Below are 144,179 nucleotides of genomic sequence, written 5' to 3' on the forward strand. Positions count from 1 at the left end.
CTCTGGTACATGCCTGTATGCATATACCACAAAGAAAAGAAAAGAGAAAAGCAATGGGCATGCCAGGAAAACCAAACAGAGCAAAGCAGATGAGCCCTGGGATAGGAAAACCACAGAGTGCAAGGGAGCCCCCACCTGGCCTGCGGAGGTCAGTGGGAGATCAGAGACAAGGTAAGAGTCATCAATAAGAGCAAGTAGCAGGAAGAAAGGAAAGTGTAAAAATACATAAATCTTAAAAATTAAATGAATAGGATTCTAAAATGCACATGGAGCACATACATACACTGAGGCAAATTACTCATGTACGTAAATAAATGAATCATCTTTTAAAGGAAAAGAAAAAGCACTAGACAAAAGAGCATGGGTTTCTGAGTTCTCAGATTGGCTGGAGTACAGGGTACAGTCACCTGTCACCTGTCACCTTTCTGTTCTTAGTACGAGTCTCTATCACTACACCAATGGGAGAAGCGGCCCCTGGAGTAGAAGCAGAGCTCACGTTCTCCAACCTGCGCGTTGTTAGCAGTTTGCACTCCCCTCTGTTGGCTCCAAAGTGTATTGTTTCTAATTTTGGATAGGGCTTGGTAATGTTTTATTCCTGGGCTACTTAAGATTTCGGGGAAGAGAGGGGTGTCTAACAGCAAATTCCTTTTATTTACACTGAATTTAATCTCACCTGTGGTAGTCTAGCAGCACAAGATGGATATGCCCAATGACCAACAGCAGGCCCGACTCTTCTGAAATTCTACTTATCTACTTCACTTCCACTCGGGCCTAAATCATGGATCCAAAGCAGACATAACATCCCAGAGAAAAGGACCCTGAACTCCTCTTCAAGAGGAGGATACCTCGTACTCCTCTTAATAAGAGTGAGCGAAAGCACAGTGTGTATGAGACCGTTACCATCCATTGCTCTGTCAGAAGAGTTAAACTATCAAAGCTCAAACCTTCAGAGCTTGATATGTGAGAGTATTATAGAACTTCACAGATCTCTACCTGTCCCTGCATCATTCTCTGTGTTACTTGTAACCAGGATATTTTACCTTCTGTAGAAAACATAAGAGATGTAAGTAGTTTGGCATTGCTCTTGAACACACAAAATGCTATTGGGTTAGATATGCCTATAGACTAGTTTGGCTGTTCAAATGTTTTTTATACCACAGATGGGCTTTTTTTTAATGTTGAAGGTCAATGTGTACATACAAATGTTGTCATAGAAAGATGGCAGGTTGAAGTATGCAAAGGGAGACACTAAAGTGTTTTGAGACTTTCTCCCCAGCTTGGTTGTATAATACCAGTAAGAAAGCATGCCCACCCCTCAAGCCTTTCCAGCATGGAACATTCTCTTCACATTAGTTATGGGGAAATATTGAACAAGGGCACACCAGTCATACTATCAAGTATCTTAGTAGAAAACTTTGGCTCATGGGTCTTCCCATGGTCCAAAATAAGGTATCGAAGACTGGGAAGACAGAAAGGACTTACACGGTTTTACACATGGGGTAGAAAGACACTTAGAATTCTGTACAGATGCCATTACTGAATTCTTAGAGAGCTAAATTACTACATTTTTGTTAGAAAGATTGGGCCAGTAATATGAGGTAATAAGAACCTCCTAAAATATTTATACAGTTTCTAGTACATTCTTAGCATACTACTTTATATTGACAGTAAAATCAACAGAATTTCTATATTTTCTTGTAGTCCATAAAGGTATTGTTTATGAAAGATGACTGTTCATCTTTCTAATGATATGATTGTTAAGTAGCTAATATACTTTAAACAAATATGATTATTCATTTTAAGACATGCTGTTTATATTTAGCTGTATTATATGCCATACCACGAAGATTTTAAGGTAGTGATTCTCAACTTTTCAAAGGCTGTGACCCTTTAACACAGCATGTTGTGGTGATCCCCTAACCATAAAATAATTTTTGTTGATACTTCATAACTGTAATTTTGCTATTGTTATGAATCATAATGTAAATATCTGTGTTCTCTGATGGTCTTTGTGTTGGTTAAATTTTTTTGTCAGTTTAACACAAGCTAGAGTTATCTAGGAAAAAGTACCTTGATTGAGAAAAATGCCTCCATCAGGTTGCCTGTGGGCAAGTCTGTATGGTATTGATTGATGACTAAAGTGGGAAGGTCCAGCCCACTGGAGACAGTGCCACCTGTGAGCAGGTGGTCCTGAGTTTTATAAGAAAGCAGGCTGAGCAGGTCATGTGGAACAAGACAGTAAGCAGCAGCCCTCCATGGCCTCTGCTTCATTTCCTGCCTCCCAGTTCCTGCTCTGAGTTCCTGCCTTGGTTTCCCTCAGTTGACTGAAACTAGGGATACAGAAGCCAAATAAACCCTTTCCTTCCCAAGGTGATTTGGTCGTAGTTTTTATCACAGCAATAGGAATGTAAACCAGGACAAGCTAGAATATAGTTTCTTCCTATTTTTCTCTTTTTAGCTCATGAAATCCTTGGCAATAGACTGTTGCTCACTTAGTAAAGAAGGGAGTATATAAATTTAATAACTTTTCCTCCCCCCCCCCCCCCCGTATAGATGTTAAACTAATAGAAATGACTTCAGGAGAATTACCTTCAACTTTTTGTAGGAATTCGTTTGTTGTTATTGGTGATACTGCAAAATTTTATAGTTTTAGATTAGGAACAATGTCCAATAATCATATAGGCTGACTTTATGTAAAGAAAATTGGAGTGACTGAGTAATATTCCAATCTATATTCAAAAATCCTTGTGAACTTGCATGTATGGTCTTGAAATCAGCCTTTGCTACCAAAGATCTTAAAAGACCCACCATTCTAGTAAGCAGAGAACTCCAGAGAGTTCATCTTGACAATATCATATAAAAGCTGAATATGCACAAATAGTGAATGCATCCCTTCAAACAAGTATTTAAAGTCTGGAAATGTTTATGTTATATGAAATGAGGAATGCTTGGAGTCTTTTGACCATACAACTTTGCAAGATTAAACAGACACGTAAATTGTCTGATCTTTGATTGCCAGATTTCATGTCTAAAAACCAACCAGACATACATTTTCTCTATTGTTTGTGCACATAACTATCTCTGTAGTGCGCTGAGTTAAGCACAATACAATTGGGTGATGGAGAGGAGTCCCACAAGGACTCCGTTTGTCTCACTGACAACCAGAAAGACCACAGAAGGATCATTTCATCACTAGCACTTGCTGTGCTGGTAGAATGTGAAGGGGTGGGTTCCGTTCCATTGCTGTTATTTGTTTTATTTCAGGTCTAGGTAAATCTAAAACAGTATGGGATTAAGCAAAACATGATCACAATAACCTGGAAAATTTCTAAGTCTCCATTGCACTGTGATTAGTGGTGCATAGATGTGCAGATACCAGAGTATGATGGATGCTGACCTGCTAAAGGAGAAAGCAGATGGACAGTTGGACTCCCTATTGCCAGAAGAACTTCACGTCCCTTCTTACAGGGATAGAGAAAAGGAGGGAAGGAGAAGTACCCCATCTTATCTGCTTGAGATCTGTTTCTCAGGAAATCTTCCTTCGTCTTGCAGTGCATGTCATCAGGATCCTATGTCTTTCAACTATATTGCATGCAACAAAACTAAATAAACGGGGGGGGGGGAGGGGGAGCCCTAAACTAAAACTAAAACTTTAAAAAAAAACCCAAATTTGAAAATCAAATTGTTAGGGTCTCCCATAGCTCCTGGTCCCACTCTACCAGGCACTTGATCTGCTAGGGAAAGAAAACCAGTGGAAGGAGGGAGAAGGTGGTGGAGAGAGGAAATGGAGTTAGAAGTCAAGAACTGTGCAGAGCAGGGGCTGGCACACAGTGATCCCTTGCTCACCCTTGGCCAGTGCAGGTGCGCACCTGTAAGGCACTGCATTTTCGCAGCAACCTGAGCAACTGCAACTGCGGGTTAAAGATCAAGGCTTTTAATGCTTGCCTTCTCCCTTTCCGATGCTGTACTAAGAACACCTTTCCCCGATGTGATCGCCGACTTGGAGGACTTCCAGCTCCTGCCCAGAAAGCACCAATGAAATGGGAAACTGTGCAGTTGGTAATACTTATCACAAGAGGAAAAAAAAAATCAAGCAAGTAAATTGCTGAGCCCTTGTAAATGTGCCTGGCTATTTCCAAAAGATCAAACTTTCTTAAAGATGCAGCTTTGAGTGGCAAGAGCTCTGGAGCCAACCAGGCCCAGGGTCCAGCGTGGTACAGCAGTGTCGCTGCTCTAAGAACCTTCATAGGCTGCTTGGGTTCCTCCAAGTGCTTTCTGCAGGGCGCTCCTGCTCCCATCGTCTTCTTCAGAACCAGAAGCCTGCCTGTGTTCAGTAGATCCCTTCTTCAGAAAGTCCAGACTCTAGATGACACTCAATGTTGAGGCAATCAAGCAGCTCCTTTTAAATAGCCCAAGATCTACATTTAGACAAAAACAGATCCCAGTTCCCGGTAAAGGCGTTTCTGCTCATCCTGTCACTTGTGACAGGAACGGAGGGAAACAGACTGCGGGAGAGGGAGACAGGAGAGGCAGAGGAAGGACAAGAGAGGGGGAGACCAGACGCGGGTGGAGACGTGAGGGAGGGGCGGAGACTGAAGACTGGGCCAGGAGGGGACAGGGGAGGGGATGAGAGAGCGAGAGGCGGAGGGGGCCTGACGAATATCCGCGCCCCAGAGCGGCGCTCCGTGGTTCTAATTAAAGCGGCGCTCGGAACCCGGGGGACCCGCCTGACGTCGGCGGCCGCGGGGATAAGAAGCGCCCGAGGACAGCGGGACTCGGAGCAGCAGGGTGAGCGCTGTCCCCTTAGGAGCTGCGCGTCCTGTGTCCCTGCGCTGGACAAGTGGGGCTGGAGCTCATCAAGTAGTGTCGGGACTGGGGGACCGAGGAGCGCGGCAGACGCGGGACCTCTGGTGATCAGGTGCCCGAGGGCGACGCGGGATCCACGGCGTGGGCGCAGGTGCCCGAGAGCAGTGCGGGGCCCACCGCTGGCAGGTGCCCCGACCTCTCAAGTCCAGGGCTGCCCATTTGCTCCGCAGCTCCGGACCTCGGCAGCCCCCAGGGCGTCACCTGTGGCCTCGCATCTCAAAGAGGTGTCTAAAGACCCCGCGCGCCGTCCCCGCGGTGAAAGAAAGTTGTGCGGCGGGCTCAGGCTGCGCCTGGACTCTGCGTGCGGGAAACTTGGGCGCCGGCTACTGGGGCGGCGGGTCCCAAGACCCGCGACACAGGCCACCAGGGCCATGCGCGTGTCCGGGCGCCCGATGCTCCTTGCGCTGCTGCTACTGCTGAGCACGGTGGGGGACCGGGGACGAGCACAGTCCAGGGGGCCTGCAGACCCGCAAACGCTGCTGAGGTTGCTAGTTGAGCTGGTCCAGGAGCTGAAGAAATTCCACATAGGAGACTCCAAGAGGTTGCAGCTCCTTGGCGAGTCCGACTTTGCCCTGGGCCGCAGAGAGGCCACGGATTATGGGGCAGACCAAGAGGAGCAGAGAGTGGGTGAGTGTTCCTCGGTGTAGACCTGGTGGAGGGCTTAGAGTGGGTGAGAATCCAGCAGTGTAGACCATAAAATGAAAGAAAGTAAGGGGCGAGGGGTTCTGGCGGCATAGATTTTGAAAGGCAGAAAGTAAGAGGTGAGTATCTGGTAGCGTAGACTGTGGGGTCAGAGTGTAGAAGAGGGAGCCTTAGCAGTGTGCAAACGAGAAACAGAGTGGAGTAGTGTCCCGCAGCAGTGTAGACCACAAGGTACAGAAAGTTAATAAAATTGAGCTGTGGCAAGAATGGACCAGTGGAAAGTGGATGAGGATCCGGGCAGTGTAGACTATGAGGAACAGAAAGTGAGTATCCCAACAGTGTAGATCTGAGGGGGAGAGAGTTGGTAATTGGTGGGTGTCCGACAGTGCCAACCTACAAGGTAGAGAGTGAATGAGGGCCAAGGCTTTGGACCACGAGGACTGGAAGGGGTGGGGTCCTGGACACGTAAACCTAATAGACAAAATTGATGAGAATGAGTCTTGGCATATGGACCTGAGAAACCAAGTATGTGTGATTGCCCAGCAATATGACCTGAAGAGTGAGTGGGGTCCTGTCACTGTGGGCCCCAAAAGAGTTCTAGCCACACTGTATACTGAGGAGCAAAAGTGGGTCTTGACAGTATGGATGGAAGGGCTAACTTCCGTGTCTGAAAGACATATTAATATTTTTTAAGACCTGCTTCTCAGAAACACAGGTTTAAAGATAAATCAACTTTAAATTTTAACAGGGTTTGTGTGTGTGTGTGTGTGAGTTCATTTTGTTTTGTTTTTTGCTTGTTTCTCAAGAAAAAAAAACTGGCAGGAACAAGAAACTGTGTGAGCCTCTCAGATAGCAATCCTAATCCACTTCCAAGATGTGCTGGTGCACAGTTCAGGACACTCTGCTCTTTGCAGGGGAGGCTTCCCAGTCCACCATTTCCAGCAGAGGCAGAAATGGCCAGAGCTTCCCTGATGGAGCCCTTCCCGGAGTGGCCCGTGGGAATTTCTCAGGGAAGCATACAAGCTTTTAATGCTTTCATGACACAATTAGGTCAAATATGATAGGGTCACGTTTGTGTAAACTGACTCAAATAAGGAGTGCACGAAGAAAGGCCTTGGGGAGTAGTCTCCATGTCCCTCGTGGAAGACTCGATGCCAGTGTCTCTCTTCAGCTATTGGGAAAGCAGAGAACAATATTTCTGGTAAAATGAAATGTGACATTACACAATCACAGAGAAACTACTTGCCTCATGTGGGCCAGAGACATAGAAATGATTGAAGAGGCTGAGAAATGAAGCAAAAACAATACCTAAACTCAGAAAAAAAATATCAGGGAACCAATGCTGGAGACCAGGTGCCCACTAAAAGCATGACTATGAAATGATGTGTGAAAACCTTTCTTTAGGTCCCCTCCTTTGCCTTATAAACCAAGGCGATGTATATTCCCATCTGTTCCCACCAGCCTATCAGAAAACCCTAAAGAAATTTGATCCTTAAAACATTACCTACAATGTATATTGTCCAGTGACACATTTGGGGAGTTGAAGGTTCAGTTTTATTTCTTGAACTTTTAAATGCTGTTGAATTTGATTCCAAAGTTCTTCCGATTAAAGCGTTTACAAGTGATTGATTCACTGGAACATAACCAAAAAGAAAAAAAAAATGTTTTTGTCATCCTGTAACTTTATGGCCTCCGAGAGAGAATAGACTGGTAATATTTAGAGCTTTAAAAGTAGTTAACGCTGCTTGAGAAGAAAAATCATGTCCCGACCTAAGTGTCCACATTGTATTTTGTGCAACTACCAAGTGTTCTCCTGTTTTATCCAATGCATTGTAGTATGGATAATGCAATTCTCAGAATTTCCTCCACACTCACTTTATGACCACACTTCATAGGTTCTCTGTTCAAGTAATACGATTTCTCACCCCTCGTAGAGATTGTTCCTCGAGATCTAAGGATGAAGGACAAGTTTCTGAAACATCTCACAGGTGTGTGTCCCCTTCAGTCCTCTGCCCTCCCTGCTCCTTTGTGCCCTGAGTCTTTGTGACTTTCTTCCTCTGTGTTCCAGGTCCTCTTTATTTCAGTCCGAAGTGCAGCAAGCACTTTCACAGACTTTACCACAACACGAGAGACTGCACCATCCCCGCATGTAAGTGAGCACCCAGTAGACAAAACTCCACTCTTTCCTCAATGCAGTGGGTCTGCTCTGTGTCAGGCGTGGGGGCCTGAGTGTCTCCACCTGACTGGATTGAGACAGGATGCCCAGACATTGGAGTAGATGGCTTAAACTGTCCAGCAACCAGTGCCACTCACTATATTGGACGTAATCAGCTCTTGCAATGGGTTGACCCCTTCCATTCACATCCTCATTTGTTTATGAACTCTGCACAAAATCCACATTCTATTCAGCTGAACATCACACAGGTCAGGTGTGAGTTGCTTGGGTGTCTGCTGGTGGTCAGAGTGTTGAAGTAACCAGGCTGGTTGGCCTGAGGTTCTTTGATCAAACTATTCTGACCATCTCCATGGCTCTGACTAGTGTGGTTTTCATCCCATCAATAATAAAACCCTCAGCACCCAAGAACTTTATTTGCTATTCCAAATGCTTTTCTTTTGGCTGTACTTCTTCAGCTCAGTGACATGAGGCCCATACATTGGCCCCATTCCTCATATGTCTTTCTTTCCTTTAAAATTTCTTTTCTTTTTCAACAAGCTTCACCTATTTATGTACTGTAATATAGTTCACTTCCCCGAAATGGCTCCTTGCACTCTTCATACAGCCATTCTTTAAAATGGGATGATGATCTTTGCTTGATTTAAAACTGAAAGAAGAAAAGCCATGCAGACACACCAGGATCTCGCTGGCAGAGGTGGCAGAGGACCGAGCCCAGTCAGCAGACTGAAGTGGCCTTTTCGCTTGCCACAAAATATACCGGTTACATGAAGTAGTAATTTTCTTTTTTCTGTTTAGGCAACAGAGCTTTTCTGAATAATGATGTCTGTCGTTTACAGACTGCTTCAGTGTGACAGACACTGCTAGGTAGGCTCATGCCCTCACATCTGTGGGTCTTGGACCAGCAGGGCTGCTTCAGTTGCCCTTATCAGACAGAGTCAGGCCTGAACCCCAAGGTGAGCAGACACGCTCCCTGCAGAATTCGATTTTCCACTTGAACTTGCCATAAGTTCCCCTTCTCTCATTACCTTCCCTGCTCTCTTGTGCACTGAAACCATCTTCTGTTTGAGAATTAACTTCTTTCTTGAGGCCATAGAACCTTTTTTATTGTTTAAGTGTGTATCTATCTATTTTACAATAAATATTCTCATACAATGTGATTCTAGATTCTAAATTTTAACATGACCTTCTAGCATTAAAACCTATCCAATTGGAGATTAGGAGGCAGGATTTAAATGGCTTGTCACAGAGGCATCAACAAGCCCAGGCTCAAGGCTCAAGGCACAAGCTCCACCCTACAGACTCTTCAAGCTTCTCCCAGAGAGTTGTACTATGCTCCACACTGCCATATCCTTTTGTAATAATATACAGAGACTTCTGGTCACATCTCAAGCTGAGTCCCCAGAGGTGGAAGCTTGACACCTTTGTGCATTGAGATTAACCCCTTCCAACTTCTTCTTCCATAAAGAACAGAGCAGTAGGTAGCTCTTCCAGGGTGCTTTAAGATGTTCAGAAATTTGCTGAAATCCTGGGGCGCTAGAATCAATACGGACCAGAGAGCCCAATCTTCTTAGATAGCCATAGTAGCTTGGCGGAATGAAAACCAAGTCTTTCTTCTTACCGATAAACAGAATATGTTCTACCTACATGGATATTAGTGGTTGTGGGACATTGTTTGAGACTTGGACTGAGATAGGAACAGCTAGGATCTCCACAGGATACAAATGCAAGTATTTACAGTTTGTTAATTAAGTCACTCCTGGACTCACAATCTACTCCATCCTATTTAGGAAAACTGATTCCAAACAGTGAGCAAGAAAAGCAATAAAGTCAAAATCTAGGAGATTAAGTCCAAACAAGTTAAGCTCTCTTTCCTCTTTGAACCAAAAGTATATATGCCATGAATGTTTCGAAGGTAACTTGCTGGGCGTGTGTAGCCATTGTCATTGTCACTCATTCAGATTCTCCTTTGAGGGTGAATACTTCCTGAGAAGTAAACTGTAGTAAATCATAAATCACAAAAGCTTTTCACATAAGTGTGTCTTGGGGAAATTCTTCTATAGCTGTGGTAACTGAGCTTTCCTACGTATTTTTTGATGGAGTAGAAGAATGAAGTGTGGAATCATAGGAAGCCACACAGTTACACTTCTTATTATACTTGAAATTTTGCTTTTTAATCCCCGCTTTACTGTTGATGATTGATTTAGCCTCCCCCCCCCCCCCCCCCAGCACTTTCTCACTGCTACACCTATTCCCATTTCTTTTTTTACTTTTTGGAACATACTCTTGTTAAGCTGCTCAGGGTGGCCTCAAATTCATTCAGTAGCCCAGGCTAGCACTGAACTTATCCTCCTGCCCTGCTTCTTGCATAGCCTCCCACACAGATCCCTTTGACCCACTTTCTTTAAAACATCACTGTAAAAGTCTGTATAAGGCTCATCTCAGGTGGGGACTTGGTCTGCATAGAATCTGCATTCAGGAGGAATGTAAAAAGCCTATCTCACTTGAAGCAACGCTCGTGTCATTTCTGTGAAGCTGGCAGCCATAGTTCAGAGGACACTGTGTCTGTCCCCTCCGTAACCTTCATCTTATTTCTGCTTGTAATGCCAAGAAAGTAAGCAACTTAGAACTCATGATTCCAGTTAAGGCTCTATTGCTTCAGAATATTAAAAAAAAAGTGTTGTATATACTTGCAAAACAAACAAATGAACAACAACAAAAAACAGCCTATGTTTCATTTTAGTGTTGTGCAGACAACTGACAAGGGTCCATGGTTTGTTTTCACTGCAGACTATAAAAGATGTGCCAGGTTACTTACTCGGCTGGCGGTCAGTCCCATGTGCATGGAGAGATAAGGTAAGCTCTCAAACACTCGTGGTGGCCACACAGCAGGTGTCAGGATCCCATTTAGGTCATAAAACACACATGGAATTCAGTCATGCATTTTCTACAGTAGCCTCACTCTGAGCAAAAGACAGTCAACTCACCTCAAAACATTGGCCATGAGTAGAAGGCTCCCCCTGCTGGCTATCTGTAGTGGACATTGTTATTGGAAGTTGATATTAGCACTTCGCTGATTTCAGCACAGGCAGTTTACATGAGGACACAGGTTTCAACCTATTGCTGTCTACTTCCAGGTTCAACACTTACGGATAGACACAAATGTATTTCGAATTTTATTTAATAAACAACATAAAGAATGTGGTAGGCTAGGAACTGTGGCTCCTTGCTAGCTGACAATGCACTGTGTATCAGCCCATAAAAAACAAATTCAAAAACTGAGGTACAGGGGGCGGGGGATATAGCTCAAAGGGTAAGGGCACTTGACATGTAAGCACGAGGCTCAGAGTTTAAATCCCTCTTAGTCATGTAAAATGCCAGACATGGCTACAGACACATGTAACCCCAGAGTTGCAGTGGCTACACAGGAGAAGCACCTTAATACCAGTTTTGGTGAGAGACCTCGTCTTGAAGGACTTAGGTGGAGTTGTATACTAAAACACTCAACACCCTCCTCTACCTTCTTTATGCATACACGGGCATGCACATCTACATATACGTGTACGGACCACACGCACACACAACCCCCTGAAACATACCTGTCAAATGCACATTCCCTCTGCACCTTAGTAAACAAAACATCTTTCATGCTTATACATGCTCCACTGAACCAAGCATATGTTATGCTTGATTTTTGTTTTAAGTTAGAGTATACTATTTGTTACTAACCACAGCTACACAAATTTAACATATCCTGTAAAGGTTTAGAGTCGTATCATTATAACAAAATTTAACACAGATAACATGTTTCTGTTAATGCTAATATTTAGTGACAGAAATGTCTATCAGGTTGTAACTATATACTGGAGTCCTGAAGTTCTCAGCTCAATGGATTGGGAGAAGACAGCATTACTTCCCAACACACACTCCACAGTACTCAATCATTTCAGACAAACTGACAGAACTTTAATTTAATCAGTTTTGTATTTTTAACCTCATAAGTATGCCCGGCATTATTAGGTGGTAATTCATACCACAAATAAGATCTACTTACTGAATGCAAATGGCTGTTCCCAGAAAACATGCCTGCTGTCCAGAAAAAAAAAAAAAAAAAAAAAGGTAAATGTTTCATTTTTTAAGTAGTTGCTTGTCTCATAAAAAATGGATGAGAACAGCACTCCTTCATATACAGGCATGCTCAGTACAAGGGCAGCATTGTGCAGAGGCAAACCTTGGACCTGGCTGGGTCAGCAGGGCCGGCACACAGCAGCCTCCCAGTGTTGGCCACTGTATCCTCACAATTTGGATTGACTGACTGATCATGAACAAGAAACACTAAGAGTAAGAGGCTCTCTACTAGGGATGAGAGAACAGCAAGGGCTTCGCACGCACGCACCCGGCACTCTCTGGAGGGAGCGTGTGCTCTTAGGCCAAAGCTGAGAAGTGCATGTCCTCATTTCCCTTTGCAGCATTTTCCATTTTCTCACTGCATTTATAGCTAGCACACACACACACACACACACACACACACACACTTATACTGGAGGATAAAAACCTCACTTCCATTATGTGTCTTTGTAGAGATGTCGCCACCTTACTAGGAAGGCACTTGGGAACTATTTCTATTTACTTGTAAATCAGGAAAGACTGTCCATCTTATCCCCTGAGAACATTCATGCCTTTGGTACCAGCCTCCTGAGGGCTGGCTGCTCCTGCACAGGATTCAGTTTCCCAGAGACAAACCACCACCAGGACTCATGTGCCTGCTGTAAACGGTCTCTGTCTGCCAGGCCTCAGCAGCACATCCGTACTTGCCCAGTACAGTAGCTTACAGAAAAACATGAAGGAAAAGGCAAAGTATGTTGAATAGATGTGGCATAGGACAGCCACAGTAAGTCTCACACCGGCCTCTGTTGTACCCCTGCATTATCCAGGATGGATTAGACAGGATAGTGCAACATGGTTACAAGGGAAGGAAAATCTCCTTCACAAACTTCTGCACCAAGGGCCACCTGCTTCAACAGTCAAAATGAAATAGGTTCAGTTTGGCCAAAATATGGGCGTGCATGTCAGTTCAAAACACTAGCATCTCTGTCAAGAATTAGTTTAAAACTTTTATTATTCTTATTTTTTAAGACTTAGGTAGGTGTCTCTGTACTTTGCAGATTGGTTCAAGGACACTAGTTAGACCCTCAGGGCCAGAGTAAGCATGTCTCACTACCATGGAGAAAACCCAGAGCACATGTTCTGCTGGTTCACAGTGGCCATACCAGTTTTCTGCTATAGCCAGTCTTCATTTTCTAGCTTCAAGACCACTGGACTAGATTCCTGTCCCAGCTCTAGACCAGAGCCTACAGGGCAGGTTTTATAAGTCCTATAGGAAAAGTAATGAGCAAACTCATGAGGGTTTCTTGGAGAAACTCAGTAGCCTTCCTCTCCCCAGAGAAAGCATATCCAGTCACACATATACCACATTACTGAACCTACAGATCAGCTAAATGCAAAGTCTGAGCTCTGGGCTATTTTTTAAAGCATAGGCATAGGTAGTAAATAGTACACATGGTTTAACCTGAATATGGCCTTGTAACCTTGATGCTACCTTCGTGACTAAAAGGTAAACAGGTATTCTAACAAGGAGCACTAAGGGTCTTTGAGTAAATAGTGGCTTTGTGAACATAGTGTGAAGCAAGCAAACTCTTCCCCAGAGGTGACACAAACTACATCTCTTGACAGGATACCCAAAGTGCCCCATCACACCTAAGACCAAGCACCAAACGTGACTTGAGCAAGTATTTATTCACAGGTGTGCATGGTGGCTGTCACCCTTAGGCATCGTGAGCACATGGTAACTATAGAACTGGGTTGTTTTCCAGGTGGGAGTCGGGGAAGGACCTAGACTTTGAACGTTAAGAGAAATACGGGTTCCTTCTTTATAAACTTGTACCATATCATCTAGAATTGGTAATAAGAAGTAAGTAGCTATCTGACACCAAATGTCATTGTTTTCAGCTGCAAAGGAGCAACACACCAGGAACCTTGAAAAGTGCCTTGGAAACCAACAGAACAGAACCATCTTCATGCCCACTTCCTGTGGACAGAGATTTATTTTTGCACTCTTCCATAATTCCTTTGCATTTTCTATGTTGCTGACAGTTTACAAATATGCATTCAGTGACTCAGTGTATCTGTCAGTGAGATTGGCCACTCTTAAGATTGTAAGAACAGACAACATTCCACATTTGATGTATTGTTCTGTAAAATGAGGTCTTTTCTTTTTAAGATTAGGTGGAACCACAAGGACTATTTCTTTAGAAACATAGGCAGAACATTAAACTGTATTTTCATAGAGCATATAGTATGATTTGACATTTTGTATTCTACAATTAAAATCCCAAAGTATAGTTTGGAACTGCATGAAAAATTTTAATGAAAACCAAAAAAACCTCAGTTGTGTTGAAAACAGTGGCATATGTATCTGTGGCTATGCCAAGGCCAGTCCCACTTGTCCTCTGTAAATGTAAAAGTACATTCCAGGTATTGTACAATATGTAAATACTGTGAATAAATACAAGGAAATAAATGAAGTGTTTGGAATAATGAACAGTCTTCAGAATGACTCTTAAATAACAATGTCATGGCTCAGAATATATGTATATATAAACATACATACACATTGTTCACTATATATATATAGTAGATGTGACTAAGTTCTGAATGACATAAACTCCTGATCGCTTGGTCTCATTTAGCCATCAATACTCCACATCTACCATTTCGACCTGACTGTAAGAGAATGTCACACCAAGAAGCACCCTGAGAACAGTTTTTAAATTTAATGGCTATATTTTAAACAAATGTAATTTGATTGAATGTAAAAAGTTAATTTCTCTGTTCGTGAGCCCTTATAAACACACTGTGCTGTTTGGGACAGCCATAGAACAAAGCAGAACCTGACATTCCAAGGATCTGTGTGTAAGGTATACAGGTAAAATTTCAAGAAAACAATAGGATCTTATGACCTGAAAGAGAAATCTGAGATTCTGAAGCAAGCACTGAAGTAGGGTGGAGAGCTTTAACTTAATCCAGTTCCTCCTTGTGGCTGACTACCTGTCCTTTCCCTTCCTAGTTTTTAATTTAGTGAAGACTCTGATCAAAACCCCACAGGAGCCCGAAAAAGGCAGCTGAAGTGTCTGCCTCTGCTGGGACATCATGGCCTTTCTGTGAAAGGGTGCTGGGATAGCTGCTTTCTTCTGGAAGAGTCAGGTGTAAGCTTTCCTCCTTTGAGAGAGGGGGCCCTGGCCAAGAAGAGACCTGCATATTCCCAGGTCTCTGTGCTTCCTTTCAGACGTCAGGATGGGTCTTCTAACTACACGTTCTGCATGACTGGAGCTCACCAGTAGTGACCAGAGAGCTAAGACAGGCTAAAACAGACAGTTACCACCTTTTCAGCTGGGAAGCGGGTAGGGAGCACTAGCTACATGAAGAAGGCCCAAGGATAAGGATAGTGCCTGGAGTCTCTCAATTAGACTCCCCTCACCATCCAACACAGCATTGTGTGTATCCATCTCATCACTTTACTTTCTAATACAGAGGCTGAGAGCCCAAGCCTCACACTCAAGCAAAGAAAAAGGCACATGGAGGCAACATTTAGGTATCTTGTTCACTTGTCAGTAAGAAGCAGGCAGACACTGGATTTGTATCTCAGTTGTATTTGATAACTTCCCAGTTGAATTCAGGTTCCTTTCTGACATACATTCATATAAATTTGAGGTGAAAATACACCAAAATTACTCATGCTTGCCTAAAACTTTGTAAATTGCTGATGAGAGAACACTTACAAACACATACCAGTATTTAAGCACACTTACTTTGGCTCAAACAAGAACAAAGCTCAGGAAAGCAGACAAAAACCAAGTAAGACTGAAGATGGTAACTTTATCCGTCTGCTGCTCCCATCCGTTGTTATTTTTGTTCCCCTTTTAGACAGGGTGTCACTGTCCAGCCCAGGACGGCCTGCTGGAGTCCCAGGCCCATCAGCACATCCAGCGTCTCCTTTCTCAAATCCCTCAACACCCTCAGTGTGTCTGAGCTTAAACTCTGCCAGTGCTAACTGGAAGGCTGCCGTGAATGGAGATATTGTCACAATGAGAGTCTAGAGTAGAGAGGTACACGGCAAGCAAATGGCACACTGGGTGCTGGTCATGCACACGCTCTACTTAGACCCGGCTACCCAAGCTTGCCGAGCTCAGAGGCTGACCTGGACCTTCTGGGTCACTCTTACTTTACTGGGTTTTTTGTTGTTGTTGTTGTTCCCTATTTGCTTGTTCCACTGTTTTGTAATTGCGGCAAGGTCAAAGGTTTAGTTAGTCTAAGAATGCTTAGCCACATCTCGAACTGTCTGACTCAAATGCTTTTATCCTTTTGAACATATGCCTAATTTCCACCTACAATTATTTTAAAGATATACAATAAGTCAGCTGAAAAGAGAGGTGGGGTATGGGGCTAAGAACTGCCACCACCCTTGGGCACAGTACTGATGAATGAGCTGCTCAATGGTGGTGGTTAGGACCAGCTAGTAAGTCTTCTCCAGGAAGGCCTTGCAGCACCTAAGGCATTGCTGGTACACCACCTCGAAGTCAGAGTCATTGCCCTGCAAGGACAGAAAAAGAAAAACCAGCAATGGTTTATGATGACAGTGTCCTCCGAAGACCCAAACACAGATTTAATACAACAGAATCCATCCTGCTCATTTAATACCACTGAATACATCCTGCCCATCTTAACAGAGGCTCCAAACCTGACAGGGACTTACATAATAGGGATCTTCAATGATGAGCTGTTTCTGTGGATCATAGCTCCCAAGTAGCTCAATTTTAGCTTTGCAGTTTTTAACTTGATTACTTTTTCTATTGAGATCTCTGTAAAATCGAAACATGAACTTAGATTTCTGATCTATGGTTTTAAGTTAAACAGGGACATCTGCTCAGGGTTTATGAAATATCCTATCAAAATACAACAGTGCAACCTGATTTGAAATGAAACAGAACACTCTGCAGACCTATGGGAGTCCTGCAGCTGTATGCCACAGTGTACTGATTCTGATACTCAAAATGTGTATCTTTAACTCAAATAATAAAGTTTTCTTCTGTAAAATGTATTTTGATATCCCAAAAATGATAACACTTCAGATCCATAAAAATGCCAGAAAAGGACTCAAAAGACCATGTGTACCACATCCCAAGGCAGGCTGGACAATGTTCAGGGCAAGTGAAGACAGGAGGAAGATGGACTCAGTACAGGACAGCTGAGCGAGGCCAGGACCGAGTGTGGTTGGGCAAGTAAGTTTAGTGGAGAGCATGCAGGCCACGGTGGCAGCCGCTCTTCTATACCCCAACCCATTCGTCCCAGGAGCCTAGGGAAGTGATTTTAGTCCATAGTTCCTCAATTTCTTCCTTGGTAATAAAGTAGATTTACTGATGAGGGGTTTGGACCTGCAGACCACCTCAGTTTTACAGACTCAATCATTGCTACTTAACCCCTAGCCCATCAGTGTTGCTTAGCCCAAAAACCATAAACTCAGTGAGGTCTGTCTTATCAGACTTATTGCCATGGAGCGCAGCAACTATACAGCAATAGGATACAAGAGACTCCTCATCTGTTACAGCAGTAAAGGAATCAGTGACCAACGAACGCATCACCTCCACACCTAGAGCCCCAAACCCACTGGTCTCCATGGCCATTCATCTACTGGCTGCACTGTCTCTTTTAGAAGACACACCTTTGTAAACAGAGCTCTAAGATAACCACACTTGGTCTCCCTGCCCTCCTGAATAGCTCTGTAGGTTGTTATCAACCTTGTACATAAAAACTGTAAAGACACTAGAAAGTTATTCTGGGCACTTGCTGGGCCTAGAACACAACTGAGAGGACAGAGCTACTGTGTAAAGTATGAGTACTGCATACACTGGACATGATAGTGTCATCTTTAATCCTAGCACTCAGGAGGCAGCAATAGGTATACCCGAGTTCAAGGCCAGGGCTACAGAGTGAGTTATAGGGCAGACAGAGAAACCCTTTATCAAAAAAACAAACAAACAAACAAATATATATGATTACCTCAGATTGCTTTCATCCATACATAGTATATAATCGAATGTGGCAAAGTCTTCTTTTGTAATCTACAATTAAAAAGTCAAAAAGCAGTGATTATATCCATACAAAACTGTAGTTGAAAAAAAAACATGTAATTACATGTTAACTCATTAACCTAATTCTATGTTCACTTATCAACTGAAATTTTAATAAAATACACAATTTAGGGCACATTTCAAGTTAAAATACAATCAATGTTATTTCTAAAACTTTATTGCAAAATAATTTTGTAAAAGGTTCTTTGAACTAATCAGAAATATAAAACATGGACATAAAAAAGTTTGTTGTTAGTTTGGTCCCTCAGTAAGATGTAATCTCAACTGGCGTCATAAGTCACCTCCACTATATTCAACATTCCATGACTGCCTTAGGCCTTGGGGATACAGATTAACTAAGGGACAGATCTTTGTTCTCGTGAGGCCACCCTATGAAGAAGAATAAATACTCTCCAGGAAAGTGAGGCAGAGAAGAGACACAGGGCCTCAGAAGAGGGAGATTAACTGATTCTCAGAGGGTAAAGACTCCCTGAGTGCAAGTCCCTCTAAAGCTCATAGGAAGATCCTGGGGGTCTTCATCATGTACTTGTTTCTGGCACCACATAGTTTAAGACATAAGCTCCCTTAAATGTAGTTGAAGAAATTTACTTTCTAGATTTTGACTACCCAGGAAACACCTGGGTTAAAAGAACAATGACTATAACCAAACAGTAATAAAAATGGTCACCTGCTTGTTATTCTATTAAAAATGAGACATTTTAGCTTTTAGTACGCATGGCCATATACTATTAGCACAGCATTTAAATAATCACAAAGGACTGTATTGTTTTAATATCCCAAGACTCATAATTTATTTCAAAGACATTAAACCAATACTATCATATAAAATGTTATTTTTTCAAGTTACGAGGAATATCTTAGCATTAAGTTTGGCTTATTATAATTAATTTGTCCTAAAAAAATGTACTGCTTAATGACTTACAGAGTCAAACCACACAGGATTTTTGGATTTTAAAATAACTGAGAAAGTTCTTGCTATCTTGCTTTCTCTAGCTCTTGCTTTTCCCTTCCTCCCGCTGTCCCCATCCCCTTCTCCCCTCTCTCCCCGTGCTCATGGCTGGCCTCTCCTCCTCTACTTCTCTTCTTTCTTCTCTCCCCCTCCCCCTTTCTCTGCCTCTACTACCCTCTTAACTCCTCTTCCCATACCCCTAATAAACTCTATTCTATACTTTAAATAGATAAATAACTGAGAAAGAAGAGCAGCTAGAACTTTATGTCATGGAAAATGTACAGTGAAACTCAGGACAAACTAATCCTATTATTAGAAAAGCAACACAGAAACCAAGATTCTTCTCCAAGATTCTGAGAACCCTGGCTCACTAGAGCAGCCTGACAGGAATACAGCCACAGATAACAGGTCACCTCCCACTGAGTATAGGAACTCAATGGGTATAGGTGGACCTTACCTGCTGATCTGAGTGAGCCCTGCCTGGACCCTCCCAGAGTTCTCTCTCAAGTCATTATAGGCAAGAGATCTTTAACCCCTGAGGCATTCAAGTCCATTTCCAAACAGCCCATTTAGGAGGTTTTATCACTGCTAAAACTATAACAAAATCAAATTTTTCTTAATTTAAAAAGATGAAAACCCAGGACTAGAGAAATGGCTCAGTGGTTAAAGGTATGTGTTGCTGTTGCAAAGGACCCAGGTTCAGTTCCCAGCACCCACATGTGTGTGTGTGTGTGTGTGTGTGTGTGTGAACTCTTGTCCTATGGAAGAGAGAGTACTCTTAGCCACTGTGACATCACTCTAGCCCACAGATATTTTTAATTTTCACTTCAGGAAATGGCATTGTCAGACAGATTTTCTTACTTGCCTCTGTACTGGGTTATATTAGGATACACCATGTAAGGTGAAGCTATGTGCAATTTAGGAATGCTTCCAAAGGACCTGTGGATCACTCTTGAGTACTAGTGCTTGATACTAGACCACATCTGAGTAGGCAAGGGCTAGAGACTAGCAGTCACACACACCGAGTCCTAGACAATGGCTAGAGGCTAGCAGTCACACACACTGAGTCCTACACAAGGGCTAGAGACTAGCAGTCACACACACCGAGTCCTAGACAATGGCTAGAGGCTAGCAGTCACACACACCGAGTCCTAGACAATGGCTAGAGGCTAGCAGTCACACACACCGAGTCCTAGACAATGGCTAGAGGCTAGCAGTCACACACACCGAGTCCTAGACAATGGCTAGAGGCTAGCAGTCACACACACCGAGTCCTAGACAATGGCTAGAGGCTAGCAGTCACACACACTGAGTCCTAGGCAATGGCTAGAGACTAGCAGTCACACACACTGAGTCCTGCACAAAGGACCACCAGGACACCAATGATCTGAAGAGCCTAGAAGCTTCCTCAAGAGCAAAGAAAGCCAGGCAAAGGCCATGGTGGAAAAGCAGGGCCCTACCTGCCTGGATGCCTGGGACAATGGAGAAGAAACTGGGGTTAGGCCTGGCAGGACAGTGAAGCTTGGAGGAGCACAGGCCCAGAAAATAAGAGTTATATATGTAGGTTGTTCCACCTGACCTGACCAAGCCCTCTCCTGCCAGAGCAAAAAGCTCAAGAGACCAATGAGAAGTTATGTGCGCTCAGTAAAGAAAAGCCCACATTCTATGCTGTGAGCTGCTCCGGCCCTGCAGGTGAGCAGTCCATGCCATCCTGAGGCCCAGCAGCAGAACGGTACTCAGAGGTACTACCAGTCTGCAATCCTACTGAGACCCTGCATCTGAAAACATCTACCAGCATCCTCACAGCAACAGTGGTAAAAATGTGATCTTTCAAAGGAACTATGATTATTTACACAGCACCAAAAGGGTACCACACAGAAAAATCAAGAAGAAAGCCAACTTGCCAGGCCTAGTGATACAGGCCTGTAATTTCAGCTCCTTATGAAAGAGAAGCAGGAAAATCACATTCAAGGCTAGCTCAGGCTAAAGTGAAACTGTCAAAATAAAAACTAAATACTGCTGAGGAAACAGCTCAGTAGCACATCACATGCAATATAAGCTCGTACCAAGCTCTACCTAGGGTGTAATTCCCAGTTCTCCAAAAAAGAGGAAAGAGAAGGCTCAGAAATGACCCAGAAAGGCATTAGCAGACATTACTTAAAATACTAAGAATATGTTCACTTGTAAATTCACAACAACTTTTGTTCCCTACAAAACATGGAGCCCATCAATATTCTGGCAAGAATGAGGGAGGGGTTCATGAGGTCTTACCCTTAGTTGGGATAATTTTTCTTCCCTGGTGTAGCCAATGGTAAGTTACCTACTGTCCAGTAAACAGCCTCACATCATAGGCATGCAGATAATGCTAATTATCTGCATATTGTGGGATGAAAGGACACACACACAAAAGGAGGAGAAAGGTCTGTCAGGAAGAAGGAACCTGGGGGAGGGGGAAGGAGATAAAAGAAAGCAGAAGTGAATAGGAGCAAATATACTATGCACAAGTATGAAACTGTCAAAGGAATAATTATAAAATAACAGTTAACAGTGTGATGGCCAGAAAACTGTAAGAGGCTAAGTTTCACCAGAAATCTACAACTACAAGAAGATCAAATAAAACTTAAGATAGTCTGTCAGTAAGAACCTTAGCAGAACAGAGATCTGGTCAGCAGGAAACCTCGCAATAAGAACAGAGTAATAAGATGCAAACAGGAGAGAAGAACAGAAAGATTTTTATGTCCAATATATATAAAAGCTGCCTCTCCAAAAAAAAAAAAAAAAAAAAAAAAAAAAGCCTAGTTTCCAAAAAACTGGTTAAAAAGCATCAAGTCCCAGTTCAAAAAGCATGCATTGGTCTCCCACAACAAAGCTGCTGAACTGGAGAGCAGAGGAAAAACCAACAGCCAGAAAAAAAGAGACATATCACACTCCTCCATTGCTGGTGGGACTGCAAACTAGTATAGCCACTCAATCACTCTGGAAGTCAAAAATTCTGGAAACTTTTGGAGTCTCCTCAGGAAACTGTAATAGATCTACCTTAACGCCCAGCAATACCAATCTTGGGAATATACCCAAAAGATGCCCCACCAGGCCACAGGGGCATGTGTTCCACTATGTTCATAGCAGCCTTATTTGTGATATCCAGAAGCTGGAAATGATCCAGATATCCCACAACATAAGAATGGATACAGAAAATGTATTTACACATTTACCCAGTGGAATACTACTCAGCTATTAAGAACGAGGACATCGTGAGTTTTGCAAGCACATGGATGGAACTAGAAAATATTATCCTGAGTGATGTAACTCAGTCCCAAAAGGACATGCATGGTACATACTCACTAATAAGTGGATATTAGCCAAAAGGAAAACGAAGAGAAAAAAAAGTACAGAATAACCAAGATACAGTCCTCAGAACTCAAAGAGGTCAACAAGCTGAAGGGCCCCAGTGAGGACACCTCAGTCCTACTTGGGAGAGTGAAGAAAGCAATCACAAGGGCGGAGGGAGGGGCTGAGAGGGAAAGTGGACATGGGGGGAATCATGATGTGGTGTTGGATGAGGGGAAAAGGACTGAAGCCCTGAGGATCAGCAGAAAGAATAGAAACAGGCAACCTTGAACCTCAGGAGACAAGAGGTTGCGGGATCCTCCAGAATGTACCAGAGACCTGGGAGGTGAGAGACTAAGGACTCAAAGGGAGGGACCTTAGATGAAATGCCCTACAGAGGGGAGAGGGAACTTGTAGAGCCCACCTCCAGCAAAAAGACAGGGCATCAAGTGAGGGGGTTGCCATCCCACAGTCACATCTCTGACCCATAATTGATCCTGTCTGAAAGAACTACAGGTATGGAAATGGAGAGGAGCCTGAGGAAAAGAAGGTCCAGTGACAGGCCCAAAGTGGGATCCAGATCAAGAGGAGACCCCAAGGCCTGACACTACTACTGAGGCTATGGAGCACTCACTAAAAGGGACCTAGCATGATTGCCCTCCAAAAGACCCAACAAGCAGCTGAAAGAGTCAGATGCAGATATTTGCACCCAACCAATGGACAGAAGCTGCTGACCCCTGTAGTTGAATTAGGGAAAAGCTGAAAGAAGCTGAGGAGAAGGGCAACCCTGTAGGAGGACCAGCAGTCTCAATTAACCTGGACCCTGGAGAGCTCTCACACACTAGACCACCAACCAGGCAGCATACATCAGCTGGTATGAGGCCCCCAACACACATACAGCAGAGGACTGTCGGGTCTGGGTTCAATCAGGGATGATATAAGTAACCCCCAAGAGACTGGAGGCCCCAGGGAGTTGAGTGGTCAGGTGGGGTGAGGGGGTGGGAATGGGGACATCCTCATGGAGACAGAAGGGCGGGGAGGAGGTATGAGATGTAGAACAGTTGAAGGGTGGACTAGGAGGGGAATAAAATGTGGAGTGTAAATAAATAAATAAATTTAAAAATTTTTTTAAAGTATGGAAACATAAATGTCAATAAATTGGTAAAAAAATTTAAAAAACAAAAATATCAGCAAAAGCAATCAATCAGATAAATTTTCCAAACAAAGTAGAGATACCATCAATTTTTTACACACACTTCTTTTTTTTATTAGATATTTTCTTCATTTACATTTCAAATGCTATCCTGAAAGTTCCCTATACCCACCCACCCCTTCTTCCCTGCTCCCCAACCCACCCACTTCCTGGCCCTGGCATTCCCCTGTATTTGGGGCATATAATCTTCGCAGGAACAAGTTCCTCTCCTCCCATTGATGGCCGACTAGGCCATCCTCTGCTATATATGCAGCTAGAGACACGAGCTCTGGGGGTACTGGTTAGTTCATATTGTTGTTCTTCCTATAGGGTTGCAGACCCCTTTAGCTCCTTGGGTACTTTCTCTAGCTCCTTCATTGGGGAGCCCTGTGTTCCATCCTATAGATGACTGTGAGCATCCACTTCTGTGTTTGCCAGGCACTGGCAAAGCTTCACAAGAGAGAGCTATATCAGGGTCCTTTCAGCAAAATCTTGCTGGCATATGCAATAGACACATACACTTCTTAAAGACAAGAAGACATGCTCTGTGCATTTGGTGAGGTATAGGTACAGACGCTGGCTATGAACCCATCAGATGGCTCCATCTGCGATGCCACTGCCCACAGACTCTCACAACAGAAGCCGCCCGCGCGTCCAGCAGAGGTACAAAAGGAAGAACAATTCAGCACTTAACCCTGCCCAGGGCAAACTACTGTAACACTCAGCAGCGACATGGAAAAGATGCCACATGTGCATGCCCTCCACTGCTGTGCCAGGGACATGGGGCAGACCTGCAATTCCAGCCTGAGGAGGCTGAACCACGAGGACTGCCTCAAGTGCCAGTGTGACCCTGACTCAACAAAACAAAGCGCAAATGATCCTACTCCTATAATGTTAAAACGCACAGTGAAACTTGGGAGGGACCGCTGCACAAGAGGGGAGAAGCAGCCACGCAACCTTGATGATGGACTCAGGCCATGGGGAAGCTGATGACACTGCAAACGGGGACACGTGAGCACACAGGACCAGCAGGGGCGGTTCTCCAGTCGGCCATGCTAAAAGTTCCTATCCCAAGACACTACTCTGAGTTCAAGAGCTAGCACCCTAACCATATGCCATTTACAAACCTAAGTTGAAAGATTAGAAAAATAACATGTTAAGAACTGTACTAAAATAGTTATTTGCATAAAGTGTGGCAATTGGTAAAGAGAAAGAACATAAGGAAAACGTGACACTGACGTACGAAGTATTCTTCACTAGTGCTTTGGAACTAAAAACCAAAGGTAATAAAAAACAACAGTTGAGAACGTTTTTGTTAAAAACAACATAAAAGAACAACTTAATTTCAATAAGGAACTCAAAGAAATACATCAGGCTGCCATCTTCTGGTAATATGGATACAAAACTATCTTCGCCTGTAACTAAAGAGTTTGTTTTTAATTCCAGTCTTCCAGACAGACAAGTGTTAACAACAGCACTACAGCTGTATGTTTAAGGTACTTTAAAGCAAAAAAAGACATGTGTACTAAAAAACTAGTACCATAAGCAGAAATGTCTAGCCAAAGAGTCTGTACATGGTAACAAAATGAAGAGCACAGCCAAGTCTGGCTCACAGCATTGTCTCACTATGGTTTATGACTTTTATCTGCACTTTAACACGTTACCCAAGGTCATCCAAATCTTCCACAACTACACAGGCCGCAAGTTAGTCGCCCCCAACCAAATACATGCTGCAACACACAGGGTGGTCAGACTCTCAAGCTATGGGATTCTATGTAGTAGAAATTAAACGAGATCTTTTCTACCTGTCTTGCCTTATGGGCTGTGCTAATGCCATGATTTCTTAGGCAGCTGACAGCTCTTGGGTCTGGGGGCCGGCCCACGTTCCAGTCGGAAACGGCGCTGCTGTCAATGGCCCACTGTAACACAAAACATATGTCAAGCTGCAGTACGGTACCTGCCGTGCAATGTGCTGCATGTGGACGCCATGTTTTCTCATGCAGTTCTGCCCTCGATAGTCAGGAGGGTTCCCCACTTCATAGGTGGATGTAGCCGCACTGTCTATCCTCCACTGCAGGAGAGAAAAGAAGTGTTCTGGCACCTGGCTGTCCAAAGGGATTCAGTCTGGACTCAGCACACTACTGAATGGTACTCACATTATCGGAAACCTTTTCATCAGTTACCAGTTTTCTGAATACTGCTTCTGCAATGGGTGACCGGCAAATGTTACCTTAAAAAGAGAGGGAGAAGACAGATAGAGGTTATTAGCTGTGGCAGAAAGGTAGATACAAATTCCTGGCCCAAAGATTGAGTGGATTACTCCCAAAGTGGATGCCCAATGCCTGCATCTAAGGTTGGCAAGACAGTACAGAATTCCCTGACAGAACCAGATTCATGGTCCTGACAGAATGGCTGAGGTAACTAAACAGCAAGAAAGCAAGTAAAACCCAAATCAATTTTCACTAGCAATGAACCAAGACCAAATCCTGAAATCAATGAAGTAAGTTGTCATCAGCTACATTTAAAATAAAGTATAATAGAAAGGAAATAGGTATTTTTAAGTATACCATATATAATAAAGACTAGTAATACTTCAAAACAAAACACAAGGCAATTCAATACAAGCTTTATTAAGTAATCATATGTAAAGCCTTGTCCCAAGAAGCCTATGGTCCCCACGAGTTAGCCAGCTGGAGGAACAGGGAGGTTCCTCTTGCCGGCCCCACCTGCCCCAACTTCTGACATCAACAGATAGGTCAGCCATACTAGTTGGCTACAAATCTGCCTTCCCTTCCCACAACTGCTGGGTTTGGTGATTCCTTAGAATGACCATAGAATTCAGATAAGCAGTATAGTCAAAACTCATAAAAAGATACAGATTGGAGAGAGATGGAAGAAGGGAAAATGTATTCTGGGGGAACCAAATATGAAGTCTTCTTGTCCCTGGGGACACCTAACCCTCCTGTCATTGACAATATGCTGAGAGTATTACTGCCAAGCTAGGAAGCTCAGCATATTACTGATATTCAGAGCTCCTAGTTAAATGCGAGAGGGTAATGACTCAGGACCCAAATGAGTCCCCCCAAAAACACAAACTATGGGGCCTCCATTGTTCACAGATACTCCATCACTCCAAGAAAATACCAGGGAAATCAAGGATGGCTTTCTAAGAGCCCATCTGGTCAAGAACCAAATTCCTTGCTACACCAAGAAAGACAAATGACACCTTAGCTCTGCAAGCAGATAAAGAAAGAGACAGGCTCGTACACTGAAAAGACACAAGGCACAAGATAACAACAACAACAACAATGAATGCGGATAAACTAGTGCTGTAATGGTATGAGACCAGAGAAACGAAAAGATTCCACAAAGCTAAGTGAGATGCCAGGGAATCTAAGCTTGAGCTGATGTCCATAGGATAAGAAGTTTAAATAGCACCGTGGGAGGACCTGAAGGCTGTACTCGTCTAGACACAGAAGGCAGGGCCTGGGACATGGAGCCCTAATCCCACGCCAAGTCTGTACTTGGTGCATCCAGGGAGAACCTGAAGGTTCCAACAATGTGGCTTACCAAACACATTTATCTTGTATGCCTACTACTTTTGAGCCAAATACTATGGTAGGCCTGCAGATAGAAAGTTGTTTAAGATAAAACCTCCTCTTACAAGGTGGGACGTTCAGAAAAGCTCAGGGTGGAAGACAGTGACACTCTGGGAGGTTACATGAAAAAGCCAATGGGAAATGGTCTAAGGTGTGAGTCCTATGCTCACCCACCCACGCTTAAATCACCCCCAGACAGCTCTGATAAGCAGGTTTATATGAGAAAAACACAGAAGATTTCATCAGTTTATCTGACAGGAAAGCTTTCAGATTGAAGAGGCAAAGAGTTGGAAAAAACTATCCCACTCCCATTTGTCAAGTTTTATGACTAAGTCTGATAAGAACTGAGACTGAACGAAGCAGTTTGGCCTAATGAAACAAATGCAGGGAGACCTGTAGGAGGCTCGTGAGGTCTGTGTCTCACGCTTTCCTCTTTGTGTGGGATCAACTCTGACACACAGACTTTTAAGAAGAGGGATAATATTTTTAGGTTTCAGATTTCTAACAAGAAACTAGAGGAGTTATAGGTTCTATGTCCTATCAGAGGAGCTGTGCTTGGCTTAAGGAACAAGAGGTGGGAAGGCATGGGCTAAGAGAGACTTTGTTTAAGGTACACAGCAAGACAAAACACTGTATTTGGGTGTATCACCTAAGCCTTAACATTAAGGAAAAAAAAAAAGCAAGAAAGAAACTGTATGTGAGAGGTCAAAATTTCCTGGCTTCTGATGCACAACCAGACATTCTAAGATGTGATGAAACATGGATGCTCTGGTCCCTGGACCAGTTCCTGCCATGACTGCACATCCTTCCATATCTACAAAACTATGTACTTGGCTTCTTTGTGTGTGTGTGTGTGTGTGTGTGTGTGTGTGTGTGTGTGTGTGTGAGAGAGAGAGAGAGAGAGAGAGAGAGAGACTCTGTGTGTGTTTGTGTGTGTGTGTGTGTGTTTAATAGTAATAACAGTTTCATCAATTAACCATTAAAGCTAAGACAGGAACTCATTTTAAATGTCCTCCATATGCTAGTCCCGGTTGTGAAGGTTTCCTTTCCACATTCTAATTTCTGTCTGGTTTTTCTGTCTTTGTGTGGGTGCAAGTGTGCAGATGTATACAGAGAAGAGGGGTGGTACTTCTCAGAAGTTGTCCACTTTGTTTTTTGAGAGAGGGTTTCTTACTAGTTTAAGAGTAACCTTAGTAGGCAGGATAGGCTGGCTGGCCAGGAGGCTCAGGAAACCAACAACTTCTATCTACCTAGTGTGGGGATGATAAAAGTATGTTACCATGTACAATTTTTGTTTGTTGTTGTTATTGTTTTGTTTTTCTTTTATTTAAGCATAGGTTCTTGGAATAAAACCCAGGTCCCTCATGTTTACAAGGTAAGAACTTTACTGATTAAGCTCTTCCTAGCCCTGTTTTGTTTTGTTTTTGTAAAGACCACCATCAGCACTGTTTCACTAACCAAAAGGCTTCTGGCACATCACCACATATCCAGGCAAAACAGCCAATAGTGGTAAGCAGGTTAGGATAAACATTATTATTCTGGAAGTTTAGAAGTTACCAAAGTGTAATATTTTAGCATGTAAAAATAAAAGGCAAGACATCTATATAAGAAAAATTATCATTAAATACGAAGTAATAGTCTTGTTTCTTTGTAAAACTGTGGGCCATTTCATCATTTGAGCATATTCACTCCTACCCTGCCCCCAGATAGCTGTATTTAAAGGTATGTAGGTATAGATTAAAAGTACCCTATCTCTACAGAGACTACAAATCATACACCTACAACATTAATAGAAGGGAACTCTCAATACTAATAACTTGCCTCTAGCTTACCAATTTATGTTATTAAAATTAATGTTATTAAAAAAACACAGGGCTAGGTTAGACCCCTGACCCCATCAAAAATGAATAAATAAAAGCATACATATATACATTAAGAGTGAGTACACTGGCCATAAGAAGAACACTTTATGGTTTGACTTCCACAATTCCACAAGTCCTGGAAACTTAAACATGGCCTTATTTCTCTTACGACCACTGTGACTAGGGCTGAGATAATACCTGCCTTTGTTGGGTCCCATCCAGCTTCAGAGCTTTCACTGTGCTCCAAAGGGGCTCTTGGGAGAATGCATCTGTGCCATCCTCAAATGTTCCTAGGCTAGCAACTGACTACAACACATCTAACTTCGGAGGCTGTCCCTGCTTCTCCCAGGGTCTCCTGCAGCCTAATCTCCACAATGCAGGTGGAACAAATTATATCCCTCCCCATTTCTGCTCCAGACCTCTCATGGCTTATCTCACTCAGAGCAAACCCAAGTCTTCATACAGCTTCCTATGGTATTTGGACTCCAAACAGGGGCCCAGAAATAACCATTCTTGGCCTACCATATTTCCATACAGCCCAAAGGGTTAACCAAATTTTTAGTTTTAGGTCATTAAAAAATAATGCAAATGCAGAAAATCTTGTAATACGTGAAAACTCTATCAAGTCCCAATGCTGGTATCCAGGAACGAGCTCTACTGAACAGAACCAAGCTATGGCTACACTAAGTTTGCAGCACATGAAGTTTAAGGATTCACTCCAGCTCTTTACAGCGGATGTAGATCCCTGCCCTAAAGTATCTGCTGTACATACGGATCTCATTTCTCGTATTTAGAACGATCCAAGTTTGGTACCCACAGGAAAAGAAATCGGGGCTGAGAAAGGCTGCCTGGTCTCCAAAACCATGACTTCTCTGGTTACAACTTTTACCTGAAGACCTCATGCTCTGTCTTCTGAGTAGAGACAGGCCCCTCGCCACCTTCATGTCTCTGCTCACCTTCAGATGAGTCCTGACTACAGACTACACCCTGCTCCCACTCTGCTTTGGCTCATAGTGAACACCTCACCAACTGTATGAAGCCACTGGCATTCCTTGACTGATGGTGACTAGAAAGTACTGGCTTCAGAACAGCTGGACTTCATCTGTGGTGTTCACCACTACATGCACCTCCAGTGGCAAAAACAAAATACTGAATTATATTGACGTCAAACATATGCAAGCATGAACTTCCTTTAAAAGTCATATTGGTACAATATGCCAGCACAGATAACTATAAGCAGCAACGGGGAAATAAGGCCAAAGTTTTACTTTGTTCCTCATAGAAATTACCTAGTACAGATATCTTGCAACTATCACACACATTACCTTGTACTGAAAAGTGGAAAAATAAAGGAAAAAAGCTATTGCCCACAAGACAGATAACTCTTCCGAAGAGCTCAACAGGCTGTCAAATAAAAATGCAATTTATGGAATAAAATATCTCTCTGGGGGTGGGGGGTAAAAAGAAGTGACCAATGGTCTGGTCTTACTAGTTTAAGAGTAACCTTAGTAGGCAGGATAGGCTGGCTGGCCAGGAGGCTCAGGAAACCAACAACTTCTATCTACCTAGTGTGGGGATGATAAAAGTATGTTACCATGTACAATTTTAAGATTGGGGATAAAAATTGGGGATAAAAAATCCTTGACTTTTTTTCCTTCATTTTGACTTTATAAAACATATAGCTTTTCAAGCAAAACCCAACATTAAGGTACCCAGTAAAGTTAACCATACCATCAAGGCATAGGACAGCAACAGTTTCTTATGGGCAGTCCCCACAGGTGGGTGGGAAAGATAAAGCGAGGTGGACAGAAAGTCTTGGCAGACTTCTAGCCTAAAGAGGAGTGTCACTCTGTAGGAAAAGCAGAGGACAAAAGACAAATAGCTGGACTGTTGACAATTTAACCCTTGCCCCTCAGGGCGGAGGCAAGAACTCTGAAAAAAGAAAGAATTGCATATTATGTAAAGGAGAATCAAGGTTGAAATTCTGTGTTAGAAGGTACTTGAAAGATTATTCATTTAAAAACAAAACTGTTTTTCATGTGGCATGAGTAATTGTCCTAGAGACTGAAAACCAAGGTTTCAGAGAGACCTAAAGAAGAGAGACTGGCTGAGAACCACAGCAACTGTGACTCAAGGATGACATCAACAAACCTGTCACAGAATGGTCTTCCTGTAACCTAGGCTCACCTTGGCACAATGGGGAACGGGGGGGGGGGGGTGTTTCCGGCAAGAACTCCAGCTGTTCTAATAGAAGGGGCCAGCTTAGAGTGTCTACAGATATGGCCACCTGGGCCAGTTAGCAGGTGAGAGGGTTCAAAGGAAGAAAAGCAAGTTAGGTGACGGACAAGAGCATGAGGGAATGACAGGGATGATGATTAACCGTCATCGAGTCCTTGACTGATTAATAAAAGAAGACAACTCTCAGAACGTCGGTGATGGCGTATCCCCAGAGGATGTGATCATAAGGGCACTGACCTAGTCAATGGTTTAACCCAGTAGATTCACAATATGAGGAAATTACTGTAAGGTAATGAAAGATACAAGTGTGGCTGAGCAGAAGAAAATACATCCCGATGCGTGCTCTTGGGGCTAACCTCTCTACCTCCATGTCTCCCCTTCTGTGATTCCCGTCCACAGGATTCATGCTCTGGCCACCCTGAAGGACCATGATGCCTTGCCTCACCACAAGCCTAGAATCAACAACCATTCAAAAGGGGCCTGAACCTCTAAAACTGAGTCAAAACAAATCTATTTTCCCTAAAGTTGTTTTGGTTGGATATTTTTCAGCACAGAGATTTGGAAGTAACTGCCAAAGCAGATGATGGGCGACTCTCAGACTTAAAAGAGGAGGAGCAAGTGAGGGGGTCTACGGGCTTGGGAGAGAGAAGTCACACAAAGACTTGTGGTTGAAGGGCACTCGGGAGGGTGACATGGGCTTGGGAAGGGCATAATCTGGGACAAAAATTACACAGATCTCGGGTTCAGAGGAGTACCAGAAGATGGGGGATGCATATGAAAAAGGCAGACAAACACGGGCCCAACCAAGGCCTTCTGATCTGCTTCCCTCCGCCCAGCGCTCTTGTTCGGAAGCTTAACAGGGAGAGCACTTCAGGGTCCCAAAGAAAAAGACCCTTAAGTCGGCGAGTCCTTACCGAGACACACGAACAGCACTGACTTGGACCCAACCTCTGCCATGTTTCGGTGCAGACCCTGGCGCCCAGAAACCGCGTAGGGACGAGGCGCATGCGCACTGCCAGGGTTCTGACCGTGGACATGCGCAGTCCGCCGCCCCACGTTCGTACGCCGCCAGAGGCGGGGCCAAAAGTCGCCTAGAGGGCGGGGCTGAGGCGTTGGGGTTGGCAGCCCGGGCTAGCGTTCCCTCCGAGCTCTGCCCTGGTCGCACGTCTAAGGAGTGAGGGCGGGGTGAACGCGGGGCGACCCCCAGAGCAGCTTGGGTGGCACGGTGTTGAGCAGGGAGGATTAGGATGTGCCAGGGCAGCCAATGAACTCAAGGATAGCGGCTTGTAGAGCCTCCTAGGGTGGCTCCTCCGATCGGAGCTACCCGCCCTTCCAAGCTAAGTGTTACCCCTTTGGACCACCGACCCCAGGCCGCGCCACGGTACTTAGCAGTGGGTTTCCCCGATTAAGAAGAGGGGGTGATTTACAAGGCTTCAAAGGAATGAGGCGGGTGGACGCAGATGAGCTACGTTCTGAGCAAGGGTATAGGACCAGTGATCGCTTTGGCAAAAACAGGGCATACACCTATTCCCTTACCTGGGTCAGGTGTGTGCCCGCTGGGCGGGTCCTGTCGGGGAGGCGGACCAAGGAGAACGCTTCCCTCTTCCTGGACTGGAGTGAGGAGCTCGGGCACGGAGAGGAGCGGCGGGCACCAGTGAGTAAGGGTCTGAGCGGCTGGGGCGTGTCGGCACCGCAGCAACTCTTCCTCTTGCGATGGGCGTTGTGAATGAGGAGAGAAAACAGTCAAGTCTCTGGGTTTGTCTGGGCACATCCACCAAGATCATACTGCACGGATCCTTTTGTAAATCCTCAGAACTCAAGATTAGTTTCTACACTCCTGGCTAAAGGTTTTGGTTGATTGTTAACCATAGTCGTTCCGGTTCAGTGCAGAAAAAAAAAAAAAAAAATTCCTCCTGCATTTCCAGTTTTGAAGACAGACTTTCATTTTGTTATTTTTTTCCCTAATATCTGATGTTTTATCATCTTCTGGTTTCAAATTGTTTTGAGAATGGGCATCCTGTGTACTTGACACAGATGAAGGAGGTGCAGATTTGGGGTTTGTGTAGGGCCTTTGTGGGAATGTGATCTCTGGGAAGGGATCGTCCCTAGGGGAGGGGCTCAAATGCGTTTGGGGCTTCCAGAGGTAGAGATGTCAGGACTTTGACAAAGTGTCTTTGGTTCTGCAGTACTTTACAAAGAGGGGTGGTGTGGAGGGTAATTTGATTGCTGCATCTCTAGTACATAGTGCCTGTATGGTTTTTTTGTTTTGGTTTGGTTATTGTTTTTTTGGGTTTTTTCTTTTAGTGCTCTGAACAATAGGAGTAGGTAACAATAGGGAGCAGGTTTCGCCCCTGGCAAAATGTGCCGGCTTCTTTTCAACAGATGTTACTACTGCCCTGCCAAGGCAGACCAGGGAAGAAAGACTTGAAGGAACCACCTCCATCTGGAGGAATGCCCTGCCCTGGGGCAGAAGCCTTGCCCTGTTCTGTGTTTACCAAGGGAACAGGTTCTGTATTCCTGCTGGCCCAGGTATTTTCCTTGAGATATGAGGAAATGTTTCGATTACTAATGAGTTAGTTCACTTGTACACAAAGTTTAGAGAATAACACGGCTGGGTTAAAGGTGCTGTTTTATTCTGCTCTGTGGCCTGTTATTGAAATACCATAGTAGCATCTGGTTGTTTGCAAATTGCTATGTTGGAGGTTAAAATAGACTAAGTGATAACATTCATCCTGTTTTTTGCATCTTAACTAAGGAGAATTGGTTATTGGCTCATTGTGTTCAATGTCTGTGAAATAAGTCAACATTACCTTGGTTTTTGTTTTTTCTCTTTTTTACCTTTCAAAGAAAAATAGCTTTAAAACTCTGGTTACATTTACTCTGTTTTTTTTTAATTGATACATTGTGACTAAGAGTCCTTGTCCATTCACACATTTGCAGGTAGTATTGTGAAGTCGCAGGACTCTACCATTACATTCACTTATTCCCCCCCCCCTTTTTTTTTACTGACATGCACAAAGCATGCATCTGTGATCTTTTCCTATCCCAACATTTCCCTCAATTTCTCTGGGAAGCAGGTACAAAGCAAAGATTTTTCTGCCCTTTGCTTCCAGTTCTTTGTCCCCATTCAAAGCCTTGGGGAGATGGGGGGAACAGTGGGGTTCACATGGATAATTTGGTTGTAATTTTTGCTTAAGGAGATTAATGGTCTAGCTAGGAACATGGACTGCGACTTATGATATGACAAACTTGGTCTCCCTACGACAAAGTAAGTAGTCAAAGCTCAAGCCCCAGAAAGACTACAGTGATCTAGAAACAAAGGCAGGCGGTGTCAACAGCGTGTTTAACTGTGCATCTCAAGAAAGGCAGCATCTCAGAGCCTCCTGAGAGACTTAACCTTTGGGCAGAGGCAGGGCGGGCAGGGGTGGTAAGGTTTTATCAACTATTCTAAAAACAGTATTAACTTAGTTGTGTTCTTATTTCTTTGATTTATAATGGAATTTTTATCAAATTAGCAAATTAACCCATGTAAATTAAAATTTGAGGACATGGTTTAACACAGAATGAAAATTTAGAAAGCCATTTCTAGATGCCCTTTTCCCAAATGTGCCCTTTTTATATTTCTGTTGATGTTTGGTTTTGTTTGTTTAAAACGTTTAATGGTTTTGAGAGTTGATTGTTGGTGACATTAATTTATGATCTATAAATTATCTATAGCAAGAGCATACAAAGCAAGTCTCAATGGATACAAGAAAATTTAAATAACACCCTGTATCCTATCAGACCACCACAGAAATGAAAGAAAGAAAGTTTACCAACTCATGGAAACTTGACTGAAAAGTGGGTCAAGACAGAAATCACTTTCTAGAATTGAGTGAAAACGAATATACAACATACCTAAATTCATAGAACACAAGGCTGTTTTAAGAGGAAAGTTCATAGCACTAAGTGCCTACATGAAATAATTGGAGCAATCTCATACTAGCAGCTTAAAAGAACACTTGAAAGCTCTAGAACAAAAGGAAGAAATCACACCCAAAGGGAATGAACAGAAAAATAATCAAATTCAGGGTGAAATTTAAAAAAAAAAAAATAGAAACAAAGAGGACAATACAAAGAACCAATGAAGTGAAGAGTTTGTTCTTTGAGAAAATCAATAAGATTGCAAAGCCTTAAATTAACTAAAGAGTGGAGAATGAATACCCATATTAACAAAATTAGAAGTGGGAAGTGGGACATAAAAGGCACCAAGGAAATCCAGAATATCATAAGGACACACTGTAAAACAAAGACAAACAAACAAACAAAACCTGTACTTCACTGAGTTGGAAAAGCTAAAAATGAAAAACAAAAAATATGATAGAATTTTTGATACATACCACTTACCAAAGTTAAATCATGATCACATAAGCAATTTAAACAAACCTATAGCCCACAGTGATATTAATAGAAGTAGTCATTATAAGTCTCCCAAACAAACCAAAGCAACAACAAAAAATACTTAAACAAACAAACAAAGCCTTGTTTTAGTACAGATTTCTACCAGACATTCAAAGAAGCATTAATCCCAATACTCCTCAAATTATTCTACAAAATAGAAATAGAAGGAACATTGGCCAGTTCATCTTAAAAGTTCACAGTTACCCAAACCATCTAAAGACCCAACAAAAAGAATTACATACCAATTTTTCATATAAAATACATGTAAAAATTCTCAGTAAAATATTTGCAAAACAAATCCAAAAAACACTTCAAAGCAGTCATCAACCATGATCAAGTAGGCTTCATCCTAGAGATTCAGGGATGGTTCAACATGCATAAACTGATAAATTAATTGACCATTTCAAATGTAATTTCACAAACTGAAAGAAAAAAAAAACCACATAATCTTCTTGTTAGGTGCAGAAAAGAGCTCTGGTAAATTCAGCATCCTTCATGATAAAAGTCCTGAAGAGATTTAGGGATATAATGAATGTATGTCAATGTAATAAAGGGAATTTACAGTAAGCCCATAGCCAACATCAATTTAAATGGAGAGAAATTCAGGTACAACACAAGATTTCCCACTCTACATACCTATTCAGTGCAGTATTTGAGGTCTTAGCTAGAACTATAAGAGAACCAACTGATGGAGATCAAGGGGATACAGATTAGAAAGGAAGAAGTCAAAGTATCTTTATTTACTAGGACATTCCTACAGTTGATAAACACTTTCATCAAAGTCGCTGAATAGCAAATTAACTCACAAAAATCAGCAACCCATCCATGTACAACTGACAATCAGACTGAGAAAGAACTCAGGAAAGCAACACCTTTCACAATAGCCTTCATCTCATTGGCACAGGAAGTGACTTTCTGAACAGAATACCCTTCCTACAGGCCCTAATATTAATAATTAGTAAATGGGACCTCATGAAACTGAGACACTTTCATACAGCAAAGAACACTGTAATTTACATAAAGTGATAGCCTATGGATTGGGGATTTTTTTTTCACCAACTCTACATCCTAAAGAGGACTAATATCCAAAATGTATAAAGAACTCAAAAACTAAATATCAAGAAAACAAATAATCCAATGTAAAAAATGGAGTACAGATCTAAAACAGAATTCTCTATAGAGAAAACTCAAATGGATGAAAAACACTTAAAGAAATGTTCAGTATTTTTAGCCATCAGGGAAATGCAAATCAAGACTTACCTTGAGATTTCATCTTTAACCCACCTGAATGGCTAAGATCAATGAAAGCACATGACCGTTGATGCTGGTGACTGTGCAGAGTATCAGGAGCACCCATTCACGGCTGGTGGCAGTACAAACTTGTATAACCACTATGACATGAAATTGATGGAACTAGAAAAAGATCATCTGAGCTATCCCGGACCCAGAAAGACAAATAGTCTCTCATCTGTAGATGTTAGTTATTATATCATTGATAAGCAAGCTAACATCTGTAGACACACGAAGGGTAGGTATAAAGTAAGGGTCTTGAGGGTGCAGATAGATATCATTCGAAATGGAGTAAAATACATAGTTATGGATGGAGACTGGGCTAACAGGATCAGGTGGGGATGGAGAGGGAGTATGGGGAAATACAGTTAAAGTTAGGAGCCACTTGAGGGGCAGTGTGGAAACCTAATACAGTAGAAGCTTCCTAAAATATATACCTATATGAAGGTAATCTAAGTGCAGTCTACTAAGAATGGGGGAAACAGAATCACATCAGGCCATCTCTTGTCACCAAGTGAAGTTTCCAATACTAAGATTCAGCTACCATCTAATTGGGTTGTTGGCCAACAAGAAGTCCATGGGAATCCCAAGCTGATGCCAAGATAATAGTTTGCTCTCCACAAACTGACAGCAAGGTCCCATTGTTGAAGACAATACTTATGCAATTCACTGAACGTGGAATAGTTGAGCTTGTACCTACATAGAGCTTGTGCTTCTAGGTTCTAGTATCTTTGGTACAGGAAGGCATTCTGTACTTCCCAAATGAAGCAAGCACAAAGCCAGCCACAAACTCTTGCCTACAGTGGTGTTCTACCTTCAAAGTATGCTAGGATATTGGTGGCATAAAGCTTGTGGGACTGACCAAACAATATCTGATTTGACTTAAGGCCCACTCCACAAGACAGTACTCATACCTGGCACTGCCTTTGTGACCAAGAACCAGAAACTAGAAAGTAGACCTGACATTCTGCTATACTCAAGGATCAGTGCCTTGCTCAACCATCATCAGAGAAAATTCCTCCTGTAGCATGTGGGAACAAATACAGAGTCCTACAGACAGACATTGTGCAGACATTGGGAGTCCTTGGAACACTCAGTCCCAAATGGGATGTCAACATCAAACCACTGTCCTCATGGATTAGGGAAACCCAAGGAAGAGGAAGTAGAAAGACTTTTAGAGCTGGACAGGATGGTGGACACCAGGAAAATGAGGCCTTTTAAATCAACATGCTCAAAGCACATAGAAACTCACAGACTGGGGCAGCATGCGTAGGACCTGCCTGGATCTGCACTGGGCCCTCTGTGGATCTATAATAGCTTCCAGTTTAGTGGTGTTATGGGATCCCTGAGTATATGGTTGAGTGGATCTCTGATTTTTATGTCTTCTCTTGGGTTCCTTCCCTTCTGTTTGTTTGTCTTCTCCCAGGTCTTTTATCTTTTATTTTGTTATACTTTATTATTATTGACTAGAAACCTGTTTTGTTTTGTTTTGTTTTTTCTAAGAGACAGAAAGGGGTGGATCTGGATGAGAGAGGAGTGAGGAGGAACTGGAAAGAGAAGAGTAAAGGGAAACTATAATCAGGATATATTATGTGGGTAAAGACTCTATTTTCAATATGGGGCGGGGGGAGAGGAGGCGGTGAGGAAGAAATAGAAATAAGTAAAGCCAAGTTTGTAACTTTGCCAGGAATGTGAGAAATCTACACTGAAGTGCTGCTCACGTAACATTTAATAGTCTGTACCATGCAGGTGTTGCCGATGTGAAGTCGCTAACTCTGTCAGGAATTTCGTTTTTTTTTTTTTAAGATTTATTTATTTTTATTTATATGAGTACATTATAGCTGTCTTCAGACACACACCAGAAGAGTGCATTGGACCCCATTACAGATGTTTGTGAGCTACCATGTGGTTGCTGGGAATTGAACTCAGGATCTCTGGAAGAGCAGTCAGTGCTCTTAGCCACTGAATCATCTCTCCAGCCCCCAAGGAATTGCTGGTAAAAGAATAAAATACCACTTTAGATGACTCTTTGGAAACATAATTAGCCATGCACTTATTATTATGAACTACTATGAACTAGCAATTTCTATTATTGATGTTTATCAAAAAGAAATAAAACATTTATGCATATGTGACCATGATGGGAATATTTATAGAAGTTTAGTTTGGGATAGCTCCAAACTGGAAACAACCTGTTTATTAAAAAAAAAAACTAGTTAGAAGACTATATTGTGGTGTTCACATATATAAGGAGAAAAAATAAATGGGCTTCTGATCTCTGCCCAACATATATGACTCCCACTTGTTTTATTATGTATTAAGGTAGTTGGGAAAGGTAAAACCCTTTTTCTCACACATGAAATTCAAACAGATAAAACTGATAGAGAATAACAAATCTTATTGACGCTGCAGATGGGCAAGGCAAACCAGAATTGTTTAAAGGAGATGGGACTCTTGTACAAATGGCATCAGCTACACAGGTAAATTTGAGAACCAGTATTTAAATATTCTGTAGTAAAATTGAGTTAAAAATGCACATTACCATACATACTGTGAGGATACTGGTTTAAAAAGAATACCATACACAACATATACACTTAATTTTGCTTTTGCAAACTGGAAATGCACCCTCTCCCCCAAAATGCCATTGATAGACTTTCCCATAACTTTATTCTTACTAATGACCTTGTGTTGGGCTACAAAGAACCAAACAGTTATCTTCTAAGGAAGACAAACAAGACTCTGCCATGACTCTGGTTCCCTTTCTGCTTCTAAAACAAATTACATAGTCCAAGCTTACCAGCTGCCAATATGCATCTGTACTGTGCTCTTAGATAGCTCTAGACTTTGATAAATAAAAGGTTTCCCCCATACTACTTGGTCATTCCCAATGTCAGGTTACCAGGCGAAGTGGTGGCATGGATGTCATCGGCAGTTTCCATCTAAAACACTTGACCATAGACAATCAGATGAGGACCCCAGCTGCTGAACTCACCTGGCCTTATGTTTGCCCATCCCAAGACAAGAGAGTGGTGCCCCTTCTCCAGCCTGCTTCGGAGTTCAAGAGTTGCATGTATTCTGTTATAACAATGAAACATGTTTATGCTGGGAATGTAAAATGTTATGTTAAGAGCTAGCATATATTACTGGGCCTATTAACTTAGTTTCTGAGCATCCCAGAGTTTTACTTGTGACAGCCAGACATTTCCAAAATTTCTAATGAGAAAGGCCAACTGTATCAAATATTATGTCTACTAAAAGCAATTATAAAGTATATCTTTTGTTAATTCTCAAAATCAATATTTTTTATTGACACTGAAATAATTATGGGGAGAAGATACTTAACGAGGAGAGAAGGCCAGCCAGCTTTTGCCTAGGATTCCATGATCCCATGTTTTCATAAATCGTGAGAGTTTGAGTGTTTAGTGTTAGCTATCTGCAAGATTTCACAGCTTGAGGACACAGACCTGAGTAATCAGTGAGAACCAGAAGCCATTCCCTTTGGTGGAGTTTGACTTTAAATGCGTAATTGTGTGAGAGAAAAGTGAAGCTGAAATATATTCTGAAACTAGATTCTTTTTCCCCACTACAGTATGTTTTTTTACTCTTTCAGTGAATAATCCAATACCTTCTAATCTGAAATCAGAAGCAAAGAAGGCTGCCAAAATATTAAGAGAATTTACAGAAATAACTTCTAGAAATGGACCTGATAAGATCATTCCTGGTAGGTATATTTCTACATGTTTCTTTTCTGTGCTGCTTTCTGTATGGCTTAGTGTTTCTTAATGGGTGCCCTATGGAGACGTGTAAGCACTTAGACTACCCTAGTCTCACACCTTGGAGGGGGAGCACTTGGCGGGCAGCCCTCCAGCCAATCAGAAGAGGACCTCAGAGGGGCAGGCAGTCCTCCAGCCAATCAGCAGGGGACCTTAGAGGGGCAGCACTTGGCAGACAGTCCTCCAGCCAATCAGCAGAGTACACACTGTATACACTTTCACTTTGCTTTTCTCCACATAGAAGTACCAGCCTAACACCTTGAGTCCCTGCTCCATTTAGCTTTTAAAACTCTTTTCTTTTTAAATCAATTTTCAGGGAATTTGCAAACACATTTTTTCAAAACTTTTAGCTAATCTCTTAGATAAATTTTTATGATGTAAGCTTTCTCAAGCACTTAATGGTGTTTCTAAAAAAAAAAAAAAAGGAAATTGTATTTACAAGTAACATATTTCATGTAAGCAAAAGGCACCAAAGAGAATTTGGTACCATAATTCTGATGAACACCATACTTGGCTTTCTGTTCTTTTAAATGACACAGTTCTTTTACAGCGAAAGCTTTCGTCAACAATACAAATCTGTAGCTCCTGAAATGATACATAACAAGTGTGGCTTTAATCCTGTGTTCACACACAGGCTGATGTAGCTCATCAAACCCAAATCTTCCCTTGCAATGAAACAGAGTGAATATATAATATTATCTTTAAAAAGCAAGAAATTTTTAATACCAGAATCAAACATGAGTGTTGACAGATACATTTTAATTTGTGATTTTTTTCTTTCTATAGAAAATATTCGATTTCTATGATTTTTTTTTTAAAGAAGCCACTGGTCAGTAATTGCCAATACAGTTTTGTATTAGTATCTCCTTGCTTATCAGAATTCCAGTCCTGTAATGCCATTCCACTGGACTGAATTACACTCAGAACAGTAGAGAAGTGCTTGCTCTAATATGTTTCTCATGTGACTTTCGAGTCGTCAGACTGACCACTTGCAAACTGACCCAGAGGTAAATCCTGGGAATCATTGCCAGTTGGTTAGTATAACCAGCATCCAGTTGTTTCTGACAATGTTTCAGGGAATGCTCTTTTTATGTCTAAAAATAATTGTATTGAACAGTGCTGAAAAATTCTCCTAATTAAAGTGTGTGACTGTCCTTCAGTCAAGAAACACTCAATTTTTTTTTCTAAGCGGATGTCTTGAAATTATACAATAGAAATAGAAAGGATTGATAGAACATTGTTAGAGTAACTGTTAGCAGAAGTTATAGTTAGGTCACCTCAGCAGTACCCTCCATCTAGAGAGAACTTTGCTGTTTAGGGTAGGCTCTGACCTCGCTGCTGAGCAACCCTGGAAGCTTTGATCTGCTCAGGAACATGCATTTGCATTTCCCACAAGGTCTCCAGTGAACTGCATACATGCACTCATTTCAAAAGTAGAGCTTTTAAGCTTAAGGATGAATGCAGAGGAGAATCTAAGCTTTCAGTAGGAGCATGCTGCAGCGAAGGTGGGAAGCAGCTCTGTTGCTACCAACTGGTGCTAAAGGCTGAGGTAGAGACTTAATTTAGAAAGTAAACCTTCACAGCCGGGCGTGGTGGCGCACGCCTTTAATGCCAGCTCTCAGGAGGCAGAGGCAGGCAAATTTCTGAGTTCAAGGCCAGCCTGGTCTACAAAGTGAGTTCCAGGACAACTAGGACTACAGAGAGAAACCCTGTCTCATAAAACCAAAATGAAAGAAAGAAAAGAAAAGAAAGAAAAGAAAAGAAAGAAAAGAAAAGAAAAAAAAAGAAAAGAAAGAAAGAAAGCCTTTCCAAGCATGGTCTGTTGTTACAAATGAGGAGACGGTTGCAGATTATTTAGGAATCACTAGTGTTTTATTGTCTCTGAATCTGGGTGGATAATGTATAAAAAAAAATGGTAGTTGGCATGTGAAGAATGCTCACTTTCAAAACCATGCTGTTATGGGTAATGTCTTCAAATTGAGGCATTAGTAACATTAGAAGCATCGATACCAGAATGACATGTATAGGACATGGTACCAACATGTGGCACTAAAATAAATAAATAATAATAAGTAGTAAATATGCTTGATTGTATATATGTTATAATTTTCAATCTATTACAACATATGTGCAGCATCTTAAAACACAAAAGTAAGGTGTTTGGCTAGAGAGCTGACTCAGCAGCTAAGAACACTGGCTGCTTTTACAGAGGACCTAGGTTGGTGCTCAGGAGCCACGTGGCCGCTTACCCCTATCTAACTCCAGTGTTAGGGACGCCGCACTCTTCTGACCTCTTCAGACATGTGATCCACATGCATAACATGCATGCACTCACACGTACACATAGAATAAAAATAAAAGCAAACCTTCAAAGGACAGGTGTCCTCAGTTTCTGGTGCACAGGAAGGTACCCTTGTCCTCTACCTCCCACAGAGGAAGGTTATAAACCTTTTGTGTATGTGTGGGCTTTTTTGGTTGGTTGGTTTGTTTTGGTTTGGTTTGGTTTGGAGACAGGGCTTCACTAGCCCAGGTTAGCTTGGAATTCACTGTGTAGATCAGGCTAGCCTGGAATTCTCAAATATCCTCTTGCTTCTACCTTCCAAGTACTAGAATTAAAGGTGTGTACTACCACACCTGGGCTTAAACTGCCTTCCAGTGATGTCTTTGAAAGGCTGAAACATAAGTGTGAAAAATTATCTATTATGTAAGCAAATTCACATTGTGGTGAGGTTGTTCCTTTAGTGGGCACATTCACGTAAAATCTCATTTTATGTCATGAACTCTGAAATATGAATACATTAGTTTTATACATAAAATTAGAATTTCAGTATAAAATGGTAGTTCAAACGGATTATGAGTTTAAAAAAAAACTTTGAAATAGCAAATCACTTAATTTTCATAGTAATAAGTAAAGAATTCAGCTATGCATCTTTGAAATCAAAGCTCTGTCACAAGCTGTCTTTTAGTCATTGCTATTGTGTTTGTTTGCAGCCCACGTGATTGCAAAAGCAAAAGGTCTTGCAGTTTTGTCTGTGATTAAAGCCGGGTTTCTGGTCACAGCCAGGGGAGGCAGTGGGATTGTCCTGGCTCGTCTTCCGGATGGAAGTAAGTTGATACCTGAAGAGACCTAACATCTTCTATGTTCTGCATCTGTCTGGGTCTCATAGGGAGTATGACCAGTGTGAATGCCACGTGTGCTTCTTCTAAAACATGCAGTATGTGTCAGGAAAAGCAGGGAAGCTGGCCTTAGATTATTCCTAGGCCATTACTCCAGGTGTATCTGACTGTTCCATTACATTTTGTAGGCCTTCCATTAGGACGCTTTCTTGAATACTACACACATTTATCAAATAGGGGTTCTTACTTCTCAGTTCCGTAGAAAAGCACGTCTCCTCTGTGCACGAATGCCAGCTTGGGTTCTCTGTAAGACATGTGAAGGCCTTCTGCCTCCTGCCAGCAGAGTCATGTTGAAAGCATTGCTACATTTTTTTTTTTGGACTAAAAACTGTAATTTGATCTTTATGAGACAAATTCAAAATGCATTTGCTATCTTTACTATGAACCTTAAGAGCCTTATACTAGTATTTAAAACATAGTCACATGTCAGAACCAACTAAAGTGCCTTTTCAGTTTGGCCTGTGTTGTTGTTCATGTGAGGAGACACCTTGCACTGTGAATAACTAATTTATCATTTATACCTTCAGGTCATAAGCACGGAGGTTGATAAACACGTCCTTTATCCCTTTATTTGGGTTCGTCGTTTCCTGCAGGTGTCCCCAGAGCCAGCAGGGTTATCTTCCCACAGTTGGGGTCTGCTTTTCATAGTTCAGGGTTGCCTTTGGTACTGGAGTACAGCATAACTCCAGTGCTGTACCCAGTCACTTCCCTTCTATAGGCCCTTTAATAAAAACTCTCACCATGTAATCCTTTCAGTTCAGCTCAATCAATTCAGTTAAAACCCTAAATCTTTACAGTTAGAAAATACGAAGCTCTTTCTATGAACTGTTACCCAGATGCTCAAGGGCAGAGGTCTCAGCAGTGACAGCAAACGCAGTGGCGGGCTGGGCCCTGCCGGAGGCTCTCCAGATCCATGCTATCCACAACAGACACTTGCTGCTTAAACCTAAGGGGCTGTCTCTACCAACCTCTCTATCCCTGCTCTCCACCGCACTGCATCTTCCTATTGTTTTCAAAGGCTGAGTTTCCTTCCCCCATCTTCCAGAAAAAACAGCTATCCACCTGCTGAAACTAACAGAAAGGCTGCCCAAAAAAGGGCAAGGCGAGTTTCTGATCCCAGAGAACAGGCCAGTAAGGTAGGCATTGTCAGGCACAGGACTGAAAAGCAGCTTCAGGATTACTAGGCACTAATTCTGTAATCCAACCTCTTCCAAGACCAGCAGATTAGTTCCAGAAGTATCCATCAGTAATACTTCTCTAGGGTGAGTCCCCAGCAAAGGGAGGTCAGCATAGAAGCATCGTTTAGAGATAAACACTCTCACCACCAAACTAAAAGGAGTTTTTCTTCATTTGTTTCTATCCAGAAAAAAATAAGTGCATATCAGATTTTAAACTCCAAATAAAAATATTGTGCTTAGATTACAAATATAAAGGAAACTTCTTTTGCACAAGAGGTGCCAAAACAATATATAACAGCAACAATTTAGAGTTATATTACCAGTCCCTGCCCCCAGGAGTCATTGAAACACTCTTGAATCTTGATCTCTTATGTCTGACACCATTGTGACCTTACATGGGCAGTTAAGCTTTAAAAAATATTGATCGTTAAAATTCTTACTGTTGTATTATGTTAAGTGGATAGTGCGATCATAGTTTAGGCATATGCGAGCCATTAGGGAAAGCGTGAGTTTCATGAGTTTGTGGGTGTGACATTCTTGGTGGATACTTAGTATCTTTTTTAAAACATTTAACTTTGAAATGATTTTAAAGTATAAGATTCAAAGTCTCTTAAAAAATAAGTATTCCTTTACTTAATATTCATATGACACATTTTATATATTCGAATGTTCTTGTTTTTTGTCAGAATGGTCTGCACCTTCAGCCATTGGGATAGCTGGGCTTGGTGGAGGATTTGAAATAGGAATAGAGGTAAGTGGGCTGACTACACCGTTGTCACAATCCCTAAAGGTAGCCAGGCTCAGCATGGTGGGCGGGGGCTCCAGAGTGACCTTATTTTGCTTCTTACAGAAGAAATCAGATCGTTCCCCTCCAGCTTCCTCTCCTCTCCTCTCCTCTCCTCTCCTCTCCTCTCCTCTCCTCTCCTCTCCTCTCCTCTCCTCTCCTTTCCTCTCCTCTCCTATTACCTCCTTCCTTCCCTTAATGTATATTTATCTGTCTTTTACCTTCTGTATTAACTGTTGTATACATCCAAGACAACATAAACACAGAATGTTTGAGTTCTGCTCCTCGGGGTCTCACCAGCAGTGTAGACAGTAGAATCCACTGTGGAACCTTGGAAGTGCTGCTCCCAGCAGCTGTGGCCTCTGGTGCCTTCTCCTGGTCGTTCCTTTCCTCAGATCAGCTCCCCGGACTTCCAGTTCTGATGTCCCCAGCACTCTTCATTTGATCCCACTCCTTATTTCCATCTCTTCTTCCACAATTCCCAATCGTCTTTTTACACCCTGCCATTTCTATAGTCCCTATGCCCTCTGCTTGCCCCAACTCCAGGTGAGCCTGCTTTGAGCATCAGATAAAATGTCATTTGATTTGAACGTGTTGAGAGACCAAGTAGTAATAGGTAACTTAAATTTCAAAAAAACTAAAGACCAAAAAGGAGACCTTCAAGATCACTCTTTAGAAACTGAGAATTTTTTCCAGTTTAATTGCCTTAAAAAAGAAATGTAATGAAACGTGAGGACATTAAACAAACATCTTATTAAATATATACTTTATTGTTTTCAAAACAACATGGATTACTGGGTGAACTACTCTATGGGGGAGGGTGGCACTGGCTCAAATTCTAACCAGAGCACCCACCTGCTGTGTGATGTTGAAAGGAACTCTCTTCATCTACAACATAGAGATGGAAATGGCCTTCCCTTAGCTTATACTAATAATCAAATAGACTGACATGCATAAAAACCTCTTGGAATAATATGTTATAATTTTTTTAATTTTATCATTTACAAAGTTTGGATCACGAAGCTTATATTGATGGTAGTATAAAATTAGTTCTGGAATTTATTTCATTAACATCCAAAAAAGATAATTATTAGTTTTTTAAATGTAGTTTTGAATTATTACCTAGAGTTACTTATTGCATCTTAAATACTGTCTTTAGTATTTTTATTGCTTCTTTTAAAGTGTTTTGAAACAAATGCCCTAAAATATAGGTCCTAAATAATTGACAGTTCCCCAGGAATTCCATGCAGAGTAAGGGAAAGCCTGTTCCTATTACTGTCAGTGGGAAATCCCTGGGATTAGCTTTCTCAGGAGAAGGAGAATTGCAGTCCAGCATCAAGGTCATGCATGGCCAGGTGAACTGGGATGCAGATACCATACCGTTCACTGCAGATACCATACTGTTCACTGCAGATACCATACTGTTCACTGCAGATACCGTACTGTTCACTGCAGATACCGTACTGTTCACTGCAGATACCGTACTGTTCACTGCAGATACCATACTGTTCACTGCAGATACCGTACTGTTCAGCTGTCAGGCTTAAGGACAGCGTTTACAGAGTCCTCATATGTGAGTTTGGGAGATGCTGAGTGTACAGTAATTGTTATTTTCTTCTCCATTGCTTCTCCAGAATCCCTATAGAGTATATTCAGATCTGCTATATGGGGCTTTGGACTTTTATGGATCTGTCCCCATCTTTATTAATGTCATTTATTCTATTTTCAGAGAGAGAACCTCAAATTTGTATCTTCCGTAGCTTTTTTGGTTGTCTCCCTGACCCTGAGAAAGTGCGCTTACTCCTCAGTAAGAGCTCTAGAGAAACCAATGACCTTGAACGGGGGAACATCATTTGTAAAAAGACCCAATAAGAAATAAGTTAAACTACTCAGCAAGCTAAGCATCTGCCGTTGGAGATTTAGATGACAAGTCATATTTTTCTTCTGAGTCATAAAAACATCCAGCCATCTTAACCTTTACATATAAATACCCTTGATCAGACAATTAAAAATTAAATACTAGGAGCCATAACAATAACACACACATTTACCATCTGCTGTAAGAAATTTTTTTCCTAGAGAGAAGGGGAGTTAAGTGGTAGATTCCCGCTGTGGTCTTCACCTACTGCACAGAACAGCTTCCCTGTAGCTGCACAGGTGGACACTGCCCCCAGTGTTCCCCTTTAGTCTTAGTTTTCCTAACCTGTACTTCCTAGTTCCCTGGAAAACCCTGAGGCCTTATGGAATTAGGGCCTGAGAGGAGGGACTGGATACCGATGTGCAGGTCCAAGGACCTTGCCTATCTTCTCCTTTCCAGGAGGAAAATGAATTTTGTAAGCCTAGCTGTGATTATTTCAAGCAGGTGGCTATTCAGTTCAAAATACATTGCACAATATCATATTAGTAAAAAAAAAAGTTTAATCTAAATTATACACATGAAGTAATGTAATAAATTGATACTACCTGTGTACATACTTATAAACCATTAGACCTTATAAGTTTCCAAATAAATCTTGGAGAAAATACAAGATAGTTTTTTTGATTTTTATAGCATGTATGATAAATTGGTGTTTATAGCATCCAAAAGAATGAAGCTGACTGTGGTGCTGGAATGTTGTGTGAAAGATTTTAGACAGAGTCCCTTTAATCCCTCCCATGTATGAGCATCCCATTGTTATCAGCACCTTTGACGAATAATAGTAACCACAATCTGCAAATAGTTAATCTTTCCGATGTTCTTGAGCACACAGTGCCTTTTCCTTAGGCTGTTCTGTTCTCTTCCCTATCACAGAGTCTGTGCGCCACCTGACCCAGAACAGAGACTTTGTAGGAAATTTTGCTATAAACATGCTTGGGTCTGAATTGGGCCAGTCAAATCCTATCTCCAGAGCTGACTTTTCCATGAGCTAAAACAGCATATGAGAATTTTATTTTCAGTATTATCCATAGCCAAAGGGCACTTATTTCCCTATAAGCCTGAAGCTAGTGATCTGCATATCCATAACGAGTTTGCATTTATCTGCAGCTGGAGACAGACAGCCTGAAACCTTAGCATGTATTTTTTCTTTACAAAGATATCAAGTAACCGGAAAATAGAATGATTCTGTGAGCCATGGAGATCTTGGTTCCTTTGCCAATAAAACCTCTCAGCTATTTTTCCCTTTAGCCCTTTTAAAAATGATTGTATCTGTTAAAACATTAACTATAAAACCCAGGCATGTAAAGGAATTTAGGGAAGTGGGGTCTTGTTCCTTAGTTTGTTGTGTCTTCATAATTACAAAGTAGGAACAATAGCAAGATCATCCATCCATCTTTGGTGGGGCAAATACAAAGGCAGACCACAGAAGTGAGGCAAAGGAGTCCCGGGTAAGAGAAATACCTTACCACAGAAGAAACAGTCTTGGAAATGCCCATAGAAAGAGCAAGCATCAGGACCAGGATAGCTTTTATCTCTAGTCTCCTGTCTAGCCCTGTGGCTAAGGGACTCTCCCTGGACTTTATTGGACCTAATTTTGCCAGCAAGACTATACGTCCCTGCTCACAGCAGGCCGGAGGAGCCATTTCTTTCCCTTTATTAGAGATAACTGAACTATATTTTGGTTTTTTGTGTTTTTTTGGTCTGCAACCCTATAGGTGGAACAACAATATGAACTAACCAGTACCCCCAGAGCTCGTATATCACTGGGAAGAGAGGCCCCTTGGTATTGCAAACTTTATATGCCCCAATACAGGGGAATGCCAGGGCCAAGAAGCGGGAGTGGGTAGAGTGGGGAGCAGGGCAGAGGGGGGGGTATAGGGAACTTTCGGGATAGCATTTGAAATGTATATAAAGAAAATATCTAATAAATAAAAAAGATAAATTAATAAATAAATAAATAAGAGATCTGTGGAGCAGCCCTCCCTGCCCCCCGCCAAAGCACAGATGGGGCAGGCTTCAGTGGTGAAAGTAAGTTTACATCTAATTTATCCTGTTGTATCCAGCTGAACAGGCAGGCTTACATCCTCAAAGAAAGTTCTTCCTAAACACTGTAGACAGACAGAGGGTTCTGCAGTAAAACAAACAAATGGACAGAACCTACACCAGGCATCACATTCTTCCACATATTTATTCAAAGATGACAACATTCATTTCCATTGTTTTCTTAATGGACAATCTGACTTCTGAGAAGCACAGCTTTGAAAGCCGGTAGTATAAGAATATAATAATGACAGGCTATGTCTTACATACATTCAACAGCTTCTTTATAGGAAAATGGCAGTGAACTCCAAAGCACAGAACACAGCACTGCTTCCAGCCTACCCTAGAATAATCTGACTGGCAGAGTTCATAATAGATGCTGAGTTTCTGTCATTGGAACTTGGTAGGGGTTGGAGCACCAACCAACTCAGTCTTTTACAGAGAGAATATTAGGAAGCCTTTGTCAGAGATGAGAGTTTAGTCTTTAAGCCTCCAAGGACACAGCTGCGTGAGGACTGGAAGATGGTGGAAGGCAATCCCTCTATCTGGTTTGTGTGGTGAGACTAGCCACTGCCTCAGAGTTAGGTGTGTGAGCCTCTGTAACAAGATCAGCAGGGAAGTTGCATAGCTTCCAGGCAGAGTCAACAGGGGTTGGGAGAATGGAGAGAAGACAAGTCAAGCCTCTGTGGAGTATGAGTAAGAGGGGTTGTGTGACAAAGCTTTTCCTGGGAAAAGACAGTACTCATCTACTCACTGCAGATAGGGAGTCCACAACAGACCAAAGTCCCAACAGAGTGAGCCAGAGTTTTATTGGGCTTAGTTATAGTAATATGGGCTGGGTGAGGGGTTGCTATAGGAGCAGAAATGACTCGAAGAAAGCTGCATCAATAAAAGCTTACTCAGTTCCAGGCAGTTCTTCTAGTTTCTGCTGCTTCTAAGCAGCTGATCTCAGAGTCATCTTTGCATTGTTAATACCACTTGATGAGAATAACATGACTACCACAATATTTAAGCCAAATTTGAAGCAAACTTTATTAAATACTGGATAGGAAGATGGACACTAGCCAGGGCCACCCCCAGGATTCCCAGATAATGCCACTGAATTACATTAGACAGAGGCTTATAAAGGCAAAGCCTACAAGTTTATATACTTTCTCTCCCTTTATCCAATCAGGGGTCCCTGACTTCTGTCCATTGGTTGGGTGTAAATATCTGCATCTGACTCTTTTCGCTGCTTGTTGGGCCTCTCGGAGGGCAACCTTGCTAGGCTCCTGTCTGTAATCACACCATAGCAACAGTAATAGTGTTGGGCCTTGGAGCTTTTCCTTGAGATAGATCCCAAGTTGGGCTGGTCACTAGACTGCCTTTCCCCTCGGCCTCTTCTCCATTTTTGTCCCTGCGGTTCTTTTAGACAATTCTGGGTCAGAGTTTTTGACTGTGGGATGACAACCCCATCCCTCCACTTAGTGCCCTGTCTTGTTTTTTTAATTAGGTATTTTCTTCATTTATATTTCCAGTGTTATCCCAAAAGTCCCCCATACCCTCCTCCCCACTCCCCTATCCACCCACTCCCACTTCTTGGCCCTGGTGTTCCCCTGTACTGGGGCATATGAAGTTTGCACGACCAATGGGCTTCTCTTTCCACTGATGGCCGACTAGGCCATCTTCTGATACATATGCAGCTAGAGTCAAGAGCTCCGGGGTATTGGTTAGTTCATATTGTTGTTCCACCTATAGGGTTGCAGATCCCTTTAGCTCCTTGGGTACTTTCTCTAGCTCCTCCATTGGGGGGCCCTGTGATCCATCCAATAGCTAACTGTGAGCATCCACTTCTGTGTTTGCTAGGCCCTGGCATAGTCTCACAAGAGACAGCTATATCAGGGTCCTTTCAGCAAAATCTTGCTAGTGTATGCAATGGTGTCAGCGTTTGGAGACTGATTATGGAATCGATCCCCAGATATGGCAGTCCCTAGATGGTCCATCCTTTTGTCTCAGCTCCAAACTTTGTCTCTGTAACTCCTTCCATGGGTGTTTTGTTCCCAATTCTAAGAAGGGGCAAAGTGTCCACACTTCGGTCTTCGTTCTTCTTGAGTTTCATGTGTTTCACAAATTGTATCTTATACCTTGGGTATTCTAAGTATCTATCTGGTGGACTCTACAAGTTCCCTCTCCCCACTGATGGACATTTCATCTAAGATCCCTTTGAATCCCCTCAGGTCTCTGGTACTGAAGGAAGGTAAAATATTGTAACTTGTGAGTTATTTAAGAGCCCACTGCCCAGGCCTGGGACTGAGAACAAAGCAGAACAGCCCCCAGGCCTGCCAGGGCAGGGCTGTTGTTAAAGCATTCCTAAGAACATCTTAACTGTGAAGATGAAAAGAATTCAAGGATGCAGGCAAGGCCATCTGGCCGGAACCTCCCCTCTGTCTATTGCCCCTTGGCACCAGGTAAAAGTCATCAACTGGTTGCTATGTGAACAAAGATAAACCCCCAGCCCACAGGAACAAAGCCCTTTTGCTCTGTAATCCTTCTGTTAATGTTTAAGTAAGTCAATAGTGTGTCGCTATGCTGAATTCCACACCCCTAAGCCCCTTACCCCATAAAAACTCCTAGCTTTCGAGCCTCGTGGCCGACATCCGTTATCTCCTGTGTGGGATGCATGTTGGTCCGGAGCTCCGTAATTAAACGTCCTCATGTAATTACAGCAAGAGATGGTCCTTCGTGATTTTTTGGGTGCACGCCAAATCGGGAATGGAGTGGGGGTTTCCCCACTAGGTCTAACAGTACTTTCTAGATGGTCCTCCTATCTCCCACCTCCCACCCACTGAGGTTGCATATTTCCATTCATTATGCTGGCCCTCAGGGCTTTTCTCCTGCCCCACCCCCATACATGATCATGTTCCTCCTTTCCCCTCTCCCGTTCTACCACTGAGGTCTCTTCCTCCCTTTGCCTCCAGTGATTTGGGATTGAAGCATCCTCACTTGGGCCCTTCAGCTTGTTAACCTTCTTGAGTTCTGTGGATTGTATCCTAGGTATTCTGTACTTTTTTTTTTTTTTTTGGCTAATATCCACTTATTAGTGAGTACATAACATGCATGTCCTTTTGGGCCTGAGTTACCTCATTCAGGATGATATTTTCTAGTTCCAGCCATTTTCCTGCAAAACTCATATGTCCTTGTTCATAATTGCTGAATAGTATTCCATTGTATAAATGAACTACATTTTCTGTATCCATTCTTCTGTTGTGAGACATCTGGGTTGTTTCCAGATTCTGGCTATCACAGATAAGGCCACTATGAACATAGTGGAGTACATGCCCCTGTGGTACATGGTAGGGCATCTTTTGAGTATATGCCCAAGAGTGGTATTGCTGGGTCTTCAGATAGATCTATTTCCAATTTTCTGAGGACCCTCCAGATTGATTTCCAGAGTGGTTGTACCAGTTTGTAATCCCACCAGCAATGGAGGCATAAAACATTCAAACGTTTGTCAGATTCTCCAGTGCTGTCTTATACTGTCTCATGTTGCCCCACTGCCCGGCCTTCATCAGGAAGACTTTTCTGCTTTTCAGTTTCAGCTATAGAAATCTCTCGGGCTGTTATCTTGGTCACTAGTATCACAAAAAGAACACAGGATCATCTTACTCTTACTTCAGAGAAACCAAATACAGAGCAGATAGAAAATTAGAAGACTGACTTTTCCTAAGAAGCCTCTCAGGGTTTCTTTTCCTGACTTAACTGGCCTGAGTGGTTGTAAGTGTAGGTAAAAAGTCTGAGCTTACTTTCAATTTGAAAGCCCACCAAAACCACCAATTCCTGAGCTCAAAAACCTAAAATCCCTGACCTAAATATCCAAGCAGCCCCACCCTTCATCCCCCAGAAGCCCTGTGTCCTGCTCAGATCCCTACGGACTTCTCTCCCTAGCAGAGGCAGCCACTTCTTGGGTGTTTCCCAATAAGCCTCTTGTGTGAGATTTGTTGCGCAGTGTGAGTTTGTAGTGTTCCTTGGCTCCAGACTGACAGAATACTTTTCTTCTTGGAGCTGCAATGCTCTACTGGGGAAACCTTTCTCTTGGAGCTTACCCTAAACTGTATGCAGCAACTAGTGCAGCATTTATGGAGGGAAATTCACATCTTTTGAGTGTGAATGTACCAAACAATACAAGGTTATTTTGTTACCTCCAGGTGTCTGTGAGACATGGTTATATAATCACAGCATGAAGTGCTTAAATGGGCAGAAGGAATGCTATCAGGTGTAATGGAATAGGCCTGTAATTCCAGCATTCAGCAGACCAAAACAGGATTGTACATCCAAGGCCAGCAGCATCAGTTGAAGAATGAGACAACAATGAAGAGATGCTAAACTGTCATGTCATTCAACACTGCAATCCTCAGTTGCATAGTTAACTATGTCAGTTAGTATAAGTGAAGATGCAGAGAAACTGGGCCAGTCCCTGGGCAGAGTTATTGGGTATCAAACAGCCCACGCTGTCTTGGGGCAGGGGATGGGGTGGGAGAGAGCAATTAAGAAAATGGTAGAAAGCAAGCAGGTTTTAGATGCCAGTCATCAGGGTGAGGACCTGAGCTAATCCAGGCATCTGGGTTGACTAGGTGCCCTTGCCCAAGGTAATTGACCTTTGCGGGAGGTTAAGGGAAGTTCCTGGAGGGTTAAGGGTGATTTCTGGCAAATAGGAATGGGCCTTAAGTGATCTGCTTTTCTAGTAAACAGAAACCCTGCCTTTAGGCATTAGTCAATCTATTTACCTGGCCAAAGTCCTGTTTAGGGCACTGTCACTCTTATTGCCAAGGGAGATGGGGAGTTTGCACTGAACACTTGGCAAGAGTTGAGAAGACTTCTGCACTTATCAAGAACTACTTGTATCAGGGATGGGCTTTTTGTTGTTGTTGTTTTATTAGATATTTTCTTTACTTACATTTCAAATGTTATTCCCTTTCCTAGTTTCCCCTCTGCAAATCCCCATCCCCTATCTCCTCCCCCCTCCCCCTGCTCCCCAACCCTCCCACTCCCATTCCTGGTCCTGGCGTTCCCCTATACTGGGGCATAGAACCTTCACAGGACCTAGGACCTCTCCTCCCTTTGATGACCAACTAGGCCATCCTCTGCTACATATACAGCTAGAGCCACAAGTTCCACCATGTGTTTTCTTTGATTGGTGGTTTAGTTCCAAGGAGCTCTGGGGATAATGGTTAGTTCATATTGATGTTCCTCCTATGGGGCTTCAAACCCCTTCAGCTCCTTGGGTACTTTCTCTAACTCCTTCATTGGGGACCTTGTGCTCTGCCCAATGGATGATTGTGAGCATCCACTTCTGTATTTGCCAGGCACTGGCAGAGTCCCTCAGGAGACAGCTATATCAGGCTCCTGTCAGCAAGCTCTTCTTGGCATCTGCCATAGTGTCTGGGTTTGGTGACTGCTAATGGGATGGATCCCCAAGTGGAGCAATCTCTGAATGGTCATTCCTTCAGTCTCTTCTCCAAACTTTGTCTATAACGCCTTCCATGGGCATTTTGTTCCCCCTTCTAAGAAGGATTCTGAGATTCTGGGCTAATATCCACTTATCAGTGAGTGCATAGCATGTGTTCTTTTGTGATTGGGTTACCTCACCTAGGATGATATCTTCCAGATCCATCCATTTGTCTAAGAATTTCATAAATTCATTGTTTTTAATAGCTGCATAGCACTCCATTGTGTAAATGTACCATATTTTCTGTATCCATTCCTCTGTTGAGGGACATCTGGGTTCTTTCCAGCTTCTGGCTTTTATAAATAAGGCTGCTATGAACATAGTGGAGCATGTATCCTTATTACATGTTGGAGCATCTTCTGTGTATATGCCCAGGAGAGGTATTGCTGGATATTCCGGTAGAACTATGTCCAATTTTCTGAAGGATGTTTTGATGACAAGATTTTTCTGTACATCAAATGAAACATTGATTAGAAAACATTTAGACATTTTTAAATAATTATGCCTGTTAAGGCATGTTTTAGGATCTGCTTGGCCTGTTATGTGGCCATATAGGCCTCATTCATTTCTTTTCCTTGCACAGTAGAGGGTGGCTATATGAACATGCCACCATTATAAAGAAGGAGCCAGACTTTGAGCATCTATCAACATTATTTCCCCCAAGATGACATAACAATTAAGAATTAATGGCATTCCCACCCAAATATCTTCTATTTTAAGCCCAGTTTCTTATCACCTGCCATTCTTCCTTCAACTTTACAGATACAGATGCTGTGTGTATCTGATCCTCATGACAGTTGGGTGAGGTATGTTCTGTGCTGAGACCTACCAAGGTCTTACAAGAACAGGATGCCACCTAAAGTATCACAGCTTAAGGGGGAGGGAAGTGTGGGTCAGCACTGCCATCTCCGTTGATGCCTCACACATGATACTCTTTTTCTTCTCTAACTTTGGGCCTCCTGTGGCCATTGTGAATTTGAAAAACAAACTCTATGCTGTATTGATCTAAGCATTCACTTGAATCTCCTTAGACATTACTAATAATAAAGCCAACTAACACGATTTAAATATCTAATATTCAGGCTCTTTAAGTATACAGCCACTTACTGAGTTTGGGTAGAAGCCACCTCAGACATGAAGCCTGGTATGAAGTCCTAGCTCTGCACTCTATCAGAATAGATTTTGTAGTTTATTTTGAGACCAGAGGCCATTTGGTCTTCACCGTTTTTGATCTGTTCTGGTTATCAGTGTTGACAATTTGCAGGCTCGATGGTACATTGTTAGCTGCCCTGCAAGTTGATGGGAGGGATAAAGGAGACTACTGAAGACTGTATGCCTCACAGGTATTTGCCATAATTTACCTGTGCAAGGCTGGCTTCTGGCCTTATCTACACAAAGCCCTTTCACATCTGGCTTCCTATCCATATTGAAAGTTATATGTGACAGAGCTGAGTTTAAGTCACTGTGTATGTTATGGACTGTTTAGTTTGGTTGTTTTGGTTTTGGGTTTTTCTCTTAGGGAGGTCGGGTGTTGTTTATCGAGTAGGTAGACTAGCTAGCTGCTTGGAATTAGCTAGCAGGATGGCCTTGAACACACTGAGATATACTTGCCTATGTCTCCCAAGTGCTAGGCTTAAACGTGTCTACTTGTTCATCAGTCTGTGTGGCTATTTATAAGTGAATGGATTTCTACATTTCAGGTATCCGATTTGGTGATCATTCTGAATTACGACAGAGCAGTAGAAGCCTTTGCAAAGGGTGGAAACCTGACCCTTGGAGGGAATTTTACTGTCGCAGTTGGGCCCCTAGGCAGGTATGTAAATATTCTAAACTATAAAGACAAAAGAGTCATAGTTTTTTCACATTAAGAAGAAAATTAAGTTAAAATGAACACACATGATTTCTAAAGCTTTTTCACAGGACATGCTTTCTGTCGAATTGACATAAATTTTTCTATAAGTATAGTCAAGTTTTATTAACTGATAAAGGATATAAGTATTCTGGAATAAATTTTTCTTAAAGTAAATCATTGAAGATAAAATGGTTGAATCTTATTGAGCAGTGTTTATAGCACTAATTTTAATTTCCTTCTCTTTTAATGAAACAGTATTCTTGCATTAGTAATCATGCTAGAGAGGTACAATTGTGCCTACTTACGGAAGTTAAACTATTCGCCATCTGAAATGTTGTATGTAAGAAAAGTCTATACTCAGCACTCCTCTCTGGTTGAGAAAACTACGCCCAGATCTCTCTCTCCAGTGTAATCCCACCATACCACCGGCCCTTCTGTAGCACCTCCATGTGATGTGTCTTCCCACAACTGCCTTCTCTTCAAGCCACATTAAAACTCTAGCTCAGCCAAGAAATGCCATGGCCCAGGAAGATAGGCCTTGTGGCTAAGTGCCAGTGATGAGCAGTCACTATGGTTCTGTCATCTTTTGTAGGAACCTGGAAGGCAACGTGTCCCTGAGGAGCTCCGCAGCCGTCTTCACATACTGCAAGTCCAGGGGCCTCTTTGCTGGTATCTCCCTGGAAGGAAGCTGTCTGATTGAGAGGAAAGAAACCAATCGGAAGTAAGTTCACACAGAGTCCCTCTGGTTTTTCTGAAGTACACACTGAGAAGATAATACTTCAAAAGTTGTCATAGTCTAAGAGTTTGCACTTACATTATCATTTAAATACCTCAAGGTCTATATTTAAAATCTGTAAGATGAAATCAGTGTTGCTTGGGGCTGGGGAGCTGGCTCAGCAGTGAAGAGCACCTGTTGCTCTTACAGAGGACCTAGGTTTGTTTCCCAGCACCATCATGGTGGCTCACAACCTCAGCCCTAACTCCAGTCCCAAGGGATAAGACACTTTCTTCTTACCTCTGAGGGCACCAGTCAAGCATGAAGTCCACCCAGGCCAAACACATAAAATAATAATAAAGTAATTGAACATTTTGAAAAGTAGTATAATCTTATGAAAATAAAGCTTAGACAAAATAAAGCATGATACATTTTTCTTACTAATACTTTCCAGCTACCTCCTCGTTCTCCTCAGTCTTCTTTTGCCAAATACGATGCAATCATGGCATACATTCAATTGCAGATGCATTTATTTTCTACTTGGCATTGTAATAAGCACAACCATAAGTTTTACTAGGTGACAGCGTATACTAGGTGACAGTATGACATTACCATGCCTTGTAATGAGCATGCAAATGATACTATGGGTCAGTCAGAAATACCTCACTACGAAAGACTTCCTATCACCACATTCTGAAGTGTCTCCTTCCATACCAAATAGAGACCAGTTTGGATTCAAAGCCCAATTTGATTTCTCAAATATTTGTTGCTATCTCAGAAGTTCCTTAATCTTGTGTCTGGACAGTTTTTCCTCAAGTGGGTCTTAGAGATCGAACCCAGCAGACTACAGAATCACAAGCCCAAGGGGACCAGAGCCTAAGTGGCAATCAGGACCCTGCCAATATTGACAGACACTCTACTGAGTTTGGAGTAAATGCTGCTACCAGGCTCACACCAGCTTTCCCAAGAGCACATATCATACTGCTGCCTTGCCTATAAGCCAGAACTAGTCTGATGAGGGAAATTAAGGTTTGCAAAAGTCATCCTAGAGAAGCAAGAGAGATGTCTCTGTCCACTTCTGGTTTCATGAAGTTGAGAATGCTTTTAGAAACTCCTAATTCTAGGTCTTTGGCAGCTTTCTTCCTAAACCTCAGCTAAATATTAGGTAAACTATAACAAGTAATCCCTCAGTGAACTGTAAATCCTCCAGCTAAATGTTTTAAAGAAATCACAAAGCTATGTATAGGACTTCTTTTTTAGAAAAACACAAAAATAAGGCATATGGAATATGTGTACTTTATATGTTTATGTGTTTCTATATAACTTGTGTCTATGTGTGTATATATGATATGGTTCTTATATGAAGAAAAGTGCATATCAATATGTACATACATTAACCTAGAAAGTGAGTTTGGGGTAAGCCTAAGAGTGAGACATGGGGTAAGACTTGTGGTATGTGATGTGCTTCATAAGAACGACTACACATGTGTGTGAGTGTGCCATATTTACCTCCAAAGCAGCTCTGCATGCTACAGAGATGTTCTTCACTTTGTATTTACTAGATTTTACTGTCAGGACATTCGAGCTTACGACATTTTGTTTGGAGATGTTCCACAGCCTGCTCAAGCTGAAGATCTTTATGAAATTCTCAATTCCTTCACTGAGAAGTATGAAACTGAAGGGCAGCGCATCAATTTGAAGAAAGTAGCCCGGGAGCAGAGGAAGGTGCTGTGGTCTGGCTTCTCGTCTCTCTCAGTGAACACAAGGGGTTCTGTCTTAGGACAGCCAGCTCTGAGAGCAAGTTCCCAGCGATACACTGAACTTCCTTTATGATTCATTTATGTAATGTCTTCAGAAATGTCCTAGAGTTTTGGCAGGTAGAGATTTTAAAAATAGTTTATCATCTATAATTGTATGTCTCTTAGGATGAAGTCTGGTAACATGGGAGAACCAATTCTAGCTGTGACTTTCTTTCTTTGGTCCCTACTTTGTTCCTGTTGTGCAGAGTGAAATTGAAGTATAGAGTTTAAGTTCTCACCGCCTTTCTCTGCTGACTGTTCCCTGTGACTATATCCCTGGAGTTACAGCCCCCTACAAACCACATACAGTTGTCAGAGGGGGAATGACTCAAGTGCCAGAGCGCACTAGACCACACACACACACACACACACAACACACGTCAGAGAGGGAGGGGCCCAAGTGCTGCAGTGTACTAGGTCAGCCCACGTTAGAGTCTCACATCCAGCCCTGCATACATACGAGTTTCTAGGAGCCCAGTTAATAAATGCAAAGGCAGAAACCTGATAAATGAACAGGTTAGAAGCAAAATCATCCTATTCTCATAAGTAAAAGTAGATTTTTAAATGTTGTGTATTTATTCTTGTGCTTCCCAGGCCAAAGAATTACCTCCAAAACCATCGTCAAGGCCCCAGCCAGCCCACCCGCCTGTACAGCTGAATGCTGGCTCCCAGGGTAAGTGCTGCTGTTGAGCTTAAATATAATAATATTTAAATAATTATTAAGTATTAAGAAAACAGTTTAACCTTTGTTATATTTTAATATCGAATAGAAGAACATTTAAGAGAAAAATGAAGGTTCAGCCTCTTCTAAGCCACGACATGGGCTTTCATACACAAGTCTTCACTGATGTAATATGTGAAGACATCTCTCATTAATAAGGTATTTTCTTAAATCTACAATGAGATATATATTTATATTTAATTTTTTATCATATGGGGCTTGAGAAATTACTCAACATTTAATACCACTGGGCACTCTTGCAGAGGAAACTGTCTCCATTCCTAGCACCCACATGGCAGCTCAAAAGTCTGTAACTCTATTTCCAGGAGTCTAGACACCCTCTTCAGGTCTCTGTGGGCAGTGCACATGTGTGGTTCACATAACACAGGCAAAACATTCATATAGATAAAATAAAAATAAAGGAATCTTTAAAAATTCAATTTATTTTGCTGTATGTGCTTGTACATGGTCTCCATGAAGTGAACTAGGTATAGCTATGCTGAGGACCAGCCTCAGTCGTTTCCGGGTTCTCAAGAGCAGAGGATCGGATCACCATGAACTCAGTCTCAGCCTCAGGCAGTCACAAAGGTGCAAGCTGACCGGTGACTCATTGCTGCTCTGAAACTGCACTTGGAGACAGCTTGTTCTCTTTCTCTCTCTCTCTCTCTCTCTCTCTCTCTCTCTCTCTCTCTCTCTCTCTCTCTCTCTCTCTCTCTCACATGTTTTTTCACTCTCTGAGTTCACCTCAGTCTTTTATTGGTAACACACTTCCTTGTTATACAATAATACAAAATCAAAGCCTTTTCACTGTTTTCCTCAAGCCAATTCATTAGCTTTCCTGGAAAACCCGTGTGACTGTGCCACCAGAAAGCACAATGCACACACAAAGTCACGGTCCAGTGTCTGCTAAAGCAAGTTACACATTAACTTCTAACTCTCAGAAAAACCTCCAAATCCCAGGTGATCTGGGTGTAAACTTGAGGTTAGAGTACCAGCATGACAGAGCGGGGCTAAACAGGCTAGGGTCATGGTAATATTTGTAACTTGTCTTAAATTTGCAAAAATCTCTTTTTTTTTTTTTTTTTTTTGGTTTTTCGAGACAGGGTTTCTCTGTATAGACCTGGCTGTCCTGAACTCACTCTGTAGACCAGGCTGGCCTCGAACTCAGAAATCGGCCTGCCTCTGCCTCCCGAGTGCTGGGATTAAAGGCGTGCGCCACCACGCCCGGCTGCAAAAATCTCTTGATTAAGCTCACCCACATATGTATTTCTACAGTGCTTTTCAAACTTCTCCATATGCAATAGTAATTCCTCTTGCTGCTTCCTCCAGGGCTCCATCACAGGCCCACATTCTATCTCTTAAAACTTGTACCCTATTTTCCTTAGGCAGGCGATGCCCGGGTGTCAAATCCGTTCTGGAAGGTCCGCTTGCTAGTCCAGCTGACCCAGCTAGTTCTTCTCTGTCTTGTCCCTTGTGTTTTCTACGGGCATCCCTGTCCTTAGTGACCCAGGCCCAATGTTTCTTTTCCTTGCAGTCTTCAATTCTCCTAATTACTAAAGCTTCAGGTTTCTCAAAAAAACATTTCCTGCTTCAAATATCTGCTGCTACAACTCAGTCATCATGGGTTGGCTAAGATTTCCCAAAGAACAATTAAGGCCTTCACATGCAGAGCCCCTTGTCCTGTTATGCCTGGGCTGGCTGCTTGGGTGGCCAGAGCCTGAGCAGTTTGTTGCTATGGACATCAGAGCCATTTCCTTCTCCAGTAATGCTCTCACTCTGTTTCCCAGAAAGTTCTACCAGAGTTGTATCTGAGGACAAAGATGATATATTTTTTTTTGATTTTTAATATTTTTATTACATATTTTCCTCAATTACATTTCCAATGCTATCCCAAAAGTCCCCCATAGCGCCCCCTCTTCCCTACCCACCCATTCCCATTCTTTTGGCCCTGGCATTCCCCTATATTGGGGCATATAATGTTTGCAAGTCCAATGGGCCTCTCTTTCCATTGATGGCCGACTAGGCCATCTTTCGATACATATGCAGCTAGAGACAAGAGCTCCGGGGTTCTGGTTAGTACATCATGTTGTTCCAAAAATAGGGTTGCAGATCCCTTTAGCTCCTTGGGTACTTTCTCTAGCTTCTCCATTGGGAGCCCTGTGATACATCCAATAGCTGACTGTGAACATCCACTCCTGTGTTTGCTAGGCCCCGGCATCGTCTCACAAGAGACAGCTATATTTGGGTCCTTTCAGCAAAATCTTGCTAGTGTATGCAATGGTGTCAGCGTTTAGAAGCTGATTATGGGATGGATCCCTGGATACGGCAGTCTCTAAATGGTCCATCCTTTCATCACAGCTACGAACTTTGTCTCTGTAACTCCTTCCCTGGGTGTTTTGTTCCCAATTCTAAGAAGGGGCACAGTGTCCACACTTTGGTCTTCATTCTTCTTGAGTTTCATGCGTTTATCAAATTGTATCTTATATCTTGGGTATCCTAAGTTTTGGGCTAATATCCACTTATCAGTGAATACATATTGTGTGAGTTCTTTTGTGATTGTGTTATTTCACTCAAGATGATGCCCTCCAGGTCCATCCATTTGGCTAGGAATTTCATAAATTCATTCTTTTTAATAGCTGAGTAGTACTCCATTGTGTAAATGTACCATAATTTCTGTATCCATTCCTCTGTTGAGGGACATCTGGGTTCTTTCCAGCTTCTGGCTATTATAAATAGGGCTGCTATGAACATAGTGGAGCATGTGTCCTTTTTACCGGTTGGGACATCTTCTGGATATATGCCCAGAAGAGGTATTGCTGGATCCTCCGGTAGTACTATGTCCAATTTTCTGAGGAACCGCCAGACTGATTTCCAGAGTGGTTGTACAAGCTTGCAATCCCACCAACAATGGAGGAGTGTTCCTCTTTCTCCACATCCTCGCCAGCATCTGCTGTCACCTGAATTTTTGATCTTAGCCATTCTGACTGGTGTGAGGTGGAATCTCAGGGTTGTTTTGATTTGCATTTCCCTGATGATTAAGGATGTTGAACATTTTTTCAGGTGTTTCTCTGCCATTCGGTATTCCTCAGGTGAGAATTCTTTGTTCAGTTCTGAGCCCCATTTTTTAATGGGGTTATTTGACTTTCTGGAGTCCACCTTCTTGAGTTCCTTATATATATTGGATATTAGTCCCTTATCTGATTTAGGATAGGTGAAGATCCTTTCCCAATCTGTTGGTGGTTTTTTTGTCTTATTGATGGTGTCTTTAGCCTTGCAGAAGCTTTGTAGTTTCATGAGGTCCCACTTGTCAATTCTCAATCTTACAGCACAAGCCATTACTGTTCTATTCAGGAATTTTTCCCCTGTGCCCATATCTTCAAGGCTTTTCCCCACTTTCTCCTCTATAAGTTTCAGTGTCTCTGGTTTTATGTGAAGTTCCTTGATCCACTTAGACTTGATCTTAGTACAAGGAGATAGGAATGGATCGATTCGCATTCTTCTACATGTTAACAACCAGTTGTGCCAGCACCATTTGTTGAAAATGCTGTCTTTCTTCCACTGGATGTTTTTAGCTCCCTTGTTGAAGATCAAGTGACCATAGGTGTGTGGGTTCATTTCTGGGTCTTCAATTCTATTCCATTGGTCTATTTGTCTGTCACTATACCAGTACCATGCAGTTTTTATCACAATTGCTCTGTAGTAGAGCTTTAGGTCCGGCATGGTGATTCCACCAGAGGTTCTTTTATCCTTGAGAAGAGTTTGTGCTATCCTAGGTTTTTTGTTATTCCAGATGAATTTGCAGATTGCACTTTCTAATTCGTTGAAGAATTGATTTGGAATTTTGATGGGGATTGCATTGAATCTGTAGATTGCTTTTGGCAAGATAGACATTTTTACAATGTTGATCCTGCCAATCCATGAGCATGGGAGATCTTTCCATCTTCTGAGATCTTCTATAATTTCTTTCTTCAGAGACTTGAAGTTTTTATTATACAGATCTTTCACTTCCTTAGTTAGAGTCACGCCAAGATATTTTATATTATTTGTGACTATTGAGAAGGGTGTTGTTTCCCTAATTTCTTTCTCAGCCTGTTTATTCTTTGTGTAGAGAAAGGCCATTGATTTGTTTGAGTTAATTTTATATCCAGCTACTTCACCGAAGCTGTTTATCAGGCTTAGGAGTTCTCTGGTGGAATTTTTAGGGTCACTTAGATATACTATCATATCATCTGCAAAAAGTGATATTTTGACTTCATCTTTTCCAATTTGTATCCCTTTGATCTCCTTTTGTTGTCGAATTGCTCTGGCTAGGACTTCAAGTACAATGTTGAATAGGTATGGAGAAAGTGGACAGCCTTGTCTAGTCCCTGATTTTAGAGGGATTGCTTCAAGCTTCTCACCATTTACTTTGATGTTGGCTACTGGTTTGCTGTAGATTGCTTTTATCATGTTTAGGTATGGGCCTTGAATTCCTGATCTTTCCAAGACTTTTATCATGAATGGGTGTTGGATCTTGTCAAATGCTTTTTCCGCATCTAACGAGATGACCATGTGGTTTTTGTCTTTGAGTTTGTTTATATACTGGATTACGTTGATGGATTTCCGTATATTGAACCATCCCTGCATCCCTGGGATGAAACCTACTTGGTCAGGATGGATGATTGTTTTGATGTGTTCTTGGATTCGGTTAGCAAGAACTTTATTGAGGATTTTTGCATCAATATTCATAAGGGATATTGGTTTGAAGTTTTCTATCTTTGTTGGGTCTTTTTGTGGTTTAGGTATCAGAGTAATTGTGGCTTCATAGAATGAGTTGGGTAGAGTACCTTCTGTTTCTATTTTGTGGAATAGTTTGTGAAGAACTGGGATTAGATCTTCTTTGAAGGTCTGATAGAACTCTGCACTAAACCCATCTGGTCCTGGGCTTTTTTTAGTTGGGAGACTATTAATGACTGCTTCTATTTCTTTGGGGGATATAGGGCTGTTTAGATCATTAACCTGATCTTGATTCAACTTTGGTACCTGGTATCTGTCTCCCCAACCAGAGCAGTCTCCTCTCCCCAACCAGAGCACTCTCGATATATTTTTAAAAGGCAAAGCAGACAAGCATACAAGAGAGAGAGTAATGCCATCTGCATACTAGAAAGACAGAAATACATGATTCAGGTTGACTGTGCTCCTGCACCCAAAACTATGTCATGTAGTCACATTGGCAACCATGTCTCACCTGACATAATTAGGTTTTATAGACACCTAGGTTTCTTCTCTTATCATACCTGTTTTAATTTTTAAAAAATTAAGGTCTTTTAAATTTAATTAATTATTTACATTCCAAATGTTGTCCCCCTTCTTGGTCCCCCTTCTAAAAGCCCCCCACCACATCCCATATCCCCTTTGCCTCTAAGAGGGTGCTCCCCCATCCATCTACCCACTCCCACCTCATTCTAGCATCCCTCCCACTGAAGCCAGACAAGGCAGTCCTCTGCTACATATGTAGTGGGGACCACAGACCAGCCCATGTATGCTCTTTGGTTGGTGGCTTAGTCCCTGGGAGATCTCAGAGGTCTGGTTAGTTGATACTGTTGTTCTTCCTATGGGGTTGCAATCCCCTTCAGCTCCTTCAGTCCTTCCCCTAACTCTTCCATAGGGGTCCCAGTCCTCAATCCAATGGTTGGCTGTGAGTATCTGCATCTGCCTCAGTCAGCTGCTGGTAGAGCCTCAGAGGACAGCCATGCCAGACTCCTGTCTACAAGCACATCTTGGCATCAGCAATTGTGTCAAGGCTTAGTGTCTGCACATGGGATAGATCCCAAGTTGGGGCAGTCTCTGAATGGCCTTTCCTTCAGTCTGCATTTTTCGTTCCTGCAAGTCCTTTAGAGAAGAACAATTCTGTGTCAAAATTTTTGAGATGGGTGGGTGGCTCCATCCCACAACTGGGGCCATGTCTATCTACTGGAGGTGGTCTCTTCAGATTCTATCTCCCCACAGTTGGGCATTTTGACTAAGGTCATCCCTATTGGCTCCATGAAGCCTCTCAAGTCCCTGGAGTTTACAACTCTCTAGTAGGTCCCTCTAGCCCCTGCCCCACACTGCTGCATATTTTAGTTCATTCTCCTGGCCCTCTGGGCTTCTCTTAGGTCTCTCCCCATACCTGATCCCGTCTCCCTTTTTCCCCTCCCCCACTCAGGTACCTCCCTCCCTCTGCCTCCCATGATTATTTTGTACCACCTTCTAAGTGGGATTGAAGCATCCACACTTGGGTCTTCCTTCTTGTTAAGCTTAAAGTAGTCTGTGAGCTGTATCATGGGTATTCTGAACTTTCTGCCTAATATCCACTTATCAGTGAGTACATACCATTTATGTCCTTTGGGGTCTGGTTACCTCACTCAGGATATTTTCTAGTTCCATCCATATGCCTGCAAAATTTGTGATATCCTCCTTTTTAATAGCTGAGTAGTATTCCATTGTATAAATGTATCACATTTTCGGTATCCATTCTTCAGTTGAGGGACATCTGGGTTGTTTCAAGCTTCTGGCTATTATAAATAAGGCTATTATATATAAGGCTATTATAAGTAAGTATGAACATAGTGGAGCTCATATCCTTGTGATACGGTAGAGCGTCTTTTGGGTATATGCCCAGGTGTGGTATAACTGGGTCCTCAGGTAGAACTATTTCCAGTTTTCTGAGGAACCGCCAGATTGATTTCCAGAGTGGTTGTACCAGCTTGCAATCCCACCAGCAATGGAGGAGTGTTTCTCTTTCTCCACATCCTCGCCAGCATCTGCTGTCACCTGAATGTTTTATCTTAGCCATTCTGACTGGTGTGAGGTGGAATCTCAGGGTTGTTTTGATTTGCATTTCCCTGATGATAATGGATGCTGAACATTTCCTTAGGTGCTTCAAGATTCCTCAGTTGAGAATTCTTTGTTTAGCTATGTACCCCATTTTTTTAATTGGGTTATTTGGTTTTCTGGAGTCTAGCTTCTTGAGTTCTTTGTATATTTTAGATATTAGCCCTCCATTAGATGTAGGGTTAGTAAAGATCTTTTCCCAATCTGTATGTTGCCATTTTGTCCTTTGCTTTACAGAAGCTTTTCAGTTTCGTGAGGTCCCATTTGTCAGTTGTTGACCTTAGAGCCTGAGTCATTGGTGTTCCGTTTAGGAAATTTTCCTCTGTGCCAATGTGTTCAAGGCTATTTCCTACTTCCTCTTCTATGAGATTCAGTGTATCTGGTTTTATATGGAGGTCCTTGATCCACTTGGACTTGAGCTTTGTACAAAGAGATAAATATGGATGAATTTGCAGACTGCCTGTTAGACCAGCACCAATTGTAGAAAATGCTTCTCTTTTTCCACGGTACGGTTTTGGCTTCTTTGTCAAAGATCAAGTGTCTATAGGTATGTGGGTTTATTTCTGGGTCTTCAATTCTATTCCATTGATCAACCTATCTTTCTCTGTTCCAATATCATGTGGTTTGGTTTTGTTTTGTTTTTTATTGCTATTGCTCTGTAGTAGAGCTTGAGGTCAGGGATGGTGGTTCCCCCAGAAGTTCTTTTGTTGTTGAGAATAGTTTCCACTATCCTTGGGGTTTTTTTTTTGTTAGTTCATAGTTATTCAGTATAGTACTCAAAGTTATTGCTAGAGCAATTAGACAATAAAAGGAGGTCAAAGGGATATAAAATGAAAAGGAAGAAGGCATGGTATGACTACTTACAGATGATATGATAGTATATATACATAAGCGACCCCAAAAAGTCTACCAGAGAACTCCTACAACTGATAAACAACTTCAGCAAAGTGGCTGAATATACAATTAACCCAAGCAAATCAGTAGCCTTCCTCTATACAAAGGATAAATGAGCTGAGAAAGAAATTAGGGAAATAGCACCTTTCACAGTAGTCACAAATAATATAAAATATCTTGGTGTAACTCTAACCAAACAAGTGAGAGATCTGTATGACAAGACCTTCAAGTCCCTAAAATAAGAAATCTAAGACTTCAGAAGATGTAAAGATCTCCCATGCTCATAGATCAACTTAGTAAAAATGGCCACCTTAGCAAAAGCAATCTACAGATTCAGTGAAATCCCCATTAAAATCCCAACTCAATTCTTCACAGAGATAGAAAGGTCAATTCTCAAACTAAGACTTTCATACTTGAGTACTGACTGCCTTTATATCGTTTCCACCCCTTTCTCTCTCCTCTCTAATTCATTCTTCTGCTTTCCCAATTCCCTTTCAAATTTATAACTTCTTCCTCTTTACTTTTTAATCAAATAGTACATATATATATATACATGTATATATGTATATGTATATGTGTGTATACATATACACACATACACATATATATACATATATAATATATGTGTAAATATATACATTATATATATATATATATATGTATAATCTTTACATCCCTTCCATTCTTTCCCATTGTGTATATATAGAATCTTCTTCCATGATGTTCCAAGTGCCTTGTTTGCAGGGCACTAGGATTGGATTGTTTTGTATTGACCTGTTGAACTGTATTGTAGATATCACCTAGGATTGAGTACCCCACAGTCAGTCATTGTCTACATTGTGACCAGCTGTGCCATCTCTATAATGATTTCCATCTGCTACAAACTAATGAGAACTACACTTATCTCTGTGTATAAAGATAAGTACTTACAATGCAGTCAAAAAATTATACTGCGAAAAAAAAAGAAAAAAATTATACTGGTTTAGAAAAATGCAAACAGTAGGTTCTTCTATAAGGTCAATGACCACACTGGCTGTGGGTAGTTGATGAATTTCCTCCTATTGAGCAAGGTTAAGTCCAATTAGATGGTTGCTAGTTACCACTATCTGTAAGAGCCACTATTGCACCATTGGTGACATCTTACCAGGGTGGTCATTTTTTAGTCCATAGACTTTACAGTTAGGCAGGACTCTCTTTTCTCCCTTGATTACATGTATCCCTTGGTAGCTTACATGAACCTTGCAGTACTGCAGAGGTATTCCTAGGGAAGAGGCTTTTAGGTTTACCCCAGTTGTATTCCTCCAAGTCCTGTGTCCAGAGTGTTCTGTCTTCAGCAGTAGTAGTAGAAAGTAGAACTTTCAAGTTCTAGGAGGCAACAAAGGGCAAAATAGCCTGTGATGTTTTAGATGCTCTTGGATTCCCCTGGATCCCCATGCTTAGCTTTGGGGTTTTGTTAGTGAGTCTATGACTCTTGGAGAGATCAGTGATACTGATCACCCCCGAGTGGCATAGCATCATTTACACTATAAATATCTGTGTGGGTGTGTGTGTGTGTGTGGGTGTGTGTGTGGGTGTGTGTGTGTGTGTGTGTGTGTGTGTGTGTGTGTGTGTGTGTGTAAACAGAAAATAGTATGTTTCCCCCTCTGGCTCCAACATCCTTGGTGTTATTTAACCTTCCTCTGTTCCTCCCCCTTCTGCATTACATTCTTTCCTGAACCCCATTTTCTCATGTCCCCCTTCATAGCACCCTTGTCCTCCTATCTCACTCTAGAGCTCTTTCTCCTGCATCCCCTAGTCACTTTCCATCTTCCTGGTTTAAGAGTAGGTCTCTCCAGGTTCTTTACTCACATCTTAGAATTCACAAATGGGGGAAACCATGTGGCATTTGTCTTCCTGCGTATGGGCTACCTCATTCCATGTGTTTAGTTGCAAGTTTTGTGAGTTCACTTATTCCTGGGCATATGCCAAAGAGTAGCATAGCTGGGACAAATGGTAGATCTACGTTGGGCTTTTTTGATAAGTCTCCACACTGATTTGCATAGTGGCTGTACCAGTTTGCATTTCTACCTACAGAGAGCAAGGGGACCCCTTTCTCCACATCCTCTCTAGCATTTGTTGCCAGTTTTTTGGTTTTGTTTTTTTGTTGTTGTTGTTGTTTTTTGTTGTTGTTGTTTGTTTGTTTTTGTTTTTCGAGACAGGGTTTCTCTGTGTAGCCCTGGCTGTCCTGGAACTCACTTTGTAGACCAGGCTGGCCTCGAACTCAGAAATCCACCTGTCTCTGCCTCCTGAGTGCTGGGATTAAAGGTGTGCACCACCAAGCCTGGCTGCCAGTTGTTTTCTTGATCTTGGCCTTTCTTCCTTGTTAGAGGAAATATCAAAATTGTTTTAATTGTGTTTTTCTAATTATTAAGAATGTTGAACACCTAAAGATATTTCTTTACCAATATTTTTACTTCTTCTTTTGAGAACTTTTTGTTCTGATTTTTAGCCTATTTTTAATTGGATAGTTTGTTATCTTTATTCTTTATTTTTTTTGAGTTCTTTCTTTATTCTAGATATTAATTGTCTGTAGGATGCTTAGCTAACATTCTTTCCACTCTGTAGGCTTTCTCTTGACTGTTACCTTGTTGTACAGATACTCTTTGGTTTTATGAGATCATAGTTGTCAACTGATGACCTTAGTTCCAGGGCCAATGCAGTCCTTGTCAGGAAGTCCTTCCTTGCACACACATCTCGTGGGCTCTGCCTACATTTTATTCTAGCAGCATCAGCTTTCAGGTTTCACACTGAGGGCTTTGATGCATTCAAAGTTCCTTTTTGTGCAGCATGGTAGACACCAGTCTAATCCCATGCTTCCAAGTGTGGGCATCCAGTTTTTACCACAATATTTGTTGAAGAAGCTGTCTTTTTTCCAGTGTGTTTTTGGTATCTTTGTCAAATATGAGTTAGCCATGATCATGTACACACATATTTAGGTCATTGTTTAGTTCAGTTGATTTGCTTGTCAGTTCTTATGCTGGTCCCATGCTGTCTTTATCTCTGTATCTCTCGACTATAGCTTAAAACCTAGTATGATTATTCTTTAGTCTTTCTGGTTAGGATGAGCTATCTAGGGTCTTTGTGGCTCTGTATGACTTAGGACCTTTTCTTTTTCCTAATTTCTATGAAGAATGTAATATGGATTTTGATTGCATTGGATCAAAAGTAATCTGTAAATTTCGTTTGGTAGGATGGTCATTTTTTTTTCAATATTAATTCTACCAGTACATGAATGTGGAGGTCTTTCTGATGTGTTCATCTGTCTCTTTCTCTAGAGATCTAAAGTTTTCATTGTGAGAGGTCTTTTACGTTCTTAATTGGGTTTATTCCTAGGTATTTTCTTTATTTTCATTATTTCATCCTATCTTACATATATTGATGTTTTATCTGCATGTATGTGTGTGTGACACATGTGGACAGTGCCTAAGGAGACCAGAAGAGGGTATTAGACTCCTGGGAAGGGAGGGGAGCAGGCAGTTGTCAGCTGCCATGTGCAAACTGGGGATCAAGCTCAGGTCTTCTGGACTAGCTTAGCACTTTAGTCTCTCAGCCATCTCCCCATCCTCTTTTCTTTCTTTTTTCTTTTTTCTTTTTTTTTTTTTTTTTTTTTGGATGGGGGTTAGAGATGGGGAGTGAATTGGGTGGTGGGTTTCTTTAATTGTTGTAGTTTTGGTTTTTATTTGGTTTTGCTTTTGTTTTTTCTTTCCCTGAGGCTCATTGGAATGGAAATGTTTCCACAGTCTCTGTCAGGATTTTTTTTACTAGTATCTAGAAAGACTACTAATTTTTGTTAGGTGATTTTTGTATCTTAACACTTCATTGAGAGTGTTGATCATTTCTAGAAGTTTTCTGGTGGAATTTGGGGGATTTCTTAATGTGTAATATCAAATCATCTATAAGGAGGGATAATTTGACTTATTTTTCTATTTGTATTCCTTTAATTTCCTTCTCTTTGTTTTATTGCTCTAGCTAGGTTCCAAGTGCTATATTGAAAAGAAGTGGGGATAGTGGACAAACCTGGTTCAGTCCTAATTTTAATGAGGTTTCTTCAAGTTTCCTACATTTGGATGATATTGACTATAGGTTTGTCATGTAGAACCTTGATTAGGTTCAGGTATGTACCATCCGCCTGCCTATTGTTTTTAGGACTTTATTATAAAGGCATGTTGGGTTTTGTCAAGGTCTTATTTTTGAGATGATCATGTGATTTTTGTCTTTAAGTTCATTTATATAATTTATTACATTTATTGACTTAAATATATTGAGTAATTCCTGCATCTCAGAGGTAAGGCCAGCCTGATTGTTCTGGATAACCTTTTTTTATATAATTCTGTAATTGTTTTGCAATTTTTTTTTTTTTAGTATTTTTTGTATCTATCTTCACCAGGAATAGCAGCCTATAGTCTTCTTTTGTGTTGTGTCTTTATTTAGTTGGGGTATTATAGTAATATGTGCTTTGTAGAAGGAATTTGAAAGTGTTCCTTTTGTCTCTATTGTTTTGAATAATTTAAGAAATATTAGTTGTAGATCTTCTTTGAAAGTCTGGTAGACTTGTATGGTGAATCCATCTAGCCTGGGTGTTTGTTTGTTTGTTTGTTTGTTTAATGCAGAAGGCTTTTCATTACTATTTTGATCTCCTTTTTGGTTATGTGTTTGTTTAGGCTGTTGGTCTCTTCTTGGTTTAATTTAGATGGTTTAGATAAATCTAGAAATCTTCTCAATTTTAGATTTTTCTAACATAATAGACTGGGTTTTTAAAGTATTTCTATATAATCTGAATTTCTTTGGCATCTGTTGAAATACTTCCCTATTCATCTCTGATTTATTGTTTTGGGTTATCTCTTGTTTCTTTCGACTAATTGGGTTTGTCAATGGTATTTATCTTCTCAAAAACCAGATCTTAGATTTATTGATGCTTTGTATTATTTTATTTGTTTCTATTTAATTGGTTTATGCAATGGTTTGGGGGTTTTGCTTATTTGGTTTGTTGGTTGGCTTAGTTTGGCTTTGGCTTTTCAAGACATAGTTTCTCTGTGTAACCTTGGCTGTCCAGAAACTCACCTTGTAGACTAGGCTAGCCTTCAACTCAGAGATCAGCCTGCCTCTGTCTGCCAAGTGCTAGCTAGGTTCAAAGGAATAGGCCACACCGCCTGGCTTATGCTCCAATTTTTAATATTTCTTGTCATCTATTGGATTTCAGTTAATTTATTCTTGCTTTTCCAAATTTTTTAGTTGCATCATTACATCAGCTATTTGTATTTTGCAGGATACTTTGAGGTAGGCACTTAGAGCTATAAATTTCCCTTAGGACTGATTTTCCTTTTTATTACCTTTCAAATTAATTAACATATAATCACATTACCCCTCCACATCATTTCCTTCTTGCCCTCCACTCCTTTTCAAATGTATGGGCTCTTACTTTTTATCATTATTATTACATATGCAAATAAATATGGAAATGCAGCCTGCTGAGTCTGACTTAGGCTGTTCATCTCTGTGCAAGACTACTTCTCCCTCAGCAGCCACTAACTGTCTATAGCTCTTCAGATAGAGGTTGGTGCCTGTGTGATTTCCCTCATCTACATTGACATTTCTGTTGATGTTATCATTTTCTGGTCTTGTTAACATTTTTCTGGTCTTTTTAAGTAGACATATTGAAATTTTGTGGGTATTCTTTCTGGCCCTATCTAGAAGACACATGTACAGCACATGTCTTGGTTTTTTGGTTCTTAAAATCTTTCCGCTCCCACTTTCACAATGTTCTCTGAGCTTTAGGTATAGGAGATGTCTTGTAAATATATCAGTAAGTGCTAAGCATCCCATAGTGACCTTTTCTCTGAATTTTGACAAATTGTGGATTCCTGTCATGTCTTCTACAGCAAAAGAACTATACTACCCTGTGAATATGAGGATAAGTATTTATAATACAGTTAGGGATCATCCTTTTTTATTAAAGTGATAGTAGTAGGTTCTCCTCTGAAATGTGTGATCTCGCAAACAACAGGTAGTCAAGCCTCCAGGTTTACAATCCTAGTCATGAGTTCCCCCTTATTGAATAGGTCTTAAGTCCAATAAAACAGCTCTTGGTTCCACCAAGACATGTGTCTTGCCATGCTGATCAGGGCTGTTTTTAATGTGTCCCAGGGGGCTTTGCTGTGTTCTGTTTAATTTTTATTTAGTTCTAGGATTTTCAATTTTTCTTTGACCCCATTTATCATTAAATAATGTGTAGTTTCATTTCCATAAGTTTGTGAAAGTACTAGAAGTTCATTTGCTGTTGTTTTTTTAAAGATTTTTTTGTGTTGTACTCAGGTCAGATACAGTAAGTTATTTTAATTTTTGAACTTCTTAAGATTTGTTTTATGTCCCAGTATGTGGTCTACTTCAGAGCTTCCATGTGCTGCTAAATGGAAAGTATATTCTTTGGTTTTGGATTGAATATTCTGTAGATCTCTATTAAGTCCATTTGATATATGATATTGTTTAATTCTGATGTTTCCTGTTTATTCTTTGTCTAGGTAGCCTGATTTGGGGAAAAAATAGGTACTAAAATCTCCTACTATTAATGAGTTGGAGTTAATCTGTTTCTTTAATTCCAACTTTACTCTTTTTATAAAATTGGATATTCCAGAGTTTCATACACACACACACACACACACACACACACAAATATAGGTGGTAATGTCTTCTGTGTTAATTATGCCCATGATAAAAAAGCAGTGTTCTTCTTTTTCTCTTCAGATTAATTTGTCTAAAGTCTATTTTGTCAGGTATTAGAATAGTGACTTTTCAAATTGCTTTCTGGTCCCATTTGCCTGACATATTTTTTCAGTCCTATCCTTTTAAGGTAGTACCTATCTGTGAAGGTAAGATGAATTTCTTGTACACAACAGACAAGTGGATTTTCTTTCTTAATCTGTTCAACTAACCTGTGTCTTTTGATTAGAAAGTTGAGGGCATTAGTGTTTAAAGTTACTATTAAAAGGGGTATATTACTTGCTGTCATTTTGTTGGTAGTGGTCTTCCCTATTTGTGTTCTTAGTCATATTTTGTGTTTTAGTAATTTTAGCTTTATTTGTTTTCTTTCTGTAGTGTCTTAGCTATAATCATTCTTCTCTTCAGTCCAAACTATTACTTCCAGTATTCTCTGGCAGGCTAGTTTGCTGCACATTAATTTTTTTAGTCTGTTTATATTATGGAATGTTTTTCCTCCTCCTTTTGACTATGGTAGGTAGTTTTGCTGGGTATAGTAGTCTAGGTTGGCATCCGTGGTCTATTAGAACCTGAAATACATTGCCCCAGTTTCTTCTGACTTTTAAAGTTTTCATTGGAAAAAACAGCTGTTATTCTGGTAGGTTTTCCTGTCTATGTGACTTGAGGTTTGTCCCTTGCATCTTTCAGTGCCCATTTTTGCTCTGTGTACTTAGTGTTCAGCTATAATATGCTGTGGGGCATTTACTTTCTGGCCCCACCTACTTGGTGTTCCCTGTGCTACTTATCATTTGTATGAGGATGTCTGCTGTTAATTTGCAGCTTTCTTCTGTAATTCTCTTGACCTGGTATATGTCACTGACCTGGTATTCTTCTTTTATACCTATAATTTAAAGAATTGGTCTTGTGATGTTGTCCCAAAGTTCCTGCATGCTCCTTTCCTATTTTTTTTAAATGTTTCATATTATTTGCTTGAGTGGTCCAGTCCGTTTACTTTACTTTTCCTACTTATATTCTATCTTCTCGTTGATCCATTCTACTTGTAAGGCTTTCCCCTGTGCTGTGTTGTTGAATTTTTCAGTTCCATATTTATTTCAGCTTGAGTTCTCTTCAGGATTCCTATCACATTACGGAATTTTATTTTAAAATTTTTAATTGTCTTTGTCATTTTATTTATCTATATATTTTTGTTTTCTTGAATATTGTTCAGGTGTTCAATACTATACTCTTTAACTTCATAGAGCTATTTGTTCATATTTTCTTTATAGTCCTTGGATTTTTTTGATGAAGTTTATGATTCTTCTTTCAAATTCTGTGTCCTAGAGTTCATCTAAGTAATTCAAAGAACATTTCTATGGGACTAGTGGGTTTATGGGCACAGATCATACTGTATTGGCCTGTCATTATGAGTTTTTGTACTGTGACCTGGTCACATGGACTTCTTCCATTGTCTGATGTTCCATGCTAGCCTACCCCAGGCTGGACTGGTGCAGGAACTGGGATGGCTAAGCCTACAAATATCCAGATGGTGCGGTGGAGCTTAGAATGGGGAAATTTACCAAAGAAAGCTGTGAAGCCAGAGATATGCCTGAGAATGGTGTTAGCAGGCAAGGAAGGGTCCATGTGCTGGTCAGGTTTGATCAACTTGACACAAAGCTGGACATATCTGAGAAAGAATATTAATAAGCCTATGACATGACTATGATGTATTTTCTTGATTGATTTCAACGTGGTACAGCCCACTCCACTGTGGCCAGTCCCACCCCAACGGGTGAACCATGGAATTATAAGAAAGGCGGTTGAATGTGAGCCTAAGAGTAAGCAAATGAGCGGCTTTCCTCCATGGTTCCTTGTCTATACTTCTGTCTACTTCCTAGCTTTCCCTTAATGATGGACTGTGACTAAGAGTACATAAGCCAAATAAGCCCTCTCCTTCCTAAGTTTGATTTGGTTATTATTTATCGCCATAGTAGAAGGTGAACTAGTGAAATCTAATCATCACATTTTCATAACACTTACTATTAGAATTGTGTTTTTCATGTATCTAGTTTATTAACAAGCCGATTATGTTAAGTGTATACTACAGTGTAATATTTCATAAAATAGAACACAAAGTTAGTTATACCTTGGATCTTTCCCATCAAGAATTTTCAGTATAGGAAGAACATTACATGTTAGAATGCACTTCCACTACTATTAGCAGATGAAGGACTAGAATAAACAGTAATGTTCTTCATGCGGCTAACAGGCTTGTCACAGTCCCACTTCTAAGTTCAAAGTCCATTTTCTTAGATCAGATTCCTCACTCATACTGCTTTTGCACATTTCTCACCACAAATATTACCATCTTCATTTCCTACCACAAAAGTTCCCCACCATGTGTACCCCACCCAGATACAGTCCTCAGCATATAATGCACCCCTCAGATACATACCCACCATGGTCCTGTCTATCACAGCTCTCCCAGCTCCTGCATGGCTAACTTTTGTTTGTGTTGGAACATCTTGATGTGTTTCTAGGGCAAGGATGACATATTTCCTTGTTAGCAGGATCATGATCATCCCAATATGTTAGTGAATTTAGCTCTCTTCATATATTTTCTGGTGTTGTAGGTTTACTCCTTAGTGAAAAACTCTTCACTGGTATATTTATTTTCTTGCTTAAATTATGAAAAAAATTGTATTCTTGGGGCATATGGAGAGGAGGCAATTTCCAGACCTCTAGTACTTGGAGGAGTTCCTCAGAGCCTGCTCAGTTGAGAGCATGAGAATATGGTTTGAATGTTGAAAGTGGGTGCCGCGCATTCTTTCTGCTGGGAAGGCCTGTTGATATTCTTTAGTCAGCCATAGTGGGACTCAGCTCACTGTGGTTTGTAGACTCTAATTGAGAAGGAAAAATATGATTATTTAATTCAAATAATTGGTACTTATATTATGTTGCAAGCATATGCCTTATGACTATTTAAATTCATCTTGAACTTTAGCTGTCTATCAGAAGCTGTACAGGGGCTCATCTGTGTGAAATCTGACTGTTTAGAGATCCCTGTGTGGGCCTGTAACCTTTCTTGCTAAAGTTTCTTTGGGTGCTTCTGTGCATAGACCATGGACTAGTATCAGGCACTTCAGCTACTTATGCCTTGTACGTGGTCTTTGTACAGTTTTGGGCATCTCTCAGTTTACAGCCTGACCCAGTAGTGTAAACCTTTAACAAGGTCAGGATTTGATGGTTTTGTGTGTGCATATTTTTTGTTTATTATATATTTTCTTCATTTACATTTCAAATGCTCTCCCAAAAGTCCCCCATACCCCCCTTCCCCTACCCACCCACTCCCCCTTTTTGGCCCTGGCGTTCCCCTGTACTGGGGCATATAAAGTTTGCAAGTCCAATGGGCCTCTCTTTCCAGTGATGGCCGACTAGGCCATCTTTTTTATACATATGCAGCTAGAGACAAGAGCTCCGGGGTACTGGTTAGTTCATAATGTTGTTCCAACAATAGGGTTGCAGACCCCTTTAGCTCCTTGGGTACTTTCTCTAGCTCCTCCATTGGGAGCCCTGTGATCCATTCAATAGATGACTGTGAGCATCCACTTCTGTGTTTGCCAGGTACCTGCATAGCCTCACAAGAGACAGCTATATCATGGTCCTTTCAACAAATTCTTGCTGGTGTATGCAATGGCGTCAGCATTTGGAGACTGATTATGGGATGGATCCCCGGGTGTGGCAGTCTCTAGATGGTCAGCTGAGTTCTGGTTTTGTGTGTTTTATATACTGTAGTAAGCTTTTAAATCTCATCCTCCTCCCCCCCCATTTTATTTTTATCTTAACAGGTAATAGAAATGAATATAAGCTATATCCTGAGCTTTCTAGCTATCATGAGAAAACTGGTAAGTAAAAAGCTATTAAAAATTACTTATAGCCACCGTATTACAATCACGGTGGAAATCAATTAATTTCCAGTTAATTTGATGAGTTATGAAAATATCTTGGAAAGTGTTCATAACTCTATATTTTTTAAGTAAGTTTAATTGTGAATATTGTTTAGTGACAAGGCATGCTTTTGGTCTCTGATAGGCTTTGAGAGGCCAGTAGAGACTGTGCAGGACCAAGCATTGCCATTTACAGACCATGGCTTTGTAGTAAAATTGTTTCTCCACTTGTTTTACTTAAATATTCCTTAGAAATTTATCTTGAAAGAATTAAGCACTTTTTTAAAAGTGAGTTGAATATACACTGAGTCCAAAGATTAAACGGCTATTAATTTAATGTTCTAAATTTGCCACGGAAGTCATCAAATTATATGCTACTGAATTTATAAACTATTGAGAAATTAGCCATTTTGTATAACTATGAGTAATATTGTCTAGAAACTGGGTAATCAAAATTGTAAATATTATCATGTAGATAAAAATAGTTTAAATGTCTTTCCTGGTGAACCTTGTGCTTTTGGCTTTTCCTGGCTCAGCTGGGTCCTGCTGTTCTTGTTTTCATGGTTTCTTCTGTGACCCCATGGCTCTGGTCCCATTGTACACAACATATAGCATTTGTGGAGGCCAAAAGTCAACTTGTAGGAGTCACTTCTCTCCTATCATGTAGATCCTAGGGATCTATCTCGGGTCCTTTGTCTTTCAAAAGGAGAGAATTCTAAGGTTAACATGTGAACATTGAGAGATTGTACAGTAGGTGTTCTGACACCCTTTATGGAGCCAAAAATCAAACCCTAACTGGTGAGTTTCCCATACTTCAACTTCTATCCTAAAATATTTATAATTTGATTATATTTTCTTGTTTTAGGCAATTTGAATCAGCCAATAGAAGTGACAGCATTATACTCTTTCGAAGGACAACAGCCAGGGGACTTGAATTTTCAAGCAGGAGACAGAATCATAGTTATATCAAAGACCGACTCAAATTTTGATTGGTGGGAAGGAAAACTTCGAGGTCAAACTGGAATTTTCCCAGCCAACTATGTAACTATGAATTAAAGTTCATGCTATTTTGTTACTTGATAATTACACAAAAATATTTCTACACAGACAGGATTCACTCTTTACTTCAAGCACACCCTTGCTCTGCAAATGTTTTTATCCGGTTGTAAAATATTTTCTCTGCATTATAAATAAATGGTTAAATTAACATGCGGCTAAGCACTTTGTGTTCACACAATCAGATAACTGTTCTATAGTTGCCATCGACAGGTTTTATGGACATGATTCTTTGGTGTTCCTCAGACAACCCCCACTGACCCTTGAGTCTGACTGCTTTCTACCTCTGTATTGATATAAACAAAGCTTGTCTGGGAAGGAATAACATGCGTGGGTCAACTTCTGAACATCTGTCTGAGTGCAGTTTGTTCTTTTCATTTAACAAGGATTAAATGATTAAATGAGCTTGTGAACATAACAAATAGGAGGCTCGCACAGAGGACAGGGCCCTCAGAGTCTTCAACAGGGAGGTCTGTGTCTGACCTTTCCCACCCTGCCGAGTTCTGTGATCTGTACTCCCAAGACAAACCATAGAAACGAGAGTTTCTCTAGTTATAGGAGTTATAGAAACTAGAACCTCTTCTTCTGAAAGCAAATCTTCATGCCTAGAAATAGCAATCTTCCTCCCCCATCCCTCCACCTTTCCATCTTGGAACTAACCATAAGGAAATTCTCTCGTGTGCTTTGCCTGATAAATCATAAGAGCCAGGCACAGGCAGGGAGTATCAGGTAGTGGCCGTTTGCCAGTTGTAGTTATGCATAGCTGTCCATTCATCATGGAACTTAAGGATAAATCAGTCTGTAGGCTACCATAAAAGATGTCCCATAAAATAATGATCAAATATATTTCTTTTACTTCTCCCCTGCTCGCTTGTCACTTGGGAATGGGTATCATCATGCCCATAGGCATCATTGTTATTTGGGAATGGGTATCATCATGACATTATGGGACTGGCAGAAAACGGGTTACTTCCTTTCTTCTTCTGAAGTGAGCAATATCAAATCATCTTACATAGCTCAGTGAATACTTGCCCTGTACAAGAAATGTACAGATTTTGGTTAATTTGTAAGCCTCCGACCAGCCTCCATGACTGATCTTGAACAATTTACCCACCCTCTGTGTCTCAGTTTCCCTACTGCTGATGATTGCGTAAATGCTTAGAACAGTGCTAAGGACATGAAGAAATCATGAGACATTAGCAACTAATGTTATGTATCCTTACATGACAAAGAATCCTGCCTTGTCTAGTGACCACTCGGCTTGCCCGCATAAGTAAGACACAGGAAAAGGGAAGAGGCCCTTATGGTGGGGATGTGAAGTAAGATATATTCTAAGTGGATTTAATTACTCCACAATGATAACAGTATGGTTTGTATATGCTCAACCCAAGGAGTGGCACTATTAAAAGGTGTGATCCTGTTGGAGTAGGTGTGGTCTTGTTGGAGTAGGTGTGGTCTTGTTGGAGTAGGTGTGTCACTGTGGGTGTGGGTTTTAAGACCCTCATCCTAGCTGCCTGGAAGTCCATATTTTGCTAGCATCCTTCAGATAAAGATGTAGAACTCTCAGCTCCTCCTACACCATGCCTGCCTAGATGCTACCATGTTCCTGCCTTGATGATAATGGACTGAACCTCTGAACCTGTTAGCCAGCCCCAATTAAATGTTGTCCTTAAAAGACATGCCTTGATAATGGTGTCTGTTCACAGCAGTAAAACCCTAACTAAGAAAGAAGTAGGTACCAGGAGTAGGGTATTGCTATGATAGACTTGACCATGTTTTTGTTTGGAAGAATGTGGGTTTGGGGACTTCGGATTTGGAAAGCATTGGAATGATTTAAGTGGGGCTTAATGGGCTATCCTAGAAGTAATATGAAAGACTTTCTTGCTGAGTATGATTTGAACTGTGCAGACCTGGCCCAAGAGGTTTCAGAGGAAAATTTCAGAATGTTTCCTAGAGACTGTTTTTGTGGTATTTTGATAAAGAATGTGGCTGCTTTTTGCCCTTGTCTGGAGAGTCTACTTTGAGTCTAACGTAAAGAGATTTATATTAATTGCATTGACAACAGAAGTCTCAATAAAGCCCAGCAGAGACAATGTTCTCTGGTTAAGTCTCATGAAGAGCATTTTAAACAAGCACAGCAAGCTGAGAAAGGGAAAATATAAAACATATGGTTCAAGTATTAAAGGGGAACCAGGAAATAAAATAGGGCTGAATCCTGTGTTTAAGGATATTGAATTAAGGGAGTAGTGACCTTGGGGCAAGATCCCACACAGCTAAATTTAGATCCAGACATGGTGGTACATGCATTTAAACCTAGGAGATAAAACCAAACAGATCTCTGAGTTCAAGGCCAGCCTCAGATAGAGCAAGTTCTAGGTGAAGAAAAGCTTAAATCCAGGAGACATGCATGCAGATCTCAGTTCAAGGTCAATCTACAGAGCAAGATCCAGGACAGCTGAGTTGAGGCGGTAAAGGAGTTGGAAAAGAGAAAGCTAGTGATAATGTAATAGAACAAGGGAGCCATCTTGCAGCTCCTGCAAACAGCAGAACTCTGCAGCTTTGGCCATGTGTCTCTGGCTTTATAGTCAAGAGGGGAAGGAGACTACTGGGACAATTGATGCTGGTTAGCTAGAGCTAAGAAATTAGTGGTGATTAAGAAGAAACTCTTGTGAGGCTATGCCAATGCCTGGCAAATACAGAAGTGGATGCTCACTGTCATCTATTGGATGGAACACAGGGCCCCTAAAGAAGGAGCTAGAGAAAGTACCCAAGGAGCTAAAGGGGTCGGCAACCCTATAGGAGGATCAACAATATGAACTAACCAGTACCCCACAGAACTATGTCTCTAGTTGTATATGTAGCAGAGTATGGCCTAGTCGGCCATCAATGGGAGGAGAGGCCCTTGGTCTTGCGAAGAATCTATGCCCCAGTACAGAAGAATGCCAGGGTCAGGAAGTGGGAGTGGGTGGGCTGGGGAGCAGGGCAGGGGGAGAGTATAGGGGACTTTTGGGATAGCATTTGAAATGTAAATGAAGAAAATATCTAATAAAAAAATGAGAAAAAAAAAAGAAGAAATCAGCTCTCCAAAAAACAAAAACAAACAAACAAACAAACAAACAGAAGAGACCAGCATCACTAAGGTGAAATCTTCTGGGAAGTCTTTTCTGAGAGCACAAAGAAGCTCTGTTCTAGATATAGACAAGGCTGTACCTCATGCTGCAGCTCTACTTGGTAACGTGTAAGATTCACCAAGGTGCTACTGGTTTTGAAGGCATGAAGGGATCATGCAGAGCATCTGAGGCTCAGCACTGTGAGAGGCCATGGAAGGCCATTGAGGAAGGTGCAGCTCCAGATGCAGTTGACAGCTCAGGACTGAAGGGGTCATGCCAAGGAGTTGAGGCTGTTATATTTGGGGATTCGTTTATAATTTGCAAAGACATTTTATATTACACCAGACTTCTCACCAGAGAGAGCAGTAGGGAAGCAGAAAACTGTCCTGACCAGGGGCACAAGTCCCTTCCGGATGACACCAGCACCGGTTGAGGGTCACCTTGGGTGCAGAATCGGCGGACTTCCCCACAGTCCCCAGAGGACTCTCCACGCGATCTTAGGATCACAGGTGAGTGGAACACAACACCAGTTCCAATCCAATTGTGACGGGCCTGTGACAGCAGGAACAAGGACACAGGAGCCCTTCCTGACCAGAGGCTTGGGTTTCTTTTGATCCGTACTGGCTTACCTTGTCCACTGTCCTCAAAGGAGACATCACTTCCAGGCACTGTAACACGCCCAGGATCTTAAGATAACAGGGTCCCAGGATAACAGGAGCTGGGTCACACCAGTATTTCAGGGTCTCAGAGGAAACTTGACTGCCAAGAACTCTGACACACACAGAATCTCAGGTTCACAGGAGCCCACAATCAAAGGATCACAGAGAAAGCTGGACTCTGAGGAGTTCTGAATCAACTGAGATTATAGGAAGGACAGGCTCAAACCAGATATATTGAGGGCAGCAAGCACTTAAGATAATCAGATGGCAGGAGGCAAGCGTAAGAACAGAAGTAACAGAAGCCAAGGTTACTTGGCATCATCAGAACCAAACTCTCCCACCATAGCAAGTCCTGGATAAACCACCACACCAGAAAATCAAGATATGGATCTAAAGTCACTTCTCATGATGATGATGGAGGACTTTAAGAAGGAAATACAGGAAAACACAGGTAAACAGAAGCCCTTAAAGAGGAAACACAAAAATCCCTTAGAGAGTTACAGGAAAACAATACCAAACAGGTGATGGAATTGAACAAAACTATTCCATAATCAGGCACCAAATGCAGACACTATTGCATATGCCAGCATGGTTTTGCTGAAAGGACCCTGATATAGCTGTCTCGTGTGAGGCTATGCCAGTGCCTGGCAAATACAGAAATGGGTACTCACAGTCATCTATTGGATGGAACACAGGGCCCCCAATGGAGGAGCTAGAGAAAGTACCCAAGGAGCTGAAGGGGTCTGCAACCCTATAGGTGGAACAACAATATGAACTAATTAGTACCCCCAGAGCTTATGTCTCTAGCTTCATATGTAGCAGAAGATGGCCTAGTCGGCCATCATTGGGAAGAGAGGCCCCTTGGTCTTGCAAACCTTATATGCCCCAGTACAGGGGAACACCAGGGCCAAGAAATGGGAGTGGGTAGGTTGGGGAGCAGGGCAGGGGGAGGGAAGGGTATAGGGGACTTTTGGGATAGCATTGGAAATGTAAATGAAGAAAATATCTAATAAAATTTGGGAGAAAAAAAAGAAAGAATGCAAAATTAGAATCCACTGGATCTATGAAAAGATTTTGTAAGTAGAAGAAACAGTGAGTGTTGAACCTAGCAAGGCCATGAAGGCAGAAGGCTGGCTGGTTGCACCTAGGATTGCAGAGAGCCATGGACGAGGTTTCCATTCTGTGTATCTGTATTCTCTGCAGGGACTGGCCTTGCAGAACCATAGATAGGCACTGAGAGGCAAAGGCTGTGAATGTGACCCACCCAGTTAGAGGTCTTAGAGGTTCATATTGTTAATAGAATGGTTTCAGAATAAAGAAAGGCTATCAATAAGTTGACTGTGAGCACGAGCAGATGGAAGTAGAGAAAGCAGGATCTTCCCAGCAAATAAGGTTTGTGCTCCATAGAATAAACTATGGAGAGGTAGGATAGGCTTGGTTAAGGCAGAAAAAGGGCAAAAGATGTGATTATCCTTTTTCACCATGTTAATTTTAGGGATCCCACCAGACTCATCCAAGTGGGTCTGTAATAAAGCGGAAAGATCTGAAGTCACTATTAAAATCTGGAGCCATTTGCTGTGTAGTTGGTGATTAAAAACCAAGAGAGGATTCATTTTGAGGGAGCAGAGCGACATCTGTGCACAGCTCCAGTCAGAAACAGGACTAGAAGAAGAAATTTCTTATGTGGGGAAAAAGATGTCCATGTAGGCTCAGAGTTCTGAACTCATGTGAAAATGAGCAATGCCTTCACATTGGTGTCACAACAGTTCCCTGAGTCACCATGGGCATCCCAAGTAGAGGCCCAGTGGGCAAGTGCCAGCGTTGGCACTGGCAGAGGCTCTGGGACGGGTACAGAGTCTGGGGCCAACTTCCATGCTTACACTCATAGGAAGGAATGAATAAATTTTCAGGATAAATCCTGCTGGCAAAATCAGTAAGTAGAACTATGTAACTTTGAAAGCTTTTGCTGTAATCTCATTAAAGCTTGTTTGATTTTTATGCTTAGTATTTGAAAAGCATGAACAAACTCTAATTGGTCTAAAACCTCAAGAATTGTATAGACTATTCACTTTAGTGCCAAAGGTATTCATTACCCAACTGTATGCAACAATAAATTTTAAAATAGCTTATATTACGTTTGAAAACTGTTGACTTTATATTAGACAGTCTGGAAATAAAACTCTTTCTTCCAAGGATTAGGTGACGAATGCAGTCCAGACAGACTTTCTGAAGCTCAGCTCAGTAGTTCTGGGAGCTGCCTTAGGAACCTGGTTATTAAATGAGCTCAGTGAGGTTTGTACAGTCATTGGCTTAGTGATAACCACACCAAAGTGTATCTGTTAAATTTGGGGATTCATTTATAATTTGCAAAGATATTTTATATTACTGAAAATAAAACAATCAGAGTATAAAATCATGTGTCATTTAATTACACTTTTTGAGTATCTATTTGTAGGGAGAATCTCTTGTGTACTGTATGAAAGCAGAACCTGTCAATAAAAAGATGATTAGCCAATAAGCTGAGGCAAGAAATAGGAGGTGGGGAATCCAGTAGAGAGAGAGGACCCTAAGATTGACCCCAGTCTCTGAGGAGACAGATGGATGAAACTGAAAAGAGGTAACCAGGCATGTGGTACTCATAGAATAGAATAGATGGGTTAGTTAAGTTATGAGCTAGTTTGGGAACAAGCCCAAGCTTATGACTAAGACATTTACTCATATATAATTACATCTCAGAGTCGTTATTTCAGAGCCTGGGGTGTGGGTGGAAAAGCCTGTGGTTATATACATTAAGAAGGAAACCATATATTCAAACTGATCATAGGGCTGCATCTGGCCAGTCTGTTCAAGAGACATCATTTGTTAATAAGAAAAGTTCTTTAAACATAGAGGTCTGTTTGACAAGCCCTCATGAACAAACCTAGACCTATTGTTACTGCTGTGATCCTGGGAGAGGGGTGGATGAAGGCAGAGTCACTGTCCTGGGAGCAGCAGCCTCACTGGCTACATAGATAGCCAAGGATGGTGGCAGTGTGGTGCCCATTGCTTTGCTACTGAGGGTATGCAAGCTGGCAAAGGCCAGATCACCAGAGAACAACAGCAGTAGCTGGCTAAATACAGTTCTGTCAACCCACAGGATGTGGCTCTATCACACCGAGAAGGTACATTAGCTCTGCAGGCCCTAAGTTGTTGCTCTTTCGAAGGGTGTTGCTCTGTAGAAATAGTGATGCCTTAACCTCTAAGGTGCTGTTGCTTCCTTCTCCCAGAAGGCCCAGGTGGAAGCAGAGACCAGGATCAAGACCCAGATCACCTGGGTATCATCCATTGTATGTCCTACAGACATCCATTCCCCTGGGTCTGTGCAGAGCCAGCCCTGCCACAGAGGCCTATCTAAATAGCTGCTTTTCCTTGTAGAACATAAACACGTGCTGCTGGTGGTGGTCCCATGTAAAAGTGTCAGGCAGGACAGCTGTCACTGGAATGAAGCCTGAAATATCAGATTAGAATTCTGGAGGCTTTGGGTTTCTCAGGGAAAGGCCCTGGCTTCAAACCCTAAAGTCTAGTATCTGGAAAATATCCTGTAATTTCTGCTTCAGAAGAGGTCATATTGTTAGCTGTAACGCAAAAAAAGGACACACAGAAAATAGAATTATTTGTGGGTAAAATAAGAACAAGATAAAAGGTAAATTGAAGACCCTGTGTTCTGGTTAGTTTTATTTTGCTTTTTTTTTTTTTCTTAGTTTGTTTTTGTTTTGATTTGGGTTTTGGCCACTTGACACAAGCTAGAGTCATTTGGAAAGAAGAAACCCCCAACTAAGACAGCAACCCCCACCAGACTGGCCTGTATGCAAGACTCTGGGGGCATTTTCTTGATTAATGATTGATGTGGGCGGGCCTGGCCTACCACGGCGTGTGCTGCCACCCTGGGCAGTGGTCCTAGGTGGTATAAGAAGTAGACTGAGCCAGCAATCGGAACAAGCCAATCAGTAGCTTCTCGTGCGATCTCTGCTCCAGTTCCTGCTTCCAGGTTCCTGTCTTGAGTTCCTGTCCTGACTTCCCTTCATAATGTAAGCTATAAACCAAAATAAACGCTTTCTCCTCAAATTGCTTTCAGTCGTGGTGTTTAATCACATCAATAGAAAAGACACTAAGACACACTGAGAGTTATTTTTCGTCCAGGAGTCTCATGCTAAATGCCACTTTTAAACATTGTTGGGCTTGTAGTGGGAAGATAAGAGGAATCCTGGGCTGCTCACAGACTTGGTTTCCAGGGAGTCTGAGGAAGGTGCTGCCTAGTTTTGACCCGGTTGCCTTTGTACCACTGGGTTATTACTCACCTTCCCAGGCACAGTCTTGGTGGAAAATCCTTCTGAAATGATGAATATTCTACTAGATATAAAGCATTCCTCTGACAGAGCAAATTCTCCCTCCTCCCTCCCATCCTCCCTCCAAATTCCCTTTCTTCCTTCCTTCTACATTTAATTGTTTACAATTTTCTTCATGCTTTCATTGAGTTGAATTGGAATAATTTAAGTTGAAATGACTTGCAAAAGGATTAAATTATGATGAAAATGCTATAAGCCTATAAACAAGAAAATTGATCATTTCTAAGTGTGACACTTATAGGTGGATACTATAATAATTAGGATTCAAACTTGGTGTCTGCCTTACTTTCATGTCAGATTTAGGTCTGAAGAAATTATTTTGTGCAAGTCAACATGATAATTATAAAAGATGTTTAAAGACAGAATGAGAAAATAAACAATGAAAATATCCTATTTTAACATGGAAGAGACCCCAGTAGTATACAATGACACATAACTAACAGAATGAATGGTAGCTGATCCTAAGAGAGAGTTGACATTGATTCATTACAAAAAGAATCAGGCAAATAAAACACTGTTAGCCCACCAGACTATCACAATAGTGAGCATTGTACATAAAATTCTCTTAAGAGTTCAGAAGTGCTCGAAAAACCAAAAAAAAAAAAAAAAAGAGTTCAGAAGTGAAAATGGGTTAAATACACAGATTTAAGACTTTATGCCTTCGGATGTTGTCTTAGTCAGGGTTTCTATTCCTGCACAAACATCATGACCAAGAAGCAAGTTGGGGAGGAAAGGGTTTATTCGGTTTACACTTCCATGCTGCTGTTCATCACCAAAGGAAGTCAGGACTGGAACTTAAACAAGTCAAGAAGCAGGAGCTGATGCAGAGGCCATGGAGGGATGTTCCTTACTGGCTTGCTTCCCCTGGCTTGCTCAGTTTGCTCTCTTATAGAACCCAAGTCTACCAGCCCAGAGATGGTCCCACCCACAATTGATCACTAATTGAGAAAATGCTTTACAGTTGGATCTCATGGAGGCATCTCCTCAACTGAAGCTCCTTTCTCTGTGATAATTCCAGCTGTGTCAAGTTGACACAAAACAGCCAGTATAGATGCCAAGAGCAGGAGTATCCTCCTCCCAGGGAGGTGCCCCATAATTAGCTAAGCAATACCAACTGTCCATCCCTGAAATTATATATATGCAAGCAAAGCTGAATGGATTCATTGGGTTGTATTTAGATGTTTATATGCACCTATATTACAAAGAAGAGGAGGCCAGGAATTTGAGGAGTCGTAATGAGAGGAGGAATGTGAGGTGTTGGAGGAAGGAAGTGATCTAATTATATTTTCATTTTAAAAAAGAATCTCCCTTGTGTATGTGTGTGTATACATATATAAATATTTGTATAAAAATAGATTCTTAGTACTGTTCTATTTCGGTGAAGGGAGAGCATGACCAAGACAACTCTTATGAAAGACAGAATTTAATTGTGGGCTTACTTACAGATTCAGAGGGTCAGACCATTATCATCATCACAGGGAGCATGATGGCAGGCAGGCATGGTGTTGGAGATAGAGCTGAGAGCTTTACATCCTGACTGCAGGCAGGCAGAAAGAGAAAGACTCTGGGCCTCAAAGCCTGGTGACACTCCTCCTACACGGCCATGTCTACTCCAACAAGGTCACCCCTCCTGATTCTTCTTGAGCTGTTCCATTAACTGAAGACCCAGCATTCAAACATATGGGGACCATTCTAATTCAAACTACCACAGAAATTCTTATGCTGCTACCCTAGTTTCTTATCAGAGTCGTTTGCCAACAATTTGACATTGATAAGCAGTCAACAGCCGCCTGACTAGCCTCCTATCAGTCACTGAGCAGTAATACCCTGTAATTTTCCAACCGGTACTCTTCAGGGTACCCAAGACCCTCCCAAGACTTCTGACCACTGCTTGTCTACGATTTCTGACCATTACCTTCCAAAGGTACCTGACCAATACGCTCCCAAGCTACCCATAATACCCTCCAAGGTAGCCAAGTAAGTATACCTCGCCAAGTTTCCCAGCCCTCCTCAGTGCCCTCCCCAAGATTTCCACTCATACTCCTTGAGGGTCTCTCAAGATTCTCAGCTAGAACCAGCCCAAGGAACCCAACCTGATTTGTTGCATTTGGCATCTTGAGGCCTCTGTTTCATGGCAATACCAGGTTCATCTTTGGCTGGCTAGGCCACTGCTACTGTAGTGTTGGCTATTTCACGAATTTTTGTGTGTATACTTACATTATTCGATAACAATATTCCAAATATCCCAGTAGTAAAAATAGGCTCTCTTCATCATAAATTGATACTCACAGCTCAACAGAGAACAGAACGGGGAAAGAGGGAAGGAGACTGTAAGGAGGTGTGTGCAGCTAGTCTTGGAGGGAGTCTTTGCAATCTTTATACTTCTGTGCTTTGGTGTTGAATGTTTCTCTCTGGAAAGTCCCCCATACTTTGATACACACTGTAAACAAAACGAAACCCACCTTAAGTGGTTTTCTGCTCCGGGTAGCCAAAGCCATTGTGTGCACACACTACTTCATAATAAGAATTTCTGCCAGCCTCAATCCCAGATTTCAGCTGCATTCTGGTTTGAACATGAAATGCCCCACCCCAAAGGTGTTTTCATCTGAACACTTTGTCCCCGGTGTTCTATTTGGGAAAGTTAATGGACCTCTGAGGAGGTGGAGAATAGGCATCGCCCGGCCTTTACTGCCTGTTGCTGTCTTTCCCTCCATGATGGACTCAATGTGGATTAGACTGTGACCCAGAACAAACTCTTTCCTCCAAAGTTGCCTTGTCAGAATATTTTATAATCGCAGAGAAACCAGGACAATCTGGTTTACTGTATAAAAAACCTGACATTTATTTTTATTCAGATAATTCCCGACCTAGATCAGTGTCTAATCACCTGACCTTAGGTGTGGGTACTGGTTATGGAGTAAGCTGGCATGATTTACTAAGCTGCACATTATCATATTAAGAAAGAAGTAAATAATTCAATTAAAACCAACAACAAAACAATTTAAATTTTACATAATTGTTTGATAATTTTAAATGGTGAAAATTTTTGAAATGTAAAAAAAATGAAATATCGTCTTATTTAAATCATAAAAATATGATCCATGCATTTCAGTATTCCATATTTTCTAAGTACTTTCTATTCAGCCATTCTCCCATTAAATCCTCATAGCTGACCAGGTATAAGACAACTGTGCAAACATTGGTAGTGAGGAATATTGGCTGCAATATTACAACTCTAGGAAATAATAAAGCAAGCCTGTAACCTGGGTCCAAACACACAAGGAGCTCCACTCGACCCAAGATTGTGCTTAGTTACTATCTAGCTTAGTCAGGGTTTCTATTCCTGCACAAACATCATGATCAAGAAGCAAGTTGGGGAGGAAAGGGTTTATTCAGCTTACACTTCTACATTGCTGTTCATCACCAAAGGAAATCAGAACAGGAACTCACACAGGGCAGAAACATGGAGGCAGGAGCTGATGCAGAGGCCATGGAAGGATGCTGCTTACTGGCTTGTTTCCCCTGGCTTGCTCAGCTTGCTTTCTTATAGAACCCAGGACCACCAGCCCAGGGATGGCACCATCCACAGTGGGCCCTTCCACCTTGGTCACTAATTGAGAAAATGTCTTACAGCTGAATCTCATAGAGGCATTTCCTCAAGTGAGGCTCCTTTCTCTGTGATAACTCCAGCTTGTGTCAAGTTGTCACACAAAACCAGCCAGTACACTATCCACCAGGATTTTTATAACACATCTCTGATCTTGAATTAAGTTATACATTGTCATATAACGTTCTTATCAAGGTGTATGGCATGAATGGACTGGCATACTTAGGAGTTAAATATCAGTTGTAGAACTTGGCTGCCTGCTAGTTCTATGTCTTTCATGAGAGACCTGCCATTCTTGCACGTATGTCTTTCTGTTTGAAAACAGGTATAAAATAGTGTAATGTGTACTGGTGTTCTTACCAAGCACTGGGCCCATGATTTAATTGGCATGCTATTGTTGCACTGTTGCAAAGCATTTCAGACTTGGACTGCGGACATGTGGACAACTCACCAAACACCGCTGATAACAAAGGCTCCACCTAGGAGCAAAGCCAACACTATCTATGTCTCTATAACTATCCAGAATGAAAATCCTAGACATCTACCTCATGGAACAGAACATCCTACAGAGGACAAAGCATCCTGCAAGGGACACAGAGCACTCTGCAGGGTTCTTGGTTTGGGACCTGACATGTTAGTGATCCCTGAATACCTTTGGTTCTCATGTCAGTCTCTCTGGCCATAAACTTTTCCCTTTAGAGCGGCTCTGCTCCAGCAGACATCTAAAGCATACTCTATCTTCTGTCTCTAGTCCCAGTGGCTGCGGTGGCTGTGGTGGCGGCGGTGGCGGCGGAAGCGGCAGCTTCCAGACAGGCAAACTGTGCCCTTGTATTCTCAGAGATTATCTATCTATCTATCTATCTATCTATCTATCTATCTATCTATCTATTCATTTATTTATCTATTCATCCATTTGTCTATTTATTTATTTATTTATTTATTTATTTATTTATTTATTAGCTAACTGGTATGCTAACTGAAAGGTCATAAGTACACAAGTGCCCTTTTATTAAACTAATGCCAAGCTGACAAAGGAAAGTATCTGTCTTAAAAATACTCATGCTACAATCATATATCAAGACCACTAGACTTTAAGAGTTTAATTCTAGAATTTGTTGGGATAAATGACTGCTCTGTTATCTAGGTGTTTAATCAAAAAGTGTTTGTTGCATAGCTACTATATGCTAGATGTCAATCATGGCTCTGTAAATACTGCAGAGAATTACAAAGGCAAATGTCATGTCCTTGTGCAGGTATGAAAATTACCATGCAGCAAGGTAGAACTGTCTCTGAGAGTATTAATGTGAAACAGCTATCCACATGTTTGTCCCTCTTCTGAGCTTAAAAGATGACGTGAGATGCATCATTTGGTGTTCTATTGTGTCTTGCTAAGAAATGTGACTGGGCTTCATCAAGTTTCTGTCAGTCCTCAGGGTTACTTGACATCTCTCCAGGCCTATGTCTGCTCATTGTTGAGGCATTCGATGTGCCTCTGTGATCACCAATCTTTCAGAAAGACATTCTTTCATCCTTTCTATCTCCCCAGGAATGTGATATTCTGGGGATAAAAGCAGTATCTAGCATAACTTGCTCCCCTATCCCATGCCTGCTCACTAACACACCCACTACTGCTTCACTGTCCTACCATTCCTCTACACTGTGACATCAAGCCTTCACAGGATCAAGGGCCTCTCATCTCATTGATGTCCCATAAGGTCATCCTCTGCTACATATATGGCTGGAGCCATGGGTCCCTCCATGTGTACTCTTTGGTTGGTGGTTTAGTCCTTGGGAGCTCTGGGGGTACTGGTTGGTTCATATTGTTGTTCCTCCTATGGGGCTGCAAACCGCTTCAGCTCCTTGGGTCCTTTCTCTAGCTCCTCTACTGGGGACCCTGCGCTCTGTTCAATGGATGGCTGTGAGCATCCACTACTGTATTTGCCAGGCACTGGCAGAGCCTCACAAGAGACAGCTATATCAGGCTCCTGTCAGCAAGCACTTGTTGGCACCCACAATAGTGTCTGGGTTTGGTAACTGTATACGGGATGGACCCCTAGGTAGGACAGTCACTGGATGGCCTTTCCTTCCGTTTCTGCTCCACATGTTGTTTCTGTATCTCCTCCCATGGATATTTTGTTCCCCCTTCTAAGAAGGAACAAAGTATCTACATTTTGGTTTTCCTTCTTCTTGAGCTTCCTGTGCTATGTGAATTGCCTTTTGGGTATTCCAAACCCAAATGGGTAACCTCACTCAGGATAATATCCTCCAGATCCATCCATTTGCCTAAGAATTTCATGAATTCATTGATTTTAATAGCTGAGTAGTATTTCATTGTGTATATGTACCACATTTTCTATATCCATTCCTCTGTTGAGGGACATCTGAGTTCTTTCCAGCTCTGGCTATTATAAATAAGCCTGCTATGAACATAGTGGAACATGTGTCCTTCTTACATGTTGGAACATCTTATGCGTATATGGCCAGGAGTAGTATAGGAAGGTCCTCAGGTAGTAAGTACTATGTCCAGTCTTCTAAGGAACCGCCAGACTGATTTCCAGAATGGTTGTCCCAGCTTGCAATCCCACCAGCAATGGAGGAGTCTTCCTCTTCACCAGCATCTGCTCTCACATGAGTTTTTTATCTTGGCCATTCTGACTAGTGTGAGATGGAATCTCAGGGCTGTTTTGATTTACATTTCCCGGATGACTAAGGATGTTGTAAATTTCTTTAGGTGCTTCTCAGTCATTCAGTATTCCTCAGTGGAGAATTCTTTGTTTAGCTCTGTACCCCATTTTTAACAGGGTTGTTTGGTTCTCTGGAGTCTAACTTCTTGAGTTTTTCGTATATATTGAATATTAGCCCTCTATCAGATGTAGGATTGGTAAAGATCTTTTCTCAATCTGTTGATTGCCATTTTGTCCTATTAATAGTGTCCTTTGCCTTACTGAATCTTTGCAATTTTGTGAGGTTCCATTTCCCAATTCTTGATCTTAGAGCATAAGCTATTGGTGTTCTGTTCAGGAAATTTTCCCCTGTGCCCATGTGCTCAAGGCTCTTCCTCACTTCTCTTCTATTAGATTTAGTGTATCCTGTTTTCTGTGGAGGTCCTTGATCCATTTGGACTTGAGTTTTGTACAAGGAGATAAAAATGGATCAATTTGCATTCTTCTACATGCTAATCATTGAAACAGCACCATCTGTTGAAAATGCTATCTTCTGTTCACTGAATGGTTTTAGCTCCTTTGTCAAAGATCAAGTGATCATATGTGTGTGGGTTCATTTCTGGGTCTTCCTCTCTATCCCATTGATCTACCTGACTGTCACTATACCAATACCATGATGTTTTTATCATGATTGCTCTGTAGTACAGCTTGAGGTCAAGGATGGTGATTCTCCCAGAAGTTCTTTTATCATTGAGAATAGTTTTTGCTATCCTGGGTTTTTTGTTATTCCAGATGAATTTGGAAATTTCTCTTTCTAACTCTATGAAGAATTGAGTTGAAATTTTTATGTAGATTGCATTGAATCTGTAGATTGCTTTCAGCAAGATGGCCATTTTTACTATATTAATCCTGCCAATCCATGAGCATGAAAGATCTTTCCATCTTCTGAGATCGACTTTGATTTCTTTCTTCAGAGACTTGAAGTTCTTGTCATACAGATCTTTATTTGCTTAGTTAGAGTCACAACAAGGTGTTTTATATTATTTGTGACTAGTGAAGGGTGTTGTTTCCCTAATTTCTTTCTCAGCCTATTTATCCTGATTTTTTTTTTTTTTTTTTAGTTAATTTTATATCCAGCTACTTTGCTGAAGCTGTTTATCAGATTTAGGAGTTCTCTGGTGGAATTTTTGGGTCACTTAAGTATACTATTATATCATCTGCAAATAGTGATATTTTGACTTCTTCCTTTCCAATGTGTATCCCTTTGACATTTTATTGTCTAATTGCTCTGGCTAGGACTTCGAGTACTATATTGGACAGGTAGGGAGAGAGTGGACAAGCCTTGTCTAGTCCCTGATTTCAATGTGATTGCTTCAAGTTTCTCGCCATTTAGTTTGATGTTGGCTACTGATTTGCTGTATATTGCTTTTACTATGTTTAGGTATGAGCCTTGAATTCCCAATCTTTCCAATATTTTTATCATGAATGGGTGTTGGATTTTGTTAAATGCTTTCTTAGCATCTAATGAAATGATCATGTGGGTTTTTTCTTTGAGTTTGTTTATATAATGGATTACATTGATGGATTTCCATATATTGAACCATCTCTGCATCCCTGGGATGAAGCCTACTTGATCATGATGGATGAACATTTTGATGTGTTCTTGGATTCACTTTGTGAAAATTTTATTGAGTATTTTTGCATCAACATTCATAGGGAAATTGGTCTGAAGTTCTCTTTCTTTGTTGGGTCTTCATGTGGTTTAGGCATCAGAGTAATTGTGGCTTCATAGAATGAATTGGGTAGTGTTTCTTCTGTTTCTATTTTGTGGAGTAGTTTGAAGAGTATTAGTATTAGGTCTTCTTCGAAGGTCTGATAATAGAATTCTGCACTAAACCCATCTAGTCCTGGGCTTTTTTTTTTTTTTTTTTTTTTTTTTTTTTGGTTGAAAGACTATTAATGACTGCTTCTGGTTTTTTAGGGGTTATGAGATGGTTTAGATTGTTTATCTGAACCTGATTTAACTTTCGTACCTATTATCTGTCTAGAAAATTGTCCATTTCATCCAGATTTTCCAGTTTTGCTGAGTATAGGCTTTTGTAGGAGGATCTGATTTTTTTTTTATTTCCTCAGTTTCTTTTGTTATGTCTCCCATTTCATTTCTGATTTTGTTAATTTGGATACTGTTTCTATGCCCTCTGATTAGTTTGGCTAAGGGATTATGTATTTTGTTGATTTTCTCAAAGAACCAGCTCCTGGTTTGATTGATTCTTTGTATGGTTCTTTTTATTTCTTCTTGGTTCATTTCAGCCCTGGATTTGATTATTTCCTGCCATCTACTCCTCTTGGGTCTATTTGCTTCATTTTGTTCTAGAGCTTTCAGTTGTGTTATCAAGTTGATAGTGTATGCTCTCTTCAGTTTCTTTTCGGAAGCATTCTGAACTATGAGTTTTCCTCTTAGGAATGCTTTCATTGTGTCCCATAAGTTTGGGTATATTGTGGCTTCATTTTCATTAAACTCCAAAAAGTCTTTAATTTCTTTCTTTATTTCTTCAAAAAGTCTTTAATTTCTTTCTTTATTTCTTCCTTGACCAAGTTATCATTGAGTAAAGTATTCTTCAGCTTCCACGTGTATATGGACTTTCTATTCTTTTTATTGTTATTGAAGACCAGCCTTAGTCCGTGATGATCCGAAAGGATGCATGGGATGATTTCAATCTTCTTGTATCTGTTGAGGCCTGTTTTGTGACCAATTATATGGTCAATTTTAGAGAAGGTACTGTGAGGTGCTGAGAAGAAGGTATATTCTTTTGCTCAAGGATAAAATGTTGGATACATATCTGTTAAATCTGTGTCTCTGTTTAGTTTCTGTTTACATGATCTGTCCATTGATGAGAGTGTGGTGTTGAAGTCTCCCACTATTATTGTGTGAGGTGCAATGTTTGCTTTGAGTTTTAGCCAAGTTTCTTTTATGAATGTGAGTGTCCTTGCATTTGGAGCATAGATGTTCAGAATTGAGAGTTCTTCTTGGTAGATTTTACCTTTGATGAGTATGAAGTGTCCCTCCTTATATTTTTTGATAAGTTTAGTTTAAAAGTTGATTTTATTCAATATTAGAATGGCTACTTCAGCTTGTCTCTTGGGACTATTTGCTTGGGAAATTGTTTTCTAGCCTTTTACTCTGAGGTAGTGTCTGTCTTTGTCACTGAGGTGGGTTTCCTATATGCAGCAAAATGCTGGGTCTTGTTTATGTATCTGGTCTGCTAGTCTATGTCTTTTCACTGGGGAATTGAGTCCACTGATATTAAGAGATATTAAGAAAAAGTAATTGTTGCTTCCTGTTATTTTTGTTGTTAGAAGTGAAATTATGTTTATGTGGCTACCTTCTTTTTGGTTTCTTAATGAAAGATTATTTTCTTAGTATTTCTAGCCTGTAGTTTCCCTCCTTCTGTTGGAGTTTTCCATTTATTATCTTTTGAAGGGCTTGATTTGTGGAAACATATTGTGTAAATTTGTTTTTGTCATGGAATACCCTAGTTTCTCTATCTATGGTAACTGAGAGTTTTGCTGGGTAGCCTGGGCTGGCATTTGTATTCTCTTAGGGTCTATATGACATCTGCCCAGGATCTTCTGACTTTCATAGTCTCTCGGGAGAAGTCTGGTGTAATTCTGATAGGTCTGCCTTTATATGTTACTTGACCTTTTTCCCTTACTGCTTTTAATATTCTTTCTTTGGTTTGTGCATTTGGTGTTTTGATTATTATATTATATTATGGGAGGAATTTCTTTTCTAGTCCAATCTATTTGGAGTTCTGTAGGCTTCTTGTATGTTTATGAGCACCTCTTTCTTTAGGTTAGGGAAATTTTCTTCTATAATTTTGTAGAAGATATTTAATAGCCCTTTAAGTTGGGAATCTTCACTCTCTTCTATACCTATTATCTTTAGGTTTGGTTTTCTCATTGTGTCCTAGATTTCCTGGATGTTTTGGGTTAGGAGATTTTGGATTTTGCATTTTCTATGATTGTTGTGTCAATATGTTCTATGGTATCTTTGCCCCTGAGATTCTCTCTTCCATCTCTTGTATTCTGTTGCTGATGCTTGCATCTATAACTCCTGACTTCTTTCCTAGGGTTTCTATCTCCAGAGTTGTCTCCCTTTGTGATTTCTTTATTCTTTCTACTTCCATTTTTAGATCCTGGATGGTTTTGTTCAATTCCTTCACCTGTTTAGTTGTGTTTTCCTATAATTCTTTAAGGGATTTTTGTGTTTCCTCTTTAAGGGATTCTATGTTTACCTGTGTTCTTCTGTATTTCTTTAAGGGAGTTATTTATGTCTTTTCTAAAGCCCACTATCATCATCATGAGATGTGATTTTAAATCCAAATCTTGTTTTTCTGGTGTTTTGGGGTATCCAGCAACTTGCTGTTGTGGAAGAACTCGGTTCTGATGATGCCATGTATCTTGGTTTCTGTTGGTAAGGTTCTCGTGCTTGCCTTTCGTCATCCGGTTATCTCTGGTGTTAGTTGGTCTTGCTGTCTCTGACTTGATCTTGTCCCTCCTGTGGGCCTGTAAGCCTGTGTCAGTGGTCCTGGGAGAGCAGCTCTCCTGTGGCAGGACCCATGCAGAGGGATGAGCAACATCCCCAGCTCCTGGGTGCAGATGGCATCTGGAAGGACCCTGTCCCAGCTGCTCCACCACTCCTGCACCCTGTACACTCCTGGCTGGTCCCTCCTTAGACAGTCACTGGAGATAAAATGGCAATCTAACCTCTGAGCCCAGGAGTCAGAGCAATCCCTGGAGACCAGCTCTCCTCTGGCAAGACCTGTGCACAGAGGGCTGTGGAACAGCCCTAGCTCCTGGGTGCAGATAGCAGCTAGAAGGACCCTGTCCCAGCTGCTCCACCACTCCTGCACACTCCCTGAGAGGTCTCATACAACTCACTAGGTAAGTCTAAGCTGCTCAACCAAGGGGAAGTAAGTATCTTGCATCATGAAAAAAGTTAAGAGACAAATTAATGCATCAAAATGACAGAAATGTATCTGGGTGCCTGTTTGAGGAACTCAGACAGAGTTACTTGACTGGCAGCACAAATTTGCCCCAGTGCTTCATGCCTTTCTCCCTATTTATTCTATAAATGACCATGTCGTCTTCCTCCCACTGAATGAGTTCAGAAGGATCAAATACCACCTTAGAGACCCTGGGTGTTCTGCTGGATCTCATTCCTCCAAAAAAAAGCAGAGTTCATCTGAATTTATGTTCTTAATTACATGTGTCATCTGGGAAAGGATAAGCTCAAAGTCAACTTTGCATATGGGAATACAGGGATTAGAGGACTTCAAGATTCAAGAAATGCTGCTTCAAGTTCAGTAAGCCAGGAAGTAACATCCTTCCATGGCTTCTGCATCTGCTCTTGCTTCCTCACCTGTTTGAGTTCTAGTCCTGACTTCCTTTGGTGATAAACAGCAATGAAAAAAGTGTAAGTGTAAATAAACCCTTTCCTCTTCAAAAAAGAAAAGAAAAGAAAAGAAAAAGAAAAAGGAAAAGGAAAAGGAAAAGGAAAAGGAAAAGGAAAAGGAAAAGAAAAAGAAAAAGAAAAAGAAAAAGAAAAAGAAAAAGAAAAAGAAAAAGAAAAAGAAAAAGAAAAAGAAAAAGAAAAAGAAAAAAGAAAGAAATGTTGCTTCATGGGGTCACAAGCACACAAGTGTTAACATGCTTAGCATGAACTATGTCAGAAACTGTGGCTGTCACAGTGGAACAGCAGCACAGAAGACTACTTATGGAGAGAAAGGACTGGAGGAACCGAAGGGGTTTGCAACCCCATAGGAAGAACAACAATATCACCCAACCAGAGTTCCCAGGATCTAAACCACCAACCAAGAAGTATACATGGAGGACCCATAGCTCCAGTCACATATGAAGCAGAGGATGGCCTTGTTGGGCATCAATGGGAGAAGAGGCCCTTGTTTCTTTGAAGGTTCAATGCCCCAGTGTAGGGGAATGTGAGGGCAAGGAGGCAGGAGTGGGTGGGCGGGGAAGCACCCTCATAGAAGCAGTAGGAGGGGAGATGGGATGGGGGGGCTTGTGGGGGAGGATCGGGAAAGGGGATAACATTTGAAATGTAAATAAATAAAATATTAAATAAAAATATATATTAAAATAAAGACTACTTATGACAAACATTTCGAAAACTCACAGTACACCACAAGACCTCTATTGCCACCTGATAGAAATGGAGTGAAATTGTGTGTACAGAGACCAACAGAGAAAATACATGTGAAAATGTCTGATGTGTCATGGTTTGTACAGAAAAAGTTTTTCATGTAAAATTTTATATCATGCTTTATTTTATTATACTGATACCTTATTGTAACTAGGCTTTGTCAACTTGACACAAACTGGAGTTACCAGGGAATCATGAGGGAACCTCTGCTGAGGACTTGTCTTTATCAGATTGGTATGTAGGCCTGTCTGTGGGGCATTTTCTTAATGAGTCCTCAATGTGAGGGGCCCAGCCTGCTTGGGCATTGTTATCCTTGGACAAATAGTACTGAGTTGTTTAAGATAATACACTGAGTCAGTCACAGTGACACATGATTTTAATACCAGCACTTGGGAGGCAGAGGTAAATGGATCTCTCAATTCAAGGCCAGCCTGGTCTACAGAGCAAGTTCCAGGACCCCCAGAGATACACAGAGAAACCCTGTGTTGGAAAAGAAAACAAAACAGAAGACAGTAGACTGTGTGAACCATGGAAAACAAGCCAATATACAACATTTCTCTATGGTTGTTGCTTCAGTTCCTGCCTCCAGATTCCTGGTTTGACTTTCCTTGGTGATGGACCATAATGTATAAAATTAATTAAACCCTTCTCTCCCCAAGTTTTTTTAGTCATCTTTTATCCCAGTAACAGAAAGGCAAACAAACATAAGTAGAAATATTTTTTGTTGATTTTTGTTTGTTTGGTTTTTAGCCTGGTTTATTGTGGGTTTGTTTGTTTGTTTTTATTCACTTTGCATCCCCATTGCTGTCCCCCTCCTTGTTATCCCCTCCCACAGTCCCTATCCCATAGTCCCTCCCCTTCTCCTCTGACAGAGGTGAATCCCCCACCCTGGCACACAAGTCTCTGCAGGACTAGGTGCTTCTCCCACCAAAGCCAGACAAGGGAGCCAAGTAAGGGGAAAGGATTCCACAAATAGGCAACAGCTTTAGAGACAGCTCCCACTGCAGTTGTTTGGGACCCACATGAAGACCAAGCTGCACATCTGCTACATATGTTGGGAAGGGGCCTTAGGTCCAGACCATGTATGTTCTTTGGTTGATGGTTCAGTTTCTGAGAGCTCCCAAGGGTCTAGGTTAGTTAATTCTGCTGGTCTTCCTGAGGAATTCCTATCCTCTTTGGGGCCCTCAGCTTCTCCCCACCCCAACTGCTGTATAAGAGTCCCCAACCTCCATCCAATGTTTGGCTGTAGGTCTCTGCATCTGTCTGAGACAGCTGCTGGATGGATCCTCTCAGAGGACATGCATGCCAAGCTCCTGTCTGCAAGCATAACAGAGTATCATTAATAGTTTCAGGGCCTGGTGCTTGCCCATGGATGGCTCTCTAGATGGTCCAGTTATTGCTTGACCATTCCCTCAGTCTCTGCTCCATCCCTGATTCCTGCATTTCTTGTATGCAGGATAAATTGGGGATCAAAAGTTTTGTGGGTGTCCCTATCACTCCACTTGGGTTCCTGACTGACTACAGGAGGTGGCTTCTTCAGGCTCCATATCCCCACTGCTGTGAGTTTCAGCTAAGGTCATACCCATTGATTCTTGGGAGTCTTCCCTACCCCAGATCTCAGGCATATCCTCAAGATGCCCTCCAGTCCCTCACCCCTGTCAGCTGCAGATTTTTCATTCATTCTCATGGCCATCTGGCCATCTCCCCTGTCTCTTCCCAGGCCTGATCCTGAAGGCATCCCATTCCTCTCCCCATCTTCTACTCTTCCCATTTCCCTCCCTCCATTTGCCTCCTATGACTATTTTATTCCCACTTCTAAGTGAGATTCAAGCATCCTCACTTGGGCCTTCCTTCTTGTTTAGCTTCTTTGAGTCTGTAGTGTGTAACATGAGTATCCTGTATTTTATGGCTAATATCCACTTATAAATGAGTATATAGCATGCTTATCCTTTTGGGTCTGAGTTATGTTACTCATAATGATATTCTCAGTTTCATCCATTTGCCTGAAAAGTTTTTGATGTCTTTGTTTTAATAGCTAAATAATAGTCAATTGTGTAAATATATCACATTTTCTGTATCAGTTCTTCAGTTGAGGGACAGCTAGATTGTTACCAGCTGCTATGAACATAGTTTAGCATTTGTCCCGGTAGTATAGTGAGGTATCTTTTGAGTATATGCCCAGAAGTGGTATAGCTGGGTCTTGAGGTAGGACTATTCCCAGTTTTCTGAGAAACCACCAAGTTGATATCCAAAATGGTTGTACAAGTTTGCACTCCCACCAGCAATGGGTGAATGTTCCTCTTGTTCTGCATCCTTACCAGCATATACTATCATTTGATTTTTTTTACTATTCTGATGGGCATAAGATGGAATTTCAGAGTCATTTTTATTTGCATTTCCCTGATGACTAAGGACTTTGAACACTTAAGTGTTTCATAGCCAGTCGAGATTCCTTTGTTGAGAATTCTCTATTTAGCTCTGTACCCCATTTTTAAATTGGGTTGTTTGGGTTATTGGAGTCTAACTTCTTGAGTTCTTTATACATTTTGGATATTAACCCTCTGTCCCTAGCCTAGCTGCTTCCTGTCTGCCTTGTGTGATGCTCACTCATTCTTGGCCCAGCTTTCCTTCTAGCCCTGCCCTTCTGTTCTTTTTGTCACCATCTTCCTCAGTGTCCTCCGTCTTCCAGACCTCACCTGATCTGACAGAGCCCTCTGCTTCCTCCTCACTGCTCTCTTCCAATCCCATCTTTGCAACCCAGTCTGTTAGCTGTCCATCTGTGCTCTCAACTTAATGGTCTCCTTGGACATGCCTTTGTTGTGCTGTTCTCTGTTGGGGATCCTGAGCAGTCTGGACTGGATGGTGTAGAGCTAGATTCTGAGTTAAAGCAGAACCTCTCTGGGTCACTGCAGGGAGCAGGAGACCTCTTTCACTTTGATAAAGTTTACTTTCCTTCTCTGGTATCAGCATCTGCCTACATCTTCAGCAGCTTTTGCTCTACCAGCTTCTTCACCGCCTGCTTCTCCTCAGGGTCAAGATGATCCTGACCCACGTGAGTCAAAAATGTCTGCCGCATGTTAGAGTGTGTAAATGTGCTGAGGTCAGGGCAAGCTCGAAAGAAGCTGTACATGAATCCCAGCATCTCATCTCCAGGCGCCATTTTGTCAGTAACAGTATTTTTAGAGTGTAAAAGTGGTTATAAGCAGCATTTTTATCTGCTCAGCCTTATTTGTTACAAAGTATCAGAGATCTCTCCTCAGTGCCTCCAGGCAAGTTATAATTACAATGAAGAGCCTGAAAAAACAAAACAAAACAAACAAAAAAACAGTGCCAGGACATTGTACCCAAGAGCCTTGGTCAAGGAGAACACACTACGTTATGGCTCAATATGGCATTCCTGCAGAAATATGCAAATCTTTTTAAAAAAATCTTTAATTTTCAAATGTCATTTACTCAACAGATGTAACTATGGGTATCAAAAAATTGGTCTTTTCTACCTTTGAAATCAGCACTGACTGACCAACCTAACCACAAGGTCTTCTAGGTAGTGTGTTTATAAGGTTGATACAGGCTTTTGATTTTCAACAGTATTTGTATACTCAATATACTAAGTATACTTGTATGCTCATATAGTAAATGTATACATTTACAAATAGTTAGTTGAGGGTGACTGATACCACATTTATACATATAGCCACAAATCATGTGACACTAGTATTGGCATCAGGACCTCCGAAATCTGTGACATCACATAGGTGGGACATGTTGCCAAGACAATGGCCACCATATTCCCAGAATCCACTTGGCTCATACCCTACCTTTACCTGTGTTACGTCATTATCCGTGCATATAAAGGGAACCCCCTTCTTCTCTCTCACTTCCCCCCTTCTCTTTCCACCACCATCTTCCTTGCCCCTCTCTCCCCCAATAAACTTCTTACACATGGAACTGTTTTGGCCTAGGGTGCTGTGTCCAGACACGAGCCTCTATTCTAACACATCAACTAGGAACAGAAAGATAAAAATCCTTGCACTTTTACCTAACTATATAGCAATGCACTAAAAGTAAAATAAATATCTCAATATATTTTCTAAATATTTGCTAAATAAGGTAAAACATTATATATGTGCATATACATATATACATTCATATACATGTGAATGTATGAATGCATAATAAAGGGATAAGTGGAAAAACACAGAAATATTTTCATAAGGCATAAAATGATAAGAAAATAAATAAATTATTCTGAGTTATTTTATAATAGTATCTTTATATTAGATTATCTTTAAGGTTCTATAAAATATCTATAGATGCAGCACAGTTGCATGTGTCGACATGCATGTAGTGTAAACACAGGCTATGAATGCTATTCACGCATTCAGCATGTACCTACAGACTTTGTGTCTCCTTCCAGCTCCTCCTGTTCTGAACATATTCCCTTATGCATTAGTAACCTGTGTATGCTCTGACATGACAGGAACAGACCCTGACATGTGACATCCACTATGTCCTTCGTCCTTCCCAACATCAGTGCAACCTATGCAGCTATCCACTGGGTCAGTCAATAGGAGTCATTTCTCTCTTGCTTTCTAGCTATTAACTAGAGAGAAAGGAAATATCTTCCACATTTTTAAAATCAATTCCCCCCTTCAGCTCATGAATATTATTGGTTATGGGGGAAAATTTCTATACAGACAAGAGAAGGGCCAAGACCATGTAAAATTAAAAGTTTTTTTTTATATCTAAAATAAGCATCTTTCTTTCTCTGCATCCCCCAAAGCTAGAAAACATTAGAAATCAGATGTTCAGGGAGGGCAGGAAGGTGGGGAAGTCCCCAAGAGGAATTTATAATTCTGAATAACAGAACTTTGGTTATATTTCCTATTAATAGTTGCCCTGAGCCTGGAGGGCGATGAGAAAGGCCGAGGGAGTAACTAGAGGTCTTGAGCATCAGGTACCCATCATGGCTCCAAATTCTTCACAGAGTTCTGTCGAATCTAGACACCAGGCACAAGGCACCATGGGGATGGATGCTTCCGCACAGTTCTCAAAATAGCAGAGAACAAGGCACAAAAAGAAGACACAGAGGACACACTGGAACAAAAAGATACACATAAGCAGATCTCAATAACAGAGTCTATGCCACTCCCCAGAAAGTCACACTTTTATAACTACCCTCCCAGGAACCAAGAAAAGACCCCAAGCTTCACTAAAGCACAGGAAGAGCCCACTGAATCAGCAGCCATCACAATGACTGACCATTAGAAAATGTGTCCCAAGTCTCCTGCTACTCTGTGCACGGTGTCTTCAGCTACTTGGTGAAAATGAGGAAGGGCTGAGTGTGTGCAGACAGACAGAGGCCTGGGGTGACTCAGTGGGAAAAAAGCCCAAGGGCACCACATTAGGTCTCTGGTGAGGCAAATGCCTAGGTTCCATAGCAGAGGATGAAACTCAGAAGTCTCAATAAAGAGATGCATGGGAAAATCCACATTGTAGGTGTTCAGTAAATGCTCCTTCCTTCTAGGACAGTGTTGCTACTGTGTCTAACAAGGCCATATTCTCTTTCCTTGCTGTGTCATTACAATGACACCCAAACTTGGGTCCCCTTCAGCTCAGTTCTCTGGTTTCCTTGCTAATCACAGAGGTGTTGTCTGCCGCTAGATCAAGCACCCTCCAACTCATAGACCCTTTTCCTGGAAATAACCTGCTGCTGTTCTTCCTAGTGGTAGGCGGGAACAGGGTGATAAGACTTGTTGTCTGGAACTGAGATGAAAGGCCATCACTTGCACTGCAGTCTTTACAAGTCAACTCTCTGGAGCTCTTACTAGCCTAGGTGTGTGTTATCATTACATAAGTTCTTGCAGCTATAGAGTTCTGTGTGACTTTTTTAAAAATATTTTTATTAGGTATTTTCCTCATTTACATTTCCAGTGTTATCCCAAAAGTCCCCCATACCCTCCCCCCCCCACTCCCCTACCCACCCACTCCCACTTTTTGGCCCTGGCGTTCCCCTGTACTGAGGCATATAAAGTTTGCATGACCAATGGGCCTCTCTTTCCAGTGATGGCCGACTAGGCCATCTTCTGATACATATGCAGCTAGAGACAAGAGCTCCGGGGTACTGGTTAGTTAATATTGTTGTTCCACCTATAGGGTTGCAGATCCCTTTAGCTCCTTGGGTACTTTCTCTAGCTCCTCTACTGGGGGCCCTGTGATCCATCCAATAGCTGGCTGTGAGCATCCACTTCTGTGTTTGCTAGGCCCCAGCATAGTATCATAAGAGACAGTTATATCAGGGTCCTTTCAGCAAAATCTTGCTAGTGTATGCAATGGTGTCAGCGTTTGGAGACTGATTATGGGATGTATCCCCGGATATGGCAGTCTCTAGATGGTCCATCCTTTTGTCTCAGCTCCAAACTTTGTCTCCATAACTCCTTCCATGGGTGTTTTGTTCCCAATTCTAAGAAGGGGAAAAGTATCCACACTTTGGTCTTCTTTCTTCTTGATTTCATGTGTTTTGTAAATTGTATCTTGTATCTTGAGTATTCTAAGTTTCTGGGCTAATATCCACTTATCAGTGAGTACATATTGTGTGAGTTCTTTTGTGATTGGATTACCTCACTCAGGATGATGCCCTCCAGGTCCAACCATTTGCCTAGGAATTTCATAAATTCATTCTTTTTAATAGCTGAGTAGTACTCCATTGTGTATATGTACCACATTTTTTGTATCCATTCCTCTGTTGAAGGGCATCTGGGTTCTTTCCAGCTTCTGGCTATTATAAATAAGGCTGCTATGAACATAGTGGAGCATGTGTCTTTCTTACCAGTTGGAACATCTTCTGGATATATGTCCAGGAGAGGTATTGCTGGATCCTCCGGTAGTACTATGTCCAATTTTCTGATCAACTGCCAGACTGATTTCCAGAGTGGTTGTAACAAGCTTGCAATCCCACCAACAATGGAGGAGTGTTCCTCTTTCTCCACATCCTCGCCAACATCTGCTGTCACCTGAATTTTTTATCTTAGCCATTCTGACTGGTGTGAGATGGAATCTCAGGGTTGTTTTGATTTGCATTTCCCTGATGATTAAGGATGCTGAACATTTTTTCAGGTGCTTCTCAGCTCTTCGGTATTCCTCAAGTGAGAATTCTTTGTTTAGCTCTGAGCCCCATTTTTAATGGGGTTATTTGATGTTCTGGAGTCCACCTTCTTGAGTTCTTTATATGTATTGGATATTAGCCCCTTATCTGATTTAGGACAGGGAAAGATCCTTTCCCCGTCTGTTGGTGGCCTTTTTGTCTTATTGACAGTGTCTTTTGCCTTACAGAAGCTTTGCAGTTTTATGAGGTCCCATTTGTCAATTCTCAATCTTACAGCACAAGCCATTGCTGTTCTATTCAGGAATTTTTCCCCTGTGCCCATATCTTCGAGGCATTCCCCCACTTTCTCCTCTATAAGTTTCAGTATCTCTGGTTTTATGCGGAGTTCCTTGATCCACTTAGATTTGACCTGAGTACAAGGAGATAGGAATGGATCAATTCGCATTCTTCTACATGATAACCACCAGTTGTGCCAGCACCATTAGTTGAAAATGCTTTTTTTTTCCACTGGATGGTTTTAGCTCCCTTGTCAAAGATCAAGTGACCACAGGTGTGTGGGTTCATTTCTGGGTCTTCAATTCTATTCCATTGGTCTACTTGTCTGTCGCTATACCAGTACCATGCAGTTTTTATCACAATTGCTCTATAGTACAGCTTTAGGTCAGGCATGGTGATTCCTCCAGAGGTTCTTTTATCCTTGAGAAGTTTTTGCTATCCTAGGTTTTTTGTTATTCCAGATGAATTTGCAGATAGCTCTTTCCATTTCGTTGAAGAATTGAGTTAATTTTGATGGGGATTGCATTGAATCTGTAGATTGCTTTTGGCAAGATAGCCATTTTTACAATGTTGATCCTGCCAATCCATGAGCATGGGAGATCTTCCCATCTTCTGAGATCTTCTTTAATTTCTTTCTTCAGAGACTTGAAGTTCTTATCATACAGATCTTTCACTTCCTTAGTTAGAGTCACGCCAAGGTATTTTATATTATTTGTGACTATTGAGAAGGGTGAAGTGCATTTATAATCATGTAACATGGCATTTATCTTCTTAGACCTTTCTTTCTGTCCATACTGGGCAATTTTAATTACGTTTCGTTATTATACCCAGATGTCTAGACCCTTTTTTGACTAGAGCTTCATCTTTTAGCACTAAAATGTTAGCCTCACTAAACACTTACTTTTCTCCTTATATCCAGTTCTTTTCAACCACTTTTCCACTCCTCATTTTCATGCTTTTTGACTACTTAGGATTCTTCTTGTTGAGTCCTATGTGGTATCCCTCATTTGTGACTGGCTCACTTCACTGTGTCCGGCAGGAGAGGCACCATCCTCCATGTTACCGATTATTCTCCTAACTGCCTTATTTCTAAGATTGCCCAGTATTCTAGTGTGCTGTGTTCTCTTCACCATCCAACTCTGAGACTTGAATTGCTTACATCTGTTGGCTTTTGTGAATGTAGATATGCAAATACCTCCTTAAGATCTGGAATTACAGGATCATGTGACAGTGTTAGCTTAATTGGTGGAGGGCTGGATTTCTAGTTTTGTGTAGCAGCTGTACCGTTGAAATTTCCACCTGCAGTGAAGATGGTTCTAATTTTCCTACACTTTTATACTTGTTTTCTCTCTCTTTGAAACTGGTCATTCTGATGTTTTTGAAATGGCGTCACCTCTTGGTTCTGACCAGCATTTCTCAAAAGAAAAAAAAAAAGAAAAAAAAAAAGCAAAATCATCAACCAAATAAAACCTTCAACACTGACTATAAGGGGAATTTTTGATATGTTAGAGAGATGTAAACTTCATTTATGCTTTAAAATCTTATCCGCAGGTGATTAGAAGGTCACATGCGGGTGCAATTTGTTGGCAAACAACAAACTTAGTATTATTTCAATAATACTTCACATGTGTATCGTACTCAAGAAAGTAAAAATGAAATCTCTCCCTAGACCACTTATAAATATTCTTTAAAAAGAAACTTTGTGCAATTAGATTTTTAATTTTGAATGAATACAAAACTCTATAATTTTTCCTTGATGCTTATTGTAGCAAATGAAACTTGGACCCTTTGAAAAACAATTTTTAGCATGACTTATATTTTTGATGACGTAATTATGAAAGAAAAGAGAGTATCTAACCAGGAAATGAAGTGTTGTATATTCTTTGTTATCCACTCTTAGTATATGCATGTTTGCAATACAGTCAATGGCTGAACTGGAAATGTATAACTTATTTTTAAAACTTGCTTTGTCTTCAAGTCTTTATATTTAATATAATGTGATTGGTCACACTGGGTTGCCATCCTCATGTTTCTTTTTCTTTCTTTTTTTTTTTTCTTCTTTTTTTTTCTTTCTTTTTTTTTTTTTTTTTTTTTTTTTTTTTTGGTTTTTTGAGACAGGGTTTCTCTGTATAGCCTTGGCTGTCCTGGAACTCACTCTGTAGACCAGGCTGGCCTCTATTTTTTTTTTTTTTGTCATGTTTCTTTTTAAACCGAAGTACATTTTCACATCTTGAAAGGTTTTCCTCTCCATGTACCAAATCAAATCAGCCCAGGTAGCAGCTCTATCCCATCCTGCCCTTTGTATAAGGGCACCATCACGTGCTGGTCTATCCTTATATCTTCCTCAAAGCACTGTTTGACAAGGAAAGTCTCTAACGCATTAAGGCAAAACTGCATAAACCTTCTTACATGTATATTGCCAAATGGTTTCTTTACCAAATGTGCAAAGTTCAACACCAGTAGGAACAAATATTCCCCACATGCCATGTATCCAAAGGATCCCAAAGTAGGATTCCTTTTGGAATTAGAGTCACCTCCAGGACCCCTAGGCACTAGGTATCTCAGATTTCAGAGCTCTCAGATATTCCAGTCCCTGTTGGAAGACAGAAGCCTTTAGATAGAGCTGTATACAACTTCCCAAACAATTCCATCTGTTTTCTTTATTACTCTCAGTATGCTGTAAACAGTTGCTGTTCCTGTGTATTTAGGGAAAGATAACATGGAAAATATCCATCCACTACATACAGGTGCATTTTTATATCAAACATTGTAGATCTTTAGTGGATAAGGAGACGTGGGTAGGGAAGACACTGTGAGGATGTAGGTCTGTAGGACTGAGGATGCACACCTTTCTGCTCACAGATCTGTTTGTCAGGAGGAAGCAAGTACAAAGGCCTCCCCTTTAGATCTTCATCAAGCCTTCAGGAACTTTGAGATTTTTCTAATTAAAATTGCTAGGTGAATTTAATAAAATGGTGTTGTTCATGGCTTTAGTCTACACTATTTCTCTTTTTTGTGTACTGCAATCAGGTCCTTTGATGGGTATTATTGCACAGAGATCGATGACAGCAAAAGATTCTCAACCCTGCATCTCAGATCTGTTCTAAAACTCGACATGTGGTCACATGTTCACATTTGATCAAGAAACAAAAGTTCCTTTGTTTTTGTACATTTCTTGATTTCCATATACTTATTGATCTCAATTTTACCAGCTTTAATCATTCCTCTTTAACTTTGTCCCTTTCCTTGACTTTATAACCCTCAGTTGTGATATTAATTTAAACACTTTCTCAGAGAACCTCAGACAACCTCTTCTCTCTTCTGGTTACTTAAACTTCTCATTCTTTATCTCCATACATTTTTGTGGGGATGGATTATTTCTCCTGAATCATTAAAGAATCTATTGAAGGCACAGGACACCTCCCCATGGTACTAAGTAGCCTTTAAAAGTAAGAACCCAGGTCAGAAGTGGGCATTTTTTTTTTCCTAATGAGACACAAAGAATTACCCCGAGGCATAATTAGTTGGAACAAAATCTCTGACTTGGAAACCCAGGTAGGGCTCAGCTGTGAGCTTTGACCTCAAGACAAAGCTGCCATTGAATTCTTTCCAGAGCTGTTTTCTGCAGACTCTTTCAAAGCTCCATAGCCCAGCTGGAGGCAGGACACAGTCTCTGAAGACCGGATCTTTAAGAGCTCCTCTGTAGGCAACAGGACATCTGCCTCGGTTAAATAAGCAGTCAGGAGAAAAACACCGGGGCAGCTGGGGCGCAGGGTCGGCTGACACTCACCAGCTACCCACAACACCCACCACAGGATCTTAAGACTTCTGGTGAGTGGAGCACAGCTTCTGCTCCAATCCAATTGCGCGCAGGACCTGAGACTGCATTAGTTAGGGAAGCAGAAACCGGCCTGAGTAGGGCCACAGGCCTCATCCGGCCGGATCAGCGCCGGCGTAGCTGGAGCACAGGGTTGCCTGACACCCGCCAGCTACCCACGACCCCCTCCGCAGGATTTAGAGACTGCTGGTGAGTGGAACACAGCTTCTGCTCCAATCTTTAAACAGTGACAACGATAACAACTAACCCCAGAGATTACCAGATGGCGAAAGGTAAACGTAATAATCTTACTAACAGAAACCAAGACCACTCACCATCATCAGAACCCAGCACCCCCACTTCGCCCAGTCCAGGGCACCCCAACACACCGGAAAAGCTAGACACGGATCTAAAAGCATATCTCCTGATGATGGTAGAGGACTTCAAGAAGGACTTTAATAACACACTTAAAGAAATACAGGAGAACACTGCTAAACAGGCAGAAGACACTAAAGAGGAAGCACAAAAATCCCTTAAAGAATTGCAGGAGAACACTGCTAAAGAGTTACAAATCCTTAAAGAAAAACAGGATAACATAATCAAACAGGTAGAAGTCCTTACAGAAAAACAGGAAAACACATCCAAACAGATGATGGAAATGAACAAAACCATACTAGACCTAAAAAGGGAAGTAGACACAATAAAGAAAACCCAAAATGAGGCAACACTGGAGATAGAAACCCTAGGAAAGAAATCTGGAACCATAGATACGAGCATCAGCAACAGAATACAAGAGATGGAAGAGAGAATCTCAGGTGCAGAAGATTCCATAGAGAACATCGGCACAACAATCAAGGAAAATGTAAAATGCAAAGAGATCCTAACTCAAAACATCCAAGAAATACAGGACACAATGAAAAGACCAAACCTACGGATAATAGGAGTGGATGAGAATGAAGATTTTCAACTCAAAGGACCAGCAAACATCTTCAACAAAATTATAGAAGAAAACTTCCCAAATCTAAAGAAAGAGATGCCCATGAACATACAAGAAGCCTACAGAACTCCAAATAGACTGGACCAGAAAAGAAATACCTCCCGACACATAATAATCAGAGCAACAAATGCTCTAAATAAAGATAGAATACTAAAAGCAGTAAGAGAAAAAGGCCAAGTAACATATAAAGGCAAGCCTATCAGAATTACACCAGATTTTTCACCAGAGACTATGAAAGCCAGAAGATCCTGGACGGATGTTATACAGACACTAAAAGAACACAAATTCCAGCCCAGGCTACTATACCCAGCCACACTCTCAATTAACATAGATGGAGAAACCAAAGTATTCCACGACAAAACCAAATTCACACATTATCTCTCCACGAATCCAGCCCTTCAAAGGATAATAACAGAAAAAAACCAATACAAGGACAGGAACCACGCCCTAGAAACAACAAGAAGGTAATCCCTCAACAAACCTAAAAGAAGACAGCCACAAGAACAAAATGCCAACTTTAACAACAAAAATAACAGGAAACAACAATTACTTTTCCTTAATATCTCTTAATATCAATGGACTCAACTCCCCGATAAAAAGACATAGACTAACAAACTGGCTACACAAACAAGACCCAAATTTTGCTGCTTACAGGAAACTCATCTCAGAAAAACGGATAACACTACCTCAGAATGAAAGGCTGGAAAACAATTTTCCAAGCAAATGGCATGAAGAAACAAGCTGGAGTAGCCGTTCTAATATCTGATAAGATTGACTTCCAACCCAAAGTCATTAAAAAAGACAGGAGGGACACTTCATACTCATCAAAGGTAAAATCCTCCAAGAGGAACTATCAATCCTGAATATCTATGCTCCAAATACAAAGGCAGCCACATTCATTAAAGAAACTTTAGTAAATCTCAAAGCACACATTGCACCTCATACAATAATAGTGGGAGACTTCAACACACCACTTTCACCAATGGACAGATCATGGAAACAGAAACTAAACAGGGACACAGAGAAACTAAGAGAAATTATGAATCAAATGGATCTGGCAGATAGCTACAGAACATTCTATCCTAAAACAAAAGGATATACCTTCTTCTCAGCACCTCATGGTACCTTCTCCAAAATTGACCACATAATTGGTCACAAAACAGGCCTCAACAGATACAAAAATATTGAAATTGTCCCATGCATCCTATCAGATCACCATGGACTAAGGCTGATCTTCCATAACAAAATAAATAATAGAAAGCCAACCTTCACGTGGAAACTGAACAACACTCTTCTCAATGATACCTTGGTCAAGGAAGGAATAAAGAAAGAAATTAAGGACTTTTTAGAGTTCAATGAAAATGAAGCCACAACATACCCAAACTTATGGGACGCAATGAAAGCATTTCTAAGAGGAAAACTCATAGCTCTGAGTGCCTCCAAAAGGAAACTAGAGAGAGCACACATTAGCAGCTTGACAACACACCTAAAAGCACTAGAACAAAAGGAAGCAAATTCACCCAAGAGGAGTAGACGGCAGGAAATAATCAAACTCAGGGGCGAAATCAACCAAGTGGAAACAAGAAAAACTATTCAAAGAATCAACCAATCAAGGAGCTGGTTCTTTGAGAAAATCAACAAGATAGATAAACCCTTAGCCAGACTCACTAGAGGGCACAGGGAAAGCATCCTAATTAACAAAATCAGAAATGAAAAAGGAGACATAACAACAGATCCGGAAGACATCCAAAACACCATCAGATCCTTCTACCAAAGGCTATACTCAAAAAAACTGGAGAACCTGGATGAAATGGAGAAGTTACTAGACAGATACCAGGTACCAAAGTTGAATCAAGATCAGGTTAATGATCTAAACAGCCCTATATCCCCCAAAGAAATAGAAGCAGTCATTAATAGTCTCCCAACTAAAAAAAGCCCAGGACCAGATGGGTTTAGTGCAGAGTTCTATCAGACCTTCAAAGAAGATCTAATCCCAGTTCTTCACAAACTATTCCACAAAATAGAAACAGAAGGTACTCTACCCAACTCATTCTATGAAGCCACAATTACTCTGATACCTAAACCACAAAAAGACCCAACAAAGATAGAAAACTTCAGACCAATATCCCTTATGAATATTGATGCAAAAATCCTCAATAAAGTTCTTGCTAACCGAATCCAAGAACACATCAAAACAATCATCCATCCTGACCAAGTAGGTTTCATCCCAGGGATGCAGGGATGGTTCAATATACGGAAATCCATCAACGTAATCCAGTATATAAACAAACTCAAAGACAAAAACCACATGGTCATCTCGTTAGATGCGGAAAAAGCATTTGACAAGATCCAACACCCATTCATGATAAAAGTCTTGGAAAGATCAGGAATTCAAGGCCCATACCTAAACATGATAAAAGCAATCTACAGCAAACCAGTAGCCAACATCAAAGTAAATGGTGAGAAGCTTGAAGCAATCCCTCTAAAATCAGGGACTAGACAAGGCTGTCCACTTTCTCCATACCTATTCAACATTGTACTTGAAGTCCTAGCCAGAGCAATTTGACAACAAAAGGAGATCAAAGGGATACAAATTGGAAAAGATGAAGTCAAAATATCACTTTTTGCAGATGATATGATAGTATATATAAGTGACCCTAAAAATTTCACCAGAGAACTCCTAAGCCTGATAAACAGCTTCGGTTAAGTAGCTGGATATAAAATTAACTCAAACAAATCAATGGCCTTTCTCTACACAAAGAATAAACAGGCTGAGAAAAAAATTAGGGAAACAACACCCTTCTCAATAGTCACAAATAATATAAAATATCTTGGCGTGACTCTAACTAAGGAAGTGAAAGATCTGTATAATAAAAATTTCAAGTCTCTGAAGAAAGAAATTCTAGAAGATCTCAGAAGATGGAAAGATCTCCCATGCTCATGGATTGGCAGGATCAACATTGTAAAAATGGCTATCTTGCCAAAAGCAATCTACAGATTCAATGCAATCCCCATCAAAATTCCAAATCAATTCTTCAACGAATTAGAAAGTGCAATCTGCAAATTCATCTGGAATAACAAAAAACCTAGGATAGCAAAAACTCTTCTCAAGGATAAAAGAACCTCTGGTGGAATCACCATGCCGGACCTAAAGCTCTACTACAGAGCAATTGTGATAAAAACTGCATGGTACTGGTATAGTGACAGACAAATAGACCAATGGAATAGAATTGAAGACCCAGAAATGAACCCACACACCTATGGTCACTTGATCTTCGACAAGGGAGCTAAAAACATCCAGTGGAAGAAAGACAGCATTTTCAACAAATGGTGCTGGCACAACTGGTTGTTAACATGTAGAAGAATGCGAATCGATCCATTCCTATCTCCTTGTACTAAGGTCAAGAACAGATCCGGAAGATCTGATCTGGATCAAGGAACTTCACATAAAACCAGAGACACTGAAACTTATAGAGGAGAAAGTGGGGAAAAGCCTTGAAGATATGGGCACAGGGGAAAAATTCCTGAATAGAACAGTAATGGCTTGTGCTGTAAGATCGAGAATTGACAAGTGGGACCTCATGAAACTACAAAGCTTCTGCAAGGCTAAAGACACCATCAATAAGACAAAAAAAAACACCAATAGATTGGGAAAGGATCTTCACCTATCCTAAATCAGATAAGGGACTAATATCCAATATATATAAAGAACTCAAGAAGGTGGACTCCAGAAAGTCAAATAACCCCATTAAAAAATGGGGCTCAGAACTGAACAAAGAATTCTCACCTGAGGAATACCGAATGGCAGAGAAACACCTGAAAAAATGTTCAACATCCTTAATCATCAGGGAAATGCAAATCAAAACAACCCTGAGATTCCACCTCACACCAGTCAGAATGGCTAAGATCAAAAATTCAGGAGACAGCAGATGCTGGCGAGGATGTGGAGAAAGAGGAACACTCCTCCATTGTTGGTGGGATTGCAAGCTTGTACAACCACTCTGGAAATCAGTCTGGCGGTTCCTCAGAAAATTGGACATAGTACTACCGGAGGATCCAGCAATACCTCTCCTGGGCATATATCCAGAAGATGTCCCAACCGGTAAAAAGGACACATGCTCCACTATGTTCATAGCAGCCCTATTTATAATAGCCAGAAGCTGGAAATAACCCAGATGTCCCTCAACAGAGGAATGGATACAGAAATTATGGTACATTTACACAATGGAGTACTACTCAGCTATTAAAAAGAATGAATTTATGAAATTCCTAGCCAAATGGATGGACCTGGAGGGCATCATCTTGAGTGAAGTAACACAATCACAAAAGAACTCACACAATATGTATTCATTGATAAGTGGATATTAGCCCAAAACTTAGGATACCCAAGATATAAGATACAATTTGCTAAACGCATGAAACTCAAGAAGAATGAAGACCAAAGTGTGGACACTGTGCACCTTCTTAGAATTGGGAACAAAACACCCAGGGAAGGAGTTACAGAGACAAAGTTCGTAGCTGTGATGAAAGGATGGACCATTTAGAGACTGCTGTATCCAGGGATCCGTCCCATAATCAGCTTCTAAACGCTGACACCATTGCATACACTAGCAAGATTTTGCTGAAAGGACCCAAATATAGCTGTCTCTTGTGAGACAATGCCGGGGCCTAGCAAACACAGGAGTGGATGTTCACAGTCAGCTATTGGATGTATCACAGGGCTCCCAATGGAGAAGCTAGAGAAAGTACCCAAGGAGCTAAAGGGATCTGCAACCCTATTGTTGGAACAACAGGATGTACTAACCAGAACCCCGGAGCTCTTGTCTCTAGCTGCATATGTATCGAAAGATGGCCTAGTCGGCCATCAATGGAAAGAGAGGCCCATTGGACTTGCAAACTTTATATGCCCCAATATAGGGGAATGCCAGGGCCAAAAGAATGGGAATGGGTGGGTAGGGAAGTGGGGGGCGCTATGGGGGACTTTTGGGATAGCATTGGAAATGTAATTGAGGAAAATATGTAATAAAAATATTAAAAATCAAAAAAAAGAGACACTGAATTGGAAAAGAGCAGGGTGTGAAGGAAGGAAGAGGAAGAAATGTAATTATATTATAATTACAAAAATAAAATTTTCAAAAATTAAAAAAAATAAAAAAAATAAATAAATAAGCAGTCAGGAAGAAGCATGGGCAGTTTGGGACCTCACTCTGAAAGCCATGAAAGACCCCACTCTTTTGCCATGTTACATTTGTTATCAGTAAGCCAGAGTGCAGCTTCCTCTCTAGAAAGGAGACCTTTCAGGAGTGGGAGCTAACTAGCAGCTTATAAGACACACACACACACACACACACACACACACACACACACATGCATGCATAGTGTTGCACTTGTGAGTATTGGTAGCTACCCGAGCAGTATAGAAGAGGGCATTACATCCCCTGGAACTGGAGTTATAGATGGTTGTGAGTCACCCAAAGTGGTGCTGGGAACTGAATGTGGGTCCTCTGCAAGAGCAGAATCTGTTCTTGACCACTGAGCAATCTTTCAAGCCCCTCAAACCACATTTCTATTGGTGAGTGATGTAACTGTGGTACTCATTTTTCTTTCCAGAAGATCTCCCATCTATGCTCTTTGGAAGATCATATACAAACCACATTCATGACACAGCTGGGTGTGTGTGGTATCAATATCTATAGTTCCAGGAAAATGAGGCAAGAGGACCTGGAGACTGGTATCTAGAGCAAGCCTGTGGTACATCTCCATTTGAAGGTTCCATCAAGCTAATTCTGAGAATACAGACATTCTTTAAAGGTTTCCTCCCTGTTCAGAGATTCGATGATGACAGTCCTTCTGCAACTTTCCACATAACAGAAATGTATGATTTGTCAGACCTAGATTCCCAGGTGAAGGGGGTGTCTGTGTCCCCGACTCTGCTGTTCGGAGCTTATGGCTCCGTGAGGTGTACTCCAGCTGGCCCCTAAGCTCTCAGGCCAGCGGCTTTGTTTGCTCGATATCTAGTTGACAAGATTTAACTTGTCAGAATTCACAACTCCAAACAATGACCTTAGCATTTTGGAGAACTTTATTTATATGACACTAAGCTACAAGTGACCTTAAATTCTAAATAAAAGTTACATGTCCAGTTTGTATAAGAGGCTTGTTTTTAGAGAAAATAAATTATATGACAAGTTTAATTGTGTATGTGTGTATATTACAGATCAGGCTAGTGAACACTTCACTCAACATTTAAAAACCCTTAATTAAAACCTTTCAGTAGATGACACTCACATAACAAAATCTAGCAAAAAAAAAAATCTATAAAATCTAAACACGGTTTTAAGAGCGAGGTGGTGGTGCAGATATTTGCAGGCCTGGCCTTCTGGGTGGTCATGCCTGTAGGCAAGTTTTCTCAAAGAACTTCAGAAACAGAAACTTAGAAACTGCATGGGCTGTGTGGCATTGGCTGAAGTCTGCTCAGCGTGACGTGTTAATAGAGCCTAGATCACAGCATCTCACAGTAGCAAGCCTCATCCCTGGTACCGGGATGCCTACGGCTTTCAGGCGCTGGTTGGTGTGTTCTCTTGTCTGTTCTTGGAACCTTCTCCCTCCCCATGAGAAAGACCATGCAGAAAGGCTTGGCCCCTCTCCCCATGTGACTTATACTTTCTCTAAAATCAGACAGACACAACAGAGGGCACAAGACTTTGAATTCACACTCTTTCCAGGTGGAATTAATACTGTATGTTCTTATTCTTGTGGAAACATTAGCTACAGAGTTTATAGTCAGTCTCCATTGGTGACCCCAAAGTACAAGGATTCTGTGGAATTCTTTCTCATCAGATGCCATAGTGTAACACCAGCTTCCTCTTCCTCCTCCTCCTCCACTTCCTCCTCCTCCTCCCCTTCCTCCTCTTCTTTCTCTTCCTCCTCTTCCTTCTTCTTTTTACATTCTTAAAACTTATAATTTTGTTAATAACATATAACATGTTAATAGCATATAACAAAACACACAACTTTGTTAATAAAATGCTAGAGGATCCTGGCACTTTGAATGAAAAGTTTGAAGTGATTAGGTATCTAACTGAAAGTCAGATCGCAGTTACAATGGCCACCATATTGGGCAATATTGTGGCTACCAGGGGGCCCACAAAAAAAAAAAATAGCAGCTTCATTTCATTACATCTGGGCCAGAGCCTAACCTCTTAGTGCTTCAGTATTGGCCATGAGAAGGAGAAATCAACGTATTTGAGAGGTAGAAGAGACCATCCTTCTACAACCTACCACCAACTTAGAGTTAGATAAGGTTAGGCAGAGTTAGACAAGACAGCAAGAGACCCACATCACCTCTCTGTAGAAAGTAACCGATATTTGAATAGAAGACACAAAATGGGGAGTGAAGAAGTACTTCATGGTAATTTCAATGAGGCCAAATAATCCTCACTGGGAAGGCTATTGTTTCATCCATTTTTTTCAAAGGAGGATACCTGATGTTAGGCTTCTTCAGATGCAGTGAACATGTATTAAGAGGAGCTATGCCTCGGGTGCATTTTCTGGTTTGCAGTGGTCTTACTCTTCACATGCATTTATTGTAGGAATCAGAAAATATGGGAGCTGCCCTCGAGCCCCTGCCCTATCAGTGCCCAGCATGCACGTCTTTCCTGTCACACGACTATTCTCTCATTTTCAGAGAGCTGTATACTACAAGTTTTTTTTTTTCTTAAAAAAAAAAATCACTTGCCCACATGTCCAAAGTATCCTTTCATCCTGGGGTGACTGAGTAGATTCCACAGCGCATGGTCAGAAGTGTGTGGATGGAATCCCATCTCAGGCAAGGAAAGGTGTCCAAGCAATGATCATCCTGTGTCCCACAGTCCCACAGCCAGCAGGCTGCTTGTTTGTCCTTCACTTGTGGGTATGAATAAGTATGCAACAGTGTGTGTGTGTGTGTGTATGTGTGTGTGTGTGTGTGTGGCTGTGTGTGTGTGTGTGAATGTGTGGCTGTGTGTGTGTGTGAATGTGTGACTGTGTGCGTGTGTATGTGTGTGTATGTGTGTGTGTGTGTGAATGTATGGCTGTGTGTGTGTGAATGTGTGACTGTGTGTGTGTATGTGTGCGTGTGTGTGTGTGGCTGTGTGTGTGTGAATGTGTGGCTGTGTGTGTGTGTGTGTATGTGGCTGTGTGTGTGTGTGAATGTGTGGCTGTGTGTGTGTGTATGTGTGTGTATGTGTGTGTGGCTGTGTGTGTGTGTGAATGTGTGGCTGTGTGTGTGTGTATGTGTGTGTATGTGTGTGTGTGTGTGTGAATGTATGGCTGTGTGTGTGTATGTGTGTGTGTGTATGTGTGTGTCTGTGTGTGTGTGACTGTGTGGCTGTGTGTGTGTGTGAATGTGTGGCTGTGTGTGTGTGTGAATGTGTGGCTGTGTGTGTATGTGTGTGTATGTGTGTGTGTGTATGTGTATGCGTGGCTGTGTGTGTGTGAATGTGTGGCTGTGTGAGTGTGTTCATGTGTGCATGTGTGAATATGTGGCTCTATGCATGTGTCCACATGTGCATGTGTTAATTTATGTGCATGTGTCCATGTGTGCGTGTGTCCACATGTGTGTGCAAGTGAAAATTGCTGATTTAATCCTCAGACACATCTGACAGAAGTAAACCCTTTTCTACGTGTGTCTGCATGTAGGTATAAATCCATTTCAGGCTCTAAATGTGGGCATTTGTGTAGATTTCTGGGTTGCTACTTCCAAGGCAGAGTTTGGTTGCTCACATTCAGAAGATTTCAAGTTTTTCCTTCTTGGAATTGGTATCACAGACATTCCCTTGGGTCAGCTGAGAGTCTATTCACATGATGTCCTCTAATTCCACTAGTTCTTGCAACATCTAACCTCTTAGGCATGTGGCTTGTATTTAACTTGCTCCTTCTTTTACTTCTGTTTATAGATCGTTGCTGGCTCTGCTCCAGTTCCATTGCTTTGCCTCGAGTCTCTCCCAAAGCTCCATCTCCAGATTCTCTGAGGAGATTGTGTTTGGTAAACTTCAGACTTCAGTAAAATGTTCATAATAATCTTCCATTATTGTGTACTTATAAAACCTCCTACAGCTTGCTTCTTCCTTGTTTGCTAGCAGGGTTTGATTCAACTGTGTTCTATTTTCACCAAAATAATGTGTTGAACATGTAAAATAACTGATATTTGAGTACCAACCAATATCCAATGGTTGATCCTTATAGTTAGGAACGTATCAAAGTGATATATTCATAAGGTTGAAACCTCAGACAATACTACTAAATGAATAATCATGTAAGACTTTCTTGTTTCTCCTGTGGCTAGAGAGTTTGTTTTTTGATATATAATTGAATCTGTTTCTCAACTTTGGTCTTTCCTGTGGTTGTCATCCTTGGTGTACATTTGATGATCTAATAAGGAGAGATGATGTGTTGTCATAGTAACGATTCTTTAGTGGTCTTTCATTGAGAGTCAGTTTCTCCAACACTAATAAGTGATACCTTGTTCTAGACCATTTCATTTATCCAGAGGCACGCTCTGGCTCTGTGTGGTTCTGCGTTGTTCCATCTCCTGCTGGGGTGTATGAACACCGCTGGGCAGGTGAAATGCTGAGATGCTAGACTGCATTTACCCTGTGCCAGTGTTGGGGGCTGGGCTCAAAGGAAGCACCAATACACCACTCTGGGTGGGAAAACACAGTCTAAGATGTAGGAGGCCAAAGCTGGGGTTCCCTGCCACTGGAAACCATGTGGAGGAGTCAGAGAGTCAGGAGTCCACGGGCCTGGGATGAGTGGGCCTCCCAAACTCTTGGACATACACATGCCACTGGAAGTCTCAGAGGAGCTGAGAATGAAGGATGCCTTCGGGCTGAGGATGAGCCCAGGGCCAGGGGGAATGGGGAACTCCAGTTTGGCCCAGTGGTGGTGAGTCCAGAGCACAAAAGGTCCTTCTGTGGAAGACTTAGAGGGCACAGCTCTGTAGGCGAAGGCTTCCTCCATGCTCCCCAGGGTAGTTATTGATGAAAGAGACAGTCCTTGGTTCCAAACTGTTTACTGTTCATCATGGAAAATGGGTGCTTATCACCTCCTCAGGGTGGACCAGAAATAAATACCGTTTACTAGAAGGAATGCCCATGATGGGAAGCTTATTGGGTAAAGCCCTCAGAGCCTCTAGATACCTCATTAGCCTGGAGAACTCCCTTCCGATCTACATGACTACAGGTCACATTCCTATGTAGGGAGTGTGGTCACATGACAGGAGCCATGTCTGAAACAGGTGAAGCTCCTACCATCCCCTCTGGGTTACAGGGCTTCCAACCTGCTCAACCTTACCAAGTTTCCTGGCACGGTCCACTGCTCCACAGCTATGGTTCTCCCATTTACTTATTTGATGAGTGGAGTGTGTTACAGGACATGAGGATGGAATCTCCAGTCAGAAGATTTTGATAACTCCCTCTGTTTCAGATGCCTGCCTCAAGGCTTTGTATGGCAAGTCAAGTCTTAAGCACACAATGCTGTGCTGCATTTTTTTAAATTAAGTTATTTTTATTAGATATTTTCTTCATTTACATTTCAAATGCTATCCCAAAAGCTCCCTATACCCTCCCCCTGCCCTGCTCCCCAACCTACCCACTCCCACTTCCTGACCCTGGAATTCCCCTGTATTGGGGCATATGATCTTCACAATACCAAGGGCCTCTCCTCCCATTGACTGCCAACTAGGCCATCCTCTGCTACATATGCAACTAGAGACATAGCTCTGGGGATACTGGTTAGTTCATATCGTTGTTCCTCCTATAGGGTTGTAGACCCCTTTAGCTCCTTGGATACTTTCTCTAGCTCCTTCATTAGGGGCCCTGTGTTCCATCCAATAGATGACTGTGAGCATCCACTTCTGTGTTTGCCAGGCACTGGCATATCCTCACAAGAGAGAGCTAAGTCAGGGTCCTGTCAGCTAAATCTTGCTGGCATATGCAATAGTGTCTGGGTTTGATGGTTGTATATGGGATGGATCCCTGGGTGGGGCAGTCTCTGGATGGTCTTTCCTTCCATCTCAGCTCCAAACTTTGTCTCTGTAACTCCTTCCATGGGTATTTTGTTCCCTATTCTAAGGAGGAATGAAGTATTCACACTTTGGCCTTCCTTCTTCTTGAGTTTCATGTGTTTTGCAAATTGTGTCTTGGATATTCTAAGTTTCTGGGCTAATATCTGCTTATCAGTGAGTGCATATTATGTGTGTTCTTTTGTGACTGGGTTACCTCACTCAGGATGATATCCTCCAGATCCATCCATTTGCCTAAGAATTTCATGAATTCATTGTTTTCAATAGCTGAGTAGTACTCCATTGTGTAAATGTACCACATTTTCTATATCCATTCCTCTGTTGAGGGACATCTGGGTTCTTTCCAGCTTCTGGCTATTATAGATAAGGCTGCTATGAACATAGTGGAGCTCTGTGCTGTATTTTTACAGGTTGCAGGAAGTCCCTCGATGTTGTATGAATACCAGGTCATCGTCCTCTCCTGCCAATATCTACCTACCAATGACCACGGACTAGACGGGCTGCTGAGAAGGGAAAGAGAGACCCTAAGGGAAACTTCGGCCTTTCCACTTTGACTTGGAAATTTTGGGGTTCCTTTTTGCTGTGGTGGTGGTTTGTTTGTTTTATGACTAAAAGTAGAGTCAAAGGCTTAAACATTTAAGAATAAATAGTAGCACAAACTTCGAGGATCATTTAACTATCACATTACTGTTATCATTATCACAATAATGATCATTACTATTTAATGGTCCGGGACTGGAACTGTCAGCAAAGTCTTGCTGGCATATGCAATGGTGTCTGCGTTTGGTGACTGTATATGGGATGGATTCCCAGGTGGGGCAGTCTCTGGATGGTTTTTCCTTCTGTCTCAGCTCTGAACTTTGTCTCTGTAACTCCTTCCATAGGTATTTTGTTCCCCATTCTAAGAAAGAGCAAAGTATCCACACTTTGGTCTTCCTTCTTCTTGAGTTTCATGTGAAGAAACTAAATGCTAAGAAAACACTAAGACTGGGCCAAAGCAGTCTCATCTAAGCTCCTTAAGGCACTAGAACCCCAGATTTTCTGCAGTGATGGAAGAAAAGCTAGCTTCCGCTTGTTTCAAACATATACTTCTTGTTATTTTATACCATTTTTATGTTATTTTATGTTACTTTCACAGTAAAGAAAAAAAAAGCATAAGAACATGTTTTATTATATTTTATGTGTAGAAATAGAGGCTATCCACAAGGGCGCACAGACCTACCTAGTCCTGTTTCCCTAGCAGTCTCCTGGCGCCCTCTGGTGGCAGAATCTCAAGATGCTTCTTAGCATACACTCAGCCGCAAGGCAGAACATTAATGCTGCACCCCTCTGAAACTATTGAGCCAGGAGTTTGCAGAATGATTTGGAGCAAGTTCAGGATAGATGTTATATATAGATGGATGTGGTCTTTTTCCTCGCTTGGATACATTTTTTTTCAGGCGCTTACTATGATAAAGCTTCCTCTTATCTCTGAAAAAGTGTTGGCTTGTTAGTGGTAAGTTTTTATTTGATAGTCTGTAAAATTATTACCTTGATGTTAATAGACAAGAATGTTATATTTAGTTCTTTCCGTAGGCATATTTAGATCTGATAAATCCCAGAAGGTCACGGAAGCAACCCTCACATTTAGTGTAGAACACTGTGTGGTATGTGGGCTCCCATTCTTTCAAGACTTAAAATATTCTATTAATTCTTTCATACATTGTATTTTGACTTTATTCTATATGCATCTGCGATGGCTAATTTCATGTCAACTTGGCACAAGCTAAAGTCATGCCTCCATAAGACTGAGCTGTTGGCAAGCCTGTAGGGAATTTTCCTAACTAGTGATTGATAGAGAGGCCCAGCCCACTGTGGGTGGTGGTCCTGGGTTCTGTATGAAAGCTGAACAAGCCAGTAGGGAGAACCCTTCCAGAGCCTCTACATCAGCTCTGTGCTGATGCAATGGAAGATATTATGAACATTCCTCCAGGCCCCTGCTCTGTTTGTGTTCCTGTCCTGACTTCCTTCAATGAACAGTGATGCGGAAATGTAAGTCAAGTCAACCTTTTCCTCCCTAACTTGCTTTTGGTCATGGTGTTTTTCACAGTAGTAGTGCCCCTACCGAGGACAGCGTACTCATTTATGTCACAGTCTATACATGTCTATAGCTTCTTTTCTTTCTCTTAGCACTGCCTTTTGAAAAACAGTTCTTAGGTTTTTGTTTTTGGGTTTTGTTGTTGTTGTTGTTGTTGTTTTGTTTGGTTCGGTTTGGTTTGGTTTGGTTTTTTCGAGACAGGGTTTCTCTGTAGTCCTGGTTGTCCTAGAACTCACTCTGTAGACCAGGTTGGCCTTGAACTCAGAAATTCATCTGCCTCTGCCTCCCAAGTGCTGGGATTAAAGGCGTGCGCCACCACGCCTGGCCAGTTCTTAGTTTTAAGGAAGTCTGATCTTTTGTTTGTTTCATGAATAATGTTTCTGGTGTTACAACTGAGCAGCCATCTCACTCCAAGGTCATGGGGTTCCCCTACATGATGCGCTCAGAATTTCATGATACTGTAATTTATGCTTTGTTAGCATCAGAAAACTGCTCGAGGAGACCTAACTAGGCATGTTGCAATTGCATCTTCGACTTGCTACATTTGTGCTGGTACAAAACTAAACATTACAACTGGAAAATATTCCTTTGTCTGGTCTCTAAACAGCAAACTAACTTTTCATTATGAGATGCTGAGGTGTTGCTCTTTGGGGGTTTTTCTGGTACTGAGACCATTAGGAAACTTCTCTTGGGATCTCTACCTTATGACAGTGGCATCGGCAGGGAGGGAGTATAGGACTGTTGTGTGAATTTTATGTCACAAAACATGAAACTTTCTAACATGTATCTAAGCTTCCCAAGATCTTGCGGGAGATTACCAAACTAAACGTTGTGTCTGCTGCACTGTTCATAAGGGGTCTTGGTCCCAAGAGCAGCTCGTCTTATTCCAATGAGTCATCCCATGTATGTAAAGATGACCTCATGAATGTGACCCTCCACTACAGGAACCACAGACAATATGTCCGCATGACTTTTTCTCATGAGTGTAGCTTAAGTCTTTAATGGTTGCCTGTCTTCAAACTAATAAGTGTGTTTGCCATATGATTCTGAAATGCTAAATATCCAACTATGTAATTGAGCTTTCACTGGGGAGGGGGGGTGCAGTAAACGTAGATTTAAATCATTGGCTTAGAAGTTTAGCTTTATGTTGAGTAGCTCTTTTCAACTGTTTACTGTGGTGTTCAACATCATCGCCCATACTTATTGGGACAGTATGTTAAAAAAAAAATTTTAAAAACACTTGTTTTATATGTGTGAAAATTTTGTAATTCCTTTTGCATGTGCTGGTGAGATGAGGATTTCCAAGGCAGCAAAGGAAACACAGTCAATTCCAAACACTTCCTATGCATATAGTATAAGAAAAATGAATCTGATGCCCTAGCACAAGTGAAAACAGGACTTGCTTTCTTTGCTACCCACAGAGTCTGACTAGAAAACTGCATTAGAGAAACTCAAGGATGTTCTCCAGTTCCCCACTCCTTTCTGTTAAATGATTTTGGAAATCCAAAATACTGAGGAGGACAACAGCAGATTTATATATCACAGGGATTTTATTTCATCAGAATACTCAAATTCCATATATATATATAGAGAGAGATGATCCACAGTCGTCAGAGATGCCCATTGGTGGAAGTTCCAGGTATGTTCCTGTTGTCTTTAAAATATATATTAGGATGTTTAAAGGGGACTTTGCAAAGGGAGGGGGACTGTTGGTACAGCAGCAATGAGCAGCTGTGCTTTTTCTAGGAACCAGATGTCTTCAGTTGTGTTGTCAAGTGGTTATCACTAAGCAACAAGCTGTAAAAACAGCGGCAGAAACCTATAGAGTTGTCAGGACCCCATCCTACCTCCTGGTCTCAATACGAGTGGGGAATGGCCCTAATGTTCTGTCTTAGATGTTCATTTTGTCTCCCAGGGTGCAGCTAAGTGTCAGAGGTCAAGTCAGAGGTGAAGTGACGTGGAGGACAAGTGTGGAATTGGTATGTAGGCCACAGCCCTCTTCACAGCAGAAAGGAAGTTTTGTCAAAATGTTTCCATGGGAAGAACCCTGAACAAAGCCATAGCTTTTCAATCACATGTTTTTCTCTTCTTTCTAGGGAAGTGCTTATGGTGGGTCAAAAAAGATATTCTTTCCACTTTCTTTACTTCTGTCTAATTTAGCAAGTGTTTTTGAAATATTCAGGTCCTCTCGGCCTCAGGTGCACCTCACAGTATACATGTTGGAAGCTGTGATTCTTTCTCAATGTTGATAGTGATGTCTGGTACCAGCAGCACACAGCAACATCTTCTTAGAGTGGAGGTAGTCCTCCAGTCCCTGGCACGCTACTTTTGTTTAAAATTCTAGTTCCTCAGAGAACATTCCACATTTGACCACATGATGGCAGAATAGAGCCAGGGAGCCATCTAGGTAATCCTACGTTTATTTGATCTAGTATCTTCTCCATGTACTCACACACTGAAGTCACGGGAGTTTCCTGCACTGAACCCCAAAGGAGAAAGTTCAAGAATACTGATCTTGTTTTACTAGTGATTTGTCATGGTTTTAGCCTTGCCACCTGTTCAGAGCCCGGGAAGAGGGCCGAGAATGGAAGGATCCAGGTAACTTTGGTGATTATCAGGAAAAATGAATCCTAGATATTCAAGAATGCCAACAATTAGGATATTAAGATCCAGAACAGTGTAGCATTACTGTAGCCACCAGGAGCACCTCTAGCCACCCGGAAGTTGCACACTGTCAACAAACAATATTATGTCAGTCTCCTCCGTGTCTCCCATGATTGTGGTCTCCATGGATATCCTAAAGTTAGCTCAGGTGTTCCATGGAAATAATAATAATAATTAACAACAACAATAACAGTCAATACTTCTGGAATTATTTAACCTTTTACAAATGTAATATCACACATAATTTGTCATAAGGTTTTCAATGCAGAACTAGCAAGATGGCTCAGTGGGGAAAGCCTGATATTGGTCTCCAGGCCCTTCAGGCTGGAAGGAGAGAATCAATTCCAAAACATTGTTCTTGAGCACCACATATATGCTGTGGTATGGACACATACATACTCATGCATGCCAGTGCACACAAACACTATAAAATGTAATAGAAAAATTTTTAAAATATTTTCTGTGTATTACTTTATGTTAATGCATTTATGGGTAGCATGAAGAAGACATTCCAGAACCAAGAGGGATGGTAATAACGCCATCACTTTACCATGGTGTTTGTCACTCTCCTAGTGCATGCTCTACAAGCAGTAGAGCCTTGACTTCCACAGGTCAAATCTTACCAGACTTCTGTTCTGCTTTTGGATATTTCTTCTTGTTAACACCAACCAAGCCAAAATCTGTTGATAAAGTTGTTCAGGAGCAAAACTGTAGAGCTCCATTTCTGTGCTGTGATAAAATTCACAAAATCAACATAAAGGAAAAGGGAATTATTTTATCTCCTAACTCCAGTTTTAAGTTCATTGGAGCAGGGAAGTCACGGTAGCAAGACCTTACATAGCTGGTCATGCCACACCCACAGTCAAGAGCAGAGAGAACGGAGTGCGTTCGCACTCAACTGCTCACTCGAGTGCCTTTGCTCAGCTCAATTTCTCCAGCCCCATATAGTCTTCCCGCATCCACTACCTTCATTAAGAAAACCCCCTTGCACCCACACAGGATCCCCCATGGGATCCTAAGACCTCTGGTGAGTGGAACACAGCCTCTGCTCCAATCCAATCTCGCAGGACCTGAGACTGCATTAACTAGGGAAGCAGATAACCCGGCCTAATCAAGGGCACAAGTCCCTTCCGGTCCACTGCAGCACCGGAGTTCCTGGCCCAGGGAGTCTCCAGACACCCGCAAGGACCCACACAGGATCCCCCACGGGATCCTAAGACCTCTGGTCAAATCTAAGTGGATCAAGGAACTTCAAAAAAACCAGAGACACTGAAACTTATAGAGGAGAAAGTGGGGAAAAGCCTTGAACATATGGGCACAGGGGAAAAATTCCTGAATAGAACAGCGATGGCTTGTGCTGTAAGATCGAGAATTGACAAATGGGACCTCATGAAACTGCAAAGCCTCTGCAAGGCAAAAGACACCGTCAATAAGACAAAAAGACCACCAACAGATTGGGAAAGGATCTTTACCTATCTTAAATCAAATAGGGGACTAATATCCAATATATATAAAGAACTCAAGAGGGTGGACTCCAGAAAATCAAATAACCCCATTAAAAAATGGGGCTCAGAGCTAAACAAAGAATTCTCACCTGAGGAATACCGAATGGCTGAGAAGCACCTGAAAAAATGTTCAACATCCTTAATCATCAGAGAAATGCAAATCAAAACAACCCTGAGATTCCATCTCACACCAGTCAGAATGGCTAAGATCAAAAATTCAGGTGACAACAGATGCTGGCGAGGATGTGGAAAAAGAGGAACACTCCTCCATTGTTGGTGGGATTGCAAGCTTGTACAACCACTCTGGAAATCAGTCTGGCGGTTCCTCAGAAAATTGAACATAGTACTACCGGAGGATCCAGCAATACCTCTCCTGGGCATATATCCAGAAGATGTCCCAACTGATAAGAAGGACACATGCTCCACTATGTTCATAGCAGCCTTATTTATAATAGCCAGAAGCTGGAAAGAACCCAGATGCCCCTCAACAGAGGAATGGATACAAAAAAATGTGGTACATTTACACAATGGAGTACTACTCAGCTATTAAAAATAATGAATTTATGAAATTCCTAGGCAAATGGTTGGACCTGGAGGGCATCATCCTGAGTGAGGTAACACAATCACAAAAGAACTCAAACGATATGTACTCACTGATAAGTGGATATTAGCCCAGAAACTTAGTATACCAAGATATAAAATACAATTTGCAAAACACATGAAACTGAATAAGAACGAAGACCAAAGTGTGGACACTTTGCCCCTTCTTAGAATTGGGAACAAAACACCCATGGAAGGAGTTACAGAGACAAAGTTTGGAGCTGAGACAAAAGGATGGACCATCTAGAGACTGCCATATCCAGGAATACATCCCATAATTAGCCTCCAAACGATGACACCATTGCATACACTAGCAAGCGTTTGCTGAAAGGACCCTGATATAGCTGTCTCTTGTGAGACTAGACCGGGGCCTAGCAAACACAGAAGTGGATGCTCACAGTCAGCTATTGGATGGATCACAGAGCCCCCAATGGAGGAGCTAGAGAAAGTATCCAAGGAGGTAAAGAGATGTGCAACCCTGTAGGTGCAACAACATTATGAACTAACCAGTACCCCAGAGCTCTTGACTCTAGCTGCATATGTATCAAAAGATGGCCTAGTCGGCCATCACTGGAAAGAGAGGCCCATTGGACATGCAAACTTTATATGCCCCAGTACAGGGGAACGCCAGGGCCAAAAAAATGGGAATGGGTGGGTAGGGAAGTGGGGGGAGGGTATGGGGGACTTTTGGGATAGCATTGGAAATGTAATTGAGGAAAATACGTAATAAAAAATATTAAAAAAAAAAGAAAAAGAAAAAGAAAACCCCCTTGCAAACATGCCCATGGGTGAACCCCATGCAGAAAATCCCTCACTGAGACTCTCTTCCCAGGTATCTAGGAGCTCCAATGCCTTTCTGTGCCACTTGCTGACAGGAGCCATCACTAAGACTGATAGGGTGAAGGATTTGAGCATTAGCTGAAAGATCTAGCCATGGCTGAAGGAGTCTGGCATCTCACAATGGATATCAGGATCTCAAAAGTGTCTGCTGCCTGAAACAGCGTTGGGATCCAATAGTCATACTTCCATGTGACACATCTAGAGTCTGACCAACAAGCACCTAGTGGCCACTAATGGTGTATGTAGTTAACATCACAGAGTACAGGCTAACCAGGTAATTCAGGAGTCTCTCTTGGGGCTCTTAGTCTTATTAATAAAAGAATTAAAGAACAAATAAATTTAAACACAAGCTTGGAGACTTTTTTTTTTACTTTAAAAGAAAAAACAAATCCCAGGACAGACGAGTTCTAAATCTATCAGCTGCTGGGAAGAGGAAAATAGAGAAGGAAAGAAAGCCAGGTCGTTTGAATAAGTGAGCATGGAGTTCAGTCACATGGTGAGAAGGGTAGCTATAGAGAAAGAATAAGTATAAGGGAAGCATAGTTAGACTGTGGTCGCCATCTTTTTAAAAGGAGACAGAGAAGAGAGGGGAGAGTAGTCCATTCAAGAAAGTGGGCAGATCTAGCCAAAAACCTCCTGGCACTGCTTAGAGACTGTTCCAGAGAGATGGGAATTCTGCGAAAACGACACTATCTTAATGTGAAGCTGCCTTCCTCTTGGAGGTCCTGCCTTCCTCCTGGAGGTCCTGCCTTCCTCCTGGAGGTCCTGCCTTCCTTCTGGAGGTCCTGCCTTCCTGACATATGGTTCTTTAGCCACATCTTTGGCTTGCTCAGCTGGATTAACTCTCATGAGAGGAGACAAGGACAATTCTCCCACCTGCAGAAATGAATTCTATTCTTTCCTCTAACACAAGTGGGAGATTGCAGTGGCAGTGTGGCTGCTGCAAAAGCTGCATATAGTCTGGCGTCTCCAGAACCACAAGGTGAAGAATAAATATAGTGAATGAGCAAGAGCAAGCATCTCCTGTGTACAGTTCAGGCATCTCCAGTGTACTACCAGCAAGTGCAGGCATCTCCGCTGTACCACCAGCAGCTTCCTTTCTCCCTAGGGTGTCTGCTGGGTACCCACAGCACAGGAGTGTTGTGTACTACTTTTCTATGAATTGAAGCATTCCTGCCTGGAGTGAGGAAGGATGCTCATTAGACTTAGGGAGCTTGGGGACCTTACATGTGCTTTTGTGGAGCTGCCTACTTGTTATACAATCCCCAGGGACTCCGGGGATGCAATTTCCGGAGCCATCATGCTTGCTGGCACACTTTTGTTATTACTTACAGCAACAGTTGGTTCACCTCAGGTGTAACTGTACTTGTTATGTGAGTATACTGTAAATGTCCACCCATTGTAACTGGGTCTTTAGATTTTTGATTTCTTCTTTTAAGGATGTGGCCTTAAGCATATGTGCGATATGATGAGACCCATTCCTATGGGTGGACATCCTTGATCGCAGGATGTAACTGCTTTTGTTTAATCATTCCTCTCCTGGACCGTACTTCGTTAAAGTCAAATGTCATGTGATTCGTATCTCTCTGAGATGCCTTTACATATCCTTCTATTCACATTTCTCCTTGCCATTAATGTATCATGTCTTTATATGGTTTCTATCATTTCTTCTATCCATAATTGATTTCACGATTTTTATCATGTCAAGGGATAGGAAACAGAAATATTTATGCAAGTGAATTATGTCTTTCCTTCTCAAACCAGACTCCCCCACTTTAGATCTCAACCAAAATGAGGAGGTTGTAGGTTGCCCTTGTGACTGGTGCTTAGGGGTAGTTTCTTAATGGATCAAGGATGTGCTACAAAGGAGCTCACACCATTCTTCTTCAATACAAGTAAGTAATACATTATTTCATTTAATTTATTTTCTGAGATAAAGCTGTTATTACTTCTTTGAAAAGGTTCAGAACTTATTTTTAGTTCCTATGAATTTAATTATTTTAAGATGCAAAAATAGAAAACAGTAATTACACCGTACGTAGTATCTAAAACATTAGGCCTGGCCATCACCTCCTGCACTGTCCAGCCAAAATCCTGCCTGCTTGTTCCTAGCACCTGTTATGACTAGAGTCTGAAGCATCTCCCAAAAGCTCTGATCATTTATTCTTGGCCTTTGGCCCATAGTGCTATTTGGTAAGTTTGGGAAACTTTTGGAATTAGGGCCTGACAAGAAGCTGAGCTCAGCTGAAGAAAGATTACATGCCCTTGACTCAGGTTACTCTTATGAAGCAAGAATAAGTAGACTTGGATGATACCAGCAAATACTTTAGATTCTGGACAAACAACATTTTGACCAGTTACTCATTACATTGGTGATGAATAAGCCAGTTGTTCTCAAATAAGTTATGCGCTAGAATCATTTTAGATTTAAAAAAAAATCTTTTCTCAGACAAAATTACTTTAGTGTTTAAAGATCTCCCAAAGTAATCCATAACTTGAAACCCTGGCACCAACAGTTACAGTAAAATGAGGCTTCAGAATTTTAAAGATCTGAGAAAAAAAAAACCGCACAGAATCTTGCTAAATATCTAGCTTGTTCAGTGGAGCCCTCAGACAGCCGTGCCAAGGAATTCAGGGGATTTATCACCTTAGTGCTAGAGAAGAGTAATTGACAGAGCCCAGAGGCTCCCTCCCTTCCCAGACCCACAATGCACCTGTGTCTCCCTAGGACTCCCTAAGAGTCCTCCCTAATTTTGTTCTGAAGATAAAAGATCCCGTGAACTCAAGATGATTTCTCAATCTACCAAAAATAGTACTGTAATCTATGCTTCTCAACTTGTATTTAGATCCTACAAGAGTACAAAAATGTCCTCTGCCTCAGCAATTTGGTTTCCTATATTACAATGTCAAACTAAGAAATAAAGACACCATCTTTCATGACTTATGTCTTTAAAGTCCTTTCCTTCCCTAGGTTTTCACATTGCTAGGATCCTGCTGACTACTGTCTAAATCCCTGATACTGTTTTCTTGCTGTCTCATTGTTTATCTCTCACACTGAAGTTTATTTTACCATTATTGTTGTATCAATATAATTTAAACCATCTTCAGTATTTTTCAGGAATTTAGAATGTACTTGCAGTTCCTTAAAATTCCCATGTCTCTCTAGTCTAATTTATTTTCATAAATTTTCTGTGGCCCAACCCCAGCCATCTGACTGTAATCTGGCTCTGAACCTCCCATTACCTTCTCAAAATGCCTCATGCATTCTTTACCCTTGGAACCAGTCTTCCCAGACCTGGTCAGTACAGGGAATGCATTTTGGCTTCTTGTCTATAAACAAGACTAATCTTAAAGGTATAGCTTAATCATTCCCAGTAGAGAAGCCCCGCAATCTCAGTGGGCTGAAGCAAAAAGATCACAAGTTCAAAACTAGCCTAGGCCAAAGAGCATATTCAAGGCCAACCTGAGCAACTTGGTGGACTGTCTAAAAAATACAAATCATAAAGAAGGCTGGAGCTACAGCTCAATGTTGGTCACTTGTCTTGCATACACAAAGTCCTAACTTCAATCCCTAGTGCAATAACCAGTTTAACTCTGATCACACCTCTTTATAAATTATTACACATTTGTATCCATGCACTAACTCACTTATCAATCATTCAAAAACATTCACCGAGGCTTAGAGGCCTGGAATTAACACATAGATTTCAGTTTAATAACTTTCATTTTCTGAAAAAATAATTGGAGATTCATATACTGTAATTTAAAAAAAAATCAGATCTTACTTCAAAAGCCTACACTTGGCAAAACTGGAAAATCCAAGTTGAAATGAATGATTTTCTAGACAGACACCACTTACCAAAGTTAAATCAAGATTAGGTAAAGGATCAAAACAGTCCTGTAACACTGGAGGAAATAGAAGTAGTCATTAAAAGTCTTCCAACCTGCCCCCCCCCCCCACAATTGAAACAATCCCACTAAAATCAGGGACAAGGCACAACAGTACTGACATACAGATGAATTCACAGAGACTATGGCAACAAGCACAGGGCTATGCAGGTCCAAGTCCAATGGAGTCCAGGTGCTAGGGGTTTGGGTGGGGGAAGTGGATACAAGCTTCTGTTCTTAACCAATAAGCTATCTCTAAATGCCATGTACTTGCACAGGAAAAATCTTCTGCAATGGATTCTAACTGGATATATAAACCACACTTAACTGGATGTGTAAACCACACTTAAGAGCAGGCCTGCCCAGATGGACAACACAAAAACAAGAACAATAGTAGTTTTGTAAATTTTTTTACTCATATTGCTTTGCTTTGCCATTTTTGTCTTACTGGTCTTTTGCTTCTATATTATGGTTTTCAGTTCTGTGCTGTTAAAGTGGTGTGTGTGTGTGTGTGTGTGTGTGTGTGTGTGTGTTTCTTATGCTTTCTCTTCGTTTGTTTTAATTTCTTGACTGTTTTCTAAAGAGTGATAGGAAGGATATTGAAGTTGGATGGGTTGGAGAGGTGGGGAGGACCCAGAAGGAGATGAGAGAGGAGAAACCATGTCCAGATCGTATGTACTTGAAAAAAAAATCCATTTTCAATTGAAGGGAAAAAAATGTAGTTCCAGGTCAGTTTTGCTGAGCAGTGAGTTTTAACAGGCTAGTCTCCAGGAATTACCTGATCTGGAATGACATGAAAATCTTGATATTAGATATTTTGGATTAAAACAAGAACATAAGAATGTGAATGCTAACTAAAAAGCTACACAACACCGAAATTCCTTAATTAGGTGAAAGAGCTCTGTGGTATCAGGAGGTCACAGGAATAAACTTTACTCTCACCAGCATGAAAAGTGCTGTACCATTCAGAGATGCGAATGATCAGCAAGGTCAGCATCCCAATATAGAACCACGTACTCCCAACATTCTTTTGAGCTGGTCTCACATATTTTGGTGACTATTTCCCTAAAACTCTCAACTCAAGCAATTCTAGATTAGGTTGAAAGAGACTAAATTAACCTGATTCTAGTCTCTGCTGTTCAGAAATTATGGCTGGAGAAAAATCTTACCTGTCCTCATTTTGGTTAGAGAGAAAACTTGATAGGAAATCCATAGAATTTTCTCTCAACCCATGGCTGCACAGTTGAGCAACTGTTTAACAAAAAAAAAAAATCTTTTTCCCTTTATTTTCGGTGTTAAGTGACTAGTGCCATTAACTAAAAGTCAGTAAAAGCAACTTTGTAGTGAAAGAATAAAGAATAAAAGGAAAATATCTCTTGTTGATAGGGGCTATCACAGGCAACAAATTGTATTTTTTTCCTTTCAATTAAGAGCTGTCTTTACTGCTCCACCCGGGGATCCATCCCATAATCAGCCATCAAAGGCAGATGCTATTGCATATGCCAGCAAGATTTTGCTGAAGGAACCCTGATATAGCTGTCTCGTGTGAGGCTATGCCAGTGCCAGGGAAAATTAATGCCTCTAAAACATGCAATAGCGACCAGCTGTTTTTCATGGCCCTACCTGAGCCAGGGGTGGAGGAGGAATGCAGGATTGGAAACCCTCTGACTTTATCACAGAAGGGCAGCAGCACCTCTGTACTTTGCTCCTGTAGAAAGTTGTCCAGAGAATTCCCAGCCCTAGCCTGGAGTCAGGAGACAGCAAGAGCAGGGGCTGAGGGCGTGGGGCCCAGGGCCCTGACCTGCTTTCCCAGCAGCTTTGGCCTCCCCACTCCTTGTGCACTCCACTGCTGTCACTGCAGACACTCCACTCTCCAACTTGTATTCTGCAGATTCTCCAGGCCTGTTGCTATAGTGCCCACCTGAATGTCAGTAAAGAGCAGCTAAAGCAAAAAAAAAAAAAAAAAAAAAAAAAAAAACCTTTCCCTCCACAACTTTTTCTTGGTCATTGTATTTTAACACTGTAATTCTAAGACAGACATGAAATAGAGTTATTTATATCAAATAATTTGTGTCAAGTACACGAGATCTCTCAATGTAGTAAGCACTCGATGATACAATTATGGTCATGAGATAATTGAAACCGAAGACTGTGGCAAAAGACTACAGCACCATTCCCAGACTCTAAAAGCCCAGAACTGTGCATGAAGTGTGAGTGATTAAAGCACTTATGGGACAATATTGCTCCTTGCCCTTGCTTGACAGTGCAGGTGTTGCCTTTGAGTCAACAAAGTCCTCATTCCTTACATGGATCAGGGCCACCAACTGTCCCTGCATGGGCCTCATTTCCATATCCTAATTCTGTGATGTCTTTTTAAAAATGGTCTAAATAGATTAGAACGTCCCAGGAAACATGCCAAAGAAAACTGTCAGAATCCAAACTGGTCAAGTGATACATTTTTAAAGACAAAAATTAAGGTATGGAATTAATATGCCAAGTTCGTGTTGATGGTAAGTGTTCCATCACTGTAGTTGAGGGTGTTATCCAACAAGTCTTGGGAGAGTGTTGCTGGCCTCAGAAGGCTCATTTCTTTTTTTTTTTTTAATTAGGTATTTTCCTCATTTACATTTCCAATGCTATCCAAAAAGTCCTCAATACACTCCCCCCCCCCGCCACTCCCCTACCCACCCACTCCCACTTTTTGGCCCTGGCGTTCCCCTGTACTGGGGAATATAAAGTTTGCAAGTCCAATGGGCCTCTCTTTCCAGTGATGGCCGACTGGGCCATCTTTTGATACATATGCAGCTAGAGTCAAGAGCTCTGGGGTACTGGTTAGTTCATAATGTTGTTCCACCTATAGGGTTGCAGATCCCTTTAGCTCCTTGGGTACTTTCTCTAGCTCCTCCATTGGGTGCCCTGTGATCCATCCAATAGCTGACTGTGAGCATCCACTTCTGTGTTTGCTAGGCCCCGGCATTGTCTCACAAGAGACAGCTATATCTGGGTCCTGTCAGCAAAATCTTGCTAGTGTATGCAATGGTGTCAGCGTTTGGAAGCTGATTATGGGATGGATCCCTGGATATGGCAGTCTTTAGATGGTCCATCCTTTCGTCACGGCTCCAAACTTTATCTCTGTAACTCCTTCCATGGGTGTTTTGTTCCCAATTTTAAGAAGGGGCACAGTGTCCACACTTTGGTCTTCATTCTTCTTGAGTTTCATGCGTTTAATAAGTTGTATCTTATATCTTGGGTATCCTAAGTTTTTGGGCTAATATCCACTTATCAGTGAGTACATATTGTGTGAGTTCCTTTGTGATTGTGTTACCTCACTCAGGATGATGCCCTCCAGATCCATCCATTTGCCTAGGAATTTCATAAATTCATTCTTTTTAATAGCTGAGTAGTACTCCATTGTGTAAATGTACCACATTTTCTGTATCCATTCCTCTGTTGAGGGGCATCAGGGTTCTTTCCAGCTTCTGGCTATTATAAATAGGGCTGCTATGAACATAGTGGAGCATGTGTCTTTTCTTACCGGTTGGAACATCTTCTGGATATATGCCCAGGAGAGGTATTGCTGGATCCTCTGGTAGTATTATGTCCAATTTTCTGAGGAACCGCCAAAGTGATTTCCAGAGTGGTTGTACAAGCTTGCAATCCCACCAACAATGGAGGAGTGTTCCTCTTTCTCTACATCCTTGCCAGCATCTGCTGTCACCTGAGTTTTTGATCTTAGCCATTCTGACTGGTGTGAGGTGGAATCTCAGGGTTGTTTTGAGTTGCATTTCCCTGATGATTAAGGATGTTGAACATTTTTTCAGGTGCTTCTCTGCCATTCGGTATTCCTCAGGTGAGAATTCTTCGTTCAGTTCTGAGCCCCATTTTTTAATGGGGTTATTTGATTTTCTGGGGTCCACCTTCTTGAGTTCTTTATATATATTGGATAATAGTCCCCTATCTGATTTAGGATAGGTAAAGATCCTTTCCCAATCTGTTGGTGGTCTTTTTGTCTTATTGACAGTGTCTGTGATGTAATATCGAGAAGGCTCATTTCTAGAACTCATTTAAAACATGATTCTTTCTTTCTTTCTCTCTTCTCTTCTCTTCCCTCCTCCTCCTTCTCCTTCTTCTTCCTCTCTCTCTCTCTCTCTCTCTCTCTCTCTCTCTCTCTCTCTCTCTCTCTCTCTCTCTCTTCCTCTCAGCACACACATGCAGAGAGAGAGGGGATGGGGGAGAGGGAGAGAGAGAGGGAGAGAGAGAGAGAACAGGACAGTTCCAAATTATGCCAATAAAGAAAAGCAAATTAGGACAGCTGGTTCACAGCAAAGTGGGGAAATCTCAGCTATAGACCTCTGAGGAGGGTATCTCAACATTCTTAGCTCTTGAGTTGTTGTAGATAATGGTCAGCTAAGTTAATGCTATCTAAAATCTGTTAGTCACGGAATGTTATCTATAACACAGAGATGTACAAGGAATGACTATTTAAGGGGCTAAAGGTAGCCCAAAATAAATTATAATGAGGCTCTTGACTTGCAAAATTCTAACCTCCCCCTGTCACTGTAATTATGATTAGTCGATCTGCCTTTCCAGACACAGTTTCTTTTCAGGAATTTTCATTCACATGATGAAAATACACTAAGACTCAAAGGATAAGGGAATGAAAAAAGAACTGTCTTTAAGGTCTAGTACTATAAAGTGCTGAATGCCACGAGGGACAATCTAAGGACTGGTAACAACAGGATATAAAAGCACTATAGTTTCATTGATGAACCTATAATTTTAAAACATATGGTAAGAAATAACTGGCCTTTTAAGGAGAGAATATGGCATATTTCGTGGGTTTAGGAATATTAGCTTTTAGAAACTTGGATAAAAGGATTTATGAAGTCCCTTAAGAGACTTAGGTATAAACAGGTATTGGGTTTTCATGGGAAATGATCTTTGAAATGGGCAAGATGTGAGAGGACTTGCATGGGGTTGATATGTTCTAGACTAAGGGGAACCTGGATAGTTATTGAGGAAGGAGTACCAGAGAATAAGGGAGGCAGAGCATTGGGAGAGGGGGTAGTGGCTAAAAAACCCATAGGCTAAAGTGCTTCAGGATACAGATGTAACCACGTCCTAATTTAGACAAGTCTCTCTTGAAAAGGACGAGGACAGAAGAGCAAAATCAGATAGGAGTGACTAAAGACTTAATCTTCTAGACCAATAGACACTATAGGAGTTACCATTGGTTGTGAAGCATGCCATCTATCACAACAGTGGAGATTTTAGAAGGAAAGAGGAACCCCTAATCCAAGCAGAATAAGAGACTCCGGTATCTATAACAAAAGTAATATTCTTTATCTGCCAGAAAGAGCTATAGGGGGGTCCAATCATTTGGATGATATAAGATGTGGTCTCTTCCAATCTGGGAGCTTGTTAATCTGCTGAAGGAGGCCCAAAATGTATACCACTAAAGAGGAGAAACATTTTTGTCCTTTAGGGTTGGGTTTGGGAAATGTTGGCCCTCTCTTTTGGAAGAGGAATTCTTCTTCTTCTTCTTCTTCTTCTTCTTCTTCTTCTTCTTCTTCTTCTTCTTCTTCTTCTTCTTCTTCTTCTTCTTATTCTTCTTCTTCTTCTTATGACCAACTGTTTTATAGTCTGGGCACATTTTTGAAGAAGGGGACCTTTAACTGGGCAGCTTTTGGTCCAGTGGCCAGTATGACCACATCTAAAACAAATTGTGAGGCATTTTGGATTGATGAAAGAGTGGCTCTTTGTGCCAAGGGTGACTCTGTTCTTGGAGTGTTTTGATTATGGCTAAGGGAGGAAGTTGGTAGGATTATTTTTGATCTTCTTGTGATCTTTCTATTGTTTGTCTGTCCCTCTTACCCCCACTTATGCACCTTTTTTACTAAAATCTTTAAAGTCTAAAAGGCCTTGTGTAGTTCTTCTACTTGGTATCTGGTATCTGATGTCAGGAGGGGCCTAGGAGATGGAGTGCATGACCAGGATAAATTGCCATCAGAGGAGACCTATGCACTTCTTAAAAGTCTCTAATAGAAGGTTTTCTTTGAGTCTCCAAGTGGTCTCTCTGATTTTACCTTATTTGATAGCATCAGAAACAACCCTTTCATTCTCTCTATGAGACAAGACAGTGTATGATGTTTTTAGTTCAGTCAGGAAAGGGTAGCTAACAGTTCCATGATGGATCTACTTTAGAGGCAGCCCTATCCTCCGTATCATAATATGCTTGTTGCCAGAGAGAGTGAATAAATCTTTTACCACACTGGTGAAAAATCTTTGCTTCTTGTCAATATTCTATTGCCGTAAACTGTACAATAGTGTATTGCCTTAAGGACCATTCATGTGGGGGAAACCAGATTGGAAACGGGTCATGAGTATGTGCTCAAGTTGTCAAGAAAAGGTTAGAAATTAATTTTTTGTAATGTGTGAACTTTGCATAAAGGATCCCAATTTTGTTTCAGCTTGAGGAAGGAATGCAGTGTGGACAATGTTCTCTATTCCAGCCACTTATTAGAGAGGCTGCTGATTAACAGAATCAGTTGCTTGGAAGGGGCTTCCATGGTGGCTATGGATATGCTTGGATCAAGTGGCCGAGGAGATAGAGAGTGGAGGGTGGATGTGGATGAGACTGAAGAGGGCAGTCAAGCATGGAATGGCGGGGAGCCACATGGTCAGCGCTATCAAAGTTAGAGTTGGGGCTAGATGCAGCTGAAGGGGGAGGGGGACAGGTTGAAGGGAATGTAGACATGAGCGTGTCTAGGTGACAGATGAGTTTAAAAGAATCCCAAGCATAAGGTGCTTCAGAACCTCTGCCAAGACCTAGAGATAAAACCAAGGTTGGAGAGACTATTGTGAATGAGAGAGTCATTTTCAAGTCAAACTGCCTAATTGTCTAATTTATGTAAGGACTAGGTCATGCTGCCATAGAACATGAGGTATTTGGACCAAACATCTCTCTCTAATAAGACAGACTTGAGGTTGTTTAGGATACATCATAAAGGGAAGCCCTTGGGAGGTGCCAATGGATGGAGTGTTGCCCAGGATACCACTGATAAGGAGAACATCCTGAAGAAAGAAAGGACCAGGAGGAAATGATTAAAGAACTGAACATTGTTTTCTAGCATGCAAAAAAAAAAAAAAAAATGTGAATCATGGCTGATGAAAAAAAGACCAAAGAGGTCTGTCCCCACTCTTTGGTAAATCTGGAAGGAGGAGAGAGTGCAGGAACTCTAACTACAAGGAGGTTTTGAAAAGCATAAGTTGTTCCCTTGAGGAGACAGGAAGCTTTAGCTCTAGAATTTTTTGCCAAACGGAAAGGTAAACAGAAGTGGTCTGAGACCAAGAGCTTTCTGTTCCCCCAGCAGGGACACCCCTCCCCCTCTCCCCGTTGCTGTAGTTGATGTTAACTTACCATTGTCCTTATCAATCCCTGGCACTGACCGTGGGCTCCAGAGAGGTGGGGTGGTGATATAGGACACCAAAATTGTTAGATAGAAACTTAGTCCAGAGTCATGGGAAGCAAATATTTTCACCAGTATGGCAAAAGATTTATTCATTCTTTCTAGATAAAGACAAGCACTAAGAACAGCCTAGCCGACTCTTGTTAAACACTAGGCATGGGAATTGAGCTGTAAGTCTGGAAGGGAAGGGTTTGTACAAGGCTGGCAGCAAGCTTCAGGAAGTAATTTTCTTAATGCTGTAAAAAATGTCAAATAGGGGTCTGCTATTTTTGCTCCATAACGTTGTTTGGGTTTGGTCATTACTTATTTGTGTTAGTTCTTAGTTAAGCAAACTCTGGACCAGATCGTATTGAGTGGTCATGGTCCTTTCCCTCCAGCTAGTTTTCCCATAAACAGGCTAAGGGCAAAAGGTAAGCTATTTTTATCCAGACATCATTTTGTTCGGGTCTTTTAAACTAACAGCACCCAGTAATAATTTAGTAAGAGGAGTATCAATTGTCACTGATGCTGGTAAGCTTTAGCTATGATATTCTGTTTAGTACATATGATATCTCCTTTATCTAAAATGACATCTTGGATTGAGTTTGTTGTCACTACCTCAAAAGTATACAAAGCCTCCTGTAGCTGATTTATCTGTTCTACCTCCCCGCAGCCTCTGAGTGCGTTCCTTGCTACCTGCCCCCAATGCTCTGGATTCTCAAATGAGGGACACTCATACTTGGCCTTATTTTTAATATGCCTTAAACAGCTCAATGGCTAGACACTTCTGAACATCTCCACAGCTAACACACTCTCCCCTCCAATATTCCTGAATTATTGCTTACTAAAACCTATATCCCATCTTGGCTGCCCAAGGCCTAGGCCTGCAGCCCTCCTGGGCCACAGTCCATGACTTACATGTTGGCAGTCTCACTGTCTTACACCTCTCAGGCCTGGACCTTCCTCATCATGGCACCTTCTCCCCATCCTGTGGTTCTTGCCCAAATCCTAAAAGTCCCGCCTCTGTTTCCCTACACAACCATTGACCACTGGAAGCTTTATTTACCAATCAAAGCCAAGTGGGGGCAGGGACCCTCAGCATCCTACATACAGACATGTCAATTCCCATTTAATTTTGAGAACTCAATTAACATAATACAAGCAGTAAACCAAATCCACAACAAACTCCAATTATTTGCACATTGTCAAGATGAAAACATGATGAGCTTAAAAGAAAAATAGTTAATGGGCCAAATTAGAGTAATATACATAAGGCAATATGTGATATTTCACTCAGAGGGATTAATATTGTGTATTGATCTATAAAAAGAAATAAGCAGGTGAATAAGGCACTGGAGATGCCAGGCGACTCCATGTTGAACACAGGGCAGACATGTAGTGGTCTTCATTCAAAATAATCGGCACTGAAGGTTTCCAAACTGGGAATGAATTTGATTCTCCGATGTTAAAGATAAAATATCATCCAATTTAAAAATACACAAAGTACCATTATAAGCCCATGCACTCCCATTTCCTGAAATTGT

General features: G+C 41.4%; 3 protein-coding genes and 1 pseudogene across 7 annotated transcripts; 2 read left to right on the top strand and 2 right to left on the bottom strand.

Annotated features, from left to right (window-relative positions):
- The first annotated feature begins 4,777 nt into the window (after positions 1 to 4,777).
- On the top strand, positions 4,778 to 13,950 carry Alkal2 (ALK and LTK ligand 2). Its single transcript, XM_021179222.3, has 5 exons — positions 4,778 to 5,493; positions 7,443 to 7,496; positions 7,577 to 7,657; positions 10,472 to 10,537; positions 13,691 to 13,950. The coding sequence occupies exons 1-4, from the start codon at positions 5,238 to 5,240 to the stop codon at positions 10,534 to 10,536; spliced, it is 456 nt and encodes a 151-aa protein (XP_021034881.1). The 5' UTR covers positions 4,778 to 5,237; the 3' UTR covers position 10,537; positions 13,691 to 13,950.
- A 130-nt stretch (positions 13,951 to 14,080) lies between these two features.
- On the bottom strand, positions 14,081 to 32,878 carry Acp1 (acid phosphatase 1). 4 transcript variants are annotated; one of them, XM_085830278.1, is made up of 6 exons: positions 32,593 to 32,878; positions 25,514 to 25,587; positions 25,163 to 25,276; positions 17,798 to 17,859; positions 16,494 to 16,599; positions 14,081 to 16,331 (listed from the first exon to the last, which is right to left on the bottom strand). In XM_085830278.1, the coding sequence occupies exons 1-6, from the start codon at positions 32,825 to 32,827 to the stop codon at positions 16,254 to 16,256; spliced, it is 669 nt and encodes a 222-aa protein (XP_085686404.1). In that variant the 5' UTR covers positions 32,828 to 32,878; the 3' UTR covers positions 14,081 to 16,253. The 4 variants fall into 4 exon arrangements, with proteins under 4 accessions (XP_085686404.1, XP_085686403.1, XP_021035083.1 ...); XM_085830277.1 differs by lacking the exon at positions 25,163 to 25,276 and adding an exon at positions 25,315 to 25,428 and having other exon boundaries at positions 32,593 to 32,876; XM_021179424.3 differs by lacking the exon at positions 32,593 to 32,878 and adding an exon at positions 31,971 to 32,100.
- Positions 32,421 to 79,863, top strand: Sh3yl1 (SH3 and SYLF domain containing 1). Of its 2 annotated transcripts, none has more exons than XM_021179031.2 (10): positions 32,421 to 32,710; positions 40,400 to 40,510; positions 43,554 to 43,667; positions 45,604 to 45,668; positions 56,845 to 56,957; positions 57,589 to 57,717; positions 59,274 to 59,436; positions 60,105 to 60,183; positions 78,558 to 78,614; positions 79,522 to 79,863. In XM_021179031.2, coding segments are annotated over exons 1-10 (1,023 nt in total). In that variant the 5' UTR covers positions 32,421 to 32,709; the 3' UTR covers positions 79,713 to 79,863. The 2 variants fall into 2 exon arrangements, with proteins under 2 accessions (XP_021034690.1, XP_085686402.1); XM_085830276.1 differs by lacking the exon at positions 32,421 to 32,710 and adding an exon at positions 39,690 to 39,768 and having other exon boundaries at positions 40,397 to 40,510.
- A 21,782-nt stretch (positions 79,864 to 101,645) lies between these two features.
- LOC147001212 (HIRA-interacting protein 3-like) lies at positions 101,646 to 103,516 on the bottom strand (annotated as a pseudogene).
- Between the last annotated feature and the right edge of the window lie 40,663 nt (positions 103,517 to 144,179).

The sequence above is a fragment of the Mus caroli genome, unplaced genomic scaffold, assembly GCF_978045245.1.
Source record: "Mus caroli unplaced genomic scaffold, Mus_caroli_1 scaffold_14, whole genome shotgun sequence".
Lineage (NCBI taxonomy): Eukaryota > Metazoa > Chordata > Mammalia > Rodentia > Muridae > Mus > Mus caroli.

What these genes read in the sequence shown, in the direction of transcription:
- Alkal2 (XM_021179222.3), top strand. Translation starts at nt 5,238, where the DNA reads ATGCGCGTGTCCGGGCGCCCGATGCTCCTTGCGCTGCTGCTACTGCTG. An exon ending in GTTTCTGAAACATCTCACAG is followed by an intron (nt 7,497 to 7,576) that starts GTGTGTGTCCCC and finishes TCTGTGTTCCAG; the next exon opens with GTCCTCTTTATTTCAGTCCG. An exon ending in AGACTGCACCATCCCCGCAT is followed by an intron (nt 7,658 to 10,471) that starts GTAAGTGAGCAC and finishes TTTTCACTGCAG; the next exon opens with ACTATAAAAGATGTGCCAGG.
- Acp1 (XM_085830278.1), bottom strand. Translation starts at nt 32,827, where the DNA reads ATGTGCCCAGACAAACCCAGAGACTTGACTGTTTTCTCTCCTCATTCA. An exon ending in CGGGCACACACCTGACCCAG is followed by an intron (nt 25,588 to 32,592) that starts GTAAGGGAATAG and finishes TCTCTTTTTAAG; the next exon opens with GTAACATTTGCCGGTCACCC. An exon ending in CAGCCCATAAGGCAAGACAG is followed by an intron (nt 17,860 to 25,162) that starts GTAGAAAAGATC and finishes TTTTAATTGTAG; the next exon opens with ATTACAAAAGAAGACTTTGC.
- Sh3yl1 (XM_085830276.1), top strand. Translation starts at nt 39,705, where the DNA reads ATGGATGTCATCGGCAGTTTCCATCTAAAACACTTGACCATAGACAAT. An exon ending in ACCTGATAAGATCATTCCTG is followed by an intron (nt 40,511 to 43,553) that starts GTAGGTATATTT and finishes GTTTGTTTGCAG; the next exon opens with CCCACGTGATTGCAAAAGCA. An exon ending in GGCTCGTCTTCCGGATGGAA is followed by an intron (nt 43,668 to 45,603) that starts GTAAGTTGATAC and finishes GTTTTTTGTCAG; the next exon opens with AATGGTCTGCACCTTCAGCC.